Source organism: Chlamydotis macqueenii, chromosome 8 (assembly GCF_036417535.1).
Source record: "Chlamydotis macqueenii isolate bChlMac1 chromosome 8, bChlMac1.mat, whole genome shotgun sequence".
In the NCBI taxonomy this organism is placed as follows: Eukaryota; Metazoa; Chordata; class Aves; order Otidiformes; family Otididae; genus Chlamydotis; species Chlamydotis macqueenii.
Genome location: NC_141563.1, coordinates 9283623 through 9427801, shown reverse-complemented (window position 1 = coordinate 9427801; position 144179 = coordinate 9283623).

Here is a 144179-nt window from a genome sequence, read left to right as displayed (position 1 = left end):
ATGGGGGACTGAGTATGATTTTTAGGTTTTGTGTCAAGGACAGTCCTGAAAAATATCCTCTAGAGAAAAGATAGAAAACTTGCCTTGTACAGAATGTCATGCTAGTTGATTGCAATTGTTCTTTATGCTAATAGGGAATCTGGCACCTTTACTTCTGTTAAGTACATAAGATATGAAGGATTACCCTTGGAGTCAAAATTTGTGATTCTCCTACAACATTGAAATTCAGTGAATAAAATCTAGAGTTCTTGTTCTCAGTGAAATGAAATAAATTTTCATTTTGGGTCAGTCCAAAATGTTTTGAAATTATTTTTCTCCAGTTATTTATCCCTTTAACCAGCTGTTTTTCAGTTTAGACGAACTGATATTTAAGTGCTAATAACCAGTTTACTGTTTTGTATTTCAGAATGTGGTAGACTTTTATTTTAAAAATTAAACACCAAACTCCACCCTTCCTCTGTTTATTCCTTGACAATTTTTGTTGAAGTTCCTATTTATTGCACATAAGTTTAAAAAAAAAAAAATTTCTCACAGTTTAAAATACACAGCTAGTTAAGAGATTATTTTTCCCCATAAGATCTTGGACCAAAATTTGATGGGGAGGAGTGGTAATGAGAGTTTACCTACCACTACACAACGCTTGTGATATGCTTATGTATTTGACGAACTTAATTAACCATCCAGCTGCCTCAGTATGGGAAAACTAGGGATTTGGTTTTGTATTATGAGTTGTTTTCTTTTGAATAATGCTATATAGAACACTTATTGTGGAATATTTATCTTGTTCTCCATGTTTCCCCTGTTCAAAACCAAGCTGAGTCTTTGCATCTGACAATATTTATAATGTAAAAATCTATTTCAGTCAGTAAATTATATTGCTACTAATAGCTTGGACTGCAATCTAGTAAAACCCTTAAGTATATGGATAATATCTGTTGAAGTTGAGCTGCTGGCACCATTGAAAAGACGTACACTTAAATACCTGGTACAGGGAGTTTAGTAGACTCCACTGAGTTGTGTTGGTCTGTGGGATCCTCTTGGGATGGGATTAAGGGGACTATATCTGGCTTTGCCAGATCTCGTTCAGCACCTGATGTGAGGATTCAAGATCTCTCTTTTGGGAATGGTGAGTACAGTTCAGTCTGACAGAGACATGGGTCACTTCTTGTGAAAAGTCATGAAATTATTAAAATTAATTACTCTTGTAGCAATCCTGATTGTTTAGTGCAGTTCCAGCCACTCACTGCTATGCATGTGTTTCTGGTAGAGCCTAACAGCTGCTTGGGTGCCACTGTGGGACATCTTCAGGCTTAAAGTCCTAGGGACTTCCCTCTTCCATATGGAAGAGGGAAGCCTACTTTTCCTCTTTGCATAGCTAACGCTATTGTATCTCAAAACTGATAGCTGTTTCTTTGTATGAATCAGATGGAAAAAGCAGAATGTCCAAAAAAAAAAAAAAGGGAGAATATATTGGAAACCACTTTTGTAAGTATTTGCTCTGTCTTGGGCAAATTGGAGTGTGCTTGAGTAGACTGGTTCAGGCAAAGCAAATGGAGCTCCATGGCATTGATGCACCAGGTGGTAATCAAAGCCCAAGACAAATGGGATGGGGATGGCCTGGAGTGTGTTGGTGTGATATGTGATGCTCATGACTTTCTTCTTGAGCAGAGTGCTGAGGTCCAGGTATTGCAATTCATCCCTTCATGATAGATTTATTTGCCCTTTTAGACGATTTAGTTTATAAAGATAGGAAACATACCACCTTCATTTATAGTAACTACCTCATACTTTCATGGCCAAAAGCAACTCTATTTTTCAAGGCAGAAATGCTAGTTAGGAACATTCCATTGACAGAGAATGAGAATTTGTGTGCTTTGTAGAGGTTTACCTTTGAAAAGTTTCCCAAAGTGTTTTATGGAAAAATTATGTATGCGTCACCACACTTGTATGAGCTTTGTGGTTTTAAGCTGATGGGTGACTTACCAGAGCTGATTGTTCTTTAAGAGTTGATAGATCTGACTTTCTTTGGACCACTTGTCTTTAGTGGCTGCAGTAATGCAAAGAGTAGCAAATTAAATCTTGCCAGTCACTAGCAATGGCTTCCCATATGCTCACAGAGTGGCCTGCGAAAAAGGACTTGGGTGTAGGTTTGGGAATGCCATATAGCGAATAAGTGAAGATGACAAAATGAATATGGCTTTCCCCACTTAAAAATGATGAATGTGATACTAAATAACACGCAGATAGGTATGTGGTGGGGCATGAAGTTGATGACACATTCAGGGACAGAGATCATACTTAGTCATCAGCTAAGGTCCTGCTTTGGGACATTACTCCACAGTAGAAAATTTATTCTGATGGCTTTAACTTTCTTACCCTATCAGAACTTCTCTTTATCTTCACCATATATCACCTTGGCATTTTCCTTGACTGAACTCAGCTCCCGCTTCTCTTTTTAGTGTGTCTGCAAATCTCTGTCTCTACTTTTGCTATGTCTCCCTAGTCATTACTATAGTACTTAATAAAAGGTGCAGTAAAGTCATCTTAAGGATCTTCAGTTCCAAAAGAGAGCATATTCAGAAGTAAAGGGTTGCCTGGGTGTTAATGACTGTGGCATAAACAGGAGTAATTCCACCTCAGCTAATGAAACTGGACTCGTGGAAAAAGAGGCTTTGCCTATAATCCATCACCCTGTGTATGGATTATGTATCACAGCAATCTTCTACATGCAGCAACAAATTCTGTCCACAGTGTAATATACCCAACCACAGAGGTTCATATTAAAGGAATTTTTCAGTAATTTAAGTGAATTTTAAAATGTCACAGTAATTCAGGCTCTACTTCACTTACACCTGTACAAATCTGTTTATGGTGGCTTGATGTAATTTTGTCCGTTATAAACTGGCTTAAATGACCTGAAAATGGGATTTGTTTCCCCTTTCAATTCCCTGAAAGCTTTAGAGAAGTTAATAAAACAACTTCTCTAGGTTATTTTTGCAGCAGGCAGAATTTTCACTGCATAGTACCTTATGTAGTTATTAATTTACTCCAGTAGGAAGGCAATGTAATCTTGTGGTCATTAATAAATGACATAAATAGGACTTTTTAATGTGTTTTGGGGAATTTTTTCTTGCTGATTTTAATCTAGGATCCATTCATGAAAATGCAGCTAGCCTAAAGGACTTACAGTTAAGGAACTGATTCACAGGGAGATGACTAAGGTTTGGCTGAAGTTAATGTTTAGGAGAGGAGGATGGAGTGAGGCTTTTATGGCCTTTTTTGAGGCACAGAGGGATGTGTTCTTGAAAGGAGAACAAAGACCACAGTTCATGTTTAAGGTTGACATTAGGGATTGGAGTTCTTTGGAGGCCGACTTTAAGGAGAAGATGAGTTGAATGATCTGTTGTTTTATGTAAATCCCCCCTCCATCTTTTTCTACCTTCTGTTGGTATAGTTGGGTAGAATAAACATATACACATTGCATATGGCTGTCATGACTGCAGCACACACAGATGACTTTTGCTTAATTCCTCTCTTCCTTCCGCTTTAGTTTTTCCCTTCTTTCCGATGCTCCCAAAACCAGCTCAACTGTGGAATAAACGTTTCCTATCTTGATGAAATTTTTCTTTTTCTTTCTCTACCTCAGAACAAGTGTGAAATGTTCTCTGCCACTTCCACTACTTAGCTCTGGACTAGGTAGGCACATCCAGTACAGGAGATATGATAGTTTCCTATCATTTTCTTGAGGGCATACACAAATTAATTTCAATTACATGTGGCAGCTTCTCTGCTGTATAAAAACTCTGCAAAAATTTTGTCATTGTGACTCATAGAACATCAAGTCCAAACATATTGACAGTTTAATTTTTCTAAAGACAAAGTAAGATGAGAATAAAAGTTTTTGTCTGCCCCACAGAATTACATCTCATGTGTCCAAACAGATTAAATGTGATACAAGACTTAGCAATATTAGTGACATGGACAAGATAGTAACTCTTGTGCTAAATCCACTTGCAAGTCTGTCACGTAAATAATTGCAGGTGCCTCTATAGCATCTTGTAAGCTGCATTTAAGCCTGATGCAGACTTAAAAAGCACTCGGATCTTACGTTGCTGAGAAAGACCTATCTGGATGCAGGAGCATGTGCTACGTGCAGTTGCATGAGCCACGTGGATATATCGGTTCAGACCTCTGCACAAGCAACGCAATTGTGTACTGTATTTCTTCCAGTAATGAGGCAGTTGGCACTGGATGTACCAGATTTCCAGTCACAAGAAGGGTATAGTTTTCAACTGTGAATGAATTGGCCATGCTAAAGCAATTGGAGTTAATGGGCACCATGCAAAGGAAAGAACTTACAGGAAAATAGTGTTTTGATGCAGTACAAAGTAGAGGGAATGAAATACTGAGGCTAAAACAAAATGGAAAGAATTGTATCAGAATATTGATACCAAAATAAAGTGGGAAATGCAAAACAAGATAAATGAATGAGTATCATTTTCAAATTTCACTCAGATCTAACTCAAATTTGCCATTGATGTTGACAGATGCTTTCTGTCAAGACCCATGTGCCATTCTGCTGGTAAAAACATTTTCATATGGAGAATTTTGACTTTTTCTAGATCATAATTTTTTAAATCTAAATTAATTTTTAAAAGACAGATCTGTTGAAATTTCATAGCTATATGTTTATGAATGCTAAAAAAGTATACTGTAAATGAGTTCTTATTGGTAGTAAATGAACTATTTCCTCATTATTAATGAACTCTGAAGTTGCTATTGCTGTCTAATTATACTAAATGTATTTCTCAAGGTCCAGAAATCTACATAAATCAATAAAAAGAACTGACCCTGAAAAATGAAGTGAAAGTAGTTAATACACTGCTTGATTGGACCTTACTGATGACTATTAGATTCTTCGGTTTTTTTTCTGTTTTAGTTGTCTTAGTTGCTTGAGTCTTTCTGTTATAAGGCAATTTTGAATAGCTGGCATTTTTTGGTAACCTACCTAGAAGTTATTTTTGATTGTACATGCAATAGTCAAGAACTCTCCCTATATAATTGCTGTGGGGCTATGGAATTTTCCCTGCAGTGAGTTTTAATTATTCTGTGCTAATTAAGCAACTGATGCCTACTGTGAAAAATTTTCCCTTTGGAACAATGTGAGCAAAGGTGCATACATAAATTTCTGAACATATGCATGAAAGCATCCATTTTTATCTCTTGTACTAATTTCATATCCCCATGTTCAGTCAGTGGAATGAATATATATAACTCCTATTGCCACATATAGCATTTCATAAGATATAATATTAATCTTTTCCCATTAAAAAAAAAAAAGCCAGCATGGTATTTTCGGTTTTGTTCGGTCCTCTTTTTATAGTAAAGACTGTAACCTATTACAAAGTTAGGTAAAAACTGCAGTGCTCAATTACATGTGTATTAGAAGAAGGTTTGGTCAGAAGAAAACAATAATTGAGAAGTAGAGATGGATTGTACGGTCAACCTGAAAAGTACTTTTTGGTTGGTTTTGTAGCTTCTTAATCTTATAATGTAAGAAGAAAATGGATAACAGGGTGGAACTGGCTTAAGCGTGCAGCTCTGGCATAGATAAAGGACAGTACAGTACACAGGGCTGTGTCTGCATGTCTATTTCTTTCTGCTACAAAATCATGGACAGTTTGTTTCCTTCCTTTTTTTTTTTTAATACAGTTCTAATGCTACTTTACTGAAAGAAGAAATACTTTGAGTAAAGGGCAAGTCAGAGAGAATAACCCTATGGTATTGGAATTTTTTTTTTTTTTCCCCCCCTCTGGAGGCTCATGTTGTGCCTGGCTTGTATAAAGAAAAAGAATCACAGGATGGTCTGGGTTGGAAGGGATCTTTAAAGATCATCTAGTTCAAGTCCCCTGCTGTGGGCAGGCACATCTTTCACTAGACAAGGTTGCTCAAAGCCCTGTCCAACCTGACCTTGAACAGTTTGCAATCGCAATGAAATTGTGAAGTGCAAAGGGTAGAGAGAAAGGGTGGAGGAGGCAGAAGCTGAAATGAGAGATTTTCTTCTGGAAAGTGAGACTGTCAACTATATTGGACAGCACACTGCAAGAAGTGGCAAAACTAAAATTGGTCATGTGGAATCACTCTCAGGCCATCTTAAAATGGAAGGCATGCAGTAGGAAAGAGGAAATTTGAAGGAAAAAATTATATATAAAAATACCTGAAAATGTAATTTCTCATCAAAATAAGTAAACCCAGATTTTCTTATTTTATTCTGTCAGAAACTAAATAGATTTTTTTTTTTTACAACTGTTCTAGAGGTAAAAGATATTTTCTGAGGAAACTTTCATTGAATTAAAATCTAGGTTTTTGAAAGAAGTGTAGATATAAAAATGGAATCAGCATTAGTTGTTTTGAATGGTGGTTTGGAAAGTAAGCTTTCTGCTTCACAACTGAAACATTGCACTGGTGCATATTATGGAAGCAAAGCTGAGTGGGTGGATAGTTGAATATTTACAGCACTAACAGGGCCCTGGGAAAACTGATTCAGGACCTTCCTCTGCTCTAAAACTCTGCTGTATCTGCCTGGTGAAGCAAAGATGGGCTTGACTGAGGCAGATGGGTGGATCAGTGTGGGCTCTCGCTGCATTGCTGGTTCACCCTCTGGTGCTGCTCAGGATCAAAACATCCAAAGTGTAACTTTGGAAGAGGAAAACTCTCATATATGTAATATAACAGGGATGGACTGGCACAGAAGCACTTGACATGTGCCGAGGATTTAAGTTCTTTCCTCATGGAGAACGTGAAGACTGAGCTAAGACTATTTTTTTTAGGGTGAGCCTGGTTTAGATGAGCTGCTGAGTTGTTGCTGTTGCTGTACCCAGTTGTGTGCACTATATGAACTGTTGCTATACCCAGTTGTATGCACTGGGGCACAGTGTTCATCTTTTCCAAGCCATATGAAGTCAGTAGGAATTAGAAGCTGTGCCTGGAGCAATTTGGGCTTCAGCCATTCATTCTGCAAAAGGGGAACTTCAGGAGTCATTAGAAGCTACATAGAGATGTGGAACAGCAGAAGTCTTCATGGTTGTAAAGCCATGCCCTGGGCAGGCAGAGCCCCAGCAGTGATCCAGGCTGGACCTGCCTGGCCAGGGGCGGCTCTGCAAGAAAGTCCCTGGGGCCACCAAGAGGAGTGGAACCTGCAGTGCCAGGGGCAGCAGTATCCTGGGTGGCATGAACAGAGGCACGGCCAGCAGATTGAGACAGAGATTAGTCCCCTCTGTTCAACACTCCTTAGATCACATCTAGATGCTGTGTCCAGTTTCGGACATCAACATTGACAAAATGGTGTGAGGCCAGTGGATGGCTTTAGGAGGTGGGAGACAATGAATGAGAACTGAAACAGGAGATGTTCAGCCTGGATGTAAGGAGAAACTTTTTCCTCACGAGGATGCTCAAGCAGTAGCGCAGGCTGACCAGAGAGATTTTGCCATCTCCATCCTCCAAGGTTTTCACATTCTGACTGGATCAAGCCCTGAGCAACCTGGTCTGACTCCAGAGCTGCCCCTGCCTTGAGCAGGAGGTTGGACAAAACACCTCCTGAGATCCCTTCCAGCCTGAGTTATCCTGTGATCCTTCAGAAAAATGGACTGAGTGCTGAGACAGAAGCTGATTTTAATTTACTTGAGTTGCTCAAGGTGAAAGAAATTCAGAAAAAAAAATAGCAAATCACTTGTAAATTTATTTCAGACTAAAAAGAAAAAAAAATTAAATCTCTTGTTAACAGACAGCTGTCTGTGTCGGATAGGCATGTAGATACCCCCAGTTCTGATCCACCTGCAGATCCAATGATGGTCAACATGTCTCTCTGATGACCCAATCTGACAGGGAGACATTCCCGAAGTCAGGAGCTATTGCGGTCACATCAGAATATGTGCTCCAGCCTGCTGCCAGGTACACATGAAAATGCTCATCCTGGCAGTGAGCTGTCAGAAACAGGGAAATGATCTGCTTTCTACTTAAAATTGTCCATATGACCAAAGTGTAATTATAGGGAAAAAATCTATGTGAATTATCTTTAGCTCAGCCCATTTTTTTCCTCTTCAAATTACAGATCTGTCATTTATATAGGTTTTTAATTCAATTATCTTTAGCCCCAGTTAACTGGAAACTCCTGGTCTGTGTAAAGGTACAGGACAAATATTGTCTTTTGGCAGCTCAGCCTCATCTCTCCTTGTCTTGACAAAGTGCTTAAAGAAACTACAGGTTTCAAACAGGCTCATTTATCTCGTATATTACTTCAAGATACTCTGGGTAAGTTCATCAAAATGATTTCCAAATTTGACACTTTTTGATCTTTTTTTTTCTCCTCCCTGCCTTAGCTGTGCTCACCATTGCGGGAACACACAGACATAAATTTATGTATTTATTTTATCAGTGTGTACTCATTTTTAAACTGGCTGTTTTTTCCCTTGCTATGGCACACAACACTCCACAGACAGAAAAGGAAAGCTTTATGTATTTTCCATTATTCCTTTTTCCTCTGTTAAAGGTAGCTGCCCTGTACAACAAACTGTGGGACCAGTGCAGATCGCAAGAGATCCTCACAGAGGTCTTCTGATTGATCTGGCTTCTGTCTCCAGAAGTCTTTTTGCTCCCTAAATTTAGCAATTCCTCCCTGAGAGAGGAATTTTCATTCTGCATAGAGTACCCCGACTTTGGATGGGTTTTCATTTTTAAGAGACAAAGGGAAATGTTACATTTTCCCTTAAAAATGAAAGAGTTGAAAAACGCAGATTGCACTTATCAAACTTTCCTCTTTGGTAATCTCCAAACTTCTTTTTTCCAGTGAAATTAGGAGTGTGGTGTTGCTGCAGTTGACTCAGGTGGTTACCTGGTCTGCAGCAGCAGCAGAGCTGTTTGGATAACCCATCCTATGAAGTAATCCCGTTTATTTATGAGGACAGTAGGAAATGTTCTACCTTTGAACAGAGGCAGAATAAAACTGCAGGAGACAATACTTTTTGCTCACCGGCCTGTCTCTTGCAGCCACTGCTGTGTAGATAAGCCCTGCTTTGTCTTGATTTTTTCCTTGGGGTCATGTTTCCTGGGCTGCCTCTGCTGTGTCTGAAGATGCTCAGTTCCTTCCCTGCAGCCTCTGCTGCCTGCGCGCAGCTCCACGGTCCGTTACCTTTGTTGTACAGTTCTCGGCAGAGATTCCCTGGGACACGTCAGCTGCACTTTGAGTGTTGCTCTCATTCCTGTAGAGAAGCTTAACGTAGCAGCAGTTCCCATAAGCATCTGTGGGGCTTTACCAACATCCTTCCCTTTACCTAGCAGTGTGATAAAATATTCAAATGTTTAAACTGTGCAAAATCTAATATGTTAAGACACAGAATATTAAACAAAAATGTACCTCCTGTAAACTGCCTAAGCCCAGTATAAATTATATATCCAATACATAATTGCCTTTTCCTAGTTTAGGGCATGACCTAGCCAAGGAAGATGGCAAAGGATCTGCTTGCTTTCCTCCCTGCCACTGCCTGTGCGTAGAGTCTAAATGTCTGTATTAAAAAACATTTAAAATCAAGCTGTATGTCAGATTTGGGAGGAGCGGGAAGGCAGTGCAGTAACTTCATCTTCCAGCACGTTCTGTGAAGTGGCAGCGAAGGTTAACAGACTTTTGAGCACGACATATTCCAAATTGCTCTACTTGATCGGATGAATTTTGGAGTGCCTCCCCCTGCATTGTAACGGCTGTCACTTCCTGGAAAGGGCACATTTGATCAAATATCTGTTACTCTCCTGCTGAACAGAGCTTGCAAATTACTAATGATTCTGGCAAAAGAACTTTAATTTTGTGCCAGTGGGAGATTTCAGGTTAATTAAATAGTCTCGCTGCTCCTGTGTTTCACCAAGTAACGGTTCTTGGCTGAGACCTAGAAACTTAAAATTTGAGGCCCTAATACTGTCTTGACCTGAACTTCATCAGGCCAAGTGAATGTTCCCAAGTGTCTGAACAAGTTCTGAAACTAATTTTTAAAAACTTTAGGGCTACACTAGGACACAGTTTGCTCCAGGCAGTAAAAAAAAAAAATCCCTTGATGCTTACAACCTTTGCTAGACTTGACGAAAGTGTCCGAAAAAGTGAGAAGAGCAGCAAAACCCCATTGCTGAAGCAAGTGTCGTCTAAATCAGGAACCCAGTCTCACCTATAGTGGTAGGTGAACAAAAGCAAAAGGCCAGGAAATCCCTGAGGAGAAGGTAAAAAAACCCAGAGCAAGCTTTTGCCTGCAGGCAGTAAGTGCTTTCCGTCTGCAGAGGAGATGGGTACTGTGGGAGAAAAAAAAACTGATATACTTGGTGTGGCCAGAGGACCTGCAATCAAATCTGGTTCTGCCTATACATGAACAGTGGTGCTCTATTACATTTTGGTTCTCAGTTATGACATGAGGCTCAAATATTTCGTGTCAAACCTTCTACTGGTTTGCTGTTCATGAAAGTGCAGTGAGGGAATTTCGGACCAAAATCTTACAGTAACATTTTGGTGGTTCTCCCCATCCTGTGCAGTGATGTTCTGACAGATTTGGTGGTCTGGGTGAGGAAAGTGGGGCCAGGAGAGATGGGAAGGGGCAGTACTGAGGGTTCTGAGAGCCACATTTGCACAGGGGGAAATCCGGAGAAAGATGAGAATCAGGAAGCATTTGTGAGACCAAATACTGGGTTTTCTCTGGGACAATTCAGAGAGTTTTGTGGATAGGGTGTCTGACGGGATTTGGTACAAGAATGGAGGAAATTAGATGAAAGAGGGGCTCTGGCGCAGAGGAGGAGTGACTAAAGAGCTCACTGCTAATTGGTGATCTACGGGTGATACTGAAGCAGCTCCTTCCACTTCCCACTCCATATGGTATGCTGGTTATCCCACCCATACTTGCTGTTAGAAATACAATAATCCCATGCAAGGACAGGTGTCTGCACCTGTTTTTTATCTCCTGATCCAGATCTTCACATTCATTAAATACATCAGTTGCTTAAATCTGAATCTCTGCCAGCTTCACCCAGCAATTACAACCCTGCTCTGTTGCTCAGCTGCTCTCTAGGTCTGCAGTGGGATAATCGGGTTCCAGAGCTGTGACTGGTTTGTTTGAAGATCCGGTATCAAACTCTTAAAAGTTCATGCTAGAGTTTAGCACGCATAACTGTCTAAAGGTTTCAGATTGCATTTTGTAACCCTAGATGAAGCAACACAGTAAAACAAGAACAACCACTGTAGAATACGGGAAAAATGTTGCAAAGATATACTGATGGACCTTTGTAATCGTTGCCATCAGTATTATTTTATTATAATTCAGTAAAATTACAATTTAATTAACATGAAAATAATAAGGATTTGGAGTAAAATAATAAAAGCAATCCAGGTGCTGATCTAAGAAATGCAGATAAAGAGAGAATTTAACTGGAAAAGGAAGAAAAGTGAATAGAATAGACATCCATGGTGAACAAACTCTGTTCTGCCTTTTACAGTGCAAGGATAATTATGACAACAGTATATGTGTTGTGTTCAGTTTTTGTTGACTGTTTTCTTAGATTGAGAAGAGGGATGGGAAGGGCTCAGAAACAAAAAGACTGCGTGCTGTTTTTTCCTGCAGCTTTCTCTCTGTCTCCTGAAGAAAAAGATCTCCATATTGTGGCTCGCATCTCTGCCAGCTATTCACCTTCTTCATAACTAAGCCCTTCCGTTAGCGCTGGTCTCTTTGCTGGCACAGTGCCTGTGTCTGATGAAAGTAGTGAGTGGAACGAGATGCTCCAACTGAACTCCATTGGGTATCCAGCATTAAGACCTGCTGTGTCTGATTGCTCATTAATATGGTATCTTTTAGGGCAGCATGGCTCCTGGCCGACAGTTGACAAAATTGTTGGAGGTGCGTGCTGAAGCTGGAGCCAAGGAATGAAGGGGGACAGGTGGAGATCTGTAAGGAGCCTGTCTGCAGGATGCAAAAGCCATTCCCAGCCAAGGAGTGAGCTGAGCCCGTGCACACCTTGTCCCTGTGTTGAGCAGCAGGGAATTGCAGCTTGTGCTGGTCTTGTGCGCTGTGATCAAAAGGAGCAAATTTGGTCGGCTTTCTCTGGAGAAGTTCACAAAATACGTGAAGACCCCAAGGCCGGACACTTTTTTACCACTGCAGATTGTCCAGGTTCACTGTTGTTTCCCACTTCCTTCCACCCACCTCGTCCTGGTGCCTGTGGCCCGTACTGCACCACTCCTGCACGTGGCGTCCCTATTCTCATGAAGGCTTGCTCCTAAATCTGCCCATTTTTAAAGATCAGATCTAGGTCTGACCTTAGGAAAAATACCTCAGTGAGGGCAGGACTTCTGAACGGCACTTTCTAAATATGCTGCTCTTGTTTTTCCAGAAGCTGGTTTGCATTTAGCTAGCTCAAGGTTGACTGAGAATCTGTAATCCCAGCTTTTTACTGTAGCGTTTCTTACTCCTTTTCTCTGGTAGCTGGATTAACATTGCTACTTCATATTTTTGTTTTGGCATCTACCTTTGCTAATTGTTAAAAGTCAAGATTGACTGTCTGGATTTGAAGTGCAGAGCAGTTCAAGACTAATTTTTTTTTTGATATCTGCCTTGTGAAATCTGCTCTATTGGTTCAATATGACTTATGAGCTGTTTCAGTTTGATAGTGTTCTGTTGGGGTTTTATTTCCATTGATGTAGATGACTATATGCCATGCATAGCAATGAAGAATTCAACCTGATCTGTGTAATAGGCTCAGTAGACATATTAGACCAATATTATAAAAAAAATACAAATTTTTATGCCAGTCTATTAATGAAATATATGTATTTGTTGTGTTTATAGCTAGTGTTGTTTGTGTCATGGATCACTTCCTGCTTAACAGAAATTATCATTGCAGACGTGGAATCAATGAAATGTTCTTAAAATCAGCACACTTTATTTTCCTAGTGAAATTATGTTCTGTCTTAGTGGGAATAAATTTTCAGTCAAGCCAGTCTCTGAGGACATTTAGTAAGGACACAGTCCTGGTTTCAGCAGGGATGGAGTTAACTTTCCTCTCAGTAGCCAGTGTGTTTTGTATTTTGTATGTGAAGACTGTTGATAAACACCCTGATGATACGAGTTGTTGTGAATGAGACCAAGGACACTGTCTGGCTTTTCAAGTCTTGCTCATGTGCAGATGCAGGAAGCTGAGAGAAAGACAGACAGAATAATTGACCCAAACTGGCCAAACAGAGTATTCTATGCCATAAAAGTCATGCTCGGTATATAAGTGGGGGTTTCCCATGGGAGGGCATCCATTTTCTCTATCTTGTCTCTTTTGCTCGTTGGCATAGTTCCCTCTACCTTGCTGGTTCACTTTCACTCCTTTGCTTGCTGCTTGGTTTTTGTTTCTGTGATCGCTGCTCGGGACGGGTTGTATCGGTCATTGGGACATTGGGTGTTGAGAAATTGCACGTTGTTGATTTTTGTATATATTAATATCCTTACATTCTGTTATTATTGTAGTTTTCCTTTGCTATTTTAGTAAACTGTCTTCATCTCAACCCACGAGTTTTCCTTTCTTCCCAATTCTCTCCCCCATCCCACTGGGAAGGGGGAGGGTGAGCGAGCAACTGTGTGGTGACTGGAGCTAAGCCACAACAGACACTGAAAAGGTCTATCCTTTTGCTAGGTAGCAAACTAACTAGCAATATTTCTTCAGAGAAGCAGCTGGGAATTACAGTGGATTGTGCTTTTTTTTAAAAAAAAAAAAAAAAGACAAACATTATATATGTTGAAATAGGAGAATTGTTCATGAAATAATTGGAATAAGGCATTGCTCCGTTTAGCAGCAGTTGTTGAGCACCACACCTCAGGAGAGATGAGAAATCAGAGGGAGTCCAGGGGCAGCGAACAAGGTACAGGTGTAGAAACCATGACCTACAATGAAAGATTGAGTTAATTGTGTTAGTTAACTTTTGAGGAGAAAAGACATGTGGGAGACATGATAGTCCAGTCTTCCAGTATGTCTGCTCTTGCTGAGTAGTTTCTTCTCCATGCCAGGGCAAAAAGTTAATTGACTTGGATGTTGAAATAGGTATTGGAATAGATGTCTGAACAGGTTATATAACCTCTGTCACTGGGTGTTTTTAAGACCAAGGTATATCTATCCAAGAGGAATACAGCAGAAGTTCAGCTGGTCCTTCCTGACACAGGGAGATGATTTTGTAGAATCTCTTCAGTGTTTTCATGCGCTTCATTCTGCAACTAATATATACCTCTTTGTACGTTGAAAAGTCATATGTATTTTCACTTTTTGCTCCCCAATTTTGACACGTAGCTTTTCTTTGTGCTTTGTAAACTTTGCTCAGAGATTGTTTCACTTAAATAACATTCCCAGTGGTCTTTTCAGAAAGGCTTTTTGTGGGCACAGGACATGATCAGTCCAGCTATTTGTGAAAAATGGAGAAACCACATTTCAGATTTTTGGAGGAGGCCTCTGGCCTTGTCTGTGTTGACCCTATTGTTGGTGCCACTGTGATAAAATAATTACACACGGATTTAGCGAAGAATCAATCATGCATAAGTTTCCATGTTGCTATCTTTATGAAAGAGTTTTGCCCAAATAACAAAGTGAATCTCATCTGACAGTAAGAAGCTATCTTATGATGACAGCAAACAATATGTTAATGTCTCCTGGTTACTGAGCTATTTGGAATATCTTTTCAATATATTTCTTTTTTTCACTGATTAAAGTTTTCATTCTCTGAACACAAAAGATAAAATATTCAGCTGTAATAAATTCTCTGACATGAAAACATTATTAAACAACTCCCATAACATCAAGAAACATAAATGGAATATAGGAGAAACATTCCTTTACAAAAGTCAATTGGAGGTATGCATTTGACACTTTGTCAAATCTATCTTGTTTCTAAAGCGTGATGTAAGTTAATATTGATTGCCTTTTCAAAGTGTAGCTTGTTGGCTTCTTTGTTCCACTAAGCTGCCAGCATTGTCATTCTCAAGGTTTATTTTTTCAGCACTCTCAGATCACTGAGGCTACTGGAGCATGTTAAGGCTGGTAATAATACCACTAGCTGATAAACAAAAGCTGTCAAATATCAGCAAGGGAGAGTGAAGTGGAACAGTAAAATTTCTACCTGTGTCTTGGATGTGAACACTAAGAGCACTAATTAAAATTTATTTAAAGAAAAATGCCTATAGTAGCAGTACCAGTCTGTCCATGGTATTAATTCTTTCTCTAACCTGCCAATGGTGAGTAACGTCTGTCAAGCATTTGGTTTTGGATTTTACTATCTGACTAGTAGGATTATAAATTCCAAAATTTGAATAAATCATTACTACCTACCACTGTTCTTTTCATGTATGAAACTTTACCTTACTGCCCTTAAATGAAAGGGATTTGTCTTCTGTCACTTGCTTTCCCTGGCACCTCAGGTGCTCCTGCCTGGAAGTGTCCTCCATATGCAGTTCTGTGAGCGGGGAAGTTATGCCAGAGCTGTTCAGTTGTTCTCATAGAATCATAGAATGGTTAGGGTTGGAAGGGACCTTCAAAGGTCATCCAGTCCAACCCCCCTGCAAGGAGCAGGGACATCTCCAACCAGATCAGGTTGCTCAGAGCCCTGTCCAACCTGGCCTTGAATGTTTCCAGGGATGGGGCTTCCACCACCTCTCTAGGCATAAAAAAACACCTACCTCAGTAACCAAATGTAAGGTGTGGTATATTCCATCCCTAAGTGGTCAGATACATAGTTTTCTCCTCTCTAAAAGCAGCTGTATATACTTATATGCATACAGTTCACTTTCAAATGCAGAAAGCATATAAAACCCCAAGTTTTATTTTGCTTTGGATCTATAAGCATGTATAATTTAAGAAATTAAGGAATTATCTATAAATTAGTAACACCCAGAGACAATATGTAGAGCTCTGTCCACGTTTTCATATGTATTTGCAGTGTTTGACATAAGCTGTTTATTACACAAACAGATCAAAGCATTTTTCCTTCTCGTGGTGAACATGGTAAATCACCTAAAAACTCTACGAGAGGAGAAACGCGGGCACTGTTATCAACTCCCAGCCGCACCACGGAACGCTGAGGTGCTCTCCTGACAATATCTCTGATTCACGCACAGCTGGAGCCCTTGTGACCCAGACCCCCAGCTTTATGGGCAGTGGGGCATAAGAGATGCTTCCAGGACAGTATTTCACAAACTCTAATCTTATAACGAGCACTCTGCGAAGGCAGGAGGGCAATCAGAGCCCATTGTAGAATTTGGTCTAAAATGCCAGAAGGACAACAGATCCTACATCTTGCAGTACCACACCCCTGACAACCCACAAGTAAATAGCTAGGGATGATGCTAATGCTGCAGCCCTACATGTAGACCTGCAGATACACAGGAACTAGAGTTCCTTCTCAGCCCTGAGTTGAAAGCCTTTCCTTCATGGGACAAATAAAAGATTAACAGATAAAACCACCTCTACCTTATTCTGTTAAATTTCTGGAGATACTCAACAGACTCCTACAAAACGCTCAAAATGCTGTACTTGTGTTGAATTGCTGTTTTTCAAGGGAAGGCTATTCAGCTAGAAAATTTCTTGGCTGGCAGAACCTCAGGAGGTCATGCAACACATCACTGTTCAGCCAAGTTAGAGCCTCAGCCCCCCCCATCCCCCCCATCTATTTTTTTTTTTTTTTTCTTCCCCTCCATCATCAGGACAGTCTGCTTCTTGTACAGGTAAGATACAGGAATGTTACACTTGCCTGTGCAATGTGAAGGCTTTATTAGCACATATATTTTGCACTGTCTGTTGATTAATGGGGCAAACATCCCTAAACTCCATATGGATGCAAACCTTATATTACTTCGCTGCCCTCGGAGAAGCATCATCCTAAATGAAAAATATCAAAACATGATCTGTATATGCATAAAGTGATTCATTTAAAAGGCACAATGTATTAACAGTGCTTCCACCCATGTGCTCTTTCTTTGACGGAGAGGAATTGCTATCTCAGCAGATGGTCCTGCGAATGCAATTTGCACTTGCTTTGCCAAGTGACACAAAACTCAACTCCGTACCCTTGTCCCCCCGAGCTGTCTTGTTAAAGCGTATTTGGGCTGCAGGAGCTGATCTGCAGCAGTCAGCTGAGGCACCAGGATGATCAAATATATGTGAAAATACTGAAGAATTTTCCTGCTTAAGGGAACTTTTAAGCACACCCCCATCATTTGCTCTGTGTACCTAATCCTATTTAAATAACAACATGTCAAACGTGCCTAGTCAGCTAGCAGATGTCCCTGCTGAGATTTTCAGCTTTAAGTTTTCCCGCATCTTGGTGCAAGGATTTTTCCCAAATATTGACTTTTAGTTTTCAAGGTTACTGATGATGTGCTCAGACACATGAGTTGTTCAAACTACCTCAGGAAAAGAAGCTCATTAAGAAGACAAATGCATTTATCAGGCAAATCATCTAGCTGACTACATAATCTCAGTTTTACCTGTAAGACACTTAGTTTGAATAAATTCATGTTTCCCTGTAATTATGTACTCAAACACCTGTGAGTCCTTATCTTTCAGTTTCTCAAACAAGTAGGTCTAATTTATGATGTTTACATGGTAGTGCATGTGTGTTGGCATCAAAATAAGGTTCCATCTTAATGTTAATCTCCCTAAAGAAAAAAAAGAAATCTGATTTAATAACAACGAGAAACCTACAAAATCAAGTGCAAGCAATTGTCTGACATTACCTAATGTTGCACTGCTAGCTAGAGGTAAGCTGGTTATTGGAAGCATGGAAAAGGATGAACTTCAGGCAGCTCTACTCCACCCTCTTGCAGCTGATGGTACTCAAGACCGCAGAAGAAAAGAAAGGCAAAGCTAGATTTCTAGGTTGGAGGAAATGACCTGTGCTGACTGGTTCGGCTGTGACAATGATGAGTTTCTTACATGATGTCACAACTTCTTTCAGGGCACCTTTTTCATGATTTAATCATTCAGGTCATTTGGACTTCTATGGCTGGACTAAAAATAGATGTGTTTGAGCCATTAGTCTTGCTCTGTATTTCCCAGGGTGCAACTGTTCAGCAGTGCTGTGAAAAATGATGGGTTTTTCAGTTTTGGTTTGTTTTTTTTTTTTTTTTTAAAGAGCAACTGAACCAGTGCAAAAAACAAACAAACAAACAAAAACCAAACAAAAAACCAAAAAAAACCAAACGACAAAAAAAAACCCCAAAAAAAAAACCACAAATAAAACCAACCAACCACCCAAAACCCCAGAAAAACTCCTTTGCTTTGTGTATAGAGAATTTAAAGATATTCAAAGCAGTAAGAAACTGAGAGGGAGGAAGAGTAGTTAAATATGTTTCTATGGTGCTGAGAGCTGGAAAGCTGGCTCTGGCAGTGCTTAAAATGTTTGTTAATCTTTTGTCTTAATGCTTCACAATAATGGAAAGAAAGAAAAGGTACTCAACTCTTTTTGGTTAAATTAGGCCCAGAATAACTGTTAAATGTATTAATTACTGTATGCTAGTTAGTCAAAGGTACTTTCTGCCTAGCTCTCTCACATTTTGGGTGTTGCTTTTGTTTCTTTTATGGATGTGTTTATTTGCAGTGTTCATCAAAATGGTCATATCTGTCTCCAGCTTCCTGAACTGTTTGTCATTCAGGGCGTGTGGTCTTCTCCTCGGTGACTTGACTACTCCCCGATCAGCCAGCTGAAATGATTATAGGCAAAGACAATTAAAATAACAAATGGCAAACAGTGAATAGCAAATAATGAGTATCGAACTGTTCTCTGTGCAGGTATAAGTCGTGTTTGCATGTGGATATAGATATTTGTATAAATGGCTGTGACCAAGGAGTTGTGCAAACAGGCTGTTTGCATGAAAGCTTATAGCTGGAGACGAGAAGGTGCACAACAACTGCTGCATTAGGTATTGTGAATTTGGGTAACGCAAACGTTCTTGGGACAGCTCAAGTTGGCACTCTTATTCACACAGGTCAATGCATGGTCACTTTACTTTTGAAATCGGCTGGAGGTTTGCCAATTCAAACAGGAATGCAACCAGTTTTCATAATAACATTTAGTCAATATCAGTCTTAATCTTACAGGATTGCATTTGTCAGCTGTTTCAATTAGACCCTTTTAATGTCTACATTTATTAATGTTATTTAGTTGGGCAAAATTAAATTCAGATGAGAATATATTCACTGCTACCACTTAGATATAATACCCCTGCAACATTTTTATATGAACATATACATTCATGTGAGGTATGAATTTGACATGAATAACAGTTTTTCCAAACCAAAATGCTGTGGGTTTTTTTTGATAGTCCAAATGTAATGACAATGTTGGATTTGGCTTCAGTTCCCCTTACCTTCTGTTCATAACTTACCTTGCTCAACCACATGACTCAATTCAGTTGTTTCAAGTACTTAATGGCAAATCCAAGGTGGGAAAATCCCAAGTAAAGAAACAGCAACTGGGCTGAGGTGCTCAGACAGAGAAGTGCCTGGTGCTAGAGAAATTATTTCCATTGCAGCAACTTGCAAGAAATGTAGGGCCGTGAATATCACATTTGTAACAACAGACAACTGGAGGGAGAGGGAAGGAGAAATGGTTCAGCTAGAAATGACTGGATTACAGCATGTCCTGGCTTTAGGTTTGATTTCTATCCCACATTCATTTATCTCTTTCTTAATTTTTTTTTTTCCCCCATGCCTGGTAAATTAAAAGATCACAGATGACTATGAACGAGATCTCCAGCTCAAAATAAAGTCACTCATTAGTGGTTAAACTCTCTAAGTTTCTAACAAAGAGAACCCCTGAAGTTTGAGGTCACCTCTTTCCTGCTCGCTCACTTATTTTGCATAGCCCATGGTCTTAAAACCAAGACATGGTGCTGAAATCTCCGTATTCTCCTGCAGAAGCTGGCAGCCCATGGCTTGGATGGGTACACTCTCGGCTGGGTAAGGAGCTGGCTGGAGGGCCGGGCTCAGAGAGTGGTGGTGAATAGAGTTAAATCCAGCTGGCTACCGGTCACAAGTGGTGTTCCCCAGGGGTCGGTGCTGGGGCCTGTCCTCTTCAATATCTTTATTGATGATCTGGATGAGGGCATTGAGTGCACCCTCAGTAAGTTCGCAGATGACACCAAATTGGCTGGGAGTGTGGATCTGCCTGGGGGTAGCGAGGCCCTACAGAGGGATCTGGACAGGCTGGAGAGCTGGGCTGAAGCCAATGGGATGAGGTTCAACAAGACCAAATGCCGAGTCCTGCACTTCGGCCACAACAACCCCAGGCAGCGCTATAGGCTTGGGGCGGAGTGGCTGGAGGACTGTGTGGAGGAAACGGACCTGGGGGTACTGATTGATGCTCGGCTGAGCATGAGCCGACAGTGTGCCTGGGTGGCCAAGAAGGCCAACGGCATCCTGGCTTGCATCAAAAACAGTGTTACTAGCAGGAACAGGGAGGTAATTGTCCCCCTGTACTCGGCACTGGTGAGGCCGCACCTCGAGTACTGTGTTCAGTTTTGGGCCCCTCACTGCAAGAAAGACATTGAGGCCCTGGAACGCGTTCAGAGGAGGGCTACGAAGCTGGTGAGGGGTCTGGAGCACAGGCCTTATGAGGAGCGGCTGAGGGAGCTGGGATTGTTCAGTCTGGAGAAGAGGAGGCTCAGGGGAGACCTTATAGCTCTCTATAACTTCCTGAAGGGAGGTTGTAGTGAGCTAGGGGTCGGCCTTTTCTCTCGTGTAGACAGTGATAGAACTAGAGGCAATGGTTTCAAGCTGCGCCAGGGGAGATTCAGGCTGGACATTAGGAAATATTACTTCTCGGAAAGGGTAGTCAGGTGCTGGAATGCACTGCCCAGAAAGGTGGTGGAGTCACCGACCATGGGGGTGTTCAAGAAACATTTGGATGTTGTGTTGAGGGATATGATTTAGCTGAGAAGTATTGGTGATGGTTGGACTGGATGATCTTTTAGGTCTTTTCCAATCTTGATAATTCTGTGATTCTGTGATCATAGAAATGCTGGTACTAGACAGAACCAGCAGCACTGGTGAAGGGGAAAATGAACGACATACCAGCAGGATTGTAAATCAGGACTAAAGTGCACCATCAAGTATGTGTAATGTCTGCTACCTGCCTGACACCAGCACTTCGTGCAGGCTTGCCTTCTCTTGCAAACCGCAGAACTTTGTAAAAGTGTAGTAAATAACCCAAGGCAATTTAAATCAATAATCCAGTTCTTGTCTAACAGCTTTGCTATTGTATACATATTCATACACTTCCTCAAAAGTGAGTTCACTTTGTTCTTTGGAGGGTGAGAGCCTCATTGCTAATCAGAACAGTATTTCTGCTTATAAGTTATAGCAAATGAATCTCAACCAGTTGTTTAAATTGAAAATTTTTAGCTGCCAGTCAAGACAGGTCAAATGGGAAATGAAAAAAAAAATAGCATCACTGACTAAAAAGAACAAATATAATCTATATGCATACACCCGTGGCTTGATGTATTATCTGGGAGGTTAGCTTCATCCACATAGCAACTATGCACATGTCTTTCCTACCTTAAAAAGTTATTTCAATTCAAAGGAAATGAATGCTTTTAAAATGTGATCCATTCACTGTAATTGACTGTGCCAGCGGGTGAAAATATCTCTAAAATGAATATTCCACTTGAAATCGAGATTTTTGATGACCAGAGTGACCCCACTCTATCTGCAGCAGCCCTGTCAACAGTTTGTCTGGGGGGGGGGGGAAACCACAAAAAAACCCAACAAAACAACCAACAGCCCTGTTATGGAGACAAACTTCTAGTTGGTACTTATTGCGCCTTCACTTATATAGCAGCAGGAGCTACAAGCCCTAGACACTAAGGCCACTGTGTGCAAGATGCTTCACAAACATGAAAGATGAGTGGTCCTTGCCTTAATGAATTTTAATTTGATGACTTCACCAAATGCTCGAGAAGAAATGGCAACGCAAAGGTCAAGTGGCTGGTATAAGGACCTGGAGTGGGTTATTGGCAAAATAAGGATTAGAAGGCTCTCGAGTCCCACTCAGCACTACTTTAAATCAATAAACGCTGAATGGCAGTCTCCAGGTACTGTTAATGCAAGGCATTAAAAACAATTCCAGCAGTTTAACACCCAGTTGCATGATAACCTCTGATATTTTGAACCATGCCATTTTATCTCATGGAAACACCTTTTTCAGCTCGAAGAATTATGTAGTGCTTGCCCTTAAAGTCTGCGTAATTGCTGCAGGTAACCCCTTGGATAACTCGGCGCTCCTTTTGCCGTGCTCCTGAATGTTCCTCTTGGAGTAATACAGGGAAGCCAGGTCACACCGCCAATGCATAGACATTTATCTAAAATAAAGGTGGCACATCTGTTTGATATTGCACCTAATATTTCATCCTTCTATTGGAAGATAAGGAAGAAGGACATGGTCAAATTACAACCTTTTTATAGTTAATAAGTGTAGGTGGCTCTTGTAGTATAAAATGTTTCGCTAAAATCTGAAGGCTCCTCTGTCGCACATCTAGACACATTTTTACCTCTAAACATTTGAATTATCTTGCTGAAATCAGTGCAGTTATTAATTTACTCTAGGAGACACATACAAATGCCAACAGAGACTGAATCATCCCTATCACCACACATGAGAGGATGCAAATGACTCCTTTAGATTCTGCCTTCTATTTATTTTTTTTTCCTAGGCCATCAATAACCCAGTCTCTCTTCCACGCTTTCTCTTTCCACACTCTCTTCCAACTCTTTTAGTTGCCACAAAAGCTTGTGGAGACTGATGTGCTGAACTGAGTTAGTATCTGACTCTGGCTTTCCTGCTCTCGCGCTGGAACTGTGAAAAAGCAGGACAGGATTTTGGCAATTTAAGTCAGGGATGGATTTGTTCTCGGTACCATCATAATTTACTTGTTCAGATAAATGTCTTTTTACACTTGGGTAATTTTTTTTTTTTTTGCATTGTGCATGTTATTCATAGGTGAGTAAAGTTGAAAATCCTAAAAGATACTTTAACTTAGCTCTTTCTACTTGAAATCCCATTAAAAAATATTTATGGGATTACTTTTTTTTTCACTTTTTACCCAGTCTCAGTTAAAAAAAAAAAAGCTGCATGCAACAGAAAAAAAAGCAAAACATGTACAACATACCTTCCAGTCAAGCAGAGCAGCTTTATTGGGGCATGGCCATGTTTGAGCAGGGCATGAACGGGATTGAGTTGTGCTCTCTGTTGGTGTTTCAAGAGAATTTAGGGTTGAGAGAGCCCTGTTCTCGGAACCGCAGGGTCACTATCACCCTCTAGCCTCCTGCCCAATATGTGTCAGAAAGGGTGCAAGATGGCTGACGCCTACCTGAATCGTTAGAGCCAGGCAGACACAGTCCAGAACTTTTGGGTAGGCTTCCCCCCTAAAAATCAGCTGGGCTTTTATTTTCCCTACACACGCCAGAATCAGCTAATGTGTCTGAGCTGAGCAAACGTAGCCAAGGTCTCAGGTATCTGAGCAATGCTTTCAGGGAAGGCTCATCCCATGACAGCAATTTATTACCTTTATCAATTACTTGGAAGAGATGACTGGGTTATTGGGGGGGGGGGGGGTGGGGGGGGGAAGGCATATAATGCAAAGAGTAAGGAGGAAAAGGGCATATTATGTACTTAAGTTGACTGATAGCTGATAAAAATTTAACTTTAATTTTTTAGTTGGCTGAGCAACTGCAAACAATATGCATTTTAAGACATCCAAAGGAAAGGTCTTGCATTTGGTAATAAAACATGTAGGCGATGCTTGTTCTGGGAAGCAGTGACTTTGCAAAGGGTCTGAGCACTGGGAGGAGAATACTTAGAGAAAGGTGAGGAGGTGGCAGTACATCAGTGTCTAGTCCTGATGCCCACCCCTAGTATTGGCATTTTAAGGTGCTACAACAAAATGAGAGTGAGTTGAAAGAAGAGCTATGACATTGATGAAAGCCTTAGAAAAGAGGTACTGTAATAATACATAGCATGTAAAAAATTTTATTGTAAACCAGAAATGAAACCAAGAGAAGCTTTTCTCTAGAGGGGGCAGTCTGTAACCTGCAACACAGGAAAGAGCAATTTTAAAGAGAAATTTTGTTTCGCAGGTGACCATAAGACCTGATGTCCCAAAGTTGAAGCTAAACAAATATACAACATAGATATATATTCTGCTTTTTGAGGGGCTTAAAAAAAATAGTCAGGGTAATTAACCACTGGAATAGCTTACTAATAGTGGTAGACTCAACATCAGAGGAAATATCAAGGGTGGATTTTTTTTTTCTAGACACTGGTGTGTACAGCTATGATATTTGACAAAATGAATTAATTCAGGGATGTTAGGACTTGTGCTCCATATGACCTTAAAAACAAAAAATCTTTTAAAAAGACTAGGATAGGAGTCTTGCACAGGTGAAGTAAAGCAGAAAAGAAGGCTCTTCTCTCAAAAGAAATCAGCGAACTTAGAATCAAACCAACTCCAAACACCAAAGAGGCAAATCAGTAATATAAACCAACCTGAATAATAATTATATGCTGACTTGTTGTCAGTCTGGATTAGATCATGGAGGATGCTAGGGTGGTTATGTATTGCAACCTAAGCAAAAGGGTTAAACTGACCTATTTTATTATTCAATGGCTGGAAATCATATGCAAAACACCCTATGGCTCTAAGGGGAAATTTAAGTCTTATCCTGCTGGGTCCTGAGCATACTGTCTACTCATCAGAAAACCTGAAGCAAATGAATAATGTAATGCATCTCTTGTGTCTGCTTCAGTGCTATACTAAAAATGTGTGCCTCACTTTTGGGGAACCTGGGTCAAAAATGGATGACACATACAAACAAACTAGCCCAGAGCACTGTTTTTGCAATAGTCTCTAATAGCAAAATGTTGAAGAAGGGAGAAGAAAAGATGCTTTCCTTTTTCTGCATCAGCCTTTGAGCTTTGGGCCCACTTGGAAAGATTGCGGTGCACTGCTGACACTGTACATTCAGCGCATCTCAAAATGGGGCAAACCTTTGTTTCAGTGACAGATCACCAACCATTCGTGCTCAAAGAGCCTGCCAGATATAGGGCCATTGAAGTTGGCGGCAAGACCTGCTTTGGTTTCGGGGGCCTTTGAGTCTGTTCCTGTCTGTCCTCAGGTGGTAGGCACCTGCTGCCGCTTTTGACTTTAGCGAGAGCTGCAAACTCTAAGCATCTTAGAAAACTGGCTCCCGAACTGTTATTTCCCCTCCTTTTTTTTTTTAAAAAAAAAAAAAGAACAAAAACAAACAAAAACCAAAAAACCCACCCCCCCCCAAAAAAAAACCCAAACAACCCCCCCCCCCAACTCTTTCCTCTTTTAAAAGCAATCTTTATGGCACAGCACATGGCAGGTATAGTCCTGGCAAAATGATACTTCCAGTGTGTACCATTTTGTGCAACACGCAAACATTTTTTGAGGTTGTAAAACTGAAATGACAATATCTTCATTTAAAAAAATGAAACTGCTTCTGTTTACCATAAAAGCCCAGTCCTCTTTTGCTCTTGTGCATGACATCTTTTGCTCTGCAGTAAAATGAACTATTTCTGTGCCTTGAGCTTTTTACATCTGACTCTAGTACCAAGTGATGTTACCTTAACTAAGAAACAAAAAAGGGAGAAAAGGAGAGTTGGAAAAGTGAGGCTGGTGGTGTGGATACGGTGAAAAGGGAGGTACATGCAACAAAAACCCCAAGCTTGTATTGGGTTTTGATAAACTGTTCGGTGATTGTAGCCTGGTTCTTAACCACAGCACAGTTAATACTGGACTGTCATCGGCTCTGGCGTACAAAATCCAGGACTTTTCTTCAAATGCAGCTCAAATACTTTCAGTGTTAAGTCCATAATTTTGCTCAACATATTGGTAGTATTTGCATTCAGTTGTTAACTGCTTTTGTTGGCCATTTTAGGGGTCTATCTACAGACTGACCACAACATGAGAATCTTTTGGTAGAGCGGTGAATTTCGAGGGTTGTAGAGTCCATAGCTGGTAAACACAGCTCACCTGGAATGCCTGTTTAAGCTAGATGATACTGTGGCCCATACACACACACACCCCCCCAGGCATAAATATATACACACGTATATAGAAAACATACTATTCTCAATAAAATATGGCTGCTTGACAGATGACAGCCATTAACCCGCTGCATTATCCTGACATCTTCTCCATCTCTGATGGTTTGTAACATGTGTTCTTCTAAATGTGAAAAGACTCAGTCTCAAAATCAAAACAGGGCGTTGTAAGAAAATCTAAGGCACCAGCAGACACTGCTTCGTGATCAAAACCTACTTATCGCTATTTTTGTTTTAGTCAAAGGAGTTGTTCTGTCATGGGGGCACTGCTAAATGGCGTGAACCCTTTTTGGTCTGAGAATATATTTCAGTCAAAAAGCAATCAGGGGAAAATCTAGTGCTTTGTAAATCTTCCCACAGATTTGAGATATCACTTGCCTTGTACTGAAGCATTGTTCTGCAGAATGAAAAAGAAGAGTCTCTACAGTTGCCATGTAACTTGAATTATATCTAACCTGGACAATAAACTCTGCATAAGAGTTATGCCGCAGCATTAAAGTGGACTTTATGTGCCAGCCTCTCAACGACTGTAAGGCCATCCGCAGACTCCCACCAATTATTCTTGCACTAACCCCAATAACTAGATTTTAGCTAAATCATACATACCTGCACTGTTCCCTGATGTTTTGCAAAGACTTCGAGAGATGAACAAATTACAATTGGTAGTTTACTGTAAACTCTGCGGATACAATTACCATTATAAAAAAAAAAAAGAAACAAAGTAAAATCAGTCAAATACAGGTGTCCATGGAGTCTGTGAAAATGAATACGATTAGATAAACACTCTAAAAAATGAAGTAATTAATGTTGAAATAAAACTACTTTCTGACACTCTTATAATGCTTTTAGAGCCAGGAGTCATGGAAGTGTCCTGGTTTCCCACCACAGAAGACAGACAAGTGTAAGGAATTTTTAGGTCATATGTTTAATTCTCTTTCTGTGCTGGAGAAAATTACTGGAAGCCTGTTCTTAAGTGTAAATGGATATAACTTTGAAAAACTTCATTAAAGACTTGCTGATTATCAATAGCTAAGCTTTTTATTAATGTATGGTGAATTGAAGTTTCATTTCTTATGATTCTACTACTTTTTCCTCTTCCTTCTAGTTTCAGCAGATGGATCATTAAAGGGTCCCTATAGCATAAACTTATTTAAAGATATTCCTGACTGCTTTGGCAATAGAAAGAGACTTGGAATTTAGTTTCTAAAAGTCAGTATCTCCTCATTTAATATAATTATACAACTACATAATTTTAAAAAATGAGACATTAACTCTACATTTCTGATATTTAATGTTCTCAGTGTGCAGATGGAATGCATGTAAATGTGAAATTTAAAAAATGGTATTTTAGAAATACTGTACTTCAAGACCTTCTGTACATGACTTAAGGGAATCAGCAGCAAATCCATTCACAGGCATGAGTTATGGATGATAAAAATCTAGAGAACTTGTCTAATAAATAACGGTACTAAAAATCTCTTCCATAGTTCATATTTCTAATGTGAAAATGTGCAGCTGGATGTGACTGAAATATAATTTGCAGCTGTGTACCTTGAGATCTTTTCTCTTGCAGGTAGGATGAAGGGATCCTCCTTGGCCAAACTGATGTGAGCAGAAGACAACTGTTTCTGTCCTGAGAAACTGATGGCCTTGACACTGGTTACATCGAGCTCCCCCGCGTCCTTGCAGCCAGGTGTTTAGAAGAATTAAATTAAAAGACAGTAAGTGAAGGAAGAAGAAAAACATCCTGTCTACTTTCTGTCTGCGGTCAGAGCAGCTGTTCAGCATGGTTTTCCTTGTGTAAGCAGTGGCTTCTTGTGTAGGTGTTACACAAGAGTGTTTTTGTCCACGACTCCACCTAAACTTTTTATGAAGTGACCTAAACTTTTGCCCACCAAAATCTCCTGCGGTTGTGAGTTTCTGTGGAAGATTGCTCCCTTTTAATTTTTTTAAGCCCTTCACCTTGCTGGTTTTTTTTTGCAGTGCCTTCTGCTTCATGCTGTAAGAGAGTGTGAGCTAGTGCCTGTAAGATGGCCTGTGCGACAGGGAGGACAGCATTTCTGAGACCAGGATAGTCGTACAAGCCACGTGACTGAGCAGACTCAGCTGACCTCAATGGCACATTGTGCTAATTGGTTGCAAAAGATGTAGTCAACCACCAGCAAAAGTCTACTTGGAAAACCAGGCAAAATTGTTGGGAAAATTTTTACTGTCAGATGGCTAAGTAAAGGCTCTATTCCCACCTCCTCTTTGAATAGGTGATATTAGAAGGAAAGGGCAAGGGAAGCTCCTATAGGCACTTTAGCTGCTAAATCCAAACAAGAATTATAGGTTTAAACCTGTTTTTCAAGTAAAAATAGGTCTTCATAATTTTTTTAATCCTGGGGAATTTTCCACTCATTTTTCTGCTTATAAATGGGATCTAAGTTTTCAGTCAGTTTCAAAATGTCCTTTCTGGTTTTTTTTTATTATAAAAAAACAAAACCAAACCACAAGAATCGAGTTTTATATTGCCAAAGTAGTTTATATTTTTACTCTCTTTGATATTCAGAGAAGTGTGAAGAGGTTGAGAAAACAAATTTTTATAATGAAATTAATTCACTAAAAAAGTGAACAATCCAGAACATCTCTCTTTCCCACTAATAAGCTGTGCTTTTTTTCCATGCTATTCATATCCCTTTTGATAAAGTTATTAAGATGAAAAATTGTTATCAATACATTCCTTATAATCAGAAGCATATTTGTTTCTTATACACATAATATCTTCTGCCATCAGTCACCTTAATCTCACATTATTTGTCCTTCAGTAGGCTTTGGCACTGCTGTAATTATCTCCTCTTGTTTAATAAAGCAGTTTTATTTTCATTTTGATGCAGACCTAAAGCCTGACAGATGACCAGAAGCAAAGGAAGGTGGTGTGGAAATGGGCATGTATTTGCATCAAATATGAGCAAAGAGTCATTTACGTTGCCTGTTATTTTATCCAGGCAGGGTGCCTGAAGTTTTTTAAAACTTGGTCTTTTACATTGCAATTAGACTTGCAGGGAGAACTGTATATTTGGTGCATTTGAGCTGTGTGGGAGAACATCAATTTGCAAGGTGATATTTTGCCAGGCATGGCGGTTACTTCCCACTCTGCGACCAAGTCTGTGACATGTAGGAGTTTTCAGTATGGACTGTTTCTGAAAGCGCTGACACCTGTTTCTTTCGTGAATAAGTAGAAATTGCGTTCTTCGTATCGACTCTGGAGAAAGTCTTGTTGGGCCACACTCAAGTGTAGCTGCTATGAAAACCTTTTAAAGCCATCCAGCTACTTAATTTTATTACTCAAAAGCTGTTCCCTGCCCTCATATTCTGTGGAGGGTGGTGAACAACTGCCATCCGGTGTGGCTATGCAGAGTTAATTTTTTTTTTTTTCAGGTAAGTATGAATCTGGAGGATAAGCTGCAGGATGATTCATGTGCTGGAGACAGTCCTGTTAGTAATGCCGCAGATGCTGATGTTGCTTTGGATACTGACAGTGATGAGTGGTGTGTAATATCTGATAAAGATTAGAGGCCTCAAAATCAAAATAAAGCTCCTGAACAGGAATCCCATGGCACCAAAACACCATTTACAAGCTGCGACAGCAAGATAATTGGCCTGGGTGTGGCTTCTATTTAGTGGACTAAATGATGATAAATAGTGAATCTGGCTGGACTTTGACTGGGGGAAAATGGAATACTCATAGATATATTTTTATATTATTGCTGCTGTCAGAAGACTGGAGAAGTGAATGTCTATGCATTTTTGTGTGATCTGCGAGTAAAACAGAGCTGGCTGTGCACAAGCGAATGTACTATTGTATTGCTTCATTGTGACTCCCACACCATATTCTTTCCCCCTGTCATATCCTATGTCTCTCATCCATAAAACCCATACCAGATCCATTCCTCCTTCTGCCATCTCCTATATTCGTTATTCTTGTCACCTGTGACTTTTCCATAACTTAAGAATTTTCTCTTGACCTGAAAATTGGATTGTCGTCCCAAGATGGATTGTGAAAGGAGGAAACATTGCTCAATTAATCCACTCTTTACTCTGCTCTTGGTGGGCGACATGCACGTGAAATAATGTCAGGAAATGCGATGCCCATCCATCACTGTTGAGGTGTCTCAGAAAGCTGAGAACCATCAGTTTCTGCTGTTCTTTCCTGTAGCCACATCTATATGACCAAGCTACTTCAGGTCATACAAACCACACCACTGGCAAGAAGGATGGATCTCTATCTCTCTCTGGTTTTGTTTTTGTTTTTTTTTTTTGTTTTGTTTTGTTTGTTTGTTTTTTACCATGCTGGCTTTTTTTTTTTTTTTTTTTTAATTTGAGCCCACTCAGGTGCTTTTGGGGGGGGGGGGGTGGTCTACAAAGAAGATGTTTCTGAGGAAAGGGATGGAGGAACCCTTTTGATAAACTCCATGTATAAGGAGGTATGTCTGTCCTCATCCTTAGAGTGGCAAATGCAATTTTGGCTGCAAGGCTGGCTGAGAAGCTGGTCCTTATTATCTGACTTCAGGACTTTTGCATTAACCTTTCTGTTTCAATTGACTTATGCTACTGAGCAGTGAATGAAGGTGAGAATTTATAGGGAGGATATTGACATGACTTTGAATTGGGGTTTTAGAGTTAAACTGCAGGAGTTGTCTTCAGCTCTAGGATAAGCGCTGCTTTTATAAAATAAAAAGATGAACAGAGAATAAAACCAGTTAACCTACAGGCTTATTCCCTTTAAAATTATGCCTGCATTCACCACAAAAGGAAAGAGGTATATTTGTCAATGTCGTGTTAAACACAAGACACTGAGTTGCCAGGAGGAACATATTTGTTATGACAGGAAAGATAAAGAAACCAGTGTCTTTTAAACAAGTAAATATTGAAGGACTGCTCATTAAAATTTCAGCAATCTATCTTCATTGTACATCCCACACTTCTGCAGTTCCAAATTTCTAGGTGACGAGTGACTAAAAGGTGGTTCATATAGCAGAACCTTGTTTTAGACATTATCAATTTTCACTTTGCAGGCTTTATTGGGGGGTGCCCCACCACAATTAAGGACAAAATGCTTATCCTGTGCACTTCAAAATGAAAATTCCTTTCCACTTAAAGGAATGTAGATAGAAAAGTGGTTGCAGAGGTGAGAGTGAAAAAGGAAGTTTACTGCATCTTCCCTTTTTCCCCATTAAACTTTACATTTAAAGGTAAGGTAGTTCACCAGAGAAGAAGATAATTTCTTAGGGCCGTTGGGTTTTTTTTCAGGACTTGAATCCAAGTGAGTAACAAAGGGGAGAATAATGTACTCCAAGCCTTTGAATCATACATTTTGCACAACCCTTCAGCCATTGCAGGGATCAGAACATGCTGACTGGGTTCAAGCATCACAACATACTTCTCGTAGAGTAGTACATTTGTTAAAATGAAAGGTGCATCTTGCAGAATAAATCTCGAACTGTATTGCCACTAACTAGAATGACTATTTGTTTGTGTCTCCAATTGAAACTTCTTCTGAATTTTCTCATTAAGGTAAGTACTACTTCTGTGCCAGAGGACAGCGAGCAATTCTGTGCAGAATTCATGTTGGTTCAGTCTGACTATATTTTTGTAACGCATTAATAGAATTAAATAGAAGTCTATTTGAAAAATATCTTCGCTAAAACTTCTGTTAATTTTATAATAGCATTTGTCAGCACCAAGGAAGGAAAGAAAACTTCCATAATGACAGTAGTGGTAGGTTATTTTGCCTGACTTTGCTTCACAGAGTGAGCTGATGTCCCTGTGAAGCCATTTGTGAAAGCCTTATCTGTAACGGAAAGTAACTGCATCTAGATGTTGGACTTTTTGAGGTTTTTTTTTTTTTTTTTAAGAAGTATTGTGATCCTTTCAAATGAAAGGTAGGCACTTAGAAAAGGTAAAGGTATGATAGTATCTGAAAATACCTTTATGGCCTTTAGATTAAAGGTAAAATTAACATCTTCAGATGGAAGTCTTTTCATAGAGAACCCAGTTTCATCTGGCTCAGAGGTTTCTAGGGAAACCTCCCACTTTCCACAAATAGATATAAAATAAATAAACAGACAAATAAATAAATCATAGAATTGTAGAGTAGTTTGGGTTGGCAGGGACCTTTAAAGGCCATCCAGTCCAACCGCCCCCTGCCAGGAGCAGGGACATCTCCAACCAGATCAGGTTGCTCAGAGCCCCATTCAACCTGGCCTTGAATGTTTCCAGGGATGGGGTGTTTATCACCTCTCCAGGCAAGCAAAATAAAACATGGATTTTTTTTGCAAGAGACCACTATGCTGATTTATTCCACATGGCATCCTGAGCTTATTCCTGAGAGCAGAGTGTCACAATTTTGCGTCTGAAGAGCTGAGCAGGACTCACAGAGAACAGCGGTGGTGGTACAATCTCTTTGCTGTGCTTTAAGTGCTCAGGTAATATGAGCATCTGACTTGAGGGACCTTCTGATCCTGAGAGGGTCCAAATGTGCAGGTAGCACTTGCTGGAGAGATTACCAGGCCAGTCCTCTAAAGCCCAGATCTTTTGAGGTATCGGTGTGTTAGAAGAGAGACAAAAAAAAATATGCATCTCTGCATCCTAGCATTTAAAACACTCTCTTAGTGTGGGGAAGCAGTTAGGATATGTAGTCCTCGCTCTGTGTACTACTTCTGAGCTTCATCCTGTGCAAAGCACATACACAGTAAAGGATAGAGGACTTAAGGTCTTGCTCTCCTCTTTGACCCCTACAAAAAGATAGAGCCCTGGCAGCTTTTACGTTTTAGGCGCAGGATTTTCATGCAGCAGATGTGGATGTTTCTGAGTTACCTAGCTTGGGTTATTTGTACCTTGAAAAGACAACCTCCTCATCAGAGCAGACCCAGAGGGTGGTGTTAACCACAGCCCACGTAGATGCTGCAGCAAAGGTGCCAACACCCATTAAGATAAAGTTTATCTATTTCTTGCCTTTTTTTTTTTTTAAGGTCTACACAACAACAGCTGTGAAAGACACACCAGGATCCCTCTGTTGTCAACCCTTCTTCTTGACAGACAGCCTGTGACAAGTATTGGGGATGTCAAAACGGAATGTTATTTTGTGAGGAGCACCAGGTGCTGGAAAGGAAGAAATTGCTAGTTTACCTGCTGTTTAAGGCATATTAATAATACAGTAACTTTGATTTCTTAAACTCTAACTAAAAGCTGTATTAAAAAACTGCTGTCTTCAGTGCCTTTGTAATTGAATCACCATCTCCCCCTCCATGTTTTTGGCTCTTAAATAATTCTCTTTTGTGATTGCCTGACAAGAATCAGACATCCTCCCACCCCGTGCCAATGTCTACTGCATGCTTAATTTCTTTTTCTGATTCTTCTTGTATTAGTGATTTGTGTGTTTGACAGGTATACATCTGTGGCCCTTTATATGTGTTTTTATTTGTCTATTCATGGACCCAGTGCAGGTACTAATATCCATCATTTTCATTGCCTGAAATTAAAGATAAACTCTTTTCTCTTGTGGATTAGCATAAACAGAGATATTGGTGATCACTTATTTAAATCAAACTTTTCTCTTCACCAGCATGGGCACTATTTTCCAGGACTCAGATTCATCCAGCTAATCTTCAGTTGGCAGCAAATCTCCAGTACCTTACTGTCTCACTGGATGGGAGCGTGGAATGGGAAATTACCTACATACAAATGATACTCTTCTCTTACGACCTCCCTTGAGGATGCTATGATAGCAGAAATAATCTTTCGGGTATTTTGAACCTTTCTTAGTACCACAGCTGCTACGGGATTGTCTATCTGGGTACTCTATGGTGTGCATTCAATTTCTTTCTTTTATGGCAAATTTTAATTTCCTTATCAAGGTTTCACAGCAGTCTGTCACTGGATTTTATGTTGCATTTAGAGTTCGTTACCTTCACATGGACGTAGTCCTTCACAATTGCAAGACTGACTTGAGAGTACTGAATAAATCAAAAAGTTTTCATGGCTTTATCTTCCGCTCCTGCTGTTTGCTGAACATCTGGCTTTATGAGCAGGAGAAGATAGGCTTGATTTCTGATGGGTTAGTGTCTTGTTAGCAGCAGCAGTTTAAGGCTGTTTGGCAGTGTAGGCAAAATTCAGTTTTGCAGCAGAGCAGGGAAGGAGGGATGGTTTTGGGGAAGGAGGTATCACTTCAGCTCTGTCACATCAGAGCAGGGGAAAGGGACTGCGACCAGCCATTGGCGCTTGCGGACATGCTAGGAAGGAAGATCTGGACTGGAAGTGGTGAGAGTGTCTGAGGTCTGCCTGTGCTGTAGGAAAATGGGTGATGTCCATTCCCTGACCTCACTAATTCCCATCTCTCTAGACTCATTTTATCAGGACTCTCCCTCCTTACAGTGCCTCTGCATGAAATAGATTCCTCTTCCTCTCTGGTGCTCCTAATGCCTCTCCCCATCACAGCTTCTCCTTAGTTTCCCAAAACCCTTGGAGTATTGCCATGCAAGATAAGAAACAGTCCCATGGCAGAGTGCCTAGAAGAGGCATGAATTAGACTTCCTGCTTTTGCTCTTGCTGACAGTATTGGACATGAGGGAGCAGTCTGCATCCAGTATAACCACAGCCCCTCCTGTGTGTCAGAAGGAGGGAAGGTGTCCAGGTCGGGGCTGCCCTGGCTCTGCAGGCAGGAAGTCTCAAATGGCATTTTTGACTCGGTCAGTTTTGACCTCTAGCACAGAAAAAATGGAAATCAGGATCCTGGTGATGGTTGAGGGTCTTAGGCTGCTCCTGGAAGTCTGACACTTGTGAGTAAATGCCTGCTTGGCGTGTGCCAGTGCTGTGTGTGAGATTGGTTGGTATTTGTATCATATAACCATTCTTCCCTCCGAACTCCTGTTTCAGTTCTGTGTGAAACATGGCTGGAAACTTCACCTGGAGACCCCTCCATCAGAACCAGAGCAAGTCAGCCAACGAGTTCAAGCACTAATCGGGGTACAAGGCACAACACAATCACCACAGCTAACTCCAATCAAATCAGTGATCCAATTAACTCGGTGTCCTGTCTCCAGCTGGTGCGAGTGCCTGGGGAAGGAGGTAGGAATAAAAAGCGCGTTTAGTGATACTTTCCCAGGACGCTTGTGCAGCCTCTGGCAATTTGCAGTTGGCCTTGTTTCCCTGTGGAACCTGATGAAAATCTGTTGCTCTCAGATTTCATTACTGTGAGGAGCGTAAGTCAGCCTTCCCGGTATGAACTGTTAAACACATGAAGTGCTCTTGAATCAGCAGTTATCAGAAACATGGCTCCCTTCCGGCCCTGTCCCTTTGCTTGCAGACATGGGACAAATATAGTCTAAATCTCTTCCTGGCTGTGTTCTGCACAGTCCAGAGTTCTGCTGTGATCCTCCATTTTAATTTAAGCGCTCTCAAAAACTCAGCTTTACGCAATATCTGGTTGTGCATGACAATAGGAGCTTTGGTGAGCAGTCAGTCTGCACCTGGGGAAGGAGGTTTGCAAAGAGTCAACCCCAAACAGCCTCAGAAGCTGGGGAGGAGTCTGCACTAGTTAAATGGCATGGGCACTTCTATGTTTTTCTGCTCAGGATGGAGATGGAGACAGCAGTCTTCCTCTTCATGGAGTGCAATTGTTCTTAGAGACTGTCTTCGCTGTAAAGAGAAAGACACTGACAGTGGAGATAACATTAACAGATCTCCAGTGATACAAATGCGGAGTTAGAAAATAACTAATATGACTGTAGACAGATTTTTCTCATAAGGTATAAGCATCTTTTATGCAGTAGATGAATAACAAAGGATAAGAAATATTACTGTTTTAAAGACTTTATATAGTAAATGTATATTGTCTAGATACATTCGTAATGGACTAAATATTCTGCTGTGGAGAAGCAGCGTGGGTCCACTGAAGATAAGATAAGCATGAGAAATAAACACAAATATATTTGTGACTTTAAGTTTTAGGCAACCAACTTTGCGTTGCATGTAAAATGGCAAAATATGCCAAAGTACAACTAAATAAAGTCAAATATGCATATGCCAATACAGGTAAGACATCATCTAATTTTAATGTCTCTTTGTTCTATGCAGTGAATTCCAAATATGTTTAAAATTTCTATTGATCTCTCCACCATGCACAAAGAAAGAGTCTTTTAAAGAATTGCTTTTAAGCAGTATGAAAATACATATTTTAGGAAATACTTTTGGAAATGTTGTTGTTTCTGGCTGCAGCAACGGCTTTCCAATGTGAAAACTTAAATTTGATTTACTGAGTCTTGAATGTAATATGCACTTTTCCATGCTTCTATCACATCTGTTAAGTAGTTTCTGAATTGGTGTAGATGTCCATAAGTACTTTTTCAGCAGTCTTAGATGTTAAGATGCATTTAGTGAGAGTCTTAGTAAGGAGCCTTATTCTTTTTTTTCTTCCCTGGTGAAGGTATTTTGACTGACATTGAGTAAGGATCAGGCTTTAAATTTGCACAGTTGCCTCCAAATATAGAAAATGACCAGATGACTCGGGAAAGTTTTAATGCTTTAATGCAGAGAGCTTACAGAATATTCTATCAGAAGCAGGCTTTGTATGTGCCATCCCAAAAAGAATTGTAACTGTTAAAACAGAGGGTCTAGTTCTTCATGTTTTGGAGGAAACTGGGAGCAATGCTACAAAACTCAATAGTTACAGTGATCTAAAATTATCAGAATTACAATGAGAAATTGCTTTAGGGATTTTTAGATTTTATATTTATATGGAATCTGGCAAATTAAAGATGATAGCAGATGCCTAATTTCAGGATAAATTGGATCAGTTGTGTTTCTCTGAGATTACTCAGCTATCAATTTATTTTACCTTACCTGGCTTATGCTGAATTCTTTCTACTCCTTCAAGGACAAATTCCTATTAATTTCTAAATTCTGGTTAAGATAGATGAATGTGAGAACTTTAACTTTTTTTTTTTTTTTTTTCTAGAGGTATAACAGTGTCGAAGAGCCTGAAAAATGGCTTTCCCCCCTTTCTTCTACATTTTGGGGGATGGAGGTGAAGATGCACTATCCAAAACAAGCAAACAATATCTTCAAGAATAAAAACTTCTGGTTTTCACTGGGCAAAAGTTGGAAAATGTGTCTTTCAGTGAAAAGAGGGGTTTTTTAAGTTAGCAATATTTTCCTGTTTGAGTCTTCAATTTTCCAATCCCAATTTTCCATAGATAAACAGTTTCTGTTGTTCCCTTAACCACATTCATTTCTTTTGCTATAATATGCAAAACAAAAGCTGCTGGAAACAGTTTTATATCATCTATGTTGATAGAAAAAAACAGAGCAAAAGTCTACTCTCTGATTCACATTCCCCTAGGAATAATGTTTTCTTCTAATATTTCATTTGGTTTCCTGGCCTTTAGCAGGGGTTGCCACTCTCTGTCTACATCTCACCAGCCAGGATGTAGTGTTGTCCAAACTTGCTCATACGTTGTGGTACATATTGAGCAATTCCATTGACGTAAATTGATTTACGTAGAAAAACTGAGATCCTGCGGTTTTATTTGTCTAAGCGGCAACCCCCTCCAGAGTGGTTTGCATCTGTTGAAAATTCATCACTGAATTTTTCTTTTTCTCTTTTCCCCTTTCTTCTTTGTTTTGATATAGACACCAGCTGGTTAATTTTATTCATGCTTTTTTATCATGCAATGATTGTGAGCAACATATCTTTTTAAGAACATTTGTCCTGTTTAACAAATACCAGATTCTGCTTAGAGTATAATGAAATTCAGATCGATGCTACTGAGCATTGAATTATTAGTGTTTTGTATCCACTTTTATAATTGAATGTTGTTCCAAGTTAACTAATATTTGCTATTTCCTTTTTTTTTTTTCACTTTTCCTATGTTTATTTTGTAACTACTCATCATGGTGAAAGCAAGACAAATACAGTGAGGGAATTTGGTATTAGCACACCAAGCTATTCCATTTAAAGGAAGCAAATGCCAGTCTGTGATAAATTCAAAGGATGACTTCTATGATCAGGAAAGCAATGATTTTTTTTTTTCTGCCTCTGTCTTATTCAGAGTGCAGCTGGGATGCTGCATTTGGCATTAGTGTCTGCAGCACGGAAAGCACGTAGAGAGATTGAAGACTTAGCAGAAAGCTTAAGGAGTTTGAAGAACCAGTGACTAAAGAGACCAAAGATTTATGTGTGCACATAGACTTGAGTATATCTATTTTATTTATACTTTCCTCATTCTTACGATTGTTTTACAGAGCTACTGATCATTGGAAGATCAGCTGCTGTGACCATATACTCCTTCATTTGACATGAGTTTACTGCTGTAGAGAGAGGTCCATGACATCAGTCTCTTTATTTCCAAGGAAAATACGTGTGATCTGGCTCTCTTCTTCAGTGGCTTAGTCAAATGCATCCAGATGGCTGGACAACTGTGAAATCTATAAGTGTAATTTAACTGATTTAAATGCTTTCAATTTTGTTCCTATCCAGTTGATCTCTCATGTAGAAAGCCTCACATGCACTGTGGTTGTTTTGAAGTCTGGACAACTATTTGTCTTCTCACATCTAGTTCATTACAGCGTGGCTCCACTGGCTCTGTCGAGTTCCACTTGACTTATACAAATAATTATGCAAAATTTCCGTAAAAGTGAAATCGAAATGGAATCTCTGACAAGGAATAGGATAATGGCTCTGGAGTCCCCAGGCTTACAGTCTGTGACTGGGGACAATGACGCTGTGTCATTCCATTGACTTCCACGAACTTTAGTGGTAAAAAAAGAATGGCTTCTGTTTTACGAAGACCTTATTTACTCTAACACATCTTGAATGCTAATGTGTCCCTACTTTTTTTTTTTTGTCTTCAGCATGACACTATGTTTCCCCCCTTCTGTGTTATGCAGTTTAATTATATGCAGACCTTGAATGTCATTTTCTAATCCTCCGTGGTTCATTTGAAAGTCTTGTAAAATAAAACTAATTGGTGTGTTCATTAAAATGTCAGAAATATTTTTGAGTTCAATTAGATAATACAGCAGTTTTATCCAAAGTGTGCTTATAGTACAATAACTATGTCAGGAGGATGTAATTAACAGCCATTTAAATGAACAATTGTCTTAAATTTTTCTGGTTCTTCATGCATGATAACTTAATCAAACAGCAAAGTTCTTACAGGCTTATCCATTTGAGAGAAAGGTGAAATGCTATAAACCCGTGTTTAAAAAGTCAAATTGAAAGCCATAAAACTACTGAACTAAGGAAGTCAACTATATAAAAATGAAATGCAGAAGTACACTTTAATTCAATGTCAGCACATTCCAAGTAAAATCCAGTCAGGAAAGGGAGAATTTAAGGCATGATCACCAATTTTGGGGAAAGATTAACATTTACATTGAATGAAAGTCAAAGGTCAGACTCATAGGCTCAGAATGGTTTGGCTCATCCAGTCCGCTCCCCTGCCATTGGTCAGGGACATCTTTCATTGGATCAGGTCACTCAAAGCTCTGTGCAATCTGAGCTTGAACATTTCCAGGGATGTGGCATCCACAGCTTCTCTGGGAAACCTGTTCCAATGCCTCACCACCCTCACTGGAAACCATTTCTTCCTTATGTGCGATCTAAACCTATCCTCTTTCCATTTAAAACTGTTGTCCCTTGTCCTGTCACTACAGGGCTTGCTAAAAAGTCTTTACCGGTCTTTCTTATAGTCCTCTTTCTATATTGAAAGGTCACAATAAGGTCTCCTTGCAGCCTTCTCTTCTCCAGGCTGAACAAACAGGAAAGAGGTGCTCCAGCCCTCTGATCAGCTTTGTGGCCCTCCTCTGGACCTGCTTGAACAGATCTACATCTGCCCTGTGGTTGGGACCCCAGAGCTGGATGCAGCACTCCAGGTGGGGTCTCACTGATGTGCTCCATAGTTTTGCTTGCATTTATATATTATTGCATAATATTTAAGACACTGGGGCCTTCTGCTCTATTTGCCTGTTATTTTCACATAAAATATCATTCACTGTCCAGTGAAGACTGCACTTATGTTTGTTTTTGGCCTCAGTGGCCTTAAATGCAGTTGTGCAAAAACTACGTATTAGACAACATGTTAGACAGGATTGGTCCTAATGGTGCTAGTGGGTAAGGAGACCATGATGTCCAAAAGGATTTGGCAAGTACGGCTTTCCTTTGGAAATGCAGAATCACACTAATATCACATGTAGTTTTATAAAAATTACTGAACTTGGTTAAAATTATTTTTGTTATCCATTTCCATCCAAACGTGCCAGTTTCTCAAAATACACATTTTGTGGTAAAGTATGTTTTTGTTGAGCATCTTGATGGATTTTTTGATTTCCATTTCAGAATTGTTTGAAAACACTTGAAAAGATTAATATAAATCTTCTTTATTCACTTATGACTTTGTTCTGAACTGCAAACTAATTGTTGTATATTTGCAAAAAAATATGGGAAAGAAGGTTCATATTCATACTTTTCCCTTGGCCTAAAGTTAGTCAGGAAGTGAATTTGTAGGTGATGATAATATTTCTGTCTGATTAGGTGAAGAGACAAAATCTAAAACCAGTAGAAGGCTTCTGAAATGGGAAAAAGCATTCCTTGCCCACCTTCAGAGATCACAGCTTCAGCTGAAACAATGAAAACCACTCAGAACATGATCAAAGCTTCCTCTCCAGTTCCTGGGGCTTTAAATAAAGCTGTGCAACAGCTGGAGCACACAGTGTAAGTGCCGATGCTCACCTTTGTGTCCGGTGGGATGGCTGACACCAGAATACATGGTGTTTTGTGATGGACATGTGAAATTCCTTGGTCTGATAGTTACTGAAAGAGCCAGTGCTGTGCTTTGGTCCTACCAGGCACTGAAGGCTTTGTTCAGGCAGAGAAGTATAAGTATGATAAGCTGCAGAGAGACAGGAGATTTGAATTTTTCTCAGCAAAACCTCCCTCTTGGTGTAATAGTTCTGTGGCCAGCTTGTGTTGGCGGTAGCTCTTGGTTGCATAGTGAGTCACGCAGTGGCTTGACAAAGGAGCTTGTTGCACCAGGGTCCTCGACAGCCCAGACTGTCCAGATTGCAGTGTCTTAGTGTGCATCAGTGGGTTTGCTGGTGGTGCTGATCCTCCGTGCTCCAAACTATGTGTGATCTCTGGTGTTGACAGTGTGCGCATGTGTGTGTGCATCAAGTCTACATCACTTGGGAAGCTGATGTGGTGGCAGGAAAACTTACTCTTGACACAGGCTGGGCCCCTGGAGAAGTCTTCTGTTATCCCTGTGATAGGAGAGCATTTTGTGACCATGTCAGAAGCCACATTGCTCTCAATACACCCATATCATGACAGCCAGCTGGGCTTTCCCGGCATTGACCACCCTTGGCCATTGAAACTTGGTTCCAACATGGCTCTTCCATTTCCAGCTTTTGCAGCATCAAACCAAACCAGCATTTCATGGTATATGACAAAGCCTCCCTGTAGTCCCCCACTGAGGTAGGGATTTTGTGTTTTTAAAAAAAATGTGCATCCTTACTAATATTTTGTTGTTGTTCTCTGGGAGTAAGTTAAGCAGACTCCAGACTCACCATTTGAAGAAACGAGAAAGAAACCAGACAAAAGAATAGTGACTGCGATGCACTAACTCCTGTACAAGTTTTATGGTTTCCTCTTCCCTGACACAAGAACATAAATAAAAGACCAGGTCTGTAAAGTCGTCCTCAGCAGGATAAAACAGAAAAGAGATTAAGTTTCAGTAGGCCACCTTTGTATTAGAATGTGGTGTTTCCTGTCTCTTCTCAAAGTGATATTAGCTGTTCTGCAAGCTATAAAGGAATTTTCAGCTGCTTTGTCTTGCTGGCTTTCATTGCTGTTTTTTAATTAAAGCTTAAGGAATTAAATGAAGCAGGGATGCTGGGGTTACACAAGGATGAGAAAAGATCAGGCAGTCAAATCCACCGAGGTGCAATGGGGCACAGGCTGATTCTCGGATTATCATACTCTGTGATTGTTTTTTCCAGTTTAAAGCATAAACATTAATGCACTGTAAGCATCTGGGTCAGGCTGACAGCGTACAACTGTCTGGGAGAATTAGATCTGAAACAGATTGGGAGCTACTTTATTAAGATTTTGGGTGTGATTTGCAAAAGATGTTACCGCAGAAGGGTTGTTTCTGTTATATCGTTTTGCACTGGGAAAGAAGAAATTAATAATGAAAGGTTTAATAAGAGATATACCTATTTGGAAGTGAACAGCTACTGCATGAGCCATAATTCTAACTGATACAGCAGTATATCTATTTATTAGGCACAAACGTTTGTAACATTGATTGTTTTGTTTACAAACTGTGGCCACATTGTGTAATTTAGCTGTAAGCTGCCATATTTAATTGAGGTAGGGGAGGAAATGAAGCTATCAGCCACAGTCTTAATATTTACAGACATGGAGCTCTACTTTTCCATTACTCTTGTAATGGATGCAGTTGTGAATTAATTTTTATAACTGCCAGGAATAGCAGCATATTGGATTCACTTGCTATTTTATTTTATGTTCTGTGTCCCTGCAGTGTCTCTTGATTGCTACTCATTAGAAACAGGCTACATTTGTGTTTACCAGAACAAAAATGTTCCCCCTTTCTCACTGCACCTTGCCTTGGATTTAAAAAGATGCAAATTAAATATTTAAAAGTTTCAAAGACTGTATCTTCTACCATTTGAAACAATGATGAATCTTTACGAGGAGCTGGGAGGATTTTAAAATATATTTCATATGCCATAGGTAACAGAACTGTGGTTATTCCTTTGCCTCATTTTATTTTATGGGAATAATAATGTGTTTATCTGGGGACGAATACCAGGATTTTACTTCCATCGTGTGGTAGGATAATGACTAGATAGGCAAAGTGCTAAACTGGGGCTTTGGAGAGCCACAGTCTATTTCTGGCTTTGTTACAAAGCTGTGGGCTTTGCCTTGCACCAGACTTTTAATATATGTATTGTATTAAGCCTCTACTAGCAGCCTAAGATGCCCTCGATCTTGTGGGAATCACTGTGGTGCATGGCAGCACTGAAGGCTGGTAGAGCATGGCTGGGTGTAAATGATGGCTGTGCAGCACAGGTGCGTGTAGGGGACTTGGAGTGCTCATGACCTGCTCTTTGGTTTCATCTAACTGCTGGTAACTTGCTGCTGTGGTGCGCAGAGTTCTCTGATTCATGACTTGCGTCAGCAAAAAAAAACGCGTGGCTGGAGTCTAACAGGCTCGGACATCCTCTGAAGTTGAGTGTTACTGAGCTGTACTCAACTTTGCTGGTGCAAATGGGTAGAAACATGCTGGCTTTGAAGTTCTCCCTGTTTGTACGTCCAAGGTGAGGATTCTTTTGAAAGACCCAGAGAAGTGTCACATCAAAGACAGCCCAATTTGGGGGAGTTCCGGAAAACATGATGCCAGCCTTCTAGGTTTGTTCCTCTTCAAAACTCAGCTATTGCAACTCAGCGGACACCTATGTAAAAAATATGGCAATAGGATCTGAGGGTGAACTGAGACATTTTAGTTTGAAGGCGTTGAGCTGTGTTACATTTGGATAACTGTACTGGAGCACTGCTTCTAGTAGATGTTTGCAGAATACACAGTGTCTCCAGGTGTATCATGTCTTTGCGTAAGCTCGCAAGTGAAATGTTATTACAACATGGCAACTGCAAAGAGTGAAAAATCAGGGAGAGCTCAGGAACATCATGACATTTACTAGCATGAGGTCCCAAAAGGATTTTGGGTTTGCAGAATCTTAAGAGAAATGTTTCTATAGATGCATCCAGTCTAGAATCTCTCCAGAGCATCAAGCTCTGTTCTCTGAACGGCTGTCCTTTAAAACAGCTTGCTCAGAGTCACCGGGGAGCTGATCTAGACTTCACTAATGGCCTGGCGGTGAAAATGCCCAGATCCTAGTAGCCATCGTCTGAACTAATTTGTGTCTTATACACAGCACTACTGAAATATCAACACAGGACTTTTATCCCAGTTACACAGATGGACAGAAATTATTTATCCCTGTAACTGCCAGTTACTTGTTTGGTAATCCAGCTAGAGTATAAGCTTAAATTAAGCCAACTTTCAAATTTACTGTGGAAAATAATGTGACATTGTCATATTCTAATTCTTTATTTGGAGCTGGAGAAGTTGAGTTGCTAAGAGACAACATTTTTTTTTTTTAAAAATGTGACTCTTCTTCAAGTTTCCTAATTAATAGTCAATGTCTAGTGTTTATATAATGCTATTCTCAGCAGATTTTTACTGTTTCCTCATTGTACAGAGAGGAGGAATGAGGTAGGGAAAAATGAAGCAACCTCTCCAAAGATGGCAGTAGGTCAGTGGCTGAACAGGGAGTGATGTCCTCCAACCTTTGCCTCCTCCAGCAGCTCAGGTCCTGTGCAGGGCAGAAGTGATGCCGCACAGCAGATCTGCTGAAAGTTCAAGCACACAGATGGTAGAAGGAATGTTTCCAAGTATCCTCGTTATTGAGGTTTCCACTGGCAGCCACCTTTCCTTTGACAGCAATGACGCCATTCGTATCGACCTCTTGAGTCACCATCGCCTCTTTCTGAAGGCTCTTATCTATATAAACTAGTATATAATGAATACTATTCTTGTCCCAAGTGATCCTGTCATTTTTTTCCCCTGGTGCCAGTCATTGAATCAATTTCATCGCCCATTCTTTCACGTGACCTCCCAATAATTCACTTACCTGCTTGCATATCTCTTAAAATACACCACTCTAGATAGACACAGTGCAGCTTCTAGATACATGTATGAACATCTTTCCATTGCGTGAGCGGTAGTCAAAAGCTTTACAGTCAGATTTCACAGCTCAAGTAGTGAAGCAGTGATGCTCTGAGGGTATGCTCCCACTCTTATGCATTTTTTTTTTCTCTCTCTCCCTGGAGGGTCTTGGCTGCAGCCAAAGAAATATCTTCATTGTACCTCAGAAATAATAAGACACTATTAACACTCATCACTGCCTTAATTTTGTGAAACCCATTCTGAGCTTGCAGTGTAGTGCTGAATAGGACAAACAGGATGAGAGATGCTTTAATTAGTCTATAGGCAGTTAAGCTCAGTAAGTCTGGTTTCAATGAAAATGTTACTGTAGTGCAGCAATGCTCATTTAAATTGCCCACATCTAAAAAAAAAATTCACCTTTCCTTAACATTTGGTGTGGCTCAACTTTAAAAATAAACTTTTAAAAAGTGAAATGTTATTTTCTCAGGGACTCGGAAGTAGAATGTAAAACCTCTGTGAACTGTACAGGACCATCTATGTTTTCAACTTAATGGAAATAAATCTTACAATCAAGCTTACCCTAAAAGGATCACATTAGAGAACCAACATGTCTAATATTTTGTATATGCTTTGATTCAGTTAAACTTCTACTTCAGAAAACCACTTAAGCGTGGTCCCCTATTAAGCCACTTTGCTTTTAATATGACTAGGACTTGTCAACTTCATTTTATATTTATCATTCTTACGGATCACAACATTAAGGAATATTTTAAGTGATATCACCACTTTTATTTTGTCACTTGTGTTAATTTTGTGACTGTATGTGTATTGTTGGTTTTTTTGTTTGTTTGGTTGTTTTTTTTTAAGGATCCCTGGTAGTAATATGCTCTTTATTTATGTCTTGCACTGACTTCTTTCCTGGCAGTGAAAGGGAAGAATGCTGCATGGATACCTCTGCGTATGCATATCCACATGCAGCATCACCTTTACTCTGTAAAAATGTGTATGTTTGTTGGCTTTGCAGCTATTTATACGTTCATTTTACTCTCATTTTCTCCCCTTTTCCCTGCAAGCTTTTCCTGTGAGTGCTAAGAAGACAGTTTCAGATGCGTTGCGCGGACAGGGTAGTCTTCTCAAATTTCTGCTGGGTGAACAACCACTGTTTCTCATCGTGACCCCTGCTTGCTGCAGTCAGACTCCAGAATCATTCTGTTCTGCACTTTGATTGAATCCTTACATTCGCGGCAGTGCCTGCCCACGAACTCGGCGTTGCAGTCTGGAGGGTCAGTCACTGATGTGCTGATCCCTTCTGCTAGGAACGCTAACTCTAATTTATATGTTTCAACACTTTCTCAGCCTGAATACTGGAAAATAAGGTCTCGGGGAAATCTGGCAACCGGTGCTGTGATTCCCAGTGAGAGATTTGTCCGCCAATTAATCAGCAAATCTATGCTGTGGTGGTATATTCATGGTGTACATACGCTCAGGTTGTTATGACATGGAGTGTTTTCTTTTGTTTTTGTCTGTTGCATGTCAGTTCTCATCCTCTTTGTTCTGTTATTTCTGAAATTGAAGGTATTTAAAAACACAGAGTAATCATATAGAACATATACATATATGTTTGAAATCTGACCAATTCAAAGCTTGAAGAGCAAGAAATGGAGTAACTTAGCTGAAAGGATGGATCACAAAGCTCTTACTCTGTGTACTGTCAATATTTTTCTTTCCTTCCTCGGCCACAGCAATGAAGTTTTTTTACAGTGATTTTGAAGAAGGCAAACAATTCCCCCAAACCAATGTTTGAAGCTGTCCTGCTTTGGGAAAGATGGTATTTTCCTTAGGAGTGTGGTCACTGAAATCAGGCTGAAATTATTTAGGGATAGCGTATGGCTTGTCTCATACAAGGTAAAACTAGGTCAATCAGTATTTATGGCTTCTGACAGATCTATAGAGAAGGAAAAAAATCTCATGGAAACCTCTGCAAAGCTCATAGAAAAGATCCATGAGCTGCTTTAGTCCTTTCATAATCTCTGTTACAAGGCAGTATACGAGGGCAGTTTCCTTGGTGGTTTCTGCAGCATTTTCTGCTGCACAACAGCTTATGCTAGAAGTGATGACTAAAGAGATGGGAGAGGCTGCAGAAAAATTAATGCTTTTTCATCACAATGTTGCTTTATGCAAGGAAAATATGTCATCCTTTTCATATTCAGGTTGTGATTTGACCAGTTCACTGGAGGTATCTGTTGATGAAAGAAGGCAGCAACATGATCTTCTGGACTTGAGGACAATGGGCATAGGAGTACAGGTAGGTGGCTGACAAACAGATAATTGAGGCATCCCAGGTGGATCCAAGCTCATTTACATTTAAACCAATGAGCCCTGGGGACTAGTTAACAGGATTGTATTGTCAAGAGCATAGCATCATCAACAGGATTGATGATACAACTGCATGGTCTTCAGCCTGTGGTACCAGTCCCTGGTAAACTTGTGCTGAGGACCATTATGAGTTTGTACAGCTAAGAGCCTACCTAGATGCCAACTATGTAGGTCTGTAACTTGCGGTGTTAGCTGCAAGCATACTATGAACATAGCAGAAGATGTGGACATAACACTTAAAATCCACATAGGTTTTTACTGATGTTTTCTTTTCTGGTGTCTGATGTCTTAGTCATGCATTGAATTGGATTGTTGGTAACATCAACAGCTCTTCTGAGTTCTAGACCTGGACACAATAAAAAAGTCTCTAGCGCACATGGCAAGATATTTATATAGATTTTTAAAAATTCTGTTCTGTAAACCATATCCTGCAAAACACACCTCTCTTATGGGAGAAACTATTTGCCAGTGTATCCCTGCACACATTTCGCTTAACTCAGAAATAGAGACTCTTCATGACTCACTCTTGCTATTATATTTTAAAATAGGATGCTTTAGCTCATTAATTGCTTTTGTCCTTTTAAAATTATTTTCATTATTCCTTTTCCACTTTGTGTTCTTACTGAAACATTATTTTTTCTAGCAGTACTTCACAAAAGATACTGCCAATTTGTACGATATATTGAAGTCTGAAAAGATGGAAGTTCTTCCTCTTGAAGCCATAAAGCAGTAAGTACAGAAACATTGCAAATTTCCCACCTCATCAGACCCTCAGTTTTAAATCATGGATAGTAATGAGGCTGATTTCTAGAGCAGGTAATTCTGGCTGCGAAGATAGTGTCCTAAGTCTCAGATGGGTTGTCCTTGAATTTTTCATCACCAGGTATTGTATGATACTGCATATTTGAGCCATTTGCTTAATCGCAGCATTTAAATCCAGAACACAACCACCCTAAAAAGATAAGAATATTTAGATATCCTTTCCAATGTTATCTGCACTGGTATTACTCAGTTGGGGGTAGAAGAGGTTTAACCAGAGGTAAGCGTAATGCGCCAGAAGCTGCTTCAGGTCCAGCTTTGAAAGAAAGGCGCTGTGTGGTTGGAGGCAGGAGAAATTAGAAAATAATTTTGTTGTTTTATGAAGATGTTATCACTGGTATGAATGCTTGGTAGAGGGATGAATAAAGTGTGAGGTCAGGACTGCCACATATTGCAGTTTCCAACATAGAATTTGTCTTGTATCTAGTTATTCTAAAAATAAAGTTGTCCTGATGGGTTTTGTATCTATTGTTAAGGATCCAACATATTTTCAGTTCCATTCTTAAACTGGAGAATTTAGCACTGCAAGCTCTCAGTGCTAAATTTTTTTTTTTTTCCACAGATGCATCACCCTGGTCATAAATTCAAATATACTAATAACTCCTTGCTTCTCTTGCTCACATGAGTTAATAAGCCACATTCTTGGGCAGGATATTTTTCACAAAATTAGCCAAAAAGTCAGCACCATCCTTACTCAGATGTAGTCTGACATTATGAATAAGGGTAATTATTTTACTATTGATTCTGAAAGATTCAGAGCCGTACACTTCAAAGGGTTAAACACTTTCTGTCTGCAGCAGTTAGAGCTACGAAATGTTGGAGTTGCTATAGAAACAGTGCATATTTGATTCAAATGAAAAAGAGTAAACAACCTCTTTTTATACCTCAAAGCTAAATGAAATATGGCCCCCAACTTTGTGAGAAGTTATTATAAATACTTTTAAATCACTCCAGAAAGATTTTATTTCTTTTATACACTAAAGCAAACAATTAAAGAGAAAAAAAAGAAAAAGGGAGAAAAGCATGAGGGAGTGGTTCCTCCTGTTCCACTGAAGACCTCATAGGCCACGGAGCATCTTGGTGGCTTTGGAAGAAGACCCAACACCTTGGCCACACTGCGACTTGGGGAGATGCTGCTCCCCAGGCACCGACACAGGTCTTCTGCCCATCGCCATTGGGGAGAAATGGTCAATGAGGTGCTGGCACAGCAAGTTTTGACCTCCTGTGCTCATTAAAAAGCTGGTGGGCTGGTTTACTTGCCATCCAAAGACTTCTGAGGCCCTTTCATCAGGGTTTGGTTTACTTGTACACATAATGAAAGCAAACTGATGAAGGGGGGAAAGGGACAATACAGTAATTGCTGTTATGAATTTTTCACTTCTAACTGGTGAGAAGGCAGAACATCACCTTTCAGATTCCCATCTCTCTCCTTTTGCAGCCATCTCACAGCAGCTGTGTGACAGGCAGAGACCTTTAAATGTTAGCAAAAAATTTAAGATCAAACCAGTTGGTTTTTCTGAGAGGGAAGCACAGTTTTTAATTAACAGGTATGTCCCATGGGAACAATCCCTTTCCTGCAGGAGATTTTGACTTTTGTTAAGAAATCACTTTTTCTTTTCATGTTAATAAGTTAAGAATTTTGAGAACAAAAGGGAAAACATTTTCTAAACAACTTTCCTAGTTAAGCCTTTCTAGACAGGAACACTGACCGCACCAGAGACCCTGCCTGGTCGGCTGCGTATTGCTACCGACATTGTGCTGGATAAATTTCTGCTGGATGCATTAATCCTCCCAAATCACCTCTGACTGCCCTATACTGCTCTTTACAACTTCTTTTTTTTTTTCTTGCTCATGTGTCTGCAGCCTTCTACCCAGTCACCAGCTGCCACAGGTGTTTTGCTTGACCCTTTCACAAGGGATTTTACTCTTCATTCTGTAATTTCTGGATGTAACCTTATATTGACTATGGGGTTAATGAACGAATCTCAGCTTATTTGAAGACTGAACTTGATATGCCTGCTGTAAAGCTGGTGGTATTGTACCTGGTGAAGCTACATAGTTGTGTTACCGATTTCATATGTATTGACAAAAAACCATAATGCTGTTGGGTTTATTCTCACAGGATGTCACAAGTTTAGAAATGGTGGGAATAAAATGTTTTGTTCAGCACAAACCAGATTGTGATCGAGCTTTATTGCAGCCTTTCCATACAGTGGAAGTAATGTAAAACATCCCTTTTGGACCAATATAGAATCATTAACATTTCCATGTAGATTTATATAGGAAACCAAAACACAAATATATTTCCACAGATCAACTACTAATGGGATAAAACAATACTCTGTGCGGGTAAGTAATTTTTTTTTTTTTGTGGTTTTGATTAGTAATTAAGCCACATACAATTTTATTCTCTCTGGCAAAATATATAGGAGTAGGAAACACTGACTGTCAGTGGTTTTGCTTTCCTATTTTCCAGAGCCTTGTTTGTAAGAGAGAACTGAAAAATTGCACGGTATGAAGCAGCATGCAGAAGCCATCTGTGACCTGAAGCAGCAGAAGAACGCTGTATGCGCAGCAGCAACGACACGTGAACCTGCAGCCGAGCGATGAACCGTGTGTCTACACTTCTAGCGCAGTCCTTTTTCAATTATATTCCACACAGTAAGTGACACTTACGGGGCTGAAGTTAGAACAAATTGTTTCTTTCCTTTTTTTTTCTCCCCTGACACCTTTTGCCCCTTCTGCAGAGGAAAAGGAGGTGTCAAACACATATGAAATAAGGTAAATTTGGAGGGATTGGGAAACAAATTGCTTGAGAAGTGGTTTTCTCAATCAAACTTCTGTGCATTTTCAGAGTTTGGTGGCTTTTGCCTTGGTGTGAGCTCTTCGAAAAGCTCACGTTGTCCTTCAGTATGGCTCAGATCAGTGCCATTCAGCATACGGCAGGGCTGAAGAATAGGGTAGAGGAACAACTGGTCAGAAAATGATGGGCCTGTCTGGTGTGATATCTCTGTGCTATTGTGAGTGCAATGGTTTGTGGTGTTGCTTTAACTCCTGTGATCCCAAGACAAACTTTCCCTGGTGTGAGTGCTGCTGGTAGATATTTGGAGAGGACTACCATATACCTGTTTTCACAGTAGGCTTTAAAAAATTCTAAAAAAATCTAGGTTGCCCAGAAAGGTGGTAGAAGCCCCATCCCTGGAAACGTTCAAGGCCAGGCTGGATGAGCCTCAGAGCAACCTGATCTGGTTGGGGATGTCCCTGCTCCTTGCAGGGGGGTTGGACTGGATGACCTTTGAAGGTCCCTTCCAACCCTAACCATTCTATGATTCTAAATGCAGATGACATCTCTCTTTCAATCTTCAAGATAAGCCTGAAACTTGTTAGAGGAAATCAAGGCAGTAGACACAGCACAGGTCTGATCTCTGCAGTGGCCAGTGATGACAGGAGCTGGTGGCCAGCAGCAGCACTGAGAATATTACGGAGCAGCAGCCGACTTGGAGCAGCTGGGATTGCAGCAAGCAAAGGAGCTTTCAAGATGAGGTTTAGTGGAGGAGGCTAGTTGACTGAGGTAAGAAGGGACATGAGCCACGGGAAAAGTGGACCAGGATGGGAAGAATGATACTGAAAGAACAAATGAAGTGTTGAGTGGATGAGTGAGAAGGAAGAAATACAGCTCCCAGAAAGCAGCTCCAAGGTGGAAAGAGCATTGGTCTTGATGGAGTTTTGGGGTAGCAAATAGGAATTCTGGGCTGGGAAGCCCTGAAACTTTGGCTGTGCTGTAAGAAGGAGGGAAGTTACCTTGCCACTTGGGCAGCTGCAACTGGGATTTAGTTTTAGTGAGGGACTGGCCCCACTTGCCATCTTCTTTCCTGTTGAAATGATGGCAGCCAGAGACTGGTCCAGCTTCATTTTGCACCGTCAGCATGTTCGTGTAACACAGGGATCATTAACATCTACAATGCCTTTAAGATCTCAGCAGGCGTTGAAAGCAAACCCTCTGGATTTGTTTGAGATCAGCAGATGAAAGTTTCCCATGAGAGATTTTCCTTTCAGCTAGAATCTATTTTCAAGCTGCCTTTTCACAGCAATCTCTCAACTCCTTCCAAGCCACTTTTATTTTAGCTTGAAAAGCTTTTAGGTGATGATAGCTTTGGTTGGGGAGGAGATAATAGAATCTGCAATGGCTTCAGTGATGTTCACTTTCCTTTAAACTACACGCGAGGAGCCCCCAACCATATCCTTCAATGAGAAGCCCTTGTTAAAAGGCCCGAGGTAAGGAAATATAGCAGGTCTCAAATTCATGCTGCTGGTTTAGAAGCTTTGATCTATGATATACCTATATATATATTGTATTTGTAATGCAAAGATTGTTGATAAGGGTTTTTGGCAAATGCTAATATTGAATCCCAGATGAATTTTGCTATGATTGCAGGCAAGAATCCACAGGCACGGAGAGGTTTTCTCACTCCTCTGGGAAGCAGCAGCTCTTATTGTGCACGTGGTTATCGTGGGTGCTGGATGGCAAAATAAACTGCTGTGGAAACCATAGCTCAGTCACGCAGTGCTGCACACTGAGCCAGAGGTAAAGTCAGCAGGAAACACTCAAATAAACACATAGTCGTATACGCCATTGAAAACCAGAACAGTATATTCTCACCAGCATTACTCTTAGCAGAAGGAACATTTCCATTAATTGCATTACGAAAAATGTTGAAGATTGACAGCAAGTCTCTGCTGCTCTGCTTGGTGGCAGTTTCTGGAGGAGAGGAGGAGCGAGTGAAAAAGGCGATTACCTGTCAGAGCAGGGATTTGGAGTGAATGACTCGGGTTGTTAACATGACAGAGTAGGGCTGCTCCTGCCTGCCAACCGCATTTGGCTTCTGGGTGTCACACTTACTTTTATGGATTTTTAGCTCTGGTTTATTTGCGCTGAATTTACTCTTATGGATTTTTACTTCAACTCTCACAGGCTGCTGGAAACAAGATGGTAGATTATAGTATGGGGGGAATAGTATTGCCATTTGTATTTGTTTAACCGCCTAGAGAGCAGGTTTGTTTGACTTACTATAGACGAAGAGAAGCAGCACCAGTAGCGATTGCAAGAGTTAGTTTTACGGAGAGTAATAATCCCATAAGCAGGTCTGTGAAGACATTCCAAAATGGGTCTGTGCTAAACGCATCTTCCTATTATTTAACAGCTTTGGGAGCAATATAGGAAGATGTCCATCTCTCTTCCCCCTAAGCTACGTGGTGACAGCTTATTGGGTGGGGCAGCCTTTTTTAGCCTGAGCTCTGGGCTCTGAATCCCATGAAGGACTTAGATACAAAAAAAAAAAAAAAAAAAAAGACAGGTGTGGCAGGAGCTGGTTTTAGGGTCCTGATTCCTAAGGTTGAGCTTTCTATATAATTCACGGTGAGAGCCCGAACCAGACTCACAGTAGATACCAGTGAGCTGGGAAGAAACCCCTGAAGTGGCCATGGGGCATAGGCTCTATACGTGTTTTCCCCCATGAGAATTTACCGAGGCTCTTTGTTTTATCTTAAAATATACAGCCAGAGAAGAAGTTGTAACACTACCCGTTCTTATTGAGGAGATGACGCTTTTGTCTAATTTTGCACTCGGTAGACACAGTAGGTTTCATCTCACATCCATACATTGCAATGCCTGTGCTCCAATTTTAAGTGAGCTAAGAAAAAAACGGGCTAGCACCTTTTTTTTTTTTTTTTTCTTCTCCTGTTATGGTGGGTGTGTTTCTTAGCTTTGTAGCTTTGGTTGCCCCAAGGAAAAACCTGATCTCTGTGCTTGCCAGACCTCCTGTACCACCCTCCTCCTCCTCTATCTTTTCAATCCAGTGGCCAATTTCAACCACAATAAGCTGGAGATAAGAGGTCTCTAAACCAGTAACCTTCCTACAGGTCTCACTGAAACACGTGGCTAAATAAAGCTATGAGATGCCATTAGTCTCTCTGCTAAGCAGAAGGTACAGCATAAGATCAGGGGTTTTTTTTTTTTGGATTATGGAGAAAAAACTTGAAGAGGTAACTTTAGAAATGGCCTGGCTGTTGGAAAATTATCATTTACAGTTTCCACTAACTCAGGCAAGAGCAGTTTATTTCAAGAGCACAGATAATGAACAACATAAAATTTCTTATTTCAAGGAAAACTCTTCACCATAAGCTTTCTGACTTCATGGAAAAACAAATGAAAGCCAATCTCCTATTACAGTGAGGAGAAGAGAAAACAAAAGAGGTTTCCCCTGTTTTACACTGTCAAGTGACAGAAATTGCAAACCACTAGAAAAATAACCCACACTCTGTGTGTGCATATAGGTCCTCCGTGCTTTTTGGGCCTCCCTCCCAGCACCTCTCCCTGCCCCAGCCCGGGAGGGTGCAGGCGGGCAGCCATGTCGCAGCGCTCCCGAGCCGGTTTGCTCTGCTCGCCACTTTAGCGGGAGCTCGTCTGAACGCCCCTGACTTTCCGAGCGTGTGTTTTCAACTGTGCTTACTTCTGCTGTCCTGCCAAAACCAGGAACTTCCAAGCGAGCAGCCACAGAAAAACAACTTAGCATATCAGCTGCTGCAGGAGGTTCCAGCGAGTTGGAACTCTATTTATTATATGCTTGACAGACTCAGGAAACGGCACAAAGCTGCGTGTTAATACACAGGCAGGCAGAAGACAGACAAGGCAGATGCTACATTAACCACAGCTCATTGGAATTGGAGAGCAGTTAGTCCCTTGCCCTGCCTGTCTGAGATGGTCAGCTTGATAGCCTCTTTATATAATCCCCAAGAAGCCTGCTAGCATGCAGGCATGATTGAAATCCTTTTTGCAATAGCTGGCGAGTAGAGGAGGGCCAGATTTTGCCTGTTGAGCTCCTCTAACTCACCCACCCCATCTCCGAGGGAGTGGTGGGTTCAGTGTCTGATCCCAAGCGACCACCATTCGCTAGCAAGCGGCTGGGATGTTTAATCACTGTCGCTCTTCTGCTGGACCACAGCAGAAAGATGTGATCCCGTGAACAAGCCTCAGTGCAAAACTGCCTGAAAATGGCGATCGTGGGGGTGCCCAGGTGAGCGGGGCCGGCAACAGGCCTCGGCCATGGCAGGGTGACATGCGCGGGGGACAGCAGGCAGACAAGGGACAGGCAGAGGAAAGGATTACGCGGAAGAGGAGCGTGGCTCACTCCTGCACATTAAATAACAGTCTTCGGAAACCTAATTCTTCCCATTGCTCTAATTTTCCCTCTGACTGTATTCATGGTCAGCTCCTTATTAATTACTTTCACTCCAGTATCTACACCTTTGCAAACCACAGCTTCGCTGCAGGATTAAGCACCTGTTAGATTGTCAGACGGTTTGTTTGTATTTGTCCCCAAACTCCATTTCAGATAGATTACAAACAGCAGAAGCCAGGATTTATGATATCCCCTTCCTCGTTCTAACTGAAATATTTCCCTATGCATAACACTTAATGTTACATTCATTTTATCATCAGTATTTTTGTAAATTATCATCTTTGTTTCTACAAAAACTTGTATAATCATAAATCTTGGTGTGTACATAACAATGATTAAGATTAGCAGTTTGAGTTTCACCTTCAGTGCCTGCAAATTAAAGCTCAGAGGATGTGACCAGTTAAATAAAAATGAAGTGAATTAGCTGCATTTTATTTTGCTTAATTTTTGGAGCACATATGGTACGTTATCTTTTCATATTATAGAAATACCATTTCTGGGTTTCCACATGATGATGAATATTGGACGATTTGCCCATCTGGTACCTTATTATGACTTTAAAAAAAAAAAAAAAAAAAAAAGTTGTTATTAGCCAGTAAGGTCAAGCTGCTGCTGGAGCAGCCTTCTAATAGGATCACAGCTTGTATTTTTTAATTTAACTTGTTTTAGACTATTACTTGAGCCCCTCATGTTTTCTCCCAGTGGAATCACTTGAGGCTTGTGGGTCTCTGAAAATGTGTGACTTAATGACATCCAAAAAGGTGGAGGTTTGGTGGTTTTTTGTTTTGTTTTTTGTTTTTTTTTTTTTTTTTTTTTTTTTTTTTTAGTTTACTCAATGTATTTTTGGTAGTAATGGAAATTTTCATATATTATGTCACTTAATCAGCACTGTAGAGAGAAGACCAAGGAAAGTAAAGATACTTCTGATCGTTTTGTTTGAAAGTAAGCCATGTACAAGGGAAAGAGCTGACACGTACCGTACATTTCTCTACTATGCATCAGATGTGACACCTGCAACTCATCTGAAGAAGTAATTTATCATTATGTGTAATTGCTTTTTTTAACTTAGGCAATGTAAAGCAATTCATTAGTGGGGTGTTTGAAAAGTCTCTCTAATAAGCCTAAACAGTGAAGATTTAAAATTCTTTCTCCCTGTTTCCTTCCCCTCTCCCACCATCAAAATAAAGTAAAATTGCATTTGTCTATTCCAAAGAAAGACAAAACAAAGTTCTGTGGAAAATAAATGTCAGGAAGAAAATATGAAAGTCTACTTGAAACAAAACTGTCCAGTTAATCATTTCACCCATTTCTCCATCAAGGATAAGCAAGACACTAGCATACACAGAACGGCAGCAGGTCATGAATTAATACATTTGTATGGAGGGGTCTCAGTTTGTAAAAATGGAGAATGGGACTGGACGGGATGGGGAAAGTGCCAAGCGGCTTTTCAGATACCTTCTGCTGAACAGCCTTCCAAATTTGCCATAAGTCAGGCAATTGGTCTGGGGCATGTTTTGCAGATGGATCAACAGCAGCCCATCTTCAGCTGGGCATCTCTGAATCTGCATGACAGATGGTGCGAACACACTGGCATGTATTTGCTGGATCAGAAGGTGGGTGGTGGTTTTTTTTTTTTTTTTAATCTTCCATCAGTCTTTTGGCAACGTAGCTCTTGGCAGTAATAGGTGGATAAGGAGTGACAGAGTATCTGAAATAAGTTAGATTCCTTTGTCAGATTTTTATCAGAGTAGCTTTGAACTGGATTATATCTAATCCTCTTTCTTATTTCTGTGGCAACATGCTGCAACACTAGGAGCTCATGGAGGAGAGATATAACCAGAAAAAAACCAAACGTGTATTTGCTCTTTGATGTCTCAGTTAATCCAATATAACACTATTTTGTGCTTCTTATTCTGTGGAATATGGAGAAACAAGGAAATAACCATTAAAGAAATAAACCAATGAGGTAATCTGTGGACTAGTGGTTTTTTTCCATTGGACATTGAATAGTAGGAGCCTTGGACATTGAATAGTAGGAGACTTCTAAAATTGTAAGGTGTTTTCTTGAAGTCAGACTGAGAAAACAGTATGGAGTAAAAGACAGCAGTGAATAATACATTGCACTTGTGCAAAGGGCAAAGAAATTTCTTCATTGGTATACAAAATACATTCACTTCTAACCTAGCTCAGTAGTAGCTGGGTCTGCTCTGTCTGAGGAGAGGAGCATCTGTAAGCATTTGTTTGTCCTCTCTCCAAATGCTTAGCATATAGCCTGTGCTGCCTGTGGGTACCTTGCCTGGGGAGATGGAGAAGTGTGTTGGCACTGTGGACCTGTTCAGTCTCAGATGTCCTGGATGTCCTGCAGAGTACGTATGTCTCAGGTACCTTCAAGGCTTTCTTGAAGGCTTGTCATCTGCAATGGGCATACTCCTCTGTTTGAGAAATGGCAGCAGTGTGGGCCATGACACTTAAATAAAATTGGCATTGAATTATACTGATATACCAAAGAGGAATGTTAAAAATACACAATAGAAACTGTTTATTCCTTGGCTTTTGTCTTGACATCCCTCAACACCTTCTTTCTGCTTCAGGGATTTATGTACTTTAGGAATGTGGCATTAAACAGATATTGTTAATTATTCCTCTTCAATTCCAGCACTACTGAATGCAAGAAAGGAGAAAAACTAACCCAGAAGAAAAATTTGGCCTGCTGTTTTTGTGATATTAAAGACAGATGTGGTGCCTTGTTCTTAGTACCAGTCAGTGCCACAGCCCGTCAGAAAGCCTGAATGCTTTCTGGTCCAAAACAAATTATTCTGTTAAGATTTAACAGATATTGAGTATTAAGTGCTTTGGGTTTTTTATATATTTCATTTCTATCATTGATCTTGACTTAGAACATGACTCCAAAAGATCTTGTGATAAGGAGAAGATTAGAACTGATAACAAAACATAAACTGACTATCACACAAAGTGCAACCTGCCATTGGAGGACATGGATGTAATGTATATCTGATTTTAAGATCCCAGTTCTGTCTTTCCAGCTGAAGAAAAGAACGTCTTACATGGAGTGAGTGGCAAACCCTGCTCTCACCACTTTGCAGTTATCTGACAAAGGAGTAGAAGGGTGCGCATCTGAGAGTTTATATTTATCTTAAGACCATAACACTTTGTCCCCATCAGTTGGCTGCTACTTGGACAAATGGATAGCTAAAGATCACAGCTCCCTGAAAAAGTGTATTGATATTTTGAAAAAATCCAAAAGCAGAAAAAAAAAAAAAAAATCTTATTTTCATCCCAGCACCCCTCCTTTTTTTTTTGGTGAGGTGGAAGAGAAAGGTTGTATGCCTTAGATGAGAATGAGTGAGGTATAGTAAAGTTCTGATCAGAACCATGGTATCAAAATAACTTTGGCCTTTCCTTCCCCACCACCAGCTGCAGTTTTGGGATGCAGAGCTGCATCGAAGTGAAGATACTCTATGCTGAAGTCAAGCATGTTTCCATGCTGGGGGAAGGTGGGAAGTTTCTAGAATTTTTGTACTTGGTAGAGAACATAGAGAGAAATATATGGCAAGAGAGGATCCAGCTCAATATGCTTCTTTTGACCAAAAAAAAAAAAAAAAAAAAAAAGATTGAATTTCTTATAAATGCTTCTAATAGAGCCTGAGCACAACCCAAACAGGCTACAAATTGCAGAAGGTAACAAACTCGTGGAGAAAATTAACATACCTTTCACCTCCTGTTTGTTACTGTCAGCATTCATCAGATCAAAATTCCCTTGCACACCCATGGAATCAAACACGTTGCATCTGCTTTTAAAAAGATACTGTTATACAAGGTAAATGCCTGCAATTTTTTTTTTTTTTAATTTTATTTAAAGAGTTTCCTTGTAACAGGTAATTATTCAAGTAATCCTTTTATTTTGTAGTTTGATACTACCATATCTTTTTTTCAAAACTGTCGTAAAGAAATGTGAAAGAACACAGCTACCTGGTTTTAGGACCTTTTGGTCTTTGGCTTAATGCCTTTCAAACTTTCTAAACATAGGACAAATCTGGCTGCACATATACATTTCTGAGGGCAGATGGCAGCAGAGGAATGGCAAAACTTTTTTTTGAGTAGCTAATGTAGAAAATACCTCCATCTGCCACAGCTGGCTACTTTGATGTAAAAGTACTAAGATCTAAACCTTGAAAAGTAGTGGAATTTGATTGTTTAGAAATATTAGAAGGCTGTGGCTTAATAGCTCTGTATATATTATGTGGTTAGATACTGTCTATCAATCTTGATTTTTCTAACTTGGTTTAAAGTAATTGGTGCAATCTATTTTCTTTAACAAAGTGTGGTATCAAATCAGTGGTAAACACGACTGTGATAATTTTTGTGCTCCCCCTAACACAACCATCAATTATGTGCTGCTGTGAGCTCAGACTACACTCCTGAATGATCCATGCAGATAAATTACTGACCTCTCACTGCAGAAAATACACTTTTTGGTATTGCTGTTTCACTAACCTTGAGAGGATATGATTAGTAACAAATGCATCCCTGAGACAGAGCCAAGGATATTAAAGATATGACAAATTATTCATTAAGAGTCTTCAGGGGAAAGGTTATAATGATATATTTAAAGGCAGGCAATAGCTGCAATTATGTTTTAAAATATTCACCATCAATGTATAGCATGTAGCATGACACCTCAGTTAAATGGACAAGCAAGCAAGCTGAACAAAAAAAAAAAGACACACCTGGATAACCCACTCAGAGCAGCTTTCTGCCAAAGTGAAAAACACGGTGGTGTGTCCTCCCTGAAGGAAATTCACATATAAGCACCCCTGGCAGGATAAAAAGGTGCTCTTCGATACCAAGAGAAAGGATGACTCAGTGCTGAGAATTACCCATGCCCATCTCCTAGATCCAGATCTGAATTTTGCATGTGAACTTTTCCTTTTTTAAGAGTTCTGCCCAGCACCTTTAATTCATTGAAAGCAAAAGTCTGAGATGTGGTTAGTCTGAGATGTTAGATTAGGTAATAATTCTAATTCTGTGATGACTTCTTATGTAAACTTTAAGTTCTCCTAACCTTCCTTCATTCAAACCATGTAGTATTTACAGAAGAGGGATCAGGAATGTGCCTGAATACCTCAAAGTCACTATGCCAGTATCGGTACCTGCCTACGAGCCAGCATCTCTCCCGTTCACCCAGCTTTTCTGGATTACTTTGAATTGCTTTAATGTGTCTCCTTTCATCTAAATTTATCCAAATAATTGGCAAACTTTGCTACATTACTGCTCCTCCCTTAGTCAAAAAAATTAAGTCTATGCATTTCTGTCTGAGTATGGAAATCTTGCAGCTCCCAAGTGTTACTTTTTTTTTTCAGTGATTAAAGTAAATCATTCGTTTCTGCTATTTTACCTCTTGCAAGACTGCTGAGTTTAATATTCTCTAGAGAACTTGACAAAAGGCTTTTGAAAATTGAAATAGATTACTTTGACTAATTTTATCCACTATTTGTTGCTATTCTCAAAGGATCCTAAGAGAATGGAGGACTCTGATTCTTCCACATGGGTTTGCCCTGATGGCAACCTATGCTTTTGCTTAGACTGCAAGCTTTTGGGCACAGGGACTGTCTTCTCTGTTATTTTTGGAAAAGTACATCACTTAGCCAAACAATGTCCAGACTGAAGTACTGAGGCATTATTAGTACATTAAAAGCACTTATGTCCCTAGTTCTAGTATATTGTTCTCAGGTATTTTTGTAGGCTTCTTTTAAAGGTAAATGTAGCACTGAAGTAGTTCCTTACTAGCTGAAAATAGGTGGCTATAACCTGTGTAGCATGTGTACATACACTAACAGAAAGAGTACTACTAATGTTTTTTTTTAGCATTTTTTTTTGCCATCTTGAGACTTCCAGCACTCCAGGGAATCTGACAAAACCAGCAGGAGTAATCAGGAAATCATTCTACACCAGAGTGATTTCCTAATTATTCCTGTTTCATCTTACAGCTGTGATGATTGTGCTTTTCTGTCTGACTGGCTTTGGTTTACAAGTCCTGCAAGCTCTGTCAACGGTTCCTTCCAAGCTCAGCTATTCTGCGTTTCTGTGATAATAGCTTAACAATAGGTACGTCTTCAGCTCCTTCTCTCTGTGTTGTTTATTGTTTTAGCAGGAGACGTTAGGAGCATGTAGGAGTCTTTTGATGAGAGGAACCTCTGACTTGAGGGTAATCTTTCTTATTTCCCATAGAACTCGAGAAGTAATTGTCTAAGCACTTCATATATATTTGCATCCAATTTAAAGCAATGAAATCTTTCTCTGTTCACTTTGCAGTCAGTCCAATGTGCAAGTAACACTTAAAAGACTCATTGCAACCTCAGAAACAAAGCCACATTTGCTTTGTGCTATGAGATTCTTCAGTAAAGAAAACCTTTGTGACACTCATATTAAGCCCTAATAGCCAAATTGGAGTAAACTGCTCCTGGATAAACATACCGAATGACCCACCCTCATATTAAGGAAGGATTTTAATTTTTTTTTTTTTCCTGAATGGGTGACTGCTTTGAGCAAAGAGAGGAGCCGTGTCATTTTATTCCTGTGAACTCTGTATTAATCCAGCTATGTAAGCAAGAAAACAGCACTTGCCCTTTGTAGAGCCCCACAGCACTGGGAATTTGTGACTACACTGTATTCCATGTATTGAAGAACTTTAATCCTAGAACTTCTGTTGGCTTGATGTGACCATGTTAACCCAGGACACTTTCACCACTACTTCCTGCCCAAAGCAAGTTTGAGTTCATTTCTGAGCTACGTTCTGATTTTCAGGGTCCTGTTTGCAGCAGCTCTGTCCCTGAGGCAGTAGGCATTGCCAGAAAGCATATGGCCAGGGCAATAAAAACTTTTATCCTCTTTAAGCCTGTTGGTTTTAGAGTCTATCTTCTACAAATAAAAGTGGGGTGATTTATTTGAAAGAATTGCCCCTAATGATGGACAGCGAATGTTTTTAGACTCTCTGCTCATCAGAGGGGCTTGAATTGGATTGAATTTGTCTTTCGTGGAAGATTTCTCTCCTTTGGCTTCTGTTCTTTCCCAAGGATTGCAGTATTGAAGCCACTAGATGACCCCTTCTCAGTGTGTCTGTGGCTATCCTCATTTAGCAACAGTTTGCAGATTCACCAAGGCATAATATGTGATCTGGTCATTAGAGAAGACAGAAAACAATGTTCCTTGCAAACCAACTTTGAGAGTGCTGTTCGTTTGCTGAGATACCTTTCATGCTTGTGATAGACAACAGATGCTTCTTATCATAAACAGGCAATATCCTTATATATGACTTTGTTCTGCTGAGTTAGGAAAGTTGGTATCAATTTCTGATCTCATTTATAAGTATCAGAGTTCTAGGCTACTTTTGTTGCCTAATTAATATACCACTGAGAAATTAATTAAATTGTAAAGAGTATCAATGAGGGGTAACATTCATCTTTCCCATAGCAGCTGTGATACAGATCACTGACAGAAAAAATATCCTAGACAACAGAAATTATTTTATCTGTTGTGCTGATGGCTGATGGAAAAGTTGAAGCTAAGCCTTGCAAGGCAATAAATGAGCCAATACACGTACATAAAGATGCACTGGTCTTCAGAGTTTTAGTTTCTCATATCATTAAACAAATAAATGACTGTTCCCTTTTGTGGATTTGTATTGGAATAATCTCAGACAATATGTTGGATTATTTAAAAAGACAATACCTCAGTTTGTTCTCAAACTTAAATAAGCTATATATTTGTGTCGTTAGAAGTGTTTAATTTTTAAAATGTAAAATGAAAACCTTTGTATTATCAAATTTGCAGAATACAAGTCTAATGGCTACATAAATTTTGAACAAGGTATCTCTTTGTAGCACTGTATTCAATGTGATACACTCAATTTGAAGATTTTTTTTTAAAAAAAAATCTTTCTTTTTCCTCAGTAACCTGCATCTTACAGGGGAATTTTTTATAACGTCACCTTAAATTACAGCTGCAGCTCTCTTATCCTCATTTATGAACTTCTCACTGCTAAAGTTTGGTTGCAGAATTATGAAAATATTTAGTAGATAAAAACCCCAAAACGTATCTTGTGCTCAGATAAAACACATAAAATAAAGTCATCCATAGGCCCCATTTTGGAAATGTCAAGTGTTCTGTTCACAACCAATTCACATCCATCGATTCTAATAGATACTCAAAGACATTCCGCAGAGGACGGAATTTGCACTTCAAAGTGTAAAAACATTGGCAGTGAGATTCGGAGAATACTCTACATACAGTCCTCTCCCTCTTTTTTATCATTATACTAGTTTAGCCCTCTTCATGCTCAACTAAATACTTATATTTTCATTTACTTTTTCTATGATTTTCTTATTTTATTATTTTGTGTATTTTTTCCTTTTTTTTTCTGTGTGTGATGCTGCTCAATTTTGTGGCCCAGCTGAGAGTGAAGGTAAAGTATGTTAAACTTTCATATTATAGGCTTGCATTTTCAAGAGGTTGGAAGATGTATTTCAGTGGTGGGTTTTTTTTTTTGTTTTCCTAAGATGTATTTTAGTGACATTCTTTTCAGTAAAGAATTGTAATTAAAGAAAATAATTTAAAAATGCACAGGCTTATACCAGTTCAGAGCAATTAGGCTAGGTAATTAGAAGCATGATAAAAGGGCTGCATGGGGAAAGGAAGTTAAACCCTCGTTGAATTGTTACATCAAAAAGTGAATAAGAAAAAGAGTAAATTAAAAGCAGGGCTTATAGCTGGTAAGCAAAAGATAAAGCAAATTATTCTGGAAAAATGATTGCATACTTATTTATCTAGAGCTACTATTCATCACTTGTAACAAGGTTCCTGAATGTGGAGGTAGCAAAGTTACTGCCGATTTCCCTTCTTGGTCCCAACTTACTGGTCTTATTATCTTAAAAGGTAAACACTATCAGCCTTTCCTAGGACCCCTTCACAGAAGAGTATGGTACAGAGCATGGTTTCGCAGAACAATTACATGAAGAAAAGCTAAACAACATTAAGACTAATTGACATGATTAAACTGGTTATATTAAAGTGGTTATTTTGAAATGGATGGGAAGAGGAACTAGGAAATTAACTTGATGTTTGTTTGCTTTTTTTCATGAGGAATTTTTTTTTTTTTCAGTGGCTCCTAAGTTCATATTAAATGCCAACTACAAAAAAAGTAAGCAGTCATGCAGCTGGGTTAGTTTGCTGGCATTTGATAGGTTTGAATTTAAACGGACATTTTCATAACAGGAGTACTGGGAACAGTGACTAAGGGGATCGGTTACACCATTCTAGCGCAGTGGCACTATTTCTGTGAGCACGTACTATGCATCAGAGACCGAAAGAGTATCCTTTCATAACACAGAGAACCTATATGCTAAAAACTTCCCTCCGTGAGAGAAGTATGGAAAATGTCACAGTGTGATTCCCACCAAGTTCTTAGAAGGAGATGAATAAATTGTTGTGGCCAGGAGAATGGATTGCTATGTCCACACTTAACCTTAGAACTGTGGAAGCGTTTGCATGTCACTGATGCCATGGGACTACTTATGATGGTGATGATGTTACCTAATTGATTCATAACTTGTGTGTTTGATTAGTACTGCCCTCTGAAGCAGCCATTAGAAATGAGCCGCAGGTCTCCATGGGTTCATCTGTGGTTAATTAATAATCAGATACCCTTTTATCAGTACACCATAACAGAGTTAGACAGCAAAAGATGTTTAAATCTACTGATTTAATGAGGTAACATACTTTTTCTTTAATGACTGTAAATGGTCACATTATTTAAATCAAAACCGATAATAAAAATCCCCTCTTTGTAACAGCACCACCAACAAATGTTGCCCCGGTAATCAACTTACCAGTAAAACAGCAATAAAGCAGCCTAATTGTGCTCCATATATTGTCATACATTTCAAGACCAGAAAGCACCTTTATGACAGTGTTATCTGCACTCCGGATAACCCTGGCCAGAAAATTTCGTACAATAATTCTTCTGTCAAGCATCTAATTTTGTTTGAAATGGAATATCTCATTTAGAAGCCTGGGAAGCTCTGCTGATCTGCAGCAATCCAGTGCAAGCGTTCGATGAATTTTCCATCAGAGCTAGAAAGTCTTCCAGACAGACTGAGCAAAACGCTATAGGTGGGAGGCATAGGACAGGCAAGGCTTTGCTTCATCCTGACGCGTGCTGTACAAGGGCTATGTGCGCCTGCGTAGAGGGAAGTGGTCTCCCTGTCCCATCCCTGAGCGTGTGGATGGAAACCAGACTTTACTGTCATAGAAATAATGTCTATGTCAATGGCAGTAACTTTAATGGCTCCTACGAGGGATATTTTAAAAAGAAGAATAACGCTGATTTTCAATAAGATTATATTGAAGCATAAAGGCTATGCCAGTTTTTAAAAATGTATTTTTTTTTCCTGAAGTAATGGAGGAAACAACTTCAATAAGGAAGGAAAGCACTGGAATATCTTGGATTTTTAAATTCCTTATGTTTTCCTGTATGTTTCATAGCCTGTTCTGTCTTACATTGTTTTGTCGAGTGGTCAGAAGCATTAATTTGAAACCTTTTATCAAGTTTCCATTAACAGTTTGAATCTTTCCCACTAATAGGATATTCCAACTGACCAAGCAAAGGTACTTTAGTGTGATATAAGAAAAAAACATGTAGGAGTCTGACTTTTGTGTTTGGGGTTTTTTTTTACTTTTTTGTCTCTGACCTCACTCTCTACACATTGATTCTTTTTTGGAGTGAGTCTGGCTCTGATTGAGGCTTTTCAGTACTAACACTAGGCAGTGGTTTCTTGTGTATTTGCCAAGCAATACAGCAGATTTTCTAACCTGCACCCCATAACGCATTCCTCATTACTGACCCGAAGGGTCACCTACCCAGCAAGACCATATTCCACATTCTCTGCATAGATTTCCTTGCTGTGACAGCCTAGATCTGCTGTATGAAACCGTGCTCAACACTGTACTAAGGTCGTCAGACAACCATTAGATATCAGATACTTGAGCTACTGCTGATTTATGATGGATTTGAACCGGTGGCCTTAGGGCATAACCTCCTGTCAAGCTCTCTGAGCTATCTGTTGTTTTGTTTTGTTTTCTGCTTGCTTTCTTACTTTAGGGACAACTCATGAATAAAAGCAGAAATGGAAAAAGCACAAAAGATATGCCTGGAACTACAGAAAGACAGAAGGCAATTTAATATATTTTTTTCTTCCGAGAAGTCAGAAGAAACTAGAAGAAACTAAATGCTCTGAGCAATCTAGCTTTTAAATGATTGATACTTTCTCCAGTATCCTCCTGAAAAGACAGTTGTAGAAGGTGATTTAAGATAACTTTGTTCTTTCTCATGGGAAATCAAAATCTTTTTCATAAAAATACTACTCCACTTCCTTTGATGTTCTTCTAGGAGCAAGAATCTAACTGACACAAGCTTATATTTCTAGTGAAATGAACAGGATTAGGTGGTAAAAATGAGTGGGAAATATTTTGTATTACATTTATTTATTTATTTATTTATTTGCTGTAGGCATGAGGATCACAGATAGTAAACTACTGATTATGACATTCAGTGTAATTCTGGGACAGAATTACTCCATGTTGGACTCAGCAAGCATCAAGAAACCATAGTCTGAATGCCATTAGTCAGCATGGACTGCCCCTGGCACAGCAAGGGATGGCTGCAGGGAGTGCTCCAGGCTGTTCAGCCAGCCTTTGGCCAAAAACGCTGCCTCCCTAGCAGAGCCTGGGGCTTCTGCCCAGCAGTTCTCACTAATGCTGGGGCTGGGAATCAACTCTGGGAATCGGCGTTGGAGCTATGCCCAGCTGCCCCTGCTTGTACCAGCTGCTGGAGCCGCGGTGCATGTGGGATCATAGCCCTGTTTGTGGTCCTGGGTCTTCATTTCATATGAGTTTCTATCTGCATCACTGAAGCATTAAGATGCACTGTATCACTATAGGAAAATACTGCCTTGCAGGAGCATCCTCTAAAGCATATAAGAAATCTTACAAACTCCAGTGACCTTAATTCAGGCTCTTGAAAATATCCAAGGAATATGCAGATTCTTCAGTAGCTACAGCATTACTGAAGATATTAATGCATTTTCCATTTTCCAGAAGGTGAAACAACAGCAACAAAAAAAAAAAAAAAGAAAGAAAAAGAAAATTAGACTCTCTTTCCTGCTCAGAAATAACCCACAGTGAAGAGACAAAAGAAGTTGTCAGCTTAGACAGAGATGTGAGAGACTGAAAATCTTTTTCTGAAGGCCCAGGTTGACAGAAGTAGAGAATTGAAGTTGGTAAAACAGGACGGAAGCCAGTAGTTGGGTTAAAAGTTTTTCTAACTGAAAAAGATATACACAATCCCTTCCAAAAGAAGCTGGTTCCTGAGACACCATGAGTAATATACAGTAGGACACAGAGATGATGAAACAAAGTAAATTTTTCGTCTGTACTTCCTCTCCATTTGCCCTACTGTCTGCATCGTTAACAGCCCAAGTCGTACACCTTGATGTTCTTGTGTTTCTTTCCATCTCCATAGGGCTTAAGGATGAAATCCTGACACCACTGACCCTGTGGGTCTAGGACCGTGTTCAACATCCTCAGTCCTCTTCAGGCTAGACAACAAAGGCTCTGTCAGTGAGTCCTTTGGACGATTAGTTCCTAAGATAGTTTTATTTATTACTATCAGCCAAAACTGCAACATATGCACTGCAAAACTCAGTTTGTATAGCTTCAACAGCAGGAGTTGGAGCTATTTGGTACTGCCACATTTTTTTTCTGTTTCTGGCAGATAAAAGACATATCACAGTAGCATGCCTGGTTTCCGTTAAAATTTAGATCTATTGGCAAATGATAGATTCACCTCTTGCCTTGTAAATTTCCACTCAGTGACTTATAGTATGTTAATTTTTAACTATCCTGCTGAGCAGAAACATTAATAATAAATATGATATGGAATAAATGCATTACAATTTATTTTTACTGTACTGTTAAATTATGATTTTATAGCTCTGGTTACTCCTGTGTCATGAAGAAAAAGTATATTTCCAATGAAGGTACTTAAGAGTGCAAAATGTTCTCTATAATGCAGATGTTTCCTCTTGCCCAGATACCCCTTTGTTTAATTACAATTGGAATGATATTTAAATATAGGTTTGAATCACATATCTACTTTGCTGCTTCTACTGCAGGGGGGCTTTCTGCTCAAGTGAAATAGAGTTCCGTTATATCTCAAAGATTACAACATTTAAAAGCAAGTGCTAATCCAGCAAATAACACATATATATTCTTGTTCAATGTTTTTTACTTTCTTCAAAAAATTGGTCAAGAATTCTAGCCCACAGCACACTCAGGTGAGCTGGGTCATATTGTATATTCAGTTGATACTGCTCTCTTCTCATTAGACTGAGATGTTATTACAAGTTATGATAAGTCTTTGCTTATCTTAAACAAGAAAGTGAAAGGCAGCATGTCACCTCAGCCCTTATTAGACTCCAGAAAATCCAGACAGAGAAGTTATGCAGTCCTAGCTATAGAAGCAACTTCATTTAGGTGCTTGTACTCTCTGTGTTGCGAGATAACAAAACAGCTCCACAAATTATTTAAGTTGAATCTAGCCCTTTTAGGTCACTGCAGGAACTGCTGCATAGTTGGAAATTTTTACAGGAGTGTTGCCCTGCTCAGGGAAGCTGCTGAGTACTTGAAAATATGGCTTTCAGCAACCTTACCATTCTGGTGCACACACAACTAATAAATCAAATGTAAATCTTTGTAGCTTTTTACCATAAACTGATGTGCCTCTCAGAACCTGATACATTTATGAAGTCCAGTAGTGTCCATCTATTCAGTCCTCTGAGTAATGTGTTGATATATTAAAGTTATTCCTGTCCTTTACAAGCTGGGGAATTAAACTGCATTTAGCCTGGGTACTGCACAGAAGGGCAGAATAGTCCTATATTTGTGTTCAATGCATGTGTCATAACACTATATAATGTCTAGGTTAGACTCCACTCAGTGATGATGTCTTATCTCAACAGGACAGACTTCTGAGCTACTGAGATTTCTTTGAATAGATAAATCGGTTTTTCAAGTACATCTCTTGAGCTAAGGAAGGTACCATACAAGCATTACTTTACATGTTAGGTATTTGTCCTGGTTCTGGGACAGAGTTAATTTTGACCTAAGCTGGGAGAGGAGCTGGAGCTGGTGGACACAGCTGGGATAGGTCACTCATTAGCCCACAGCTGGGACAGGTTACCCAAATTGGCCCAAGGGTGGTTCCACCCCATGTGATACCAGGGTTGGTGTATGAAGTGGGGATGGGGCGGAGGGACAGGCTTTTGCTACTCAGGAGGGAGCGGAGCACTGTGATCTGTGGTGAGCTCTTTTTCTGTATATTACATGCTTCAGTATTTTCTGGGGTCTTTGTTTGTTTTCCATCTCTGTTTTGTTTCTCTCTGTTGTTCTCTTCAGCTGTTTTTATCTGAACCCACTGGTTTTGGCTTCTTTTCTTTCACAATTCTCCCCTCTGTCCCGTTGTAGGGGCGGTGAGTTGGGAGTAAGCAACTGTGTTGTATTTTAGCTGCTGAGTGGGGCTAAACCATGGCAGGTATCATTATATCTTGTTGTAGTTTAATATGAAGCATGACAAAATATACCAGCCTAAGGACACCTTGTCAAGCCTGCTGTGCCCTTCCATGAAAGAAATACTCTGCTGATCAATGATTGCTAATAGCAGTGGTTTTAACACAGATTTGTCAGTGTGAAGGATGTGCATATCTGTGTGTGTTCTTTCATTACTGGTCGCTCATTTTAAATGATGTTTGAAATGAAAATGTGTTCCTTTATGACAGCACTTTAAAAAGTGTCAAGTAAGGAGTTTGAAAGTGTGTTACACTTTTTCTGTAGTTGTCTAGAAAGAATTCTGGGAAAAGTTGTAAATGCAACTTCATTGCTTCCTAGAGAGGAGAGCTAACGAATGTGGCATCAGGACAGTAGATGATGTGAGGTATCTGGATTTGGGATATAGGAGGACTTTTCCCCCAAATGGCAGAATGGTGACAGTCCATTATGTCATACACTATCTGTTTTCATTCTCTATTTTTTCTATACCTAAGAGAATTCCAAGGACTCTTGTCTCTTTCTTTGCCTATTTTCTTTTTTGTTGATATAGATTACTTTTTATTACATATGGTTAAAAAGTAAAATACATTGATAGTGTTCAAAGCTGTTAATTTTTTTTTTAGTTTTTGAGCTGTGTATCCTAGATAAATTGTCTTCACCTTAACATTGGTATAGGATTTTTTATTTATAACCTCTTACTCTGAAATTTTAGCATCTTGAATACTTGATATCAACCATCTGTTTATAAATTCTGTGAATTTTCATTAGTATTACATTCCCTGGTCTTTTAATAAATTCAGGAATTTAACATATATCAGCAACTCTGTCTGCAGAATAGCCCAAAACCAAATCAAGAGCTCTCTCAGCTGTGTAGGGAGCCTACCCGCAAGCCAGCTCTCTCAGCTGTTTAGGGAGCCTACCCGCAAGCCTATCCAAATCTACCTAGTCATTAGGTAAGATATGTCAAACTATGAGAGATTGCTATGACAAGTCTTTCTAGCTTCAGGAATAAATAAAATACATAAAAGACACAGGATTTGTCTGAAACTGTAAGGCAACAATGTGCAAGACATGGTAAGCACTTTTAATTTTAACCTGATGTACTTTTTCTATGTGGAGATTTGAAAGTTGGGCTGCAATACATACATGCCCAGCAGTTCAGAAATAATTGTTATAGTCAGCTGTCTCTGGTTATTGCATGTTTCGACTGCCCCTTGTGAGTATGGTTAGAAGGTCAAGGCTGTTTGTCACACCAGATTTAGATACCTGATATCTGAAATAATTGCAGCAATCCAGCCTGAAAACACTGTGTTCTCCATTCTGGGGCACTCATTTCCTATCTTATTGTTTTTGTAATTTTGCAGTGTGCCCTATGAGGTTTTGCTAGATCCACATCAACCCAGGGCTTTCTTTCATCTTTTAAAAACCAGTGTGATTCAGCATCACTGTTTGTTCCTCCAGTGGGCATCTCAGAGATATGCCACCTTCCCAGAGGGCAGCCCGGCATGCTGAACACAGGAAAACTTAGGAACTGGCAAGCCTGAAAACAAGAGGTGTCATTGTCAGCCGTGAGGGGATTGTATGCCTCTTCCTGATCTTCATCCCCAGGCATTTCTGGGGCTGGAGTCAGACTGTCTGTTCTTGGGGCACACTGCAAAGCTGTAATGAGAGTGTGTTTAATAACCAGATACTGTTCGACCTCAGCAGAGCACTTGTACAAGATGAATATATAACATAATTGGGGAAAGAGTATGTCCAATATAAATACAGATGGGCCTCTAAAATTGGTCCTGAAATCCCCAGTGTCAGTGGAGGATGCATTTGATACAGGTTCCTGAAAATGAGAAACCTCTGCCAACACCAGAAATGGGCAAGATAAAGAAACAGAGAATAACAAAAGTCTTTGTGTCCATCCACATATTGTGGAAACAACACTTTTCAAGAGCTGCCATGTCAGGACTTAAACAAGATGACTTCCTGGGGATTTCAGGATTAAATAATTAATCATGTTCTTTGAAGACCCTAGCGCAACCTGAGTAGAAAAAAAAGTCAATGCAGGGGAAGTGGCAGAATGGGCTGGTGACAGGAAAGAGGGCTATGCAGCTTCTACCCAACGGGACAGAAGAGTTTAGGAAGAGGACAATCTGATTTGCTGAAGGAAAAGGATATGATCCAGAAGAAAGTTATGCTTGTAGGGCTGCCTTCTTTCAATTGTACGATGGACCAGTTGGAGGCCTTGCTAAAGGCAAACCAGAGAAATACATGGGCTTGTTATCAGCTGTTGATTGACAGGAGAATCACAATGTAGAAGATGCAAGAGCTCTGTAATTTCTGCAGAAGCGAATATACCTGTCCTCAAATTTACTCACTAAATTAGAGGGAGGTAAATCAGCAAATAATAACTCTTCGTATCAATGCCTCATCATCCTAAAGCTGTTTGCCAATGCAGGCAAACAGCTTGAACTGCTCTTTCTCAGACCTTGACTGCTGGTTTTGACATTACAGAGTTACTGTGACCAGTAATAACTAACTTTGTTCCGGAGTTTTTTACCCAGATAAAATCCCCCAAACAGTGCATCGTGTGCTCAACAGAGGGCTAATATCTTTATAATAAGATGCTTTTTCATTCTGCTGGATTAAGACCAGTCAGTCAGAGAAAACTATTGAATTGTGTTTGGCTACAATAAGCCTGAAAGGTAACACTTCAATATCTCAGATCCTCAAAGGCATACCTTTCTCATTTACAGTACGTCGTAACATATTGGTAGAACTGACCTAACTGTCAGATTGGTATTTTAGGTGGTCTGTGGGGATTCTTCACTGAATAATATTAAAATTCTTGAGGATGGGGAACCAAGAGGAAAAGTGTTGCACTGTTTATAGATGGGTGGTGAAAATGAGGGAACAGATGTTTTTGACCTAGCCTCTCTGTGTCTTTATGGTCATTATATTTTTGTAGCTGTAGTTCCATTATTGAAAATAGTCTTATCTAAAAATGCTAACAACAAAAGAGAATACTTCCCATGAGTCCTGTAGTTACTCTACTCACCAACTGTGCATAGATGTTATTTGATGTATTTTTGTGTATTCTCTGGGAGCTGTCAATATAACCAGAAAAAAATATGTTGCCAAAAAAGAAAGCATGAGCAGACATCAGCAAGGATGTGATTCAGAGGAAAACACAGTCTATATACTGGTAGCAGACAGAACTGGAGGCATTTGGTAAGTAATTGAGAAATTGCCTCATGTCATGTATCTGCTGTCATACCTATCAAAGAGCAGGTGTGTTCCTCTCTGGCATGCAAGTCACTGTTTACTGAAATGGGAGCAAGATTAGAGCCACTGAATTGACAAATAAACACGAAGAGAAGTGGAAAAACAGCTCTGGCAAGCATTTGGTGCCCAACAGTAACTACAAGGGTGATGATGCTCTTCCAACACCAGCTACACTTTATTTACAATATTGACAGGGATTATAGTGAATGGAAAAGCCTTTTAAAAATTAGCATATTTTTAAAAATAAGCTGATGTGTTGATAAGCATATATAAACTGGATCTCCTCATGTTATTTAAAGCAATTAAGAGGAATTACATATTTCTGACATGAAGCTTGCAATAGTGCAAATTACATGGAGAATAATTAAATTGTACTTTTGAAAGGCTAATGCAGCAGTTTACCTTGTCTTAAAATTTTAATTTAGATAATTGTACAGAATTTTGCAAGCGGGCAAAGCCACTTATCCACAACATTTGCCACATGTATTTTATAGGAGGCATACTGTGCCTCTGCTATGGTTACCCTAATGTATGGAATATGTCTGACTAGCATGTGGAAAAGACATTTAAAATGTTGTCCAAGTGTTACTTATTGCCTTATGTTGGGATCAGATTGTTAATTTCCTCTGCTGCTTAGTGTGAAACCGTTTGTTGCCTCTTCAGGTCAAAGGAGTCTCTATGGTCTAGCTGTTGCTCTTAATAACACTTTGAGTTCTATAGGGATGATGAGCTTTCCCATCAAAATGGAAAGCAGCAATAATTTGGAGGTATTTGATGGGGAGGTTGTTGTGTTTTGTTTGGTTTTGTTTTGGTTGTTTTTTTTTCTCCTTCTCCCAGGAACTTATGAGAAAACAAAGGTACTTTCCTGTTTTATATTAAGAACATATTGTAAATTGAGACCATATCTTGAAAAAAAGTGATTTTCAGTATGAACCAACAATGCCTTAAAGCATCAAGCTTCAGAGTGCTTGTAACACCGGTAGCTATGAGAGATCAGCCAGTCTTACTACAGCGTTACATACAGGTACCTGAGGCAGCTTTTCATTAGCAACTTGGCACATCCTGATGTGAGTGTCAATGCTGCAGCCAGAATCTAGTATGACCTGATTTATCCTGACAGGGAGCAAGGTGGCAGAGGTCTGCCTTGGAGGTTGTTATCATATAGTAAGCAAGTGAGCATATATATCTATTTTTCATTGAATCTGTAAAATGTGAAAGTTTCCTTTAGAGCTCTAGCGCTTTGTTGTAACTCGTTTTATATCTCTTGATGCCAGCTGGATCTGAAGATTTAAAAGGCATTCCCGTTTTGGCACTGAGACTTGTCCCTGCAGTAAAGAAAGGAATTTTCCCATTAAGGCCCATGCCAATGTGTTATGCTTCCTTTCTTTTCTGCTGCAATTCCCTGAGATCCCTGTTCTTCACTTTGCTACTGTGATAAATGAAACAAAAATGTTTCCCCAGGCCAGCCCTTAAGACACATGAATCAGATTTTATGAATCTTTTTTTGTGGTACCACTGATAGATACTGTGAAGCTGGTATGGACATGCAATAATATGATGATCCCTGTGCAAAGAGAGCAACTGAGAGGACCAAGCTGGTGAAGTACTGCAGTACTTTCTTCAGCAGCTGATGCTGAAATTATATTCAGGGTGAAAAAGGAAAACATGACATGTGATCTGAATGATCCTCTGTTGCATGGGATCTTGCCTTCCCTTACCCCTGGCAGGGTTAGAACATCCTAACTGCAGGAAATCCCAATGGGTGCCCCAGAATCAGGCCCTTGGTTGCAGGTGAGGTGAAGTGATGCATCTGTGGGCTACCCACAAGAGTCTCTTCTCATCCCCCAAGATAAAGGTATAAGCCACTGACCAACGGCAAGGTGCTGTCTGAGGGACTAAAAAGCAAAGAAGAGAACAGAAGGTAGAAAGTTTCAGATACCAGACTTGTGTCTGCCTTGTAAAGTCTTCTTGCTTTGAGCCTTTTTCAGTCCTGTAAAAATAGCAACTCTGTTCTAATTTGAAGTTATCAACTTCATTCTGTTTATCCTGTTACAAAAAAAAAAAAAGTAAATGCATCCTTCCTTAAAATATCAAACAGTTTCTGAAAATGGCTAGGACTTTCAACTTCCTGCATTGCAACTGATTTTACTCAGCAGGTGGTATTAAGCCATTTCAATATCACTCCTCAGGTTTTGTAAATCTGCAGCAAATGTGCATAACAATGCTTCCTTTCAGCATAATAACCTTATGGAAGGTTTAACTGGTTCTCAAGATACCTTTGTTATTTCCACAGCTTTTCAGTTGTTCATGCAAATGTGATTTGTACATTACTTTCAAAGCTCTATTGAAATTAAGTAAAATGAAAATTCAGCAGTTCACTATTTCATGCCCATTTAAAAGTTATTCCTAGTGTCTTAATAGAAAGAGAAGTATCTGGGGGAATATACAGATGTTATTCAGGAGAGAAAATCAGGTGCTTGGGAAGAAAGAGTTTTGTGTCATTTACTGTAATGTTTTTAAAGGTCTTTAAATAGTGATTTCTGAACAATGATCTTAGCTAACTGTTAGTACTCCTTGTTAATAGATATCATATCAATGCTAAGAGTTCCTTTTAGAAAAAAAAATAAGTTGTTACATTTGTACTTCAGAGACTTTTTTTTCTGTATCTTTTGTTACGCTGAAATAAAAGTGGGAGCTGCAGTGAGGATGACAATTGTTCACTCTTTAAGCTCATGACTGTGTCCTAGAACTCAAGTTTCTGTCTCTCTACAATAAAGAAAAGAACCAGTGGCTTCATGGGGGAAGGGGCTGAAAGTGAGATTTATAAATCATGAGTGGAATAGGAAGAATGAATATGGGACTATTATTCATTGCCTCCCCTGATACAAAAACTATAACTATTAATGGAAATGTCTCAGGCCCAAGGAAAAGAAACACTTAATCCTCTGAAAACTATTTTTTCACAAAATATATTTAAACAGAAGTTCTTGAAACAAAGTGTTTAAGGTGGCCAAAAAATTATGTGGTTAAAAATGTAATTGGGCAAATTAACTGAAGAAAAAGCCAGCAAAGGCAGCTGAATGCAAGAGACCATAGCCTTGCTTGGGGAGCTCTTGAGACAGAAATTGCTGGAGGTTGGGAAAGGATGCTTGCTAAAACTAAACGTTTACCACTAGAAACAGCATAGAGATCCAAACTGAATTTTGGGCTGACCTAGTACAGTCATTCTTATGACTCAAGATGTAATAAACACTAACAGAAGAGTGCCCCTGGTTTCTACGGATTTGGGATGCTGCCATCAGAAGATCGCAAAAGCAGAGCCTTGCAGATTGCTTGATAGAATGGCAGCCAAATCCTTGCCCGATAAGGCCCCATGCATCTTGCTAGAAATGTCATTGCAACCTTCTCCTGAGTGGGCTTGTCAGTGCTGAGCAGCAGAGATATGCTGTACACAGGAACAGCTCAAGGTGTCACGGGTTCCATCTGCAGCATAAGAACCCACGTTCTGGGCATGCAGTAATTGCAGAAGTTTTGCTGCCTCTGTAGTTTAAAGCCCTGAAGGAAAGCCCTTTCCCACGTTGTCGGTCATAGACGCTCCTATAGACTGCTGACATATTACTGAGCTGTGATCCTTTTGCTTTTTCTTCCATAATTGCCATCTCCATAGCTAATTGTATTTACTTATTTTTCAAAATTGTATCAGTAGGTGCTCTCTCCCCTGTCAAAAACAAAAGGCTATTCTGTTTTGATATGTGTGTTTAGTTTTAGCCAGGCATTACTGCTGGCATCTATGTCACTTGCTGACTTCTAATACCTACACCCTAATGCCAAACAAACAATTAATAGACTGGAGCCAGACAACTAAAATCAAGAAATGAGGTGGCTTGATTAACAGCTTAAAACACCACTGGAACCCTGAGAAGATGGCATGTAATATTTATAAATTTAATGTTGTGAAGTAATTTAGGTAACAGACAGCTAGGAAAAGCGAACCAGGTTACAAAGTATATATTATAAATTAATGATTGATTGTACCTGACATAAGCAACTGAGAAGATTATTCTCTTGGCCCACAAAGGGCTGAAGTAATGGTGCAGTTAAATCTTGATGGATAAAACATGTCCTTCCTATCTTCCTGTTTATTTGGTTCTTTTGTGTTTGTGAGTGGAGGAATAATTAGTTGCTCTGGGTTTTTATTCACTCTCAAGTTTTGGTTTTTTTTTTTTTTTTTTTTTTTTTGTGGTGTGTACTGAAGTTTATGGGCCTTGTCCTGCTGTCATCTTTGTGCAGCAATTAATTCATGATACCTAATACACAGCCCTAGGAAGGGGCTGGCGTCCTTAGTGTATTAAGGAAAAGGACATAAATCACAGCTATGTTTTGGAGAATCACTAGCTTCTGAAGTCTTCTAATTGCAACAGCTGGCAATCAATATAATTGATTTAATCCCTTTCACAGTAAAATAAGTCCCCTTAAACTGTGGGCTTAATCCAGCCCCAGATGTAAGTTCTTCCAGTGATCTCAGGACAGCTGTGGCAGAAGAGTTCAGGTACCACATGTGACAACACAGCTCAGATAGTTCCGTTTGCCTATAACTGAGTGGGAAAGAGCAGGAACTCTGTTGGTGTGGAGTTACAGCTTCCATTTGAGATAAGTTCTCCATGTGTCCACATCCATCCCTTTTAACCCTTCAGCAGCTTTCGCCTCCCCTTTCTCCTGCAACCACCCATCCTGCACTGCAGTTCCAACCCCAAAACTGTATCCTTTCCTGAACCTTGCTTACCGTGGTGAGCTATCTAATATATATTGAGGACAACTTGCTATGGTGCATTTTCTTCAGCAAGAAAGTCCCAGCTGCCTGTGAATGCTTCATCATAGACCTGGCAGGCTCTAAAGAGAGGAGCTCCAGGTTAGCTATCTTCCCCAGCTGAGGTTCATCGACTTGTACCATGGACCTGCTGAAGGAAAGGCAGCATTACCCACCAATACAGATGGATTCATATAGAACTTCCAACAGGTTAAAAAACAGGCTTGTGGGTCTTTTTCTAAGGGGTTGTGAAGTCTTGTGTGTCGGTATCCTCAAGCGAAGCGGGTTACAAACTTCCTGAGTTTTTCTGCTATCTGTTTGTGCGCATTTCCCATCTGCTTCCTAGGAAGTTAAACTGTAAGCAAGCGGGACCACTGACTCGAGGAATGGGGAAGAGCTGCTTCTTTTAAGCACCTGCCCTAGAAAACCGATGTATATTGATTTATATTTTTGTTACGTGTTTGCTCTGTTTGTGAAACCCTTATATACAGCCTGGGCTCTATTAAACCAACCGTCCTGCCTATGTATACATGTTTGTCCTCACCTTTATATACCAGAAGTCAATCTTTCAGTACATGGCTTTAGTGCTGCTGAGACAACTGATATTAATAGAGCACCTGGCAGCTCTTCAGTACAGTGTATATCTAATAACAATGTTCAGATTGGGATGAAGAGCTTTGCTTATAGTGGATGCTAACAATACTAGTGGCTTTGTAGGGATTTATACGTTTTCAAACACAGAAAAAATGGCAACAAAAGTAAGTAGATATAGCCTTTGTTACTCGTTGTTGCATGGGCAGCTTAAATTGGCATTACCTGTAGTAAAACACTCTGGTGTCCAAGTCACTTTGGAATAAGGCTTATGTGAAAGGAAGACTGGTGAAGTACTTATTTTTTTTAATTTTTTTTTTTCCTGTGGTTGGAGGAAATTGTTAATCTTTCTTCTTCAGGCTTAGCTATCTGACAGAAGCTCGTGTACCCCTGCCTGAGCTAGAGTTTGGTCTGCAGCTCTGCTGCTCCATATACCTATGCAGCCCAGGGCTGGTTTCAAAGCATGTGAAAGGAGCTGGATAAAAGAAAAAGCCACTAGACTGCATGGAACTGCTGGCAGCTGCGGTGACACTGGTCTCTGTCACTGCCTCACGTAGCTGGGATGTGCCTGTGTGGGCTATGGCAAACAACGAAAAATTATTTGTGGAATATACTGAGTTGGCAAACAGCCACTATGGGAAACAAACAAAAATTGGATACAGTACCAAAATATTTTTACTTTGGTTTTTAAATGCTTTCAGTGACAATTTACCTTCACCTGTACGCGCTCATGCCTGCCGCACTGAATTGCTGAGGGACATTTATTGCAGCGCTGCCCAGGCAAAGGCACCTAAGGAAAAAAAAAAAATGCCTATGAGCAAGGTGGCAAGCCAGACGTGTTACTGAACATGCCAGCAAGCAGACTTTTACACTACAGACAATATGTATCCCTAACAACGTCTGCGCTGTATCCAGAGAGGTACTTACTTGCCAAGCTCTAAGAACATGTGACAATAAAAATAACGGAGACAAGAACGTAGTTGGAAAGTTGCATGATCAGGATGTGTAGGAGGTGGGAGACGGTGTTTGCTTGTCCGGGGCGATGACTGAGGCTTGCGGTTGGAGTGAGCTTGTGATCGCATTTTGAGTACGGAGAAGAGAATCCTGTATTCCTCAGGTGTCTTTCTCCTTACTATCTGATCTGCTTTCTTTAAATCATTTGTGATTCGAACACCAGAAGAAATGAGAAAGAAAGCCAGTAACTGTGAAATAAAATAAAACCTGCAAACTCTCCAAGTTTATAAGCATTCTCTTCTAGTACTTACTACATGTATTATATCCATGTCTGTTTGACTCGCACAAAAGCACTTTCCTCTCTAATGCCCTGTTCTTCCTTTTAGCAGTAGTAGGACTCTTGTCAAGTGTCTCCTTGGGGAATTTTCTGGTTTTGCTTTCTTTCCATCCCTTCATCAATTGCTTCCAATGAGTATATTTGCTGCAAAGGTGACATTTTTTTAATATAAAAATGCCTGCAAAGTCCACATCAGCCTGTCATATGCACAGCGCTATCACAGATGTCATGATGTTACCATTGGGTTTATATGCATGGAGAAAATTATTTTAATTGGGCTATAGTGTTACAGTCATGTTAGCATGTCAATAAATGTTCCCATATAGGCACTATTTTCCCAGAATCAGAGCTTTCTTTTTCTAGGCCGGTTTGCTGAGAAATGGCTTCAGTAGAATCAGAAAATAAATTTTGGAGATACTTCTGATGGGAAACTTTACCAGCATAGCTAATATTGGGGACTTCAATAGGAAATAAGATCTCTGTGTCTCTCAGTACCTGTTCCCCACTTTTAGAGTGAAGATAAGACCCTGGCACGCATAATGTGAGGATACAGCCGCTTCCTCAAGGCCAGGGAGCAGCGAGAGCTGGCTGCTGTGTGAGGCAAGGGGAGCCAAGGATGCCATGCTCTTGTCCATGAGGTCCTGCAGCACCTGAGTGAGGCGAGAGAGCAGGTCTGCTGGCAGCGACTGCGGCCAGCCACTACCTGGTAGTCACTAAGGAAGTCCACAGTGATGGGGTGGGACTGAGGTAGAGTTGGGAAGTCAAATCTGTGGGTCAGGATCAGCAGAGCAGATGGCCGGGCTTAAAAATACCTGCAATGTGCCAAAGGTAAGGCTGAGGACAAGTGCCTGACCTTAACAGTGAGTCAGAGAGGCTGTTTTCCATGACTGTTTTCTTAGAAACACATCAAAATTTATCCTGATGACTTCAGTGGCAAGCAAAGCATTCAAAATCTCTGGTCTTTCCATGACAATGGAACAGATGTGGCAGGATGTATATTTCTCCATGTGGGAAATACTGACAAATTGGAGTGGAAATACAAGATATTTTTCTCTTTGGGCATTTTCCAATCATATCTCCATCCTTCAAGTGCCTCCTGTTTTTTCTTATTCTTATCTCCTGGCTGCAGTTGAATACACTTCAGCTGAGTTTGTTAACTGAAGGGGAGAGCTGGGGATGCATGTGAACTCATACTGGGCAACAGCGTGAGGAAGGGGAAAATGTGCGCCAGGGATTGTCTTGGGCAGCAGTGAAAAGCAAGCTCCTGCTGCTTGAAGCTACTCTGATGATGCACGGCAGTTGTAAATCCAGTATGTTCAGTGTGTTTCCTGCCCATCTGGCACAATGCAACAAAACAAGCAAAGAAACCAGGCAGCACAGATGAATCTGACCCCGAAAGCTAAAATTAGCTAGTGCTAGCTTATTCCTAACAGCTTGAGAAAGCCTTGCAGTAGTCCTCTCCCTGGGTTTCTTTTTCTGCTTGTGTCTGAATGGCTCCCTGCAAAGAACTAAGCACTTTCTCAGAAAATCAAGATTAACTGAAGGCCACATACCAGCAATATTTTATATTTGAGGGAAGTGCAAATGTCATGCTTATTTTGAAATGCCCTCACTGCAGCATGCAGAAGACCCATTGTGGAGTGTGTTTATTGGGAAGGAAGCTGCAGCCCACGGGAAGGACCCACCCTGGAAAGTGTGAGGAGGAAGGAACGGCAGAGAGGGGCTGTTATGCACTGACCACAGCCTCTATTCCCCATGTCCTTGCTTTGCTTGGGGTTGGGGAGGAGAAAGAGCAGCTGAGAATGAAGTTGAACCAGGAATAAAGAGGGTTAGGAGAAAGGTGTTTTAGTTTCTTTGTTTCTCACTACCCAAATGTAGCTTAATTGGCAATCAATTAAATCAATTTTTCCCTAAGTTGAGTCTGTTTTGCCTGTGAAGGTAACTAGTAATCTCCCTACCTTTATCTCAACCCTTGAACCTTTTTGTCTTATTTCCCCTCCACCTGATCCTGTTGATGAGGAGACATGAGACAGTGGCTGGCCAAGGTCAACCCACCACACATTTCTACGGAGTAATTGTATTGTAGGTACAATTAAGACTTCTCTTAAAATGGTTTGTACCTGGAAATCTAAGTAGTGGTTTTATTTAAATGTTACTGGGTTTTTAAAAAGTATTTTCCTGAAGGGAAATTAGTTTTATACATTTGAGTAATTAGTCTCGACACTGCTATACAGAAATTTAGAGGAAGATGTTTCTGAAGAGTTCACGTGCCTAGGAAGTTTCACATCTGCACTTTTTGATGGCTAAAAATCTGGTTTTCTTCTTGCTCACATCAGTTTCCCACCACTGAAATGGTGCCACTCCTGTAATAGAAGATGCTTGTCTTGTAGGTGGAGATGTAGGTATAAGAGAAAGGGAACATAATAATTTCTCTTCTAAAGAAGAAAAATTGACAAGTGGAAAATCACGCTGTTGGAAAAACATCCTCTGAGATCTTTAAGAATGAAGTATGAGACTGTAACACAAATATGCATTTGTATGGGTTAATCGGTGAAAAATAATATAAAATCCCTTCCCTCTGCCACTTTAGCCTCCTTAAGAGGTCTGTGAGGACTTTGCTTATGCCCTTTTCTTCTGTTTTTCCAAAGTACAAGTATTTGAATCACTGCTCCTACAGAACCCTTCTTTTGCTTACTAGCAGGTGTTCAACACTTGCATGAAGCAGAGGTTCACATACTTAGAGATGAAAAACACTAGCTCCGGAAAAGAACACCTGAGGCTGGCAGATCGTTTGGGTGGACAGCATGACATAGCAGATGTCCCTGACTATCTTTCCTACAAATCCTTGTGCTGTGAAGCCAGCAGTTGATGTCAATATGTACCAGAGGTTTCTCTTATTTTTGTGTATTGTAGAGAAGATCTTTAGATTGGAAAGGAAAGGTGAGAAATATTTTCAGTTTTTCCACCTTGATACTTATTGTAAGTAAGTCATCACTGTATTTCCTGAGTGAAAAGCAAGGCCATGCAGGAAATTCCATGCTGCAGTGACAAGTTCTGTTCAAAAAAACCACACACGCAACACTTTAATAATGGGTTAAAGACTTTGAAAAGGCTGCATGGTCGTGTCTACTATATGGAAAAAGTTCACTTTAACCTTCTAAATCTTCTTGTCACTGTGCAGTGACTAACTTAGAACCCTTCCATAACTAGTCCATAACAGATCTCAAGCTCCATTTTTTTTTTTCTCCCAGTGGCTTTCACAGGTTTTCTGTTCATCTTTCCCTGATGCTGTAAGGGTTACCTGTGCCCAAGCCTGAATGGTGCCCCCCTGAAGCCACCTCGCAGAACTGAGGTTTTTATGCCATGCTGTGCCAGACATCCTCGTGAACTGAGGACTTTAGTAATCTAAATAAAATAAAGTGACGTAATTTGGAGTTTATTCATGACTCCCTACCCTCTGTGGCATTTCTTGCAGGAAAACAGAGATTATGTCTTATGCCTCCTAATCCTGATTAAAAATACCCTATAGACAAAGTATAACATTTTAAATGAAGTTAAAACTCTTAATTGTAGCTCTTAACTGCATTTCTTTTTATGACTTCCAGGGTTGCTGCTTTTTGTTTGTTGAGGTTTTGTTTTGTTCTGGTTTTTTTTTCACCATGATTACGTACATGCTTATCTGCAACAGACAGGCTGTTAATTTAAAAAAATACTTCATGGTGTAATTGTCTAACATTGCAGTATAGTACAGCACAGTTGTGCAGAACATGATTAAGGTTCATTATAGATAAAATAAACATGTTCCTAACACATTCTGAAGGGTTTAAGGAAAACAGGGCTGCTTTCTTTCATAGCAAGGACACCAAAAAATTGTGATATTTCTTTTACCGTGAAACACTGTCAAAAAGGATTCTAAATATTACTTTAAAACCTATATAGAATGTAAATTCCTGCTTCTTGGTGAGTCTGGTAGGTATGTGCTTTGATGTTTGGTCGACATGGGTCTGAGGAGCCAGCTGGCCTTGCGAGCCATATATGTATGAAAAGAGCTGTTAGGCCTGAGGCAAGAGACAAGTGGAATGCGTGACTGCTGCTTGGATGTTACAGTTGGGGGTCAGCATAACTCTGTCCATAAATGAAATACCTACATGAGACCCCATTTCTAAAGAATATCTTTTTACTCGCTCAGCATGTCCAATCTTAGTCAGATTGGTCTGGCTTGTACTGTCTTGTTAACTGGTACTTTCGTAGTGTTTTCTACTTTTGAACTCTGAAGTCAAAGCTTTTATCTAAAAAGATGAAATCATTGCTTTTTTTTCAAAATGTGCAAACTGTGAAATCCTTTTTTCCTGAGACTTCTCCTGTTCCTTTCAGAAGAATGATATTAAAGTGAATGTGGAACGCTCTTGCAATTGATTAGCTCATCCAAGAAAGAGTTGTTCCTAACACTAAGATCTAACACTGCAGTCTGATTAGACTCCAATTTTTGTATCAGCTGTGAGTGGAGTTTGGCTTGTAAAGAGAGCTAGAAATACATGAGACATCTGACTGGTATCTTATCATGGCCTGCAAATCTTCCAGGAAGAGACCCTGGTTATTGCAGCATCTGACTCCTCCAGGACCAAGAGGCAAGTTTCAGGAAATGAGCAGCTGTAGTTTAAGATAGGAAGAAAGATAATGTTAAGCACGGTGATTTTTAATATCCGAAAGCAGAGTAGACATCAAACACTGGCTCACACTAGTGAAGAAATAATGCTCGCGTAACTTCTAGAAAGTTAATATTGGAGCCAAAATGTTACTTAAACCCACTCTAAGAAAGAAGTTCTAACCTTTTCTAAATAGCGGATACCAGAGCATATGACTTTGCTGATTTTAGACTTTATCAGCTTTTTGGGACTGAGTCATGCAGATGGCTAGAGAAGAAAAACATTAAAAAACAATAAATATAAAAATATATTGCATTTAATAATACAATAATAAATAATAATATAGCCTTCTCCATTGAAGCTTGCTGTGTAACTGTTCAATAATGATCTGATGTGGTACGTTTTGAGCAAAACACCTGAAATAAAGGCAGGAGAGCAATTATTTACTGCAAACACAGTAGATCATTCCTCTGCATGTTATCAGCCACACATGATTAATATCCTTGACAGGGTCGTCAAAACAATCTGACAGGGCCTGAGTGGAAACAGCAGAATTTTCTGAAACATCATCTCAGGTACAGCACTGTGGGAACACCTAGATGCATTTAATAAAGGAACTCTTGCTGATGGCTTTTTTCTTCCTTACGTGGAAGATTCATGGATCAGATTGTTGTGAGTTGTTCAAAAGCAAAGCTCAATCAGTATCTGACGAAGATCAATGGATTACTTGCTATACTCAGAGACTAAGAGTTTATGATAATCCCAAATTAACAAGACAGGCATTAGAAGTTTTTGTCTAGCACTGGAATGTCTCTTTTGGCTACATGTAATGACAATGTGTAGCCTTTATCTGAAATGTATCCTTTTTTTATACTAATTAAGTACTTGGAATAAATTTCCATTTAGATTTTAAAGTCCTGTAACCAAACTGTGAAACCCAGTCAGCTGGTTTTTTGTTTGGTTTTTTTTTTTTTTTTTTTGTGGAGAAAGCAGGAGGTATTTGTTCCTGTATGTACAGTTCAAACCCTCTGTGATAGCAGTCTGCTTGAATGAATAGCATTAAATCAGAGAAACTGCAGAAAGAAGCTAAATAATGGCGTAGGTAATGCTCCTGAGAAAAGAAGGTTCGAAAGGCTTACTGTTTGAAATGGAGCTAACTATTTGGTTCGGTCTGGGCTAGAATGGTTTATTCATACCAAGTGTATTCTTGGGAAAAATAAGGAAGATGTTAAACTATTAGTTTCTAAAACTCGAAACAAGAGAGAGTTCATTGGGAAGCAGCTGCCTATGCATTGCCGCTGGGTATTAACAGAAATTCAAGACTCACATAAATAGCAACAGAGCAGCCTGCTTCCTCCAACGTAAACTGGCAGCTGTGTGAAGAGGACTAAAGGTTAGGTCAACAATATATTTATTAATCTTTATTGATTTTTTTTTTAATATCCTTTTTTCCCCTGTGTGCTTTGCAGCTGTAGATGGACGAATAAAGCTTTGAAGGTGATATCTGAATTATTTCAATTAGCTTGCCCTTCAAAGATCTGAGCAGTGAATGGATTTATAGGTGTCAAATTAAACTAGGCCTCTCCTCAACACCGGGAGCTGGGGCCATTGGCCAGAAACAGATCCAAAATGGTTAAGCTGCATGATCCTGTCCAGATGGATAGAGGTGGAGCCCCATCAAAGGGGAACACCCAAAAGTATTTTAAAAGGCTATGAAGCTCAGTCTGTCTCTGCCAGTGAAATACACAAGGTTTGAGGAAGACATGCTAGGTGTTCTTATAATCTGAGTGGTGTTTTTCCTGAAAACAGACTGCAGAAGCTTTTGCAGTGAGCACTTACTCTTGTGAGCCTGGAAAATACCTTGTAGCTGCAATTCTGCAAGAGCTAGCGAAGGGACAGTGAAGTGAGGCTCATTAAAGCCCTTTAGATAGTGAATTAGAGGAAAAAGAGATACTGCATGGGTATATTAAGTTTCACTGTCTGTTCCTGTCCCTGACTCTTTATTCCTCGGTAAATTTTAACTCATCTGTGACTTTGAGTGCCTTTCCTTTGTGCCTTCATAAGATGCGCAAGAAGGAGGATCTGGGGAAATACAGGCCAGTCAGCTCACCTCAGTTTGTGGGAATGTTAATGAACAAATCCTCCTCAAAGACATTTAAGACTGTGAAAAACAATTCAAGTTCGGGAATAAACATTAATGTTCCAAGAGAAAATCATACCCAGCTGACTTGACTGCTTTCTACCAGATGCCTGTCTGTGCGGCCTAGTGGAGGTCAACAAATATTATTTATCTTGGCTTTAATGTATTTTATACATTTAAATGTGTATAAAGTTTATGTTGTTATATTTAAATGTGGAAGCTAATGCATATTGGAGTGTAAACCAGCACAAGAATAAAATATTTTGAGGTTTAAAAATGGCTCCAGGAGAGATTTTAAGTAGCTAAGAAATGCTGCAGCTCAAGACAAGAAGTGCTGCCGGCTTTAACTTCACAGTGTCTGACTCACAATCTACTGTACTAAACACTTCATTACGGAATGTTGATTTCTTAATAAAAGAAAATTGACACTGGCTTATTACCCTGAGATAGCAGTGTTGCTATTATGTCCTTCTGAATAGCACTATGATTTTAATACAGCATTTGAGACATACTGCATTGTGTTTCAGAGGCTTGTACAGCTAACGTGTGGGAGGCTTCACACGTAAGTTGCTTCACAAAAAAGTAAAGAACCTCAAACTGAAGAGCACTTTTGAAAATGGAAACATTCTTTACGCTTCCCTGGAGATGAATAAGGATGAAGAGTGGCTAGAGAAGAGATAATAAAAAAAAAAAAAAAAAAAAAAAAGGAAAAGAAAAGTTTTGGATTTGGGTTGATTTCTACCTCTGCCTGAGAAGTCATGGTAGTCATCACTCTTCGGTCACCATTCTTCAGTAATACTTGGCTAAGGGATACTGCTGTTATTGTGGCTGGGTGGTAAAACATTTTCAGCTTTACAAAATATTTTTACTACAAGAATAGTAGCATTTGCAATGATTGTTCTAAAACTCCTGAGCATGGCTAAGCTTGAAATATGGAAGCTGTACACAGTTAACCTCTCAGGTAGTTAAAGACCTGCCTAATTTTAAGCTAATGCATTTGGAGGCATCTGCTCAGCACAGCTGAACAGAAAAGAACTCTGTTTTGAAAACTCAGTGTTACTTTGCTTTTGGAAATAATTTGCATAGTCTAGCACAGTAGCCATTAGCGAAGGAGCTCAAGTAGGCAGTGTACCTTCCAGGCCCTCTTCAGAGTCAAGCGGTAGACTTGAAACGGGATCTCTCACTTTCCAGCTCTAATGGTGTTACGTTTCTCTCGTCTGTATGAATCACAAACTCCATCATGAACCTGAGGAGGCTTCTTGTTGACTTTGTTGCTGGTATCTTGTGCTGCTTCTAAAAACCATTACTGTTCTGATGAGACAGAATTTTTCATGGGAAGATTTTGATTCTTCAAGTAGTTAGGTTGGGGGGGAATATCAAGAGGTTAATCTTAAAGAATAAAAAAATCCAGCTGAACACGACAGAAAACAGACTAAAGTCCAGTGAAACAAATAAATGGTGGGAAAGCCTCTTCCATTAACCTTGTCTTAAGAGCACATGCTGCAAGACCTTTATCATCTGAGTGCTCCTTTTTCCCAACCTACTTTCAAATGTCAGTAACCTCTAGTGCAAGCACAGGCTGGCTCAGATAAGTTATGTTAGCACTTACTTATATATCTTCCCTGCTCCAGGTCTGTGCTTTATTAAATAAGTGTTCTGCTTGGTTATTCCTCACTCCACAGACACAGAAGCTGAAGGAAAAAAATGGTGGAAAAAGAGCCAAAATATCCTGGAGCTGTCCAGAGAAAAATTAAAAATGAATCTATGGTGCTAGCATATCCTCTGGTCAAAACAAAATGATTGTTGAAAACAGCATGTTTTATTCATAGTGTTGTATTTCAAAGTATATTTTAAAGTATCTTTTTTTTTTTCAATATTCCTATAAAAGACTAACACAGCGCTTGAGCATTCTGCATATACTATCACATCGTTAAGAATTACACACCAAATACCGCATCAGCAAAAAAGGCAAGAATCCAATCCTATATAGCGAACTTGCATTGACTTTTCAGCTTTGCAGGTGTCGGAGGATCAAAGCAAGCTTCTTTTTTTTCCACACACTTTTGTTTTTTAATAAGAAGTGCTAGAGTGATGTATGCCAGTCTTAACAGGACCCCTGGCAGTTCTTGCTGGTGTTACTGGAACAGGCACAGGATGGAGAGTCTGATGTCTGAACAATCTAGTTTAAAAGGTATGCAGAACCTGAAAGTAACTATTATCTTGTCAAATACTACCTACTTAGTGCCCTGTTATAAAACTTTAATTAGGTTTTAAGACAACCATAAATACTTATCTGTTTACTAGTCAGTATTTCTGTTTTGCAACTGCAGTATTAGCATAAGCATTTGTAACTGCTACCTAGGAGAACTTGTGGTGCCTGTTTCAGTTCTTTGTATGAAATTATTCTTGCATGGCATTTGTAATTGTTCCTGTCAGGAAAATGGAAACCTTGCACATATTCAGTAATGTGCCTTGGAGAGCATGTAACCTTGGAGATCTGCATAATGTACCTTCGGATAATGGAAATTCTGTAGACAGTTCCTGAAATACTACTTTCTTCCTCATGAAAGCTGAATTCTTTCCAGAGGTAATGTTTGCCCTTGGCAAAACAATTTTTGATACAATAATGTTTATAAACAGCATAGGAAGCAAGAAATCCTTCACATCTGTCAAATGTCCCAGTATAAAACTTTGTACTTTTCATGCATGCAGAAAGCTGTACTGAAAAAGAAAAACTAACTTTGAGAGATAAGTATTCAAGAAAATTAAGCAAAACATGATCTTTTATTGTTTATATTTGCATATGAAAATTGATTTCTTTTTCTAGAATTGCAGTTTCCAATCTCAATCTGCCCTCTTCAGATTTGTAATGAAACAAAATGTGCTTTTCAAAACAAACCAAGGAAAGATTTTCTTTGTCAAACTATTTTAAAAGGCTCTGCCAATTTTAGGCCTACTCATCTTTTTGTTAAACTCAAAGCAGATTCTTTTTCACCTCTGATATCTTCATGGAAGTGTCATCATGAAGAACCAGTACAGAAACTAAGTCTGTTCTCTCACTCTTTGAAAACAGTACGTTTTCAAAAAAGAATAAATAAATAAAAATCTCGAGGATGTATTTTCTAGATTATTGACTTGGGTGCTTTCTGAATAAAAAAAAATATAAGCTTTTCAGTCATGTATGTGCTTTTTACCCAGAACTTTTAATACATGAATCAGTTTATAAACAAACCACATAGTTCTAATCCTAAACAGCATCTGCTAGGGTCACTCCAGTTGCAAAGGTATGCAGCCAGCTTTTATTATGCTGTTTTTTACCCACATCTTCCTTCCTTCTTTTCTTCTTCCCCTGTCCAATTCTCCAGACACAGCAGCGTGCCCTGATTCAGGGGTATATTGTCACTTCTTTTTAGGCAGTGACTGCAAAGCTTGCTCAGCCATTTCCTAAATTTACTGTTAGGAAGAAAGTGTATCACATGGCAGTACTGTATTTTAAAAAAAAAAAAAGTTCATATTTTCCTCATAGAGAAACACCAGTGCCCTTCTTTCAATTTGTAATACAACCAGTTTATCATAGTCATAAAGTTTAAGAAAGCCTTTACCTCACGACGAAGTACCCAGCGCACTAGGGAAATGGAATTAATGGGAATTAGGCCTTTCTGGCACTAAACACTACATTTGCCAGCCTTGGAAATATCCCTTAAAAATGCATTATTTGTTTTTGTTTGACAGTGTGGAAAATTGGCTAGAACTGGTATTTCTAGGCTTTACCAGAAGCTGCACCCCATGACAAGTTGCATTCTTAAATTTCACAGCAGGGCTGTCATTTGGCAGCACTCCTGTCCTCAACTTGGATTGCTTTGCCTCAGCAGCACCAGGATATGAAGTCTTGTTAAAATATGTATTCATTACATATATACAAAAATTATATCTATGTTTCAACCAGTAAGACTTTTACCATACAAATTCACTTTCTACTCTTGACAAATATCAATGTGTGAGTGAAAGAGAATTATGCTTATAATAAAGACACATTTTATGAAACTATTTTAAATGTTAGTGAATATTTAATATATCTCCATGGGTATAGCAAGCCTAATGATTTGCTTGACCCTAAAAGAATTATTAATAAATTGGGTCAAAGATATTTGATAGAGCATTATTAAAACATTTTATCAGAATGCATTTTATACAAAAGTTTACAAAGCCATGAAAGAACAGGATTTTTAATAAAACTTAGTAGGAATGTTAGTTTCTGCTTACATAATTAACATTCTTTTCAAAATTTACCCTGTTAGACTGTACAGACCATGTAATTTAGGGGTTTTTTTTCTTGTGCACGATTTGCCTCCACAGAAAGAAATGACAAAGTTTTTCCTTACTGAAATTTTTGTTTGAGGGGTCTGACTAATGCCAGTGAGAATATGTGTGTCTGTTCTCAAGCTCTTTACTGAAAGAAAATTGAATAAATCACACTGGCTTCAGCAGTTCTGTTATAGGATTATGTGCCTTCGTGAGCCTTTCTTCCTTTCAGGATGTCTGTTCAGGGCTGACAAAAGCTCAAGGCTTTTCTTTCTGCAAACTGGATTTTGAAGATGAGGAAATATGTCAATTGGAACACCGAAGAAATAAAATTTCCTTTAGCAAAGGTCTGTTCCAAACCCCCCTGAAATCGGTAGGAACTCTCCAATTTGATTCCACAAACCGTGGAACAACACAAAAAGCTTTCAGTGAATGACAGCCGAGATTGCAAAGCAGCGTTTCTCAGAAATAACTGTGCTATGGCTTACTTGATACTTTTCTGAACACAGTATTTTGGTTTGGGTTTTTCTAGGGAAAAAAAAGAACACATCTTTCAAGAATTGTGCACAAATAGATAAATAGCAAGGAACAGGGCAGAATTTTGACAACATAATGTCTTAAGGCAGCTTAGGATGAATTAAGATAATTCATCCTAAGCAACCTACTTATTATCATGTCATCTTTAAGAAAAAAAAAAAGCCCATGAAATTAGAATGTGACATTAAAGATGAGGAAAAAACTAGGAAAGCACAGTATAAGGAAATAGATTAGGTCAAGTCATAGTCTTTGTGCACCCAGGGAGTTAAAAGCATTTTCATAAATTAAAACCCAATAATATAGTGGAATCCAACATGGAGTCCTAGTGGAATGATCTAAATTAATTTTGTTACTGATCCCTTGATGATATTAGGCTAATCTTCACCACCCTTGTACCAAGTTTTGACTGCATGTTTGTGGTTTGAAAGGGAATTTTCAAGTCAGAAGGATCTTAGTTTTCCCAGGTGAGGCAAGGTGGTGGATTACAGGACAGTGCTGAAGCATGCTTAGGGACTGAAATCTACTTTTCAGATTTTATAGATTAACAACTGGTTTACTCAGCAGTCATTTACTAGGTGATTCCAAAGGTACCAGAAATGGACCTTGATAATAATTTTCTTAAACATATTTAATTAAGAAAATAGCAGATATTTAAAACGCTGCCACAAACCCAAATCTACTTGTATTGGCTAAAACCACTCAAGTTGCTTTCAGTAAATACTTCATCAGTCACAAACCCCTGTGGTCAAGCTAATTTTGCTGGCTGCACAAATTTTCTCATGTGGTTTTTTTTTTTTTTTTAATGGTTTCAATTATTGTTATTTTTTTTTCTGGTTCTCTAACCAGTATTTTTCAAGCAGTCTCTACAGTGAATACTTAGTTGTGTGAGTAATTTCCCGCTTACGCTTTAAATCCCTGTATATAAAATACATGGGATAAATGTGTTCCTAAGAGGCACTTAAATAATTGGTTTTAATTTCCAAAATAAAAATTATTTGGAAATACACCTTGTTATCTAGCTGGTAACCCTAGGCAACTGTGCATTGCAAAAGTATCTGACTGAAGTGGATGATCCTCAAAAGCTTGTAGGTGAACAGCAGCGTGGATGAGAATAAAAACATGACAGATACATAAATGGAAGTGAAATTTGAGCTGTACTTTATAATCTAATCTGCAAAATTTGTCTAGTCTTTTCAGGGTAATCATAAAAAGTTACTAAAAACCTTCTAAGTCTCTTTCAGGTTTTGGCCAGTAGATTGTAAATAAGTTATTTATGAGATGATGAGTATTAAAACTCTGCCACATTCAGGTAATTCTGAAGGACCTTATAAAGATGGTAGTGTCGGTGAACATGGGTGTTTTGGTTTGCCTTACAGCTTGAAATATGTTCTTGGTTTGCAAGCCTGTAAGAATCTGTCCCTGAAGCACATAGCATTTTACAATATTTCAGGATTCTGCTGAAGAAAAACAAGGACTATTTTAAGCCCAAAGAGCTTAGTCACAACAGGGCCTTAAAAAGCACGCCACAACGATCAGTGCCTGTCACATGGAGCAAGTCTGGTGCTAAATCACCTGCTGCCATCTGCAATCATTCACTTGTCAAAGCTTTTTTGAGAAGAGTTTGAGAAAGAGGGGTTAGCTGCTTGTCCTCCATTTCTTTGAACAGATTCACCAAAATGAAGCCCAACCAGAAAACATTTGGGTTAGTGTGTAACGTTCTCTGACAGCTAGATTCAGGTGATAAACTTGCACTTACCTATTAAAGTCTGAGGTTATTTCATGCAGGTATCACACACTTGAACAAATGATGCTTCTGCAAGTCATGCAAAGTAGAGCATACATTTGAAGGCTACCTATTTCTCAGTGGTCAGAATAAAAATGTGTAAATATACTCTGAGTTGGCACATATTAAATTTTCACCTGTATTTTACATCAAGTTCTGAAACTTGTATTTTGGAATTGCTCTGCTCTACTCAGAGGAACTATATCAACTGGTAACAGCAGTGTCACCGAGCAACTATATTACAGTACGTATGACTATGCAAGGAATTTACCTGATTGCTTTTTCCTTGTCTAAAAGCATCTTCTGAGTGCTTACTAAAACTTAGGTGCTGTATTTCCTACTTCTTTTTGGGAAAAAAAAAAAAAAGCTTCAAATGCAATCATAGGGTATTCTTTCTACTATCCATCTTTATAATAGTACACTCAAAGGATACTGCTAAAATAGGTGCTGATCAGGTACCTCACAAAAGTATAGTAGATTCCCAGACTGAAGCTTAATTGGAAACTAGAAGAGAATCTGACGTTTTAAAAGGACCCAGTCCAGAGCGTGAGCTAAAATCTTCTACCAAACTACCTGTCACTTGCAGTTGAACATATTTAGACACCTCCAGCCCTGTTCAAAAGTGTTGTGGTCAAGCTATGTATTCCTTAATGCATGTAGCTGCTTTTTGTGTATTGATTCAGGATGGACACTATAGACTCTAGGACTGCCTAGAAAATGAACACATAAGAGCAAGCAGTAAGCTCAATTTATAAAATAGAATCTTAATATAGAAGGGATGAATGCAATATTAGCATAAGCACTGTTTCTAACCATCTGGCTTAAATAAACTTCTCCTCAGATGCAGAGTGTCTTACAGCTGCTGTAAGGGCAGGTACCTATGCTACTCGTATATCCTGACAGTCTCTCTCTGTTCACAATGGCAGGGTGCCTTCTGGCATTCTTTGTTTCTTGTTTCTCCAAAAAGTGTCTGCTTGCTGGCTGGGAAAGGACCACCAAGACCCCTGGATAGTGGATGTACAAGGACTAAGTCCATACACCCAAGAAAGGGTCTATAGCACGTCTGAGGCACAGTAGTTTAAGTGCTTGAAATAGTTCAAGGGTTGAGTTCTATCTGATAATTAAATATACAACACAAACTGTGGTCATCTGTAATGTGAATTCTGAAACAAAAAGTGCTCCCCTCACCAAGCTGTTTGTCATTCTACTAAGATAAAGCAGGTTCTAAAAACTACGTGCAGCGAGGCCCAAATGTCCTCCTTTCTCCATGTTACCAAGCTTTAATGAATTTCATTATTCTTTTTTAATTTACATGCTCTTGCAGAATAAAGGTCCCCAAATCATTAACTAATTTGATATGTCTGAAGTACCAATTCAATTCTGTGGTCCCTTGAGAATCTTAGCCATCTTGTTCAAACACCTCTTAACTTAGTTTCATAATTAGACACACCTTGATTGATGGGTTTTTTTTGCATAGCACTTGCAGAGGGAAGGAAATCAACCTAATTGTTATCACAATTTAGCAGGTTTAAGATTAAAAGCCTTAACCAATTCACTGATTTCCAAGAGGAAACAAAGCCCTGCTCTGTAGTAGGGCCAGGTACGGAAGGTCTTTCAGGTAATGACTCCAATAATGAATTACTCTGAGAGGAAGCAATTGGTATGGCAATTACTAAGAAAGTTATTTCGATGCTACCTGCACTTTGGTTATATATTTATTTGAAAACAGTGACATCTAGTTTTTCTGGTTATTAATAGGTAAATAATTCCAAACGGAAAGTTGATGGTGAATTAAATGTTGGAAATAAATAATTAGGTAGAGTTGGAAGAAAAGGAAAAAGTTTTGTTGTTTTTTTTTTTTTTTTAAGGAAACCCTTTCTATTTAGGAGAACTTCTAGCAGAACCTTTTTTTAATTTTAAAAAAAGTAATTTTGAAAGCCATGTTGAACCCCATACTGAGCAGTCCTCAGTCAGAGCTTGTGGCAGGGGTAAGCTCAGGATCAGGCACTGAGCCAACATGAACACACTCTTCTTGCTATTTTGTTGTAGTTCAGCAGTGGGTTACAACATGGTATTATAACGGGCTAAAGTCTTGCTATGAGAAGAAATAAGAATAATTCATATTTCTTATGCCTGAGACATGACACAGACAGGAACTTATTTCATCAGCATAAGCAAGCCTGTCTCAAAATCTCCATTCTTGGTGAAGAAACTTGTCTGCAAAGGTAGAAATGAGAAATCGTTGCATCACTGTAGAGCATGAATTGCTTTAGGACTGGAATAATGATATGAGAAACGTGTTTTGGGGCAAAATCAGTGCTACAGAGTCCATGAACTTAAAATAATTACTTTAGTGTTTATGAAACTGAATAAGAGCTTCAGGGTTAGGCCTTGTATTGTAATACCTTTAAAGAAAACTTGAGCAGGTTTTCTGTTTCTGATGGTATTTATCTATGTATCATGAACTCAGTGTACAGCAGCGAGTCACAGCAGATACAGGCAAATAGCTATGATTGTGGCTATGGATGGGCAGAGGGATTTGAATTTACAAGTATTTGAAATGGGTAATAGCAAATAAGAATTTTCTCAAAGTTTTGAGTGTTTGGGGAATAAATCTTGTGTTGTGGTGTTAAATCAGCTGGAAAAATCGTAAGCCATATATTTCTTTATATCGTCATTTGTGTGAGAGCCTCAATGTTTGGGAATTATTCAGGGTGTTAAAGGTGTCAATGGTTATAGATTTACAGTCTGTAGGTACTACTGAAGAAATTTTATTACAGAGCCTGGGGAATTATGAAAAGCCTAACTTATTTTCAGCATCCTCTTTTTCTCTTTCTTCTATCACATTGGAAAGTTTTTGATACTTAACTTTGAGTAATAATGACTAGTAGTGGTTAACTGTAGTCCATATATTTTGTTGAGTTGTGGTTATGATGGAGATCACACCACCAGAGTAGGAAACTGGAAATGCAAGCTTTCATCTAATGGTTTTAGAGCAGTAATCCTGGAGCAATCAGACTTTACTTAATTTCGGACACTTTTAGAGCCCTGTAACTGTAGTCATGTGCAGTTGACTACTGTAGCTGATCCTTTGGTTTTGCTTGGTTTTGGGGTGTTCTATGCTGATCTTCTTAAGTATTTTTTCCTTTTAAGCAAAGAGAATTTGACTTTGCAGGAAGTTTAGAACAAAACTCATTGTGCAGTATTTACACACATGCCATGCCAGGTATAGACACACATGAGGCAAAATTTGTATTAGCTATTCTGGGATTTTGCATTAATGTGAGGAGAAGGGTGGTAAATGTGTAGAATTATAACATTTTGGACAAAACCAGGCCTCCAATCTGGAATCTCAAGTTTAATGAATCAGTATTTCCAACTAGACTCTATGAGTAGAAATTAAGCAAGTTGTTTACATGCAAATTCACATTTGCTTTGGTAGGTAACTCGTCTCAGATGAATGCTCATAATATACTGATTGACAAATGTAATAAATCTGATAAGGATTGTCTTCAGCTAATACAGTAAGGTAAAGGAAATCCACAAGGGAAATCAAGAAGCTCTAAACTAAAGCTGGCCAACCTTTATTGCTGTATTAATTTGCTTATTAATTGGCACAGAATGGATATTTGCTGAGTAGAAAAGTTATTGGCTGATAGAAAAAGGAGCATAGAACCTGAAGAGGGAGCAGAAAATACCTCACTTTAGTTGATAGTTTCAAAAAGTACATTTTGTAGACTCTTATCAGTACAGAACTGAGCTGGAAAAATCTTGTCAAGCAAGGTCCAGCGGGAATTGATTATTAAAAAGAAGACAGTCTTTATGTGGAAGACCCAAACAACAGACAAAAGCTGGGACTTGTGAGCTGAGCATGAGTATGTTGATTACAGGTCTCCAGTGTTATCTGGTAACACTGAAAGCTACTGCTTTAACATTCTCAAACAGCAACCATTAAAAAAAGGACCATTGATTTAGCAATAGTACAAAATCTGCTTTGCCACCACCCATATATCTTGCATTAAAAATCTTTCTTTTCCTCATCTCTTGTATAATAAAACTCTGTGGAAAAAAATATCTAGACTGAATCCTACTCCAAAAACCCACATATACTAAGTACCTATATGAAGTTCATAGGCTAGCAACATATATCCTGATGCTTTGAAATATGAGTTTCAAACTATGTAAAAGGATACTAAGTGATTTCCTTCTGTTATACCATGGAATATGACAACATAAACTCATTAATCATTAGACACAAGAGGAAACCTGTATAAATGCCCCTGCCATGGCAAAACAAACAAAAAAACCCCCCAATACTAGAACTTCTACTGCATGGTCCACATAACCATGAAAACTGATTTGTATTTGAGTGCCTATTAACTTACATATTTCATTTTTCTCTTATAATGATGCCCATGTGAGACCTTTCACTTGTCATAGTGTCACAGACTTACGCATATATATTATAGTTAAATGTTAGAAATGCCATAGAGAACCATCGGTAACAGTTGTGTTATATTCCTATCATACTCAACTCCAGCCTGGACAAAATTAATTTCTATTAATATAATTCAGCCAGTTTTTATTAATGAGGTCTATTGAGGGAGGATGTCTAAGCCATTGGACTGTGACTCAGATAATTTCCTAGTTTCTTCTGTGACCTTCGGGAAGTTGCTCAATTTCTCGGGCTGGCATTTTCTGAGACTCCCAAAGATTTTAGAAGGACAGTAAAGCTGATTGATTGTTTTGGTTCATCGGCTAAAATGAAAAATCATGCAACAGTGAGGTGCGGTTTAACCAAAAACAAATGGTTGGTGAAATAGGAAAAACAAACAAAAACCTAGAAAAGAAACGGGTTCATCTCAACAACTGAATTTTGCTTCTAAAGTACCTTTCTGGCTTTATCCCTTTTTATTACATCTGGGAAACGTTTGAAACAAATATTTGGCTTATATAAAAAGTAAAATATAATAAAAGTGTTTTAATTACTCATGTTTTCTAGAACAAGCAATTTGACTTGAATAATTTAATTAGCTTTAAGTTCCAGTTTGGCTGCTTCCTGAATTGAAGTACAATTGGTTTTTAAAAAATCATGGTTTCAATGAGATGCTCCTATATAAAAATACTTTATTTTATTACGCTTTTCATTATGTTGAGTTTGTAAGTTGTTAGAGAGAGTGGCTGTGATAGTGTGTATACCTACAGCATTTACACAGCAAGTTTTAAATTTCCTGAGCCTTCAAGACATTTGTGTAATAGAAATAAATGTATGAAGTCTTTTTGCCTTATGCTCACAGTAAAGTTGTGTCTTAGGTGACAGTGTAAGAAGGTGAAACAGAAATGGCTGACTGTTGGTAAACAAAAAAAAAATGCTGAAAGAAATAAATTACTTCTGTGGTCTCATTGAAAGTCGAATAAGACATCAGAAAACTTGGTGGCTCACTGTGATCTAAGCAGGAACAGAAGGACCAAAAAAGACATATCGTAAAGTTCAAAGGTCTCCAGTTGCACTCAATAAGGTTTGTGGCTCTCAGAAATGTCACCACTTGCTGCAACAACAGGTGTAGTGCAGTTGACACACCCATCTACAAGGATGCAGTGTATATTCAGAGTGAGGGTTTCACACTGCAAATGCCATTTAAATGCCAGCCTTATTTATTTTCTTACGAAATGGTAAGAACAACTACTTTTAAGGATCGTGGAGATGGGTGAACAATAAGGATGATTCCCTGTTACACTGCCAGATGTACTGAATGCCTCATTGTGAATGATGTGTCCTTCTACAGCTACTGCTTGGTAGTGGGAATGGTAATAAAGTACCATCTAAAGCCAAAATCCTTCATACCAGATCTATACGTGACTGAGTCACCCAGCAATAAAAATGTGATCTGTATCAGATGCTGCTACGCTTGCTTTTCCCACACAATTAGAAAGTTTCATGCTGCAGAAAGACAGACAATGTCCGATTCAGTATAAAGTTTAGTGTGTCAGACGGGCAAAAACTTATCTGGCATAAAATTTTCTCTACTGGTTCACACTGTTCAAGAAATATCGCTAGTGAGTAAATAGAATTTTCATCATGTGACTGCAGTATTTTTAATCCTTCCTGGAAGTCCAGAGTCAGATTTAGTGCATTGTCAAACCACTGTCTAAGGTTAAGCAAACACACTTCTGGTTAGTTACAGTCACATGTGAGTGTTCACTAGTGTGGAAAATCTATCAAAGTGCCTTTTTGCTAGTGGCTCTTCTCTACACAGAAAGATCATTATTTTAAGAGTCAGTAGTGCCACTGAACTCTTATCTTCGAGTACTAACTTGAAAGTGCTAGTCAGTGAGAAACACATTTATAATAGACAAGGCACTTACCAAACTAGATATTTAGAATAATAATAATAATATATTTTCAATGGGTTTATCACTGGATGCAGGAATTGGATGCACCATTAGTCAGTTTGCTAATTATACCGAACTGGGAGGTGCTGTTGACTCTCTCATGGGACAATACGCCTTGCAGAAGGTCTAGATAGATTGGAGCATTGTGCAATGATTAATGGGATGAAATTTTACAAGGCTGAATGCCAGATTCTGCACCTAGGACAGAGTAATGTCGGATGCAAGTATAGAATGGGAGAGGAGTGGCTGGAGAGCAGCCCTGCAGAAAGGGATCTAGGGGTGCCGGTGGGCAGCAGGCTCAACAGGAGCCAGGACTGTGCCCTGGCAGCCAAGAGGGCAAACCGCATCCAAACACAGCAGGACCAGCCCGTCAGTGACTATCCCGCTGTATTTAGTGCAGGTGTAGACTCACCTTGAATACTCTGTGAATTCTGGGCCCCATCATTTGAGAAGGATGTGAAAGTACTCGAATGTGTCTGGAGGAGGACAACAAAGCTGGTGAAATGGCTGGAAGGCATATCTTATGAAGAGCAGCTAAGGACTTGATTTGTCTAGTTTAGAGAAAAGGAGGTTGAGGGGCCATCTCATTCCTGATGGAGGGAGATGTCGATCTCTTCTCCCTGAGATCCAGTGATAGGACACGTGGAAACGGTTCAAAGCTGTGCCAGGGGAGGTTAGGTTAGACATCAGGAAGCATTTCTTTATTGAGAGGGTGATCAAACCCTGGAACAGGCTTCCTAGAGAGGTGGTCAATGCCCCAAGCCTGTTAGTGTTTAAGAGGCATTTTGACAACGCCCTTAATAATTTGCTTTAACATTTACTCAGCCCTGAATTGGTCAGGCAGTTGGACTAGATGATCATTGTAGGTTCCTTCCAACTGAAATATTCTATTATATTCTGTTTTTCCACATGCTCCATAAATTTTGCACAAATATATTTGTATTAAGTCACAGACCAAACCACATAGAAATGCAGGAAAAAGTTAGGAATTTTCTTCTAAGATGCAGTTAGAATGATCTAGACTTTGTGTCAATTCAAGTCAGTTGAAAATCTGTTCAAAGATATGCTCTTCAAAGCCATGGTTGAGGTGCGTATGAAGATCTGTTCAGGCATGTTCACACCTGAAAAATCATTTTCTGGGCCTACCAAAATTAATCTAATCCAGATGCCACTGTCTTTTCTTCTTCTCCTTTTTGTGTGAAAAGTCTGAGAGAACTATGGGAAGAAACCTCTGAGGAATATAGAGCTGACAGAAGAATATACTATCTTCATTTAGCATGCTCCCTGTTGGGAAAATTATTACTTATTAGATTTTTTTTTTTAATTGAGACAAATAGAAGCTCTTTCAGATGTCTGTTTTCTAGTTTTTAAATGGTTCCAGGCAGTTCTGATTAACATACTTGAATTTTGACAACCCTGTATATTGTAGTCACGAATATATGCAGTCTTTAACAGGTGATAAATTTTCTCCTTGCAATTCATGCCTTTTTTTTTTTTTTTTTTTTTGATTGGCCAAATATGGATCATTTGCTAGCACAGAGCTTGGTAAAAATTATTTTACTGCTCCTGCCTTCTCTTGCTAAACCTACTTCTAGCAGCTGGAAAGTCAATTTTGCAGGGATGGACGGAATCTCTGCAGTGCCTTGCCTGGGTATGATGACCAACATGTTGGACCTACGACAGCCAGGCCTTACATTTTCAAGTTAACATGGAAATTTGCAAGTATATCCTTAAAGCAGAAGGAAAACATGGCAAGAACTGTTATTCAGAGGAGTTTCTGTGCCATATTAATACATGAAAAGTATTTCAAGTGACACAACTTGTAGGGCCATTGTTGCTCTCAGCTGAACCTGAAACTTCATCTGATGAATTAAATAATAAATATTAGTCAACGTGAGACTGCTCCATTGGTTTAGGTGTGCATACAGATTAGTCAAGGTAAGGTTGTTTTACTGATTATAGTAAGCACACAGTTGGAAAAAAAGTCTACTAATGTAAAGCAAAAATCAGACTGAGCCTTTCTATTATTGAGTAGTTTGCTTAGAATTTTTAAATATTAAGCACTTGTCTATCAAATGCATTTATGGGCAATCCTGAAGAATAATTCTCAATGTTTACCCTTTAAAATTTTTTTTTAATTAATGTAAGTAATTTTATCCTTTAGAATAATGAAACATTTGAAACATAAAGAAAACTGAGAGACAATTAAGTTTGGTCCATATATTAGACAGATGTAAGTAAATGTCTCCTGACTTTTTTTCAAAGACTTTTTGGTCGTGAACAACAAGTAGAAGATCAACTTAGACACTAAACTCAGCGCTCATAGGCAAGCAGTGTTTAACTTTCTAGATGTTCACAAAATAAATTAAGAATTTTTGTCTTGACCTACTGAGTTTTCTATAAAGAGAAGATCACATTCTTGGCCTCATCTTATATTGTTTGGCACCCTACCTCCAACAGTGATTGAAACAGTGAAGATACTTAAATGAATGCCACTATTTCTCTGGCCCGTTGTAGGAAATATAACTCCTCATATAAAGTAAGGAATTGTTTTTCTTTTTCTTTTTTTTTCTTTTTTTTTTTCAAAGAGGCTGAGAGTGGAGAGTGTATATGTGAATATAAATATGCCTGCATATATCATAGCATTTTTTCCAACCCCTGTGAAATCCAGTGTACTCAATGGAGGGCTGCAATAGCTAATAACTGCTGTCTGCAAAAGGCAAACGCATATCCTTGACCAAATTAAATTGAAGCTGCCCTCAGTGCACAGGGCTAGACATCCAGTGTGCAAGGAATAAGAAAAGGCTTTCTAACACATTCACTGAAAGGGTTTTGCAGTGGTTTCCCACGGACAGTATCTAATGTTTTGCTAATGGAAAAACAATATGCACATCTGAAACAGTTGGAAAGAAATATTTAAATAGCACATGCAGTTAATAAATCACTTGGTATATGCAGCAAGGGTGAAATATGGGACAGGTCTGTGGTTTGGAAAGTAGCATAAAATTCTCTAGGGAAAATGTAGATTGGACTTTGTTTTAACCTTTCCTCAAATACAGATACAATTTACTGATATGTCATGTCAAAGGTCCACTATAACACCCCAGCATGTCTTACTGTTGTCAGAAAGACTATAAATTGGATTGTTCCAATTATCTAGGCTCCAGGAAGAATAATACCGTAGTAAATAAAGGTCTCTGGGGGTTTGTTGCGGGCTTGTAACGACTTAGTGAGTGCCAGTGTCATCTCTACAGATTTGTCTGGGTTGGAACACTTTAACATCTACGTATTTAACCTCAGCGTTCCCAGGAGGTGCTGCTGTTGTAGATCCTAGCCCTGCCAGTGTCTCCCAGGAATTTAGGGTAGCAGTGATGTGAATTTGTTGAGAAAGTAGTCTTCCCCTCTTATTAACGTCACATGTAGATTACATGTCAGTACCTAGACAAGTTAGTGTGCAGCATTAGCACACGGGTTATGAAGAATATCTTCAACAACTTAAGGCCAGTTGGGAATAGAACTGCAGAGATTTAAACGGAGGTCCAAGCTTTAGTGATAGACCCAATACTCATTTTGTACCCTGTTTTGGTAACTAAGCCATCTGTTTCTTTTGTGCAGAAAACTGCCGCATACTGGCAGCTCAAAACTGAAAATCAGTAAAGAGGTGGCATCCATTTACCTGTTTATGCCAATAAAACTCCTATTAAAAGGGAGCAACTAAAAAACCGGGCCAAGTCTCCAAGGATGGTGGCTAAAGGGTAACTTTCAGGCAGTGTATAGCTGTGACAAAATGGCAGCTCCCTGGGATGGGGGTGAAGGGAGGGCAATTGACTCAGGGGCTGCTGGAGGAGGCATGGCCGCCCCTGCCAGCCAATGAAAGGCCATTGCAGAGAGCACAGCAGGTGTCAAAATGGCAGTGGATGAAAGGGGAGGAGCTCAGGCCTACAGCAGAAGGTGTTCTGTCACCTCAGGCATCTTTGGGCTGTCTGAGACCAGGTGAAGGACTCCTTGGGGAATTAAGATGCTGTTTCTTGACACAGGAGAAAAATCAAAAGCTGACTAGAATCTGCAGTGGAGGTAGGGGAAACATCTCCAAATTTCTGTCTTTTATAGATTTGGACAAAATGTCCTAGAACACAGTTGCTCATTGAAACTTTTCAAAAGATGATTTCTTAACTTGGAACTTACAGCTTTCTTCTTAGATTATGATATCATGATATCTACCGATTGCCAGGATTTGTCCAGTTTGCAGTTGGTGGGAGTAAACACTTCCTGTTCAAGTAGTCTTAAAACAAGAAACTTTTTACTTTCTAAAACTGGGATGTGAATGGAATCTCTTTGGGACACTCTTTATTTTCCAGCTGTCTAGCACTGTAAAAGCTATACCTTCTGTATCTGCTTCTGTATGTCTTCTGTAGTCTTCTGGAAAATTTGCTTAAGAGTACATAAATATTTTTTAAAGTTGTCATTTAATAATTACAGTAAAACATACAATTGTGTAGCAATTACAGTGCTAGGAAAAAAGCTCCAAAAGCAAATGCCTATCTTTTGCCATCACCAAAAACATGCCTAACCTATGAATACACTAGCTAAGTTGATGACTTGTGCTGTTTCCTTGGAATTGCTATGTTATATTATCTAGAGGAAGCAGAAGTTTGAAATAGATCCTTGGACACTAATTACAGGGAGAACAGTAGAAATTTTGCCTTGATAATGTTCTCAGTAATTATCCTTTTATGACATTATAAATCTGATTTTTTTTTCAGCTTTTATATCTGTGTGTGTTCCTATGTGAAACTCTAGAGTTTATTTAAAATTAGCAGCAGTTTTATTAATGACACTCAGCATTCTCAGTAATAAGCATATAAAGTAAATCCTTTAAAGTGCTTAATATGACACAACTTCTTGTTAAGATGTGTCTGGTGATAAATTAGAAAAAAAAAAAAGCATAGAGCAGAAGGAAAAAGCTGTGAAAGTTTCAGGGTACTGAGCAGACAGATTTGGCCAAGAGTGATGCGTATTACAGGTCATAATGGGACAACAAATAACCTTTGTGTCTTTGCAATTTTTTTTTCCTAAATCCTCATAATATTATTAATTTCTATTTTTTTTTTCACTGGCAGTTATCTCGGGTTTGTGTTTGAACACAGAAGGAAGAGTACCTGTCGGCTGTGTTGCACTGGGCCATTGACTCAAGATCATTTAAAACAAGCCAACCAACCTATTGTCACTTATTACAGTTGCAATAGGAGATGCTTTTTTGAGGGATGGAAGTCAAACATGGAAATAGGTAAATGTTCTGGACAATGAATTTGCAATTAGCATTTCAACTCACTCTATCTGGTGGGATAATATGGTGGCCTATTTGTACTGCACTTGAGCGTTTACCGTATAGAAGAATAATTAAGAAGTCAACTCCTCTTTTCGTTCTGATTCTGAGCAGGGTGTGTTTTGAGTAGAATCAGTAGTGGGGTTTGCAGGACAGCAGATTGCTAGCACTTGCCAAGCAGGACGGCCAGCGCTTCCAGGGAGTGCTGGGCCAATTTCACCCTTTTATGTCCCCCACAGTTCAGCTGTGCCTACAGGGTTAAATAATGATTTCAGCATCCGATTGTATAAAACATGTGCAGTGAGCCTGGCACCAAGAAAACACTTTCTGCTATGGGGCATGAGAATTGGTCACGCTGTGGGTACGTCCAGGGTTCTGGAACACGCAGTAGCTTGGCTGGAGCTGCTTTGCTGACGTGTACTTTTTGGTCATACAAGATTAGCACACTCTTTGAAAGGCGAGAAGGAAATCCTGATGTTCTACCCAGATGCATTTTTCTGCTGCACCTAAATGACCATAGCTGTTTGTCTTGTTCTAACATAGAGTGGTTTAAAGAGGAATTAAAAGTATTTTAATGTGGGGGTATGGTCACAATTGTGATAACAGATTTCTGCACCAACAAAATTTCGATCTTTGTGACACGACTACATCCTATTCTACAGGCATTTGTAACTAGCATTCATTCTGTTATACTCCATTAGCCTAAAATTCTGTATAATCCTGGAGTCTGAAAAATGAAAGAGTACTCAAAACAGCCTGTTTAAAGTTACTTTTGTAAAATGTTAGCATAAAAATAAGGACAATCCTGTATATAGAATGTAATATGAAAGCCTTATTTTTTATATAAATGGTGCTTTTCCATGTCTGAACTATATGAAAAACGTTATTCTCTTACATCCTATGTAAATAAAAATGCTTATAAAATCTACTAAAAGAGAACTTTCAATGTCAAGACATTAGCTATATTTTCCTTAGCCCAACTATTATATTTACTTCCATACTAAGCCATTACTTTAGATAATTTATTTTATAGAAAGTTCTGTTCTTTAATAAAACGATGCATGCAAGTTTCACATTTGTCGTACCTTTACCTCACAAGAGAATTCTGTTTGTGTCAGTGAAATATGGCATCTTTGCTTTTACAAGAAGTGAATTTGTTTTAGTAATTGGTTGACTGTGACTGAGGTCCCTGAATATATAGAAATAAGTTCTTCACTATAGAAAAAATGAAAATAGTGCAGTTGAAAGTCTTTTAGTGAATAGAAGGTCACTCTAAAAACTGCAAAACAAGGTTAAAAGAAATCCATTAGATTTCCAGAGATACATTGTTGTTTCTATTGCTGCGTGATTTTAGTTGTCCGCAAAAAGTATAAACATTCTTGGGAGACCCAAATTCCACTTCCAAGGCTAATATAAATCCATGATTTGTATTATTAGGCAGCTTCTTTCTGGCCTGTAAACTTTATGGACAGGGTTTGGTTTTTTTTTTATGATAGGAGAGCAATGCAGGGTATGTGAGGGAATTCAGTAGCTTTAAATATAGTAAATGGAAGTGATCAATATAATTTAGAAGTATAAAATAATGCTGGAAGTGACAGTGAAATGTGTTGGAAGTTCTGAATAATAGTATATAATAATGTTTAAATATGTTATGACAATCCCTCTTTAAATATCAAACTGCAGCTCTAAATCATACTCTGGTAGCTCTTATTGTCTGGAATTAAGCTTAATTATAAGCAGCCATTGCCTAGTAAGTGGATATAGATACACAGGGTTTTTAAATACTATTATTTTTAGCATTAGCCACTGTTTGGAGAAACTTCAGTCATACATTGACAGAACTGACTTCTGTTTTCAAAGATCTGGCAGAAATACCTTCCCGCATTTCCCATAGGGCAATGCATATCCAACGCATATATTTATGTCTATGCATTGTCCTAAAACTCACTGGCTGAAATTTTAAAACTTGCCTTAAGGATATGGATGCCCAGCTCTCATTAATTTTAATTCAATTAATTAATTTGGTTACTCATTTCCCATTAATTTACATTAATTTTAATGGGAATTGGGCATCCAAATCCCATAGGCAGGTTTAAAAATATCAGACAGAATATAATGAATATCCAAGGGAAGGGAATTCCAGAGGAAGTTGGAACTTCTCAGCTGTAAAACTTCTGTGAAAGAGCCGTTTTGTTGCTTTGCATTGTCAGGAGTCACAAGTGATTATCTTAGAAAAAAAACCCAAGTCTCTGACAGTTTTTCAGAACTCAATCAACAACTTGAATTATACCTTAAGAAAGCAGTGTAAGCCTAATCATGACTGCTCAGTGCTAAATTACAGGAGCTTGTTGCATCTGAAGGTCAAACAGCCATGCTCAAGTGGGAGCTCTGACACACAGATTTCGTTCGTATGGTGTTGGAATATCATGCTGGTGTCGTATAAAGATTTCATCGGCCTATGATGTTGCAGCATCCACATTAGATGGCAATAACTGAATATTTTAGATCAGCTTTGGCAATCTCAGGGTAAGCATGGCAATACTGGGGAATCCAGTGGGTTTCTTTATGTTCACGGCTTCTACAGGTGGTGCGAGATTGCCAGAACGATGGCCATCACGACCCAAGTAAGGACAGACGCAACAGGGATAAGCGTGCTCCAGCAAATGGTGCATGTGCCTCTTTCAAGCATTTGATCAAGTTCTTCTGCAGTAATCAACGTCATCTTTTGGGGTTTTTTTTTTGTTGTTTTATTTTGTTCTTTTTCTCTCGTAAAATGTGCTTATGGCTGTTATCCCTGAGAAGTGTTTAGTTTACCTTTTCATCCAGTTTCTTTCCTAGCCATGCACTTAATTATCCTTCTGCACATGTGCTTTTTCCTTTAAAATTTAGGTGTGAAGTTCCTATTAACAACTTTCTTGTGTAAGAAAAACAATAAGAGAATAGTTTTTTCAGCGTCTTTCATGTTACTCTTTTAAAATTTCACTTAAGTTTCAAATACTGGAATTGTAAACAATCTGTTCCTTTCTGCTGTTGTATCTAATGTATTTCATAAATGAAACATTTATCATCATCAAACATTAAGTTGGTGACCAAGTCAACAGGAGCTATTATTAGTATTAATGCTATGAATCTCTTTTCTCTTTTTTTTTATTTTAATGGAATGCATCGTTCCTTTTTCTTTTTAATTATCAGATTGCAGCCACTTTTATTTACAATAGAACTATACTGGAGAAATTAAATTTCTCAATTAGCAATTGAAAAAGAAGAGCAGTTTAAATTGCAAAATAAGCAAATCAAAACTCCCTTAATTAATTTTATCATTACTTTTTTTTTTTTTTTAAATGCAGTTTAGCTGCACAGGGGAAAATGTCACTTAATCATGCTACATTTAATTGGAACAAATAATTATAGTGAAATATTAATCATTATGCAGTGAAACTCCATTTAAGATGTAATCAGTCTGAATTGAAGACAGCCGGCTTCCTCTATTAATTTGAACTGTAACCTTACTAAGGTGTGTTTCCTATGAATATACACGGAATACTTGTATCTGTTCTAAAACTGTAGGTAGCTTGACTACAAAATGTCATATATCCAAGCTATTGTATATGAAAATGGCAACTGTGGGAGCCTGTACGCATCCTGGAAGAAACATTGTGATGGAGTTTTCAAAGCCCTTGGTATGTGTTGTCAGTAGCCATTGTCTAGTTCAGTCCCATGGGGGTTTTTACCATTGACTTAAATTGAAGTAGAATTTCTCAGTTCCAGAGCTTCTAAACAATCACTCTCAAGGACTGGGGGAAAAAAGTAATAATCATGATTACATCGATCAGTTTCTATCTTTTTTACATTTAAATGAAGATGGATTTGTTGTTCTGGATGGCTTAGACATCTATTAATTATGCATGCACATAATATTTAATTATCTTGAGTAATTATGGCAATTTTCTTGAATTAGAGATGGATTATTCCGTTCAAATTCCAGAAATTGGACTTTATGATGTTTGTCAGTTCACAATTACCTTTGAATTGCTAGCTGTGGTGTGGGTAATAGGAAGTTTTTAAATACTTGGGAATCCTACAAGTTTAGGAGCCTCTTGTGGTACAGATGTCCTGCTCTTGGGTGCCCACGTGAAGTCTGGGGCCGTGACGATCATTCATAACCTTCAAGCTCCTGATTGCCTCAACTTGTAGCCTTTCGGACTACAATTCTGAGGCATTCCTTCTCTGCATTCAGATTTAATAAAATTAGAAATGTTCAAATATAACAGGCCCAAAGGAGGTGCACATGTTCTAAACGTGGACTACAGACAGTGGACTTTCATCTGAGCATAACACCTTAGCTCCTTGTATTTTAACATGCAAGGAAATGCAAATGGTATATGTAAGTATACCAACGCTGTCTAGGAGCTAGCAGTTTCTCAGCATCCTTACACAGATTAACACCTGTATGAGGTCAAATTCGTAGAGGATGTTGGTGTCTGTATATCCACTGATAGCATCAAAATGCTCTGAAATACGTGTGTATGTCTTTAACTACGGCCATGGTAAAATACCTGTCAAAACCTGAGCCTGAATGGATAGAAACTGCTACCTTTGGAGCAATGAACAGCTTAATAATCTTCTCCAGTTTGTCACTGCATGGGAATGAATAAGCACGCTGTTCAGTTTACTTGTAAAGAGTGCCCAGGAATAGGTGGTCCCACTCTGTTGTGTGAATGAAGGGGCATTTAAAAAATACTTACCTCTCTGCAATAACGGGAGAAGGGGAAGTGAGAAGAGAGAGAAGTGGAGAGAGACCCACTCCAGCAATTTGCTGTTATCCTAGCTCAGCTCTCCACTTTTGGCAAGCAATCAGAGCATCAGATAATTTCCTCCCCTGAAGCAGCACCGAGTAACTACACAACAGCCGTGCAATGTTTCGCTATTAAGGAAAATGCTTCGGAGATACTAGGTTTTCCATGTGGCTCAATATAAATGGTTAGCTGAGCACCTATTATCTCTGCAACCAGAGCAAGAGGGCTTTGCTCCCTTTTCCTCTCAAAGTGCCGCGCTCCTTAATATTCCAGTGTCTGGCTTTTTTTTTATGAAGAGCTCTGGCTAAACCTTTCTGCACGGGAACTGGCAGTTTGCAGGCAAGGTGTAAGCAGAAAAATGCGTGCATGTGAGGGGGAGGAGATGAGAGTGGAAAGGGAGAAGGCACGTATAAGCTCTTTTCTGAGAAATCTTTGGAGTTCAGGCTTTTTGTCAGGTGCCTTTGACAGGAGTCAGGGCTCGCTGAATGGATGAAAGGGAAGAGAACTAAAAAGCAAGACCGAGGCAATTTAAGATACTATCCAGTGTATTTTAGTCCCAGATATCATTCAAAGGACAAATGTAATTTAAGCAACGGTTCTGTGGAGTGTATTAACCTTGCTACCCTCCCTACCCCCATGCTGAGCAGTAACTGTGTTTTCTTGTTTTTTTTTTTTTAAATACTTTACCAACTCTACTGCACCAGTTTTAATCTTCTCTTTGAAAGGATGTATCTCAGAAGTTATCTGATTGGAATCATGTTAATCCACCTGCTCTGTCCCCCAGTAAAGAAGGTAAATAGAGATTGCAAGTGAGGTTTATGTGAAAAAAGCAGGGACGTGGGAGAATGGCAGGGCAGCAGCAGGAGTCAGCTTGGCTGGCAGCAAAATGAATGAAAATTATGTAGTTAGCGGGCCAAAATGAGTTTGAAGGAACCTGTGGGAATGTGGGTCAAATATTCTGCCAGTGTAAATGTCACAGGTGTGCTGACTTTGGTAAAACTGTGCCCATTTATTTCAGCAGGAAAGTTAGCAGTGCTTTCTAGCACTAGTTAATTATAGCTGATGCCTGAGGTTCCTGTCCGTGCACAGGAATGACCTGCCTTTTATATCCTCCTCTTTTCTTGTCTGGTCTATGACCTGACTTTTGTAATGTCTCCTGAAATACTTGCTGGCTTTGTTTAGTCAGCTTGGTATCTGTGGCTTGGACATGTCTAAAAAACCCCTCTCTCATTCAGTATTTAAGTAACTAAGTTCTAGTTAGGATAAATTGTGCTTTTAAATTAATTTTTGTGTCCTGGGGTTTGGTTTTGTTTTGTTTTTGTTTGTTTGTTTGGTGGGGCTTTTTTCCATTTAAATTTTCAATTAAGCTGTAAAAAAGAGAAAAAAAAAAACCCTTCATATGCTGAAGTTTATTAAATTATTTTTTTTTCCACCAAAATGCTGTGTTGACATGCAGAAAGGCTGTACTCCTGATGTGATAATGGTATTGTGCTAATAGTGTCAGAAACTGATAGGTAGTCTCATCCGTCTCATGTGCATGATGAATCAGCGCACAACATTATGGTGTGTATTAACACATACTAGATTTAGGTAGTATTAGAGTCCAGCCAGACTCCTCCATCAGAAAATGTCCAGGCCATTGCTTTAAGAACAGCACTATGCTCTTTCTTCATGGCTTTCTGCACCTTCAAAGCCAAGGAGAGCTGGAGCCAGAAATAGTATATTTGATAGCATTTGATAGCATTAATAGTATTGGATAGTACTATCTGAATTTTTTCTTTCATTAATCTGTCCAATTGCTTATGAATTTAGGTGTACTTTAAACATCTGCAACATCCTAGGTCAAGTATTTGAATTGACGTTAATACCAACTCTGAGGTCTCCTCTGTGAAGTTTGACTAAGTCAGATGTTTGAATGAATTTAGAGAATAGCACTTGGATCACTGAATCTCCTTTGGCTTGGAGGTTCGACAGTGTTAGTCTGTGACACCAGACCAATTCTTCCCACAGGGATGACTAACAGGTCCAAGCAGTAAGCACCTTTGTGTGTTACAGCAGTTACAGGTAACAATTGCAGTTGTTTCCAGTATTGGAATGAATCTACACTATACATATCGATCTTCGTGGCTATCCCTTTTCAGCCTTAAAAAGTGAAAAAGAAGCTGGAAAAATCAATGTATAAATAACTGGATCATTATGTTTGAGATTATAATATGAGTGGCATCAGAACTCATGGTCTGGATTAGTTTATCTAATGCATGTTAAGACTTAGTGTAATAGCAAATAAGGATCTGGATAAAAATGGCTTAATCTGTTTTGGAGCAGCTACAGTTCCTTCTGACTTTGGGTAATAAATAAGTTCAGACACTTCATTTCTGAAAAAGTGGTCCATAAGAATTTCTTAATGGGCTCCATCACAAAGTCCTTTCTGTATGATGAATAGGGCTGCAAGACCTCAGCTAGAAAAGCAGAAAAGCCTCAGATGAAAAACACTGACAGCCGCTGCCCAAAAAAGAGCAACCTGCATGATTTACTGCAGGTCACCCATTTTGAATGTTGTAAAGTTGTACCCAAAGCTGTCACCTTCATAGATTGAGTGATCTCTTACAATAGTAAAGGTTATGAAATAAAGAAACTTATCTTACAACTTATTAGTCTTTAGACAAACAGTCAGAAGGATTTCTGACTGCTATTTGCAGGTATCAAAAAGTATGAGAAAAAACACTTCCGTGAAAGTTTGTGGGCAAAATAAATCAGCATTTCGGAGAAAAACTTTGCATCTTCTTTCTGGGATGGAGTGACTTTGATCTTTAAATACTTACAAATGAATCCAAATAGAATTTGGGGCTTTCTGAAGTTTGCATGAGTGATTTGCATTTCAAAAGGCCGTGCAGTAAACAGCAGTTAAGGTCCCCAAAGTTTTCTAAGAGGATGATTAACTTGAGAAATCCTTTGTTAGTAATTAGTGAGGCTGACTCCTGGGTGAAATTACATATGGAGAAAAAAAAAAATTCATGTGTCATCATGCACTGGATTCTAGACTTTGAAATCGATTCTTTTTTAAATTACAATTAAGTATGTGACGGAATATTAGCATTTACATTTCAGTTCACAGGAATGTGAAGAAATTGTATAAAGGATGTTTAACAGCATAAAAAAAAAAAGTGGTTTGCTTTTTTGTGAGCTGTGTGGAGCCACAGGAATTGATAAACAATACATTTTTTTTTATACTGTCAACATACTATGGATCAAAGTTCTTCTTAAACACTATGAAACAAGACTGAAACCTCTGTTCCTGAGATCACCCTCTAAATGTAAGTAAAGTAACATCAAATAGGTAGATACGGCTTGACTACATGAAACAGCACTTCTATAGAACAGAGTGGATATTTTAAAAATAAAAATAAATAGCAAAACAAGGTGAACCACCATCTAGTACTATAAGATTTGTTCTGCTATCCTTTGCTCCCAAAGCACTATTGATCCCTGCCACATGGCGAGAGCTTCCCTAGCTTGAGTCACGGGATCGTGCAGATGGGATGAGACTGCTGAACATCATCTTGACCATTTCCCTCATTCAAGGCAGTTCCAGGTACAGAGGGCTGCTCAAGGCCTTTTCTAATCAAGTTATGGACGTCTGCAAGGATGGAGATTTTCACAGCCTCACTGGGCAACCTGTGGTGGTGTTTGACCACTGACACGGTGGGGAAAAAACACAATCCTTGTGTCTGAGAAATTTCGTCTGTTGCGGCTTGTCTGTGTTGCCTCTTATCCTAGCACTGTGGAAATGTGAGGAGAGTTTGGCTGTCTTCACTACTCTTTCTCTTAGGTAGTTGAAAACAGATGTAAGATCTGCTGCTGAAGCCTCCTCTCCAGGCTGAGCTTCTCCTCGTGTGCTCATGTAGGTGGCATTCCAGAGCCCTGAGGGCACCAAGTCCTGTAGCTCCTTTCCTGAAGGAAGCAGGGCCCTCCCAGTGCTACCGGAGAGCTGCGTTTAAGCTCAAGCCCTCAGCCTCAGCGCTTCCCTGAGCGGAACTGTGGGTATGTTTGTTAACAAAGTGGATCAGGACCGTGGCAAAGGCAGGCTGGGTTTTGTGTCTAATTTCTTCCTTTATCAAACTGCCTAAGGTATCAACACAAAATGTTAACATCTTTACTTTAGTTGACGTGAATCACTATGACATCTCTAAAATCAGATTTGTCCTATTTATTGTTATTCCAGCTGAGGTTCCGATCCATCTTTCATTTCCCACTGGGGCAGATACAGCTTCATGCTGAACCGTGTCACATGTACCTTACTGCCTGATGAAAATGAGGGGAAAAAAAAAATCTTCTTTTCTCATTTTTCACATTTCCTTCCATCCCATAAAGCTGCACCTCTCCATTACTGTGAAAGAGTATTGGAGAAGGAGATAGTTTTGTTCTGGATTAGGCACCTGAAAATTAATCATTAAAACAATAGATGGCCGTCTCACATGGATTAGCGTGTGAACCACAGTTCTGTAATGCCTTAGAGGGGAAAAAGAAGGCTGCATATGTGAAGTTGGACAGGATACTCAAGGGCTTTCAAGAGGTCATCTTATTTATCCATCATTCTACACTAGGATCAAGTCTGTCTAAAGTCTTCTGGCAGAAGGCTGCTTAAGAATGTTATTCGAGACCTCAAATGACATACCATAACCTGCCTGGATAATTTATCCTCGTGCTTTACTACCCTTCCTATGAAAGGCTTTTCTAGCCTCATACCTTTTGCTACTATTTGGAAGCTCATTCTTTTCTACCTATCCGCAGGTAAAGACATATAGTTTTTACCATCTTTTCTGCAGCAGATCTTTTCCAAATGTCAGTATTAGTATGTGTATGTGTACCTCCCTTTTAGGGTACCAAATAGCTAACTACGGCGTGTGTGTATGCACGTAGAAACTGATAATTGTCCTACTCTATCCAAACCTGCCTCTTACAGGCAAATCATTACTGAACATATACTATATAGTAAAGACAGTGTAAAACATTTTGTTTATTTATCAGAAGGTTTTAAAAATATGGATGTCTAATAGTTGATCCTTAATAGTTCCTAGATTCCCCTTTGAGTTAGTATGAGTATGTTACATACAGTTGTTTTGCTCTACATACAATTTTAATAGAACGACTATAAGAATAAGCAGTTCCTTCCTTAGGGAAAGTTCACGCCACTCAGCCAATCGCTTCTTTCTTGGACCAAACCCTTTCCACCTTATCCCTCTCTGAGAGTTTAGAGGTTGTTATATGCACATACTCTTTTTACATGAAGTCTGGATTATTTCTCTGTGGATTATCTTAAATAGCAAATGTTTACAAATGACAGTAGATATGCAGTGCACATTGTCACCTGTCAATACATCAGTGCATGCTCTGGGGTCTACCATTTTTTTCTTTTGGAGATCAGCCATTGCCTCAGTGATAGTTTCCAATTGAATTAATTACTGCTTAGTATAGCAATATGTTCTGCTCTGTTAAGTTAGCCATCTGCTCTTCCTTTTAAGCTTGATAGTTCACTAGAAGAGGACAATTTAACCTAATGTAAACTATTTAACAATGCACATCAGAAGCCCTTTGACCACTGGAGGTGGTGTTGAATTATAACGGGTAAATTCAAAGCAATGTGGTATTCCCTAGGAAAGGTGTCAGTTCTGTGACGGTGCATATTTCAAATGCACCTGAGTGACTCAGCTTAACTTTCTCTCTGAAAAGAGATCGTGAAGTTCCTGTGGAACTGTGGCTAACTTCTTAGAAGCAATGAACAGTCCTGTTTACTGTAGGTTGTGTTTGCAGCCCGTGTGATGTTGCTATGATTTCCTGGACTTTCACACGAACGAGAAGTCAGACAAGTACTCTAAGAACCATTCATTCTTTCTAAATTCAGCTGGATAGTGGTTAGATGGTTCTAGACCATTGCAATCTCTCATGTCATGAAGAACGCTGCTGTCTGGAGTTGTCAGCAGATGGAAGAGTCTGGTTTTGGCATCATCATTAATCAGCTTTTTGCTGTGTGCTGATGATAAGTTTAGTAAAAATCTTCATTAAAAGGCATATACTGCAGCTTAAGGAAAAGAGTTGCCTTTCCCTGATTTGTCTTGTTGTGTATGGAAACAAGCTCTTATCATTCTCTCTTTGCCAGTTACTTACTACACGTGTAATAAGCTTCTTTCTAAATTGAATAGCACATGGATCTCAAAGGGTGCCTGAAAGTGGGATGGAATTTAGTACACATTTGAAAACTAAGTGTTTGATACCTTGTAGTGAATTAAAAGTGACAATTGTCAGAAAAGAAAGAAAAACATTTGCTCAAATTAAGGCAAAAATATTCCTAAGATACTTGAAAGAGCAAGTTTTCACATTTGAGGTTTGTTGTTCATATTACTCAAAGAAAAACAGCAAAACTAGAGAAATTGAGGTCCTCTGCTTGTGTGTTACAGCAAGACATCTCTAATTGTGAAATATCACAAGCTTTTCTATGAAATTGAAATAGATTCTCATTTTACAGTCTGGAACATTATGCTTTTCTATAATAAGGTAAATAGACTGCAATACACTAAATAATACTACAAACGTTATTTATCATCTTATGTCACAGTAGATATATTACTAGTGACCACTTACTAGAATCTTTGAGCTTATGCAGCAAAAATAAGGGAAAACATAATAAATTTAGCTGTAGGGCTTTCTTCATTTTGGAAACGGATAATCTGCAGTAATTGGCTGTGGATTTAAAGAAGGCTTCCCTCAGGTAGCTGGCTATGTAATGACTGGTATCAAAAGATATTCATGCACCTTTCTCTGAAACATCTGTTCAGCTACTGGCAGGATCAAGATAGTACATTAATTCAATAATGAGCTAATTTAATAGGGTTTTATTGCTTTTTCTAATAAACAACCTTTTCTAAAATTAGCAGTCATGTATAGCTGTGCATGTAATTTTAATGGGAAAATGTTTCAAAGGAAGACTAAATTCTAGAGTGATTCTGAAGTTATAGAGAGTTCACTGAGGTCTTGATGCACCTTAACACATAAGTGGGTTTTTTAATTGCTTTCTTTGTCAAAAAGGTCCCTTCTTTCTTTCCATTTCACTAAGATTCCTATTCCAGTATCATCATTTATTTTAAGTTGTAGGCTTAGAAAAATCCAGCTATCAATTTGCCACTGTTATTTACAGTACAAAAGAACAGAATCCAACAGAAAACTTGTGACCCTCATGCTGTTCCACAAGCCAGCAGAAAAAGTTCAATGAAACATTCAAGCTTATTGAACACAGTTCTAATACAATAAAGACAAGCAGCTGTCATGAATAACGGGCTAAATGCATTTACATTTTGTTAGCAGTTATCTGGGAAATAGAAGTTTTGCTTTGACTTTATGGCAATGACTTTCACACTGAAACACCAACTGTCCAATCTTTTTTTATTATCACAGTTGGAATATGGTTTGACACATGCTTTGGGAAGAAACAAAGAGGAAAAAGCAAAGCAGAAGAGGGATTGCTACAGACTACAAAACAACCCGCTGCTGATCTCGGCATTGGTCCTCAGGTAAAGGAGACCTGTCTCCTTATCCCTACCAGTGCACACCCAGACGGGTTACTGCTATACAGCTTTCATATGAGAGCAGTGTCTTCCTTTGCACATCATCTTCTCATGTGCCGCCTTCTCCTATTTTATCCTCTGCCTCTTTGTGTGTCTTATTTCTTGACCTACATTTTCTGTCCTGAAATGCATAAAACCAATATTTGTTTTGTACCAACTCAAACAGCTATTGTCCCAAGACATCTGTTGCTTCCCTTACCAATCAATCCAATGCCATTCTTCATTTCCAGTTTTCAGACTGAAATTTAGCCACTGTGAAGTAGAATGAAAATACCCTGCAGACTGGTTTTTTTCCCTGACTCACCCATCCCAGCAGTTCCTGCATCTCATGCATGTTTCCCTTTCAGAGCTTTTTACTCGAGAGAAAATAATCTTTTGATCAAATTGGAAAAAAAAATAATAATCTCATCTCCACTTACCACATGCTGCTAAAACTCCTCTATCCTAATTTTCAGAGTATGTTTAAGATTAGCAGTAAAATAAAATCTTCTTTCCGAGATTTTAGCTATTCTTTGAACCTGCTCGTTGTCCTGATCAGATTTTTGCAGTTTGTGGTCGAAACCTCATTCCTTCAGTTGTGCCACATGATGGACTCTGGTATTGTCTGCTTAGTAAGAAGCTCAGGTCCAAATTGGTCTCTGAAATAGTGCTTCCACCTCTAGCACTAAAAGAAACATTTCTGCCTGCTACTAAATGTGAAAAGCTCAGTTTCAAAAATTTAGACCAGAGGTACCAGACCAGGAAAACAGATTTATAGAATCACAGAATCATTTAGGTTGGAAAAGAACCTTAAGATCATCAAGCCCAATCCGTTAACCTAACACTGCCAAGTCCACCACTAAACCACGTACCTAAGTGCCACCTCTATACATCTTTTAAATACCTCTTGGGATGGTGATTCAACCACTTCCCTGGGCAGCCTGTTCCAATGCTTGACAACCTTTTCAGTGAAGAAGTTTTCCCTAGTATCCAATCTAAACCTCCCCTGATGCAACTTGAGGCCATTCCCTCTCATCCCATCACTTGTTATTTGGGAAAAGAGATCAACACCCACCTCACTACAACCTCCTTTCAGGCAGTTGTAGAGAGTGATAAGGTCTCCCCTCAGCCTCCTTTTCTCCAGACTAAACAACCCCAGTTCCCTCAGCCACTCCTCATAGGACTTGTGCTACAGACCCTTCACCAGCTTCATTGTTCTTCTTTGGACATGCTCCAGCACCTCAATGTCCTTTTTGTACTGAGGGGCCCAACACTGCACACAGCATTCAAGGTGCGGCCTCACCAGTGCCGAGCACAGGGGCACGATGACTTCCCTACTCCTGCTGGCCACACTGTTCCTGACACAAGCCAGGATGCTGTTGGCCACCTTGGCCACCTGGACACACTGCTGGCTCCTGTTCAGTCAGCTGTCGACCAACACCCCCAGGTCCTTTTCTGCCAAGCAGCTTTCCAGTCACTCTTCCCCAAGCCTCTGGTGTTGCATGGTGTCATTGTGCAGGACCCGGCACTTGGCCTTGTTGAACCTCATAAAATTGACCTCAGCCCATTGATCCAGCCTGTCCAGATCCCTTAGTAGAGCCTTCCTACCCTCAAGGAGATCAACACTTCTGCCCAGCTTGGTGTCATCTCAAACTTACTGAGGGTGCACTCAATACCCTTATCCAGATCATTGATAAAGATGTTAAACAAGAACTGGTCCCAGTACTAAGCCCTGGGGTACACTGCTTGTGTCTGGCTGCTGACTGGATTGAACTCCATTCACCACAACTCTTTGGGCCCCACCATCCAGTAATTTTACCCAGCAATGAGCAGCTAGTTTCTTCAGGAGAATGCTGTGGGAAACAGCATCAAAGGCTTTGCTAAAGTCCACTACACAACATCCACAGCCTTTCCCTCATCCAGGAAGTGCGTCATCCTTTCGTAGAAGGAGATCAGGTTAGTCAGGCAGGACCTGCCTTTCATAAACTTGTGCAGACTGAGCCTGAGATATTACTACATTAGATGCAAAATGAAAGTGAGTGTCCAGAGGAAGAAAAGGATAGGTATGGAGCTGTCGGAAGTGAGAACAGAGAGACTGGAGTCAGGAAAATTGAGAGAAGAATATGCAGAGTGTGAGGATACAAGAGAAGTTGCAGACACCTGAGGAGTCAATTGGTAGAAGGGTACTGCACCATGCTAAGGGGCTGGAGGGGAAAAACCCACTTATCACCAGCCTGCCTCATTAATGGTGAAGCTTCTGCAGTGACTGTCACTGGAAGTTTTGCTCAGCTGGAAGTGGAAAAGCAGGCAGAGTCTCATCACAGGAAAGCAGAAAAAGGGAAAATCTTGGACTTTTTATTTTAATGCCTTCAGTACACTTCAGAGGGAGAGAGAGAGAGAGAAGAGGCTGGAGAGAGCAGACAGTCCTTTTATGAGGATGTCTATGGCACAGTGATAGTAGCTCATATGACCATATCCAAGCAAACTAAGCCAGCCTAGTCAGGTAGAGAAAGCCTACCAATGAAGGATTATAGCTCCACGTGAGCTGGGAAGCTCAGCAAAATGCTGAAGCATGTAGCTCACAGCAGCAGTGTCCTGAGTCCTCATGGTTTCAAGCCTACAGAGGCCACAATCACTACATTAAAGCAGGTGAACTCCTTCATCCTCCTTTGGTCATGAGTTCAAACTATGTTAGGGATGGGAAAGCTATGGAGGTGAAAGAACTGGAGTACAGGAGCAAGCTCCAAAGTCTCTTCCTGCTTGATGCTTCCCACATTCGAGGTCACGTTGTTATTGGAAGTTAGAGCAACGGCCAGACTTTTCTGCCTTTGGGAAAACAAAGGAGAAACAGGGAAGACATTTTTCAGCTCCCAAAAAGTTCCCTTACTTTGCTGCATGAAAAATTGTTGTTACCTGTAAAACAGGAATCCTAGCTTGTTCTTCAGCTAAGGAAAACATTTCCGACTCAAGCTGTTTTAAAGATTCAGTGGACACAAAAGATTTTATTGGACAAATGCATTGTCAGCCTATAGGCAGGCTTTGAATAAGACATCATTTTATTTTGCTTAATGAGGTGATGTAACCTGTTAATATTTCAGGTCACTGCATTTTGAGTCTCGGTGCTTAGGCAATTTAGCTATCCAGCAAATGAACGTAAGGACTACAAATAATATCTAACCAATGAGCATAAGGACTACAAATAAGATATAGTTACAGAGCGATGACAAATTTACAGTAATGCACAAAGAAATGCAAGATACTATTATTAAAAGACTGGGGTAGTGGAAATGCCCTAGAAGACATGTCAACAAATCATGGATAGATATGTCATTTTCTTGTGTCTTCCCACACAAGGAAGCAGCATAAATTAATTGTCCAGGTTCTGGCTAAGATGGAGTTAATTTTCCCTTGAGCTGGGAGAGGAGCTGGAGCTGGTGGCCCCTGTGGCTGGGGACACAGCTGGGATAGGTCACTCATTAGCCAGCAGCTGGGACAGGTTACCCAAATTGGCCCCAGGGCCCTTCCACCCCATGTGACATCTGCTCAGTGTATAAAGTGAGGATGGGGCTGAGGGGAGGTATGTGTTGCTTGGGAGAGAGCTGGGCATCAGGATCTGCTGTGAGCTACTGCACTGTAAGTTATGTGTCTCACTATTTTTTATTATTGGGGTTTTTTGTTTGTTTTCCATCTCTGCTTTGTTTTCTTGTTGTTCTCTTCAACTTTTTTTTTTTTTTTTTTTTTTTTTTTTTTAATTTTAACCCATGAGTTTTGCTTTCTTTTCCTTACAATTTCTCCTCCTTGTCCCACTGGAGGGTGGGGGCAGTGAGTGAGAGACTGCGCAGCTTGGTCCCAAGTAAGGCTAAACTACAACATTGATGAATGATGCTGCTGAAGAAAGAGGAAGAGAAACTGACCTTCCAAAGTAATTACACAATATATATGGAGAGGCTTTCTGAGGTAGGATGGGTGGACAGGTGCCCAAGCCTGTTAAAGACTAATGAAATGCAGGTAGTCATGTCCTCAAAATGCCTTAAAACTCAGCCCCACAGTTACAGGCTTTTTCCCTGTGCTCTTATTATAAAACTGATCCAAAATGGGGCATGAAACATCAGAGTGTACAGGTCTCTGCATATGAATGATATAAATGGGAATGAATATCAGACTAATTTGCAAGAGAGCAAAACTATAAAATGAACATTTTTCTCTCTTTTTTAACATCTTCATTTCAGGACCATATAATTAGATAATGTAGAACTCTTGAATCATATATCTTAGCTTCATGAAGCTATCTGAAATGAGCACATTGTCCCTTAGTGAACGTTAGAACTTTCTGAAAAGGAGTAGCAGCTAAAATTTCAAACTGAAATTCCACTATGTCACACCCAGTCCGCCCCTCGGAGATGCGGGGCTTCTTATCAAAAGGAAGGCAGCGCTGTACTTCAGTGCGGTGCTTCCTGAATTCTTCAGCTTGTCAGCATATTCCAACTGTTCATGTTTCAGCACATAACTTTATTATGAAGTGTATCATTGGAAGTCTTAGGAAGATCATGAAAATAGAGCTATATGTAATACCGCACTATGAGCTTCATACTGGCTGCTTACTACGCAGGTTTCTAGTGGACTGCAATTTGGGAATCGTTTGTCCAGGAAACTGAAAACAGATCAGAGTGTTAAAAGATTTGAGTGTTATTATTATGGTTTGTTACTTATATGGCTTTATATCTGACTTATGACTTATTTTTTTCTATGTTTATGTGACTTTCTTGCTAGTAACACAATGGGTTAGCATATCTGAGGTTAAATTTCATTACAGTCCTTTCATTTGGCTAAAAGAGACTAGCATCATTAGACTACTTAATTTTGGATCACCTAATGGGTTCCAGAGCCTCTGAGACTCTTCTGTTTTCAGAAAACTCTAGGCAGTTCCCCTACAAAAACCTTGTTCTTTAACATAAACTACATTAGAGTCCCCAAGACATGGCAGGCAGCCCAAGCCACGTTTTGGGGGAGCCAAAATATCTCTGCACTCAATTTTAAAACCAGAGTCCTGTAATAATATCTGAGCATAGCAGCCATCCTTTCTTTACTAGTGCAGGAGAAAATCCATCAGCTTCTTGATGAGCTTTAGGCAACTCTCTATCTTGCCTTTAGATGAGTGAGCAGAGTCAATTATAGCTGGCAAATGTACTGCAGATTTTCATCTGTATAGCCAACTGTGCTCCCTAGTTTTTTTTCTCATTTTTGGTGGCATTAGTTCTGGGTTCTGGAAACAGCTGATTTCATCTCAGATAGGGCAAGAAGGAAGCACTGAGAATTCAAGCTTTTAAAAACACGCATAAAGTACCATACCTAGGTATATCTCCCTTGTGTGCACTGACCAGGGAGCTCACCTAGGTGTGATAAACATCTCTAATGTAAGAGAGACATTACTCCTCGCTGTAAGGGTTAGCACCATCCTATATGTATCCTGCCCTCCTCCAGCCCTTGTTTGTGCTGTAGGTGTGAGGAACTGAGGGGCTGCAGGATGGCCCCAGCACAGCTGCAGCTGAGCCTGGTGACACCTCTGAGAAAACATATTTAAGAAACGGTGAAATGCCACTCAGCAGTAAGGACTGAAGGGGAAAAATGTGAAAAACAGCCCTGTGACACCCAGGTGAGAGAAGGGTGGGAGAGTGCTACAGGGATGTGCTGCAGGTGCCAGGGCAGGGATTCTCCTGTAGTAGGAATTCCTGATGGTGACCTGGGGGAGGTAGAGGAGCTGGGAATTAAGGAGTGAAGTTGAGCCGGGGCTGGGGGGGAAGGTGTTGTTTTAATTTGTCTGTCTCTTACTGTCCAAAATTATTTTGATTGGCAATAAATCAGTTTTCCCCAAGTCAAGTTTGTTATCTTATACTGTGATAGTAATTGATCAGCGATGTCCCGGTCTTTATCTTGACCCATGGGCTTTTTACCTTATTTTCTCCCCATATCTGGTTGTGATGGGGGGACAGTGAGGCAGTGGCTGGGGTGGGTCTAGCAGCTGGCCAAGGTCAGCCCACCCAAACTGGCATGTGGGCTTTGCCTGTTATTTCAGCATACCTGTGGTATGAAGGGGCTGTGTTAGAATCTATGTATCCTATTTAATAAATGGCCTCACTGCTGTCTGAGTGACTAAACATCACCAGTTTCTGTTTAAGTAAGCAAAGTTCTCCCTGTGTGTATGTGTACAACTTAACAGTAAGCTTGGAGGAAATGGCTGGGCATATATTGTACTCTTGGCTGTTAACCTCCCTATTATCCAATCAAACATACTTCTAGTGAGCTGATCCAGGGATTACTCATCACTGCAGCAGATGATGCTTCTACTCTGAACAGCTGGAATTATTTTTTTTTTATCGTAATCAAAGCTCAGGGAGTCCAGCCTGTGAAAACCCCTTTGTAACAAAAAGAAATACATATAGCAGTGTTTTGCAAGGAGGACATGAATGGGAAAGAAATTTGCCCAGTACAGTTTGCCTCACAAGTGCCTTGTAGTTACACCTCAGCCTATAAATGCAGTAGGCAGAGTGAGATGAGAGATATTAATAAGCATTTAAAGACTGGCTCCTTTGCTAGTGTAGCTGGCATTGCTCTGTTGGAGCTGCAAAATCAGTTAATGTAGGTTCACAGCTGACCCCTGACCAGAGTCACTTCAAAGATCACCTTCAGCCAAGACTTGACTGCAATTCACAGCATTCCAGTAGTTCTTACCTTTCTTGAGATAAACTAATTCTCCTGTTCTCAGGTAAAAGATAGCACAAGGAAAAAGTACAGTTTAGAGTGCTTTCAGTGTTTTAGTTATAATCATTTTGGAAATTAAACCCCTGTTTTTTAAATAACATGTAAAAAATACTTTTTACCACATTGTGCTTTGGTGCGCATCACGGAGTGATGAATTTTCTTCTTTCTGGATTGAACTAAACTGGAGAGGCACTCTGGAATATTGCAGCTGTTAATGAGCACTTGGTCTACAGGACTAGAGCAAAGCTGGTCCAAGATAAAACTCCCTGAAATGCATTTGTTACGGACCTTGAGTCCTCCTCACCAGCTGGTCATTTAGATATAGGCTAATTTGGACACAGGCAGAAAGGTGAAGGCATAGCGCAGGAACTGGGAACTGTCCTTTTTTTTAACATGGTCCCTTCACCATGGGTTGTGTTGGAAAGCATGTGTACTGAAGTTTGCCTCAGAACAGGATTTTTTTTTTTCCTTTTAACAACACCTGCAAATCATCAGTAATGCAGTAGGCTGCATGGGCCTACATAGGAGAGATTTCTTCAGTGTACCCTAAATGTTTGCAAATATTTAATGAAATGCTGCTGAGTGTTTACAGAGCTTTTAAAATTGTTTAAACTAAAACTCTTACTGCTGTCAATGATAACATGAATGTCTTATTACTATTCAATCATGGAAGGAAAAAAAATGATGTTACTCTGTAACCTGCTTAATGTTTATAAAAGAAAATACTGCTGTTCACTCTTTTAATTGGTCCTTCTTTCTAAGATATAAAGTTGATTTGGTTTAAAGTACATATGTTAATACGTCTATTAAGATAAAGTAGATGCACTAAGAAAAAATATCACTTTAGTTTTTTTTCTTTATAAAAAATACTCTCTCTTCTTGCTCTAACTATATGTTATAGGCCTTAAAATTGCCTGGAAAGAATGTATTTACGGCTCCAAAATGAGTTTAGTGAATGGTTTCCTCTGCCAGTTTAATTCTCTCCCTCTGTCTGTATGTATTACTGTCCTCAGTTGTTGCACACGAACACAATTTTCCTCTCAAGTCTTTTTTTTTTTTCCTTCTCCATCCAGAAAAGAGTAGAACCAGATTTTTTTCATTTGTTTAAATTGTTTGGATTGAATTGAAAGTACTTCCGAGTGGTATGGGGAGACTGGTGTAGTGGTTTTACATTATGTATATTGGGCAGCAAGCCAGGGACAAGCTGTGCTGAGAAAAAAAAAATAAATAAATGAGAAACAGAAATATATAGAAACTTGCAAATTTTCCAAATCAGGAGAGAAATTAATGGCCCAGCCTCCTGCCAGACTTCAAATTGTCAGAGTAAAAATGTAGGCATTTTGAGTCTTGAAAATGAACAGAAAGAATAACAGAAAGCTGCTAAGATGTGAGTTCTGCAGTCACTAAGAGGCCAGCAGGTATTACCAGTTTACCACAAGGTGCTCACAACCTCAGATCACTGCCAACCCAGAAAGCTGAATGCTCTGCAGGGACACAGAGAAGAAGAAAGGGAGGTATTTCTTTTTCAGACAGACCTACCTCAGACATTTCTACCTTGAAAAGGATTTCATTAAGCTCACAAGTTGACTAAACAGAAGGTAAAGATTGGCAAACAAAGTGTATCTTGAAGTGAAGCCTTCTGGAGTCTGCGATTTCCTGATGGCAGACGAAAGACATTTCCTCCTATTTTCCAGCTTTAAGTTCCTACCAGTGTGTACTGCATAATATTGCCAGTATTCCTCCATGGTATCACCTGTCTTTTTTTTTTTTCTAGTGGCCATTGTCAACCTCATGAAATTATTTGCCAATGTTGTAAGTGATGATCCCTAATAACATGTTTGGCCAATACACCATCAGTTGGCATTTAGGACAACTCACGGTTAGTAACTAAGAAAAGAAGGTAGACTTTTTTTTAGTAAAGAAGAGTAGGACACCAGCCAGTTGTACCATGAATATGTGATTAAATGCTTGGAAGAAAGGACAGGCATATATAATTCATTGCACTTTGTGGGAGAAAAAATGAAATTGCCTAGTTCTCTGGACATGGCTCAAGTCTTACATATTTGGGTTTCTTCAAGGCTGGATTCTAACAAGCTTTCCATATGACTCTAAGCAAATGCTGGGAGCTGGTTGTAATCTGGTCTAAATTTTGCAAGTGATGCTTGTTATTCTGAAAAACTTACTTTACTGCTGCCACTTAACATCCAGCATTTGAGGACTATGTTTCTAATATGTCTCTAAAAAGAGCATCCAACTTTTCTCCTCTTTGTTCAGCATGCAGCTCACCTTTGCTGCATTTTTCCCCTTTTCAAACAGTATGCAATGCAAAGGTTGTTTTGCATGAGTACATTTATTGTGTCTCTACTTCAGGCTCGGAAATAATTCACCTGAATGTTTCTGGTTGCTCTTAGAACTGAAATAACTATTTCCCTCTTTATTAAAAAGCCCTCTGTCACAAAACAGTAATTGGTAGAAGTAAGACTGTCCAAGTGGTCTTGTTTGTAACCTGCTTGTTTAGCTCAGTGACTCTGAGACTCCCATCTACGTCTTGCAGAAATTAAATTATGTGGATCTTAAAGCTTAGAGCAGCAGATGTTGGATGCCCAAGTCATATAATGCATTTGCTGGAGCTTACAGAGTAAACTTATGTTTAATGTCAGTTGGTCAATGAGTTACAAACAATCTGTGCTGTTAAATTAATTGCAACTGAATATACAGAGATAGGTATGTATATCAGGGATGCGGAGATTGCTTTGATGGTAGTATCTAGAAGGCTAATAAATCAGGTCAATTTTAAGCTTTAAAAGAAAATTGTGCTAAATTCTTTCACTAACAGTATACTTTATGACAATGGTTAGATCTTAGAGATTATTTAATGTTGCCACTACATATACAGAACTGATAATTTTTAATGCTTATAATCTAAATTATCTAAGGATTTAAAATATCAGAGCTGATTCCACATAGTTAGTGGAGATGGCTATGGTTCCTGGTGGTCTTAGTAGCCAAAGACAAGTTGGAGAGCTCTTTGAAGAGAGAAATGAGGGCTGAAGTGGGCTTGTTTTCTGTCTCCTCTGCAGAAATAGATACTGATGTTTTTATCCTGCTTTTCCTCTCCCGGTAGGGTGGTTTTGTCTGCTGCCCATGCTACCTGTTTTGGTTTTGACAGTCATCCTTGTCTGTTGACCAGGATACCCTGCCCTGACTATTTGCAGTTTGGTTGTCACATTGCTTAAACGTTTATGTGAAGTCCTTGCTCATTGTGCCTGGCTGTGCTATCACGGTGTTACCAAATACTTCCATACTGTTGTTCATGGCGCTATTTTAAAATGCTTATATTTGGGTTGAACAGCAGCTAATATTGATTCTGTCTTGATTAGTGCACTTACAATTTATAGATGTTTGAGACTTCTGCATGCGCTACAGAGTTATTGCATATTCTAGGCTGGGCTTGCTTAGATACTCAGTAGTAGTGCCAGTCTAAAAATGGCTGTGAGCATCACTGCAGTGATCATTAGCACACTCACGCAGGGAGCTCACCCAGTCTTGCTTCTACCTGATGAAAACCAGAAATTGCTTCACTGTACTCTTTCAGACCTGATGAGTGTATTAGTTCTTTAAAGTCAGAGAGCATCAGCTGAAATGTCTGGCTGCCTTACCGACACAGCAGAAGCGTGATGATAAGGGCATTCGCTGAGAATATAGGGGACCTGAGTTCAGGTCTCAGCTTTTAATGGGTTGAATGGGCCTCATTTTTTCTCATCTCACTGTAACTGGTGTAAGTGTGGTTATTTTTTTCCTATGGTATCTTCTTAATAAGTTTCACTGAAAATGTTCCCATTGCTTATATGAGCTTTTCCCAGTGATTGCAGCTGGGCCATTGCTGAAATAGACTAAATTAGAAATATTTATTTTGGTGTATTTCCACTGCTCTTCCAAACCCCAGTTATGAACTCGGGTGACCCTGCTATGCTAGCTATCATACAAATACAGGTAGAGAGGACCTGCTGTGAAGACCTTGTTAACACAAACAACATAAATACCAAATATATCTTAAAGTAAAGAAAGGACTCTAAGAATTGGGTAAAGATCAAAGGGGTCTTGCTTTATTGATCTTATTTTCCTTTTAAACAAAAGTGGCTTTTCTTTTGAAGTGGCAATTCTGCTCATTCATCTCTCATGTCCATCTTGTTTTCCTGTAAATTGGCTGCTAGTCCACATACAGCCAGCTTAAGGTGACTTTCTAGAAAGGTGAACATTGGGTTTTCAGGCCTTCCAGGATCCATTTCTGTATTTACTTCCTGATGTTTCCAGTTTCCATGTATTAAGTTTTATGATACTTGATGTTGTTATGAAGTAGAACCTTTGAATTAAATGGTTACATAAGGACAGGGCTCTGAGCAACCTGATCTGGTTGGAGATGTCCCTGCTCCTTGCAGGGGGGTTGGACTGGGTGGCCTTTAAAGGTCCCTTCCCACCCTCACTATTGTATGGTTCTCTAAACATTATAATTTTTCCTTTAAAAATATCTGAGCAACAGAGCAAACTAACAGTAACTTTCACCCTCTCACAGTTGCAGAATTAAGTAAGCTGCAGTTGTATTTTTGGTTTCAAAGTCTTGGAACACAGAAAGGCAAGCGGCAAAAAGATACATGTGCCATTTAATGGAAGTATCGCAGTTCTGCGGGCTAGCCTGTGATTTTTGTGAGATCTGACCCATGTGTTATGCATTCTGGTGTTGCCAGTGCTTCACAAGAGCAGTGTTGCTCCTGTGTTTAAACCAGGTACTCAATAGTACTGAAAAGGCGGCTTACTGGAAGGCAGTTAGATAATCCTATTTCAGGTTTAGTTCATTTGCTTAAGTGATTCACACATTATAGGTCTGCTTGTGTTTGGCTTATATAGGCATTCAGGCTTTTCATCTTAAGTGCAGTTAAAGGCCTCCTTCAAATGCTTTAGACCTTGTGATGTTCATTTTATCAGGCAAGGAAGGTGGTTGACATAGCCTGATCAGCCCACTGGAGCCAGGTGGGGCTAGAGCTTGAAAATGTAGAGACTCCTGCATTTACAGGCTCAAGAAAGCAGCATAGGAAAGCAGAACTGAGGTGGCACCGGGTGGAAGGAGTTTTTTTTCGGAGACTAATGAAAACATGGGCCTCACAAAAGCCTGATTTCTCAAGGGCATAAATGAAAGCAGCAGGATTATTTCTGCCTGAACTTTGATTAATGCAGTGCCTATGAAAATAAATGTGATAGCTGACAATGTACTCCTGGAGACATGTGTGTTTTTTTTTTTTTGTAGAGTTGAAAATTTGCAAGAGATGTCAATAGAATATGTTACAAGACGAGGGGCTGAAGAATAGATATCTATAAATATGCAAGCCTGCTTAAAACTTTTAAAATTATTTTTAAAAGCAATATTTTACATTTTCTCTGAATATTATACAGTCGTACCCTGCAGAATCAATTTTATCATCTATTACTTCATTTTAATATATGGCTTTGCTAGGATGTGAATTGCATATATAATTTGCTTATGTCTGATTGAACAGTTTCCCAGGTCTGGGACACATCCTAACACCGTTGTCTAATGCCAGTTTCATCTGACAAAGAGAAGGGTAGCATCTAAAAAAAAAGAGGGAGGGAACCCCCTCTTTTTCCCTTCTCAAACAGGATAAAAATAAGAGAACAAACTGAAATCAGTGGAGTTTGGTGATTTCACTGAGTCCACGGCTCCTGAGTCCTTTGTCCTTTCAGACAAAATATTGGTCCATGTCCTCTACTTTCTACTCGGCTTATGTCTATATGCTAGCGACTCAGAGCTGGAAGTGGAGGCTCGAGCCTGACGTGGTTAGTGTATTCGTGTCTGTCCTAAAGAGATTAATAGACAGCGGGCCTTCTGATGGACTGTCTGCAGGAGTTCAGAGCCTCAGTTCAAGGTGTTGCACATCAGCTACACCAGAAACAGCAACGGTCTGTCAAGAGCCAAATCAGCAGGCAGGGGAGGGAGAAACCGAACAAAAACCTCTTCTGCCTCATTTACTGTCATTCATGGTGCTAGCAGTGGCAACTACTCTAAGAAGGCAGAGAAGTGTTTGGCCCCAGTGAAAGATGATCTGTATAGCACAGAAATGGGGATGCTTTGCCTGGGTTTACAAATCTGGTATCATATCAAGATAATTAATTCCTAATGAGGCCTGTAAGGGCCCTGAGGCACTGATTAGCCCTTTGTGACCCTAACAAGTCTTATTTGCATCCCCTACCCTGCCTATGAGCCCAAGGAGTTCCATTTCAGTTGGTCTCACTACAGTGATGCTGTAGGATGGTGGTCCTCTTCTCTGTCCTGTCTCCTGGATGGACCTCTTGGAAAGGAAGGAACATGAAACATAGTCCTTTCATAACATTAAAAAAGTCTGATACATTTTGTTTGTTCCAACTTGCCTTTTATGGGGAGTAATTTTATGTCAGGAGGGATAAGAGTGGGAAGCATCAGTGCACCATTGTCACTTCCAATTAAGTGCCTTTACCCAGAACTGCAGTTAAAGATACACATGAGACAGCCAGTGGCAGAGGTTTCCTTGCTAGCCAGCAGCGTGGCATTGAAACCAAGGATGAATGAAGCTCTGTCCTTTCCTAGATATTTGTGAGAATATCCCAAGAAATTCTAATCCTATGCATGTGCACACACAGTCCAGGTTTGTGTTACCAGTTGACGCATCCCTTCTCCTGGCAGCGTGGGTTCCCCTTCCTGCACGCTCAGAGTGGGAGATGTATGTTCTCCAGTTGCATGTGGACCTCCGCTGCTCCCCACACACTGCGGACCGACATGCCTGTGGCAAAGCCCTCCCAGAGTCATAGCTGCACGCCTGAGGCAGGTCCCTGTGTACAGCTGATGGGTGTAAGAGGCGATTTTTCAGGCTGGACCATACAGTTTCAGCAAGTTTTGCAGTATGTGTTTATGCAGTGGGGGAAGCAGGTAAGAGTTGTCACATGTGAACTAAATTTGACCTTTCTTGCTTGAGTCTGAGCCAATCTTAACTTTAGCATTTCCTAACATTAAAGAGCTTGCCTTCACAGCTGTAATGCCCTTTTAACGTGGGTATATGAATGAATAATAGGTGACTGTTCTTTTTTTGCTTGTTACTACCATTCCTTTTGCTATTTGAAAGCCTCCTAATTGTACCTTAGAGCAGGACTATATTTCCTGATAGTCTTGGAAAGCCTTAAAGAAGTGAGTAGCTAAGAACAAAAGTCATTTGACGTATTAGCTGACTCTAAATAATGAACCTCAGATCTCCCAATTTTGTGTAAGAAATAGACATCTCTTCCAAGACTACAGATGAACACTATCTACAGCTGTGTAAGGCACCACACATATTCTCTGGAGAAGTAAGTTTTTGTTTTCAGGGAAGCATCTTTTTTTCTTCTAGGCAGTGCTTTCTCAGATGGTTCCTTTAGGAATTCAGCTGTGCTTTTCCCTGTTTTCTTTTGGCATAATTAAAAGTAAACTTCAATTCTTGCTTGCTTGCCTGTGAGGATGGCTCTTTTCCCCAGATCTTCCAGGAACAGAGGAAGAGAAATCCCTTTCCAGTTCAGTGCTTTCCTTTTACACTAAAGGCATCTCAAACATGCACATATACTTACACATATCTTCCCCTATGGAACTTGAAAAATAATCTAAAAATTCCATATTTTTGTGTGCTGAGTCAGAAAAATCTAACTTGAACACTTTATTCTTTTGGAGGTGTTCTGGGGGTGGGGTGGAGGAGATGTTTCTAAAATGTTTGTGTTTGATTTTTATATAGAAACTTCTTTTTTTTTCTTTCGAACTCCTTTTCCCTCTCCTTTTCTCTTCTTTCTCTCAGACTTTCTTGATTCCCCCCAAATCTGTTGAGGATACAAGAGAAAAGTCAAGAACTGGGAAATATCTAATCTACCACTCAGAGGATTCTTGCCTGCTAGAATGTTTCTATTCCAGAGGAGAATTCTTAAAGAATCCAAAATTTAATCTTTCATGCTTTTTCTTTTATAAAACCTTGTGATCAGATACATCTTAAAAAAATCATTCTTTTAGCCTAAGATCAGCCTGTATTTTTAGACAAAGGTATGCATTGAAAGTTCACTGCACATGGCCTCCCATTTTAATAACTTAAGCTCATGAAAAATGTGTCCCAATAATTCAGACAATTAACCCTGATACCTTTACAACTCTGTGGCTCCCCCTCAGGAACACTGAATCTTTTTTTTATAACTTTAACTGGGGAAGTAGCTGCCTAGTAAAGGGTATGTACGTTCCCATTAGAATGGCTATTTCTTACATTAAAAATATAGTAAGCCATTAAACCCTTAAAATTTAATCATTAACATTTAGCACACTATGCCTGATGCATTAAAAACATTGTAAGCAGCTGATCTCTCTGACTCACTTAAGGAAATATCAAGCGAATTTGATGTACCTTCATTTTATCTTTTAATTTTAGGTGATATTGCTGTGTTCCTACTAGTTTGCAACAGTGAGTTCTCCTATTTCTACATGTTTAAAATTATAAAATTATAAAAGACAATTATATATGGTCTTTTAGAGAGCTAAATCTGACTCATTATTTTTCATTCTGACTTTCAAGAAGTTGAATTGTCAGTTTGTGAAGTAAATCTGCTATCATTTAAATGATCTTTTGTTAAATTAATACCTACTGTACAATATGACAAACAGCCTAATTCATATTCATTCTTTGTAGATGCCACACATTAAATCTTCATATTTAATGATTATATCATCCCAAGATTTCATTTTAGAAGAATTTACTTCTGTTCCTTGACTGTGAGAAAGTACTAACATGCATATATACCTCAAATGTTATCCTTTGAACTCTCTAACCAGGATGTATTTGACTTCTCTGTACTGACATTAAACATTTGACAGTATTTTGTAGCTCACTGGAATAGTCACTGTTATTTCTTACTGAAGTTTTCCAGTTTTAATTGGACCTATGTGGACACTTCAGCCATTTTTTAGATTGCATTCCAATGACTCGGATTTGGATACTTTTTTTTTGTTTGTTTCATAAACAGTGTCAGGTTGCCTATGTTTTACTTGGCATTATAAAGGGGGAAATTATAGAAGTCTTAAATTTGGAGGCAGGAAAACATTCTTCCCAATTCGCTCAATATTGTCACATCATAGTAATTGATACTAAATTTAGTGTTCCATGTTTCATATGTAAGAGACTGCATTTTTTTTTTTTTTGGTGGGTCAGCTATTTTTTTGTTTTTATGAGGAAGTTATCCTCTGAGTGTGTAGACAACTGTGAAAGAAGTCTCTTTGCCTTCTCAGGGAAAGACCTTTACATTTGGATTCTGTTTCCCAAGAGCTGTGGGAACAGATCTCTTACCAAACTTTCTTTACCTGATGCATCTGGATGTAGTTCTGTGAACACTGAGCAGTTTGGGGATGATTTGTCATGTAATCAAATCTTAAAGAAATTGAACTTTTTTTTTCTGGAAATTTAGATAAAGTACTTCCTTTATTATGCTGCTTTTGCTGCTCTGCAGCCTGCCTGAAACTGGAGAATGGTAGAAGTTGTAGCAGAAAATGTAATCTCTATGGAAACTTCCAAACCCTATTGAGGATGGTGGGATAAAGTTTAGAGAAGAATCAATATTTTGTTCTGAGCTCATTTCTAAGTGAGGCAGGAGAAATTAAATTCCTGATTGGACAATTGCTCCTGAGAAGAGATGTTAAATACCAAATAGAGGTGGAAACTTCTGAAGTGGACTTGATCAAAGGGTGAATTGGAGTATCTGGGGCTGAATCACTGCAGAGTAAGAGGGAGTGTAACAAAGACAAACTGCACTGGGGATATGTACTGTAAAACCCTAACTGACTGGAGGAAAAAGGAGTAGTATTGCCTCTGGCTGGGTTTTTAAAGCTGGTAGGGATATAAGAACACTTTATTTTCACTGTTACATTAGATGTCTAAACAACACAAGCTTGTGGTTTGTTTTGTTTTTAATCACTCTAGCTACCTAATTTTTTAGTACCTCATCCTCATCTCTTCTTTTTTTATCACTTGTCTCCTTTTTGTATATTGTTCCCTAATGCTGAGGTCTGTCATTTTGGGGAAGGCTTTTAATTTTTTCCCCAGGCATGCCTGGGCCTGTCCTCATGACTGGAAACCATTATGGTCAATGACCAACAGATGATCTTCTTGACATTCCTTGTTTACTTCTAACCCTCAACCCAGTTTTATTTCAGATTCTCAGGTTTAATTGGTTCCCCAGTCCTGTGCTCTTTCCTTCCTTTCCCCCAAACTCTGTGGAAACATTTTGTTCCAGAATTGGGCTAGGTCTGCCCCTCTGCTCGAAACCAAGCAGATGCTTAGGCAAAGGGAACAAGAACGGGAAGGGTACGGAGTAGTCTTGCCCCTCAGCTTGTGGTAATAACCTTTTGATTTAGGAACAACCATTGAATACATTCCAATTATCACAATTAGTAGACACCAATTAAATTATGTTCTTTGATTTCTTTAAACCTTTCCACAATTATTTATAATTTGTAATTATTTATAAATATGACGTGACCTTCAGCAGTGCATTCCACAACTTAACAGCTATGTATGATGTGAAAACATACTACTTTAAAGCCGTAGCACGTTCCAAGCCATTGATTTCACTCGCTTTTTATAGCGAGAGGCAGTTTTTATTGCATGATGGCTCTCTGTCTCTGCACTATTTACACACCTTTGCCCTCGCCACTCAAGCTGTTTCTTTCCTATGCAAAACCCCATTTTTTTCCATGCAGTTTTTGTCCTAGAGAGCTGTGCAGGTGCAGAGATCAGTCTGTATTGAAAGCAGAAAGGGAGGAGCGCTCTCAGCCATGCCAACTGGATTGTCCCAAACTCCCTATTTTGCTGGTTAGCGGAGACAGCTTCCCAGTCTGTTTTGTGGAAATTGTTTTGAGGCACATAGCGATTTTTCTGCCCAGATGTTTACGCCAGGACATTGGATTCCATTCAGTGTGTCAGATGTCTCAAGATAAGTTTGCAGCACTAAAATCCATTTGCAAATCTAGCTCTTTCTGCCTCAGTGAAAATCTACTGAGACAACATGCTTGAGAAGACTAATCATACACATGCTTTGCAATGCATATTCTAAGGTAAAAAAATCTGTGATATGGTAATATGCCACGATGGACACTGATGATAATTGATTTTAATAGAAAAGCATATGCTTTGTTTATCTTTCCTGTCTCATGTGCATGCTTCCTCCAAGAGTTAGAAACTAAAATGTAATCTGTGCATAGCTGAATGGGCTCCCTAACCAGTAAGCAGATGCTAGGTGCTCGGAGCAACTGGAGTACATGGAGTGGCAAACCAGTTTTACGATGCTGTAACTCCTCCGCTTTTGGTAGTCACGTAAAAGAGGAATGGCGTGGGCTTAAAGACTCAGTGTTTTCAAGTGTATTAAAAGGAAAAAGACAAAATTGTCAGTTCCTCATGAAGTAAGGCAAAGGGAGGAGTCGGTCCTCTGTGGCAGATGCTAAGCACCTACCAGTTCCAATCCTTCATGCCTGTGGCTTTCCCATCTTGGCCAATATGCACGATTTCTAATGCCGAACAGGAGCCCACGTATTTCTAATCTGAATCTGCTGCATGTCAGTGTATTTTTTTTGCATATCAGGCAAAGAGTCCTCTTTAATCTCACAATTGATACACATTTTAAACTACCTGACGTGCCTGTAGCTATTAACTGAGACATTAATCCAACTGGATATGACAAATTGTAGTGAAGCCAAGCACTGTTAAGACTGGCTTTATTACTCTTTGCTTCAATTACTTTGCTGATTTGGTGTAATTGCAGTGTTGTAACTATACTGGGCCCTGAGTTGCATCAATCATTCTGCTTGGTTTCTTTGGACCAGTCGGTGTGACCCATAAGGAAACATCACAGTATTTCTAAGGGAGGTTGCCAGTAGAGATGCTTGAACATGGGAATAGTGGAAAGAATCAAATGAAATGCCACAGAAGTGTCTGAAATATTGCTGTAAATTATTTTAAATAAATTGTGTGGCTAACTAAACTGCATCTTTCTGATTACAAAAGCTTATAAAGCTTCTAGTAAAGCTTAAGTCTTTATGAAAACAGAAGATTACGTAGAAGTAGCTTGCAACTGATCTTGAACTCTCAAGTACTAAGCCACTCTTTGCTGTTGAAAAGTCCCTGTGTATGCAGAACACAGCTGTTTAATTTGGTCTTTTCTGTGTTGAAACCATAGTAACTGTTGTTCTAGGGCTATCCTATGTGTTGTGAAGTAGATGTTGCAGTCTGTCATTTTTTGGGGGCAATAGCTCACAACTCATCTTTTTTGTCCTTTACAAAGGCACCTCTACTTCATATTGGTAGGGAGAAATACCAAGAAGGATGTTCAACCCAGGAATTGTTCTGTCACTATTCCCAGGCTTTGCTGCACAGACCTTGAAGTCAAATGGGTCAACCTACTTTCCTCATCTCCTGTTGAGAAAGAGCATTGCACCTTTTCCACTTGTGCAGAAAACAGTTCTAGTTGTTGCTTGTTTTTTCTACCACACTATCTCTAGCAGGAAGCAATCCTTCTCTTAAATATTTCTGCCTTGCTGTATCACTGGAATGCCACACCACCTCCCAAATGTGAATCTTTGTAGTTACAGGTGAATACTGAGTTTCCAAAATCCATCCTTTGCAGAATAGCCCATAGTTACAGAGGCCATTTCCTTACCAAGAAGGGAAACATCCCTTGCTGAAGATACCAGCCTCAGTCTGCAGCACTACAAGAGTTCAGGTTTTATTCAGCAGCTGTATTTGAAAAGGGCTGAAGAATGTACCATAAGCTGTGTTGTTTTTTTTTTCCACATATAGCAAAAGACTTCCACGCTGCTTTCATTAAGCACTAACAGTTCAAAAGCAGATGCTGTAGAGAGGGGGGAGAAAGGAAAAAAAAAATGGAGGCTGTAGGAAAAAAGTATGGGGGAAAACAGTTTAGATCACTGAAGACTGTAGAACAGTAAGTGAACCTAAATGTTTCCCTGTTTCTTGCTCACTGGATAAATATTTAAGTCAAGGGGAAACTTTTTCTTAAAGGAGGGAAAAAGCAAACTGTGAAAGGCTCTTGAGAAAATAAAGTACATCCTCTCCCAAGCTAGCTGATCATAAAGAATGCCGTCTTTTAACATGCCTGGACAAGCTTTAAAAATGGCTCAATAGATTGTAGAATTCAGCACATTTTCTTCCCAATTATTTTTGAAGAGATTCTGACAAATGTTTTCTAAGGAAGGAATGGCAGACTGTCTATTTTATTTTAGTTTTATGGGACTTTTATTTTTATCCTGTCATGAGAAGCAAATGGCAGAGCTATGATTAGGATAAGCCATGTAAGAGGGCTCAATCTGCACAATTTATAGTACAGCTTGCTTTAATCTGTCAGGGAATGTGTGTTATATTACCTTTCAATAGAGGATAGAGCTCTGGCTATATATGTTAATAAATTCTACCCAGGCAGTCTTAAAAGATGCCAACAATTGCTGGAAGTACTTGGAGCAGAAACTGTCTGCGATTTTGAATCCTTGGAGGACTCTTCTGGATAGGGTGGATTTCTTTAACAAAGAACAGACAAACAAAGCAAGCCCCGAGCATCACTGCTGTTTAAAAATCTTTGGGCAAATTGTTTGTTTGTTTGGGTTTTTTTAAGTAATTAGGATTCTAATAATTTATCAGCCTCATAGCATGACAGTGGTTGTTGTTATCAGTGATTTCGGCAAGTTTTGGGTTTTTTTGTTTGTTTGTTTTGTGGTTTTGGTGGTGGTTTTGTGTGTGTGTGTTTTGGTGTGGTGTGTGTGTTTTTTTTTTTTTTTTTTTTCTTTGCTGTGAATTTAAATCTAAGAGCAGGTTGGCTTTCCCTAGTTTCCGCCTGTGGACACCCAGACCTAGTCTCTGATGATAGTGTGGGAAATAAAGGTTGAAATCTGCCTTTGTAGACTCTCTCCTCTGGGCTACTGCAGCTCTGTAATTCTCTGTGACCGGAGATAGGAGAGGCTGTAGCTATCAGCTGCTGAAGAGGAAATGCAAAAGTGGGCATTGGTCTCTCTATTCAACAAGCTGTTTGACTGGTGTAACCGAGACTTCATATTTTAAAACTAACTTTCTTAATGGAGAGAATTGCTTTTTAGAATGATTTAATGTGGCATCACATACATTTTAGTTTGGTGGCATGATATGGTGTTTACAGTAGTAGAACCACAGTGCAATAAATAGTCAGATATGTCTAATCAGATGTTAAATAGCCGTTCCTGGTGGTGAATATTTATGTGCTGCAAAAACCTTGAAGTTGTGATAAAGCACAATGCCATCCCAAACACAGTGCAGGTTTATTTATATATGTGCATTGCATATTTGGTAAATCTAAAATTCTGCACTGATAACAGGTATTTGCTCCTGTTTGTTTGTCTTTTATTGAATTACCACTACCATCTGGTTTCAACTCTACACTTCATGTTTTTTCTTCTCTGGAGTGGGTGTGATGATTCAAAAATTATATCTAGTACTTGCACTGATAGATTCTGGTTTAGTGTTATAGAACAGGCTTTGAAAGCTGAGTAACAGGACTCTTGAAATGTCATGGAAAATAATTGAGGGTTCTTAAACAGACTTGCCACATTGTTCTTCTACACTGTTTTTGTAGTGGGAGTTGAGGGGAAAAAAAAAGTCAGAAGTGTGACAAGTGTGAACCCTGAATGCTAGCCTGATCTCAAAGGAGAAGAAACAGTCTCTTCTCTTTAAGGTTAAAAAAAAAAAAAGATGAAATGTATGGTCTTTTACATTATTTTCAGATGTCTTTGAAGAAAGGCAAAGTAACTTAAGTAACTTACTTTAAGGAGTGGAATGGGGGCGGGGGGGGGAAGCACAGATAGTATTATGGTGGCCATCTAGTCAAAATTTACATTTAAACTTATGTAAGGATCAGGGATGACTTCATGATAAGCACAGTGGAAAGCAAAAATAGGCAAAACCAAAAGTGAAATTATAATCTCACATTCACTAGAAAATCAAAGCTGGAAACTTGAAATAGCAAATGTTGAAATTACTTATGTCAGATCATTCTGAGGGTCCAAAGAAAACAGAAAAATTATACCCAAAAAAGAATGAGAAACACTATTTTTCCTAAAAGTCCTTTTTTTTAATATTTTCCTGATCTGTGGGATTATGGCCTTTCAGTGTCACTGTCAAGGTGACGAATACATAATCTGAGAATCAATGTCTTCAGCATTTATAACCTATGCTGATGTTGTGGTTTTAAGCAACTTCCTTTATTCTTATTTTCAGGGGTTTTTAAATATAGAAAAGCACAAATAACCACATGCTGTTACTGTTTCATGGCTTACTAGTAGCAGCATGAAATATGTCAGAATCACAGAAACATATAATAGTTTGGGTTGGAAGGGACCTTTTAAAGGTCACCTATGTCGTCTGTATATCTCTGCTGCAAACTCTGAGCAAAACAAATGCAAGCTCTTGTTTAGAGCCATGCAACTCCCTCCTTTCAAACCCCATTTCAGCTTGTAGGTAGGTTACTATATCTCTTATTTGTTCCCTTTCCTAAGGAGGAATTAAGTAAAATAAAATATGAAAACCTATCAAAAGAAGATGCTAAAGCTGCTATTTGTGTGAAAAGGTCTTCTGATAGCACTAGATCACCACTTGTTTAATCACTAGAGTAATCCTATAAAATACCTGATTACTAAGACTTTTTTTACCAACCCATCAATCAAGATGTATGTCAGCAGAATTAGAAGGTAGATAATACTTACAATTAAGTTACTGTATGTACTATAGCCCTAGTAATTTATGAGCATACAATAGGCCACACTGTGAGAAGGAGATAATCTTTTTCATTAGAATCATTTTTTCCCCGTGGAAAAAGCAGACTAAGTCGTGGAACAAGACAGTTGATTCAGAAAGAGGTATATTCTTTCCTGAGTTAAGCTCTAGGTCAGTTAGCTTGGCATAAAATGGTTAATTTTAAACCTATCAAGTTGGGAAGAAAAACCCACAAATACACTGCTTTTGTTTTGCTATTGTCCTAATGGAAAACACTCTCTGAAACCCACATCATCCAAACCATGTGTTCCACAAAACCGCAAACTTACCTCACCACTAAAATTCTACAATTTCATCCCAATTTATTGCCAAGATATTACCTTTTCAGTGTTTGACCTATAAAGCTAGATGTCAAGCACTCAATTATTTTTTCACATCAGAAAGTTCTCCCAAGAATTGATTGAATTCTTCTGGAATGGATTTTTGCTGAGACACACCAAACTCTCTTATAAGACATTCCAGGTGGTACAGTACTAATACTATTACATGCTCCCCCTCTCAGGAATGCATCTGGTTGTAAAACAGGTTATTCTCCAAAACGGTGACCTTACAAAGAGACAGTCCAGTATTAAAAGTAATCTCAGTATTTTATTTTAATGTTTCCAGGAAGCTTTCAAACTGTTTTAATAAGAAGTTGTCTAACAATTTAATAGAGAATAACTTCAGGCAGAATTTTTTTTATGGTGGGCTATGGAAGTACTAAAGGCACGCTTACTAGGTGTAGTAAGAACTTGTGGTTCGCTATAAAAAGTTATAGCTTTTACAGTAATTTCCACAAAACCCGGCTGGCATCATCACTACTGTTTCATATTAGAGTCTGCAAAGTCTAACTAAAATGTTAGGAAATAGAAGATGCAGACCAAAACCCCCTGGAACTCATTTACTGTCAGTATCCATACCACTTCTATAACTTGACACATCTTTCTGCTAATGAGCAAGCAGAAAGTTTACAGGCATCAGTTATTAAAATGTGGAGCCTGATTCTCATTTGCATGAACCTCAAGGTATGTTTTTGCCCTTAACAGTTCTTAAGATATTCTCAGCTGATCATGTAAAACATAAATGAGAGAAAAGATCAAGAAAGAAGCAAGACTGCACCTTCAAGTAATGTAATAGCTGTTTCAGCAGAGGGACAAATTTAAAATTGGTGAAGGAAGCAATGTACTTAATTCCCAGAGGCATCTGCTTGGATGGAGGCAGTTCCTTTGGAGTACTGTGTTCTCTCTGCTCCCCTCTGCTGCTGACTTTTCACACTTCCCAAAGGAAAATTTATAATATCTTCAAATTATAACTCTGTACCTTGTGGCACTTTCAGACAGACTGTAAAAAGCAATTAAAATACAATATAAGGAATGAATATAAACCCTCTTGATTCAGATCTTAACTAAATCTCCAATTAGAAGTTACAAAAACACTTTCCCTGAAGGTAAGTTATCCAATAATTGCTGTATTGCAATTGTCAATGACTTCTCCCCTTTCTATCAAAAGTCTTAACAGTGTGAGGTTTTTAGTTTTCAAAAACTTTGCAGACAGAAAAAAAAAACTTTGTTTTTTTTTTTTTTATTATAGAACAATCAACAAAAATTCCAATTACATGCTAGTTCTTTTTAGTTCAATGAAAAAAAAGCTCATGAAGCTTCTCCTGGGCCAGTGCAGACAATGAATTTTGAGGCAACAGACAGAGGACAGCAGAATGCTCAAGAAAGTCATGTCGTTGGCAGAGAGGAAGGACTCTAGGTGATACTGGAAGAGCTTTCAATCTAAGTTATTTTCTAGGGTTTGACCAGAGCTGACTTTTTGCCAGTGATGCCCCATTTGGATCACTGTCTAATATAGATCAGGCAAACTTAATAGTTTCATTGTCATTCTGTCACCATATTTACTCAGTCTTTCAACTGAGCTTTATTTAATGGTAGCCAAATGATGAGGGTGGAAGTTAAGCAGTTCACTGGGTATATCAAAATGTTCTTTCACTTTATATGGAAAAACTCACCATGTGTGGTATTTACTGTACCGTAAGTTTCAATGCTTGTGAGCCAAATTCATCACATCTGGGGCTGACAACTCATGGGGCATTTCCCTGCTCATTGTTACTGTAATCCCAGCAAAAATATTGCTTTTCTTGGAGATGGTGAAAGAGGTAACTGGCTTGCCCTTAAGTTTTCCTTCCCTTCTCATGCTCTCTTTTTTTTTTTTCAAGATTAAAACTGCCATTAATAATTTCATTTAATGGAGGGCTCTCTTTTTTATTTTTCTTCCCGCCCCCCCCTCCCCCCTAACTAGACAGTATTAAGGTGAATTCTTAAAAATAGTTCCGGAATTACTGTTTTGACTCTGAAACATCTTGTGCAACTTTATTTCAGTATACATTTAGTGTTGCATCTCAAATTATTTGGCAGTATTTCCTTTTTACAAACAAAGTCCTCAGGTGAGGGCACATTTTTTAGAGCTGAATGCCATCTTCTAATGTTATCTTCTTGTGTTGGACTTGGTGAAATTTTAGGTAATGCTAATGATAAGTTGGTAATAGAAGGTTTTGCGTATCTGAAGTATTATGTAGAAGTGTAAGGTAAGGTATTGGAGACACTGCTGGAGTCCCTTGGTCACCTCTGTAGCCTTGCTTTTGTCTTGTGGAACATGTGACATCCCCATGCAGCATTCACTAACAATTTGTCTGATGTTTGTTTTGCTTGCTGTGTATTTGCTGCAACAATATTCCTCTAAAGCGTAGCCTGCACTTTTTCTGTAGGTCTGTACTTCTTGTGGAGCTTATCCTATTTTTTCAGTCATTCTGAAGCAGTTGTCATGGAATCTACTTGTGCTGGATAATCTTCCCTCAAAAATTATTATTGTTCTCACATGTGAAAATAGAATCGTTTAGTAAAACCATCTGGGAAAGACCTTAATATGATTTTATTCTTGATTCAGTATACTGAGTTGCAGTATACATTGGACATTTAAAATCTGTTGAGCGGAACCAGAAGATGATGAGATTCTAACTAACAATCTTGACTGTGACCTGCCAGTGGTCATAGGTCAAAGGGACGTTTGCACTTTTTCCAGCATTCAGGTGATTATAAGTAGCTTCCTACGTTCTTCTCCACTATTCAGCTCCTGTGCCATGGTGCGTTCAGGAGATGAATACCTGGGAGTGTATTATATGCAGAGGAAAACCATGCGGTATTTTTCTTCTACCGCTGCTTCTCTCGTTTCTACTGTAATTTCCTTAATTCTTTATCACATCTACACAGACTTTAAAGAATTTATGGTTTTGGATACTCTAGGGAAACAGGCTCTAAGACAGCATGAACAGTAATCTTTGCTTTATAAGAAGAAAACACAGCATATGAATGGATTTATTTTTTTTTAGTATTACTGCAGCAATGTATTACCAATGACCTGGACAAATTACAGGTGTGATGCAGTATATATGATCTGAGATGAGTTAGGAAACATTAATTACAGGCATCGATGCAGTAAATTAGTTTACACGCTTTGCTAGCTTTGTACAAAGAGTAATTGTTCTCTGTGTGTGTTGCAAAGATACAAGTCTAAAATGTATCTGATATTTCTTGGCAATACGAATCATCTATTTGGGGAAAAATACTTCAAAACATGCAGTCTTTATTTTCTACTGATAGGAATACGTCATCTGTTCCTACTAGGTTTGGTTTTTTTTTTTTTTTGTTAGTGAACTTAAGATCATTAACAGCACACAGGTGCAAATACAGTAATGAGATGTACCCCTTCTTTTCCATCTATTAGCACCCACCATGTGATCTGCTTTCCTGTAGATACGATGAGGAGAGCTTAAAGGCCCATGCTCTCTCTGGTACTGTCACTGTTTTCATCCTAAACACTTGGAAACTTTCAAAATATCTTCTTTCTTCAATTCAACTTTATTTCAAATGAACACTTAAGCACACCTGAAGTGCTTTCCTCATTGTTGCTTG